Source organism: Eretmochelys imbricata, chromosome 14 (assembly GCF_965152235.1).
Source record: "Eretmochelys imbricata isolate rEreImb1 chromosome 14, rEreImb1.hap1, whole genome shotgun sequence".
Taxonomy (NCBI): domain Eukaryota; kingdom Metazoa; phylum Chordata; order Testudines; family Cheloniidae; genus Eretmochelys; species Eretmochelys imbricata.
In genome coordinates this window covers 1,420,661-1,559,607 of record NC_135585.1, presented here as the reverse complement: position 1 = coordinate 1,559,607, position 138,947 = coordinate 1,420,661, and the positions used below count along the sequence as shown (strand labels likewise).

The following is a 138,947-nucleotide window of genomic DNA, read 5'->3' as shown; positions in this document are numbered from 1 at the left end:
GCTGTTTGTGCATCCTGCTCTTATACGGACGTTGCTCCAGGGGCTGTGGATCCCAGCCACCCTTCCATGGTCTCCAGCCCCCTGTAGGGCGAGAGGAGCAGGAATTCTGGGCTAAGGGCTGTTTTCCTCTCCCCCAGTTTGCCTTCCTTCTCTAGCCTTGCCTTCCAGAGCCCCACGTCTCCCTCTTCCCTCCCTCTTAGACCTGTAGCCCACGCTGGCACTTCAAGCATTGTGCAGCTGGGGTGCTCAAGAGAGACTCCCAGAGCCCTGGGGCTTAGTGTGGTCTCTGTACACTGCCAGAAAGGTTAAACAAGGCCTAGGAATAAAACTGCTCTGCTTTGCGCAGCAGGGTCCTGCTCTGTGCTCCGTTCCTGCAGGGAAGACTGGTCCCAGGCATGGGAGCACAGCCCTTACCTGCATTTCGAAATTGCCTAGCACAGCCCAGACTGGGCCAGTACTGAGGCCCCCAGCGCCATTCCAAACCCATGCCACTCCTCTGCAGCCTGTGTTCATCTGCCTGGCCTCAGCCAACCCTGATGTGATGTCTCACGCTGCACTGTGCCCCAGCCAGCCTGAAGTTACTTGGGCCCACGTGGCAAAGGCTGGCTTCCAGGACCTGATGGTGATGGGAGTGTAATCACAATAGAAAGAGTGTGACCACGGTGAGTGGAAGTCTGCCCCTTGGAGCTGTGTTTGCAGATGGGCAGAGGAGAATGTGCTGAGGCCAGTGATGTGGGAGAGCTCCTGAGGAGTTAGGGACAGCTCAATGAGTGCCTGACAAAGCGCAAGACCAGCTCTGTAATCAGAGGATGAATAATTAAAACTACATTGGAAACATCCACCTTGAGCTGGCACTGTGCCATGTACGCAGGGGAGCCAGGCAAGAGACTTGGGGCAGGGACTTCTCAGGGTGAGGGTTGCTCTCCTGGCTCTTCAGTGTTTCCCTGTTCTCTGCACATGTTCAGGGTTCGGAAGTGCCATGCTGGCGTGAGAACATAGAGATGTCTGTGAAATAACCCACAGTGGAAGATAACATGTGTGAGCCAGGGCAAATTCTGCAGTAGCTGCACAGCGGGCTTTGAGAGGTAACCACAGGCTCCCTGACATGTCTGGTACCAAGGGTGACAGTGGGCATGCCTGCACAGCGAATGGGAGGTGCGCTTCCTAGCATGGGGAGACAGACTCATGCTAGCTCTGCTTGAGTCAGCCTGCTAAAAATAGCAGTCTAGACATTGAGGCATGGGCGGTGGCTTGGACTAGCTACCTGCACTGGACCCAGGAGCTCAGGCAGCCTTGGACGTGGGCCACTGCCACAGCATCCACACTGCTAGTTTTAGTGCACTAGCTTGAGCAGAGGTACTGGGAATCCCACCTCCCAGCTGCGGTGCAGTCCCCTCAGGGCAAGAGTGCTGGTCTAGACAGACCATCAGCACTGTCACCACTGTGGCATCTGGCCTTGGTCAGGGCAGCACTCCCCCATAGCTAGTGCCCGAGCAGCTGCACTGAGGGGACTTTCACACATATCTCAGTGGGAAATGGAGACCCTGACGTGGCTTTGGGCAACCGACTCATCTCCGAATTTGGCTAAGTGTGGTATCAGGCAGTGGCTTCCCCTGTGTCTCCAGGAGGGAATCAGTGCTAGCTCTTGTCACCCCCCTCCATTTTATGTCCCAGTTGCTCATTATCTGGCAGAGGAAAGAATCAATTAGCTCTTGAGCTTGAGTTCCATGACATGTCATCAAGAAATAAAGTGACAATCCCTCTGTGCTGCAGGTACTTTAATTCCAGTGTTACTGAGATAACCTGCCCTGGGGCAGCCCACAGGAGCCCTGGAGCCAAACCGCCCGGACAGACCCAGACCCTCCCTCGCCCTTCCACAGGAGAGGGTGTGCTTCCAAAGAGGAATCCTGCAATCCCTTCCCTGTCCCAGAGATACAGGCCAGCTGGGCAGCAGAGCACTGATGGAGGCCTCAAGGCTAGTTGCCTCTATTTGGTTACAGGGAGATTGTCGTGTCTGATAGACCCCAGCTCAGGTGAGCCAAATGCATGAAAAGAAAACAGGGAATTGCCAAACCTGCTGGTGCAAAAACTTGACTTGAGCTCCCCCTCTATTCACTGGCTGGGTGATACATTGGGGCCCAATTTATTACTGAGACCAATAGCTGGTTTTTCCAGTCGTTTGTTGTGGGGCTGGAAGAGGAACAACCTGACTTCTGTACAGGCCTGAGTCAATCCTAGACGTGGGTGCGAGGAGCGGGCTCTCTGCACCATGAAGTCTGATGTGGCTACAGATGCTGATTCTCCAGGGGTTAATAAGTGGATAGTGCACTTAAAGGACCAGATCTAGCAGGGGATTTTCAAAGCATCTCCATGCTTTCAGAGCACAAGCCCCAGTGAGAGTCAAGGGTTAGGTTTCCAGTGGGGTTTGTGCTCGTAAGGCACTTGGGTGCTTTGAAAACCTACTCCTTGTTCTCAGCGAAGTCAGGGCTCGCTCCCTGCCATGGATCTGGCCCCGGATAGGGCACTGTTTAAAATTAGGAGGAAAACAGTGTGTCAGGGTAGAATAAGCCTCCTTCCAATGCACTAACACAGCCCAGAGGCTATGCAAGGGGCAAATGGTTCAGGCAGTGGGGTGCAGCTGGTAAGTGAAAAGTAATGCCCAGTGGCAAAGCTCTGAAGAAACGTTGCCTGGAGGCTTCATGGGTAGATCTGCCTGGAGGCGTCTGCTTGCCCAACCCGCACCAGCCATGGAAGAGGCAGAGGATAGACAAGACTAGGGAAACTCCCCTAGGAGATCCTATTGCACTATGGTGCATCCCAATCTACAGCAGCGTGCCCAGGGCTGATACCTCTCTTGAGAAATCCAGCAGAGAAGGGCAAAGAAGGTGGTCAGGACTCCAGGCAGGATTTAAACCAAAGCTAGGGGAAATAGACCAAATTCCTTCCTGGTGTGACTGCACTGAGGGCTCCCAGCCCCAGATTCACAGGGGAGTGCAGCACATGCTCCAACTCCAGGCCAGGGAAATTGGGATGATATAGAACATCTCCCCAGTGCAATAAAAGAGAGGAAAGGCTCAGACCATGAAATCTGACCAGCACTTGTGTCCCATAGAACACCAGGGAAAAGGGCCCTTGTGAAATTAAAGGACAGCACATTTCCAATCAATAAAAGAACATAGAGCTTTATGTAACATATGGGCAGCCTGTGGGATTCCCTGCTGCCAAGGGCAGGGGAGACCAATACTGTGGCTGCATTTCTCAAAGAGTTCAATACCATTGTGACCACTAATGATATTTGCAGGTATGCAATTTAAATAAAGACGGGGCTAATCAAATCTCAGGCTATGGGCCATAGGGCTTTCAGGAAGGCGTCAGGAAGGAACGTTCTGTCCCCGGGGCAGCATCACATCATTGGCCAGGTGTGTTATTGAGGGGTTTCTCCTCTCTGTGAAACAGGGGAGGCTTCCAGGCTAGGTGGTCATGGGTCTGAGTTGGGCATCACAGTTGCATGCCGCTGGGTGGTTTCTCTCTGGTAGAATTTAGCTTGTTTAGAGCACAAAGAGCTTCTGTGCTGCTGGCTCTAGCAATTGCAAGGGATAATGAGTAAAAAAATCCCCCCGCACTCCCAGAAACAGCATGAGTGGAGGTTCCACAGCCTCCTGCCGATGAAATGATGATTAAGGGGTCTTACCCTATAAGCAGACAGCCATGTTGACCTTATTTAGGATTCTAATCAGTTTGCCCCCTGCATGATTAATTGAGATGCTTTGCATTGATTTTCCGTGAGACAGGAGCAGCTAAGGTGGGATTCGCAGAGACGCCTGCAGAGAGATCCCCAGGTTTGTCTGTGGAGCTGGGAGATGCTGAGCCAGACTGAGTCTTGCTGCCAAGGAGAGGAATAGTTCCTCTCTGCTGCCTGCTTAGCCAGTTGCTTGAGGTTACTATGATGGCTTTGCTTCCATGCTTCATCTCACCCCTGTGTTTGCAGAATGCTGGATGCTAGATAAAAATCCAGTGGGGTGGAGAGCCCAGCTAGTCACCAAGGCATGTGCAGAGAGGGCTAGCACACTATGAACAGCAGTGCAAGCACCCAAAATACCGTAGGGCCAGAAGAAACTGGCACAAGGTCTCTTGTGGTGGCTTAACATACCCCCACTCCCCCAGTGGTGCCATGTACTCCTAGCCTAAGAGAACACGGGGTAGCGAGTGCTAGGGCAGCGACATTCAGGCTGAAGCTCGCGAGCCTCCAGTGGCTCTTTAATGTGTCTCCTGCGGCTCTTTGCAGCCCATGATATTAAAACACTGTGTGGTTTCCTTATGAACCAATCAGGAGGCTTTTACTGTGTTATTAACCAATTGTAATTGATAAAATAATAATGCTTGGTCAGTCACTTTGCTGTGAGAATAATATATGTAATATAAAATCTAACTAGTTCCCTGGCGTGCTGTTTAAATAGGAGTACACTGCTCTATGGTAAATGAAGCAATGAATTCACACTCCTGTGGCTCTTTTGGGTAATGTGGTTTCTAGTTTGGCTCCTGAATCACTGAGGTCTGAGTATCACTGAGCTAGGGGAAGACATGGAGCTAACTCGTGGCCATTGGCAGGGCTCTGTGTTGGGAGCAGTGGGGAGCCATGCTGTCCTAGCAGGTGTGCTGGGGGCTGTTGGTCTCAGGGATGAACAGTGCCTCCCAGAACTGATAGAGGGTACAGCATACGCTCCCCTGTGGGCATGGGAGTGAAGGCTGGGGCTATGGCCTTGCCTTCCCACCCATTCAAGGAAGGCTGGCAGTAGTAGCCTGCAACAGTCTACGTGCACCTGCATGTGGGTCAGTCATATGACACGCGAGAGAGCACCACAGCCTGCACTAGACAGCCTCTGTACCTTGGGGGTCAGAATATAGACATGGCAGCATGCAGCCCCCGTGGATGCAGGGGTGCTTGATGGTGAGTGCAAGTGCTCAGGCAGCATGATGTGTGCTGCCCTCTGCCTAGCCCCTTCACCTGCAGGAGGCGGCATCCACAGATTGTGATGGATTTTGACTGCATTCAGTGTGTCTGCATGAACACGCCCATCAGATTCGGCTCCCTGCATGCTGGAGAACTTGCGGGCAGGCCAGCTCGCTCCATTTTTCCTGGTCGTCTGTCCATGCTGCTCCCTAGGAGAGGGCTTCCTTGGACTGTCCCCCTCTCCGCCACACAACCCCCCAAGTCCTAGGAGGCATGTGTCTCTGTCAGAGCTTTCTAGGGATTGCGGGATATTCATGTGACCCTCACAGGAGTGGGACGGCTGTGGCTGTGCAGAACCCCACAGAGCTCTCAAGGTTTGCTACTTGGTATCCCTCCTTCTCTGCTGATAGCTATAGAGGACAAGTTGTGTGCTGGGAGAGCCAGCACTCTCATCAGTAAAACAGCCCTTCAGTTTCCTTTTCCCCCGGCAAAGCTAAAGAAAAGCCTCTTGTGCTGAAGGGTCTAATGACGTGGCCTTCTCCCCTCTGTCACCGGTAGTTGGCCAGCGGCATTGCTGGAGCCAGGTACCTCTCCCATCCTGAGGAAAATGGGACTCAAGGAGGGTCTCTGGCTGAGTCCCTTAGGGAGCCAGCTCGCACAGAGGGTTCTCTGGTTGGCTTGTTCCAAAAGCAGCCAAGCTTCCGAAGGGGCTGAAGAAGTGTGTCCATCCAAAGAACGATGTTTCCCCTCCCCACACTTCATCCCCTCAGTGCGGAAGAGATTCACCTCTCCCCCGCTGCTGGGATCCATCTCTCTCTCCTGGCTGGCCGTCACAGCTGCTTTTCTGGTATCCGTGCCCTCAGAGCAGGATGGTCAGGCTGGAAGCTCTTGCTCTTGCTGTTTTTTCCCCTTTCTGTCTTCCTTTCCTGGCATGAACCATTCCCTGCTCTGAGTTCAGGTGGATCCAGAGTTCCTCCAGGACCATGGCAGCCCCCTTGCTACCTCTCAAGTAATCGCACTCCTTGGCAGCAGTGAGGTCTGTGGAACTCGAGAGGTCACACACGCAGGTGATCCAGCAAGTCACCTTTGTAGGAGTCTTTATGTTCTCTCCCAAGTCGCACCAAGCAGGGTGTCTCCAAGGTCGTTTCTGGCCTGGACAGGGAACAACTGAGGATCCACAGTAGATCCTTTAAAAAGGGAAATGGGCAGGATTTAAAAACATCTATTTCTAATTATTTTTGCTGAAAATTTGGGACTAGGCAGATGTTAAATGAATTGGGCAAATATTAGGAAAATAAAGAGCAATTGGAAAGGGTTCAAACAACTATAGCTTATAAAAAGGGCTGAGTCAGACCCCTCCAACCACCTAGTGGCTGCATCCCCCAATTGCTGTCCCCAAGCCTGCCTGTCACGTCCCTCCTGTTCGTTGCACCTGCACACCTGTTGAGTCCTGGCTTTATTGGACTGAGAGTTCCTTGGGCCAGGGACTCTGTTGTTCTGTTTGTGCAGTGCCCAGTCAGTATCCGTGGAAAGGGCACTATCCGCTCACTTCAGGGCACCTGTGTTCGGATCACAGCTCAAGCCTCCTGCATGTATGTCCTGGAACTGCCACAGAGGCATAATTGATAGCTCAAGAGACCCAGGGTGCATCCCCAGAGATAGGACGGGAGGTGTGGCCCAATACGGAAATATAAGAGGGGTCGTTGTGGCTCAGGATTGAGGACCATCACCAAAGCTGTCTGGGCCCCAGGACTGGAATAGCAGGCAGGCTGCAGGTCAGGATTGAAATGCCTCCCAGGCAAGGCCGTCCCTACCCATACGCAAAGTACGCAGCTGCATAGGACCCCAAGAAATTTGGGGCACGAAATTTCCTGGTGCCCTGCTCAGCTGCATGCTGCTCCATCCCCTGCTTCGGCTCTTCCCCGTGGCCCCTGCTCCGCCCCAGCCCCACCTTTCTCTCCACAAGTCTGGAGCTGTGAAAAGCCAGCCTGGCTATGCCATAGCAAAATGCCCTCAGCTCCTCCCTCTCATGTTGATCTGTGCTGCATCTGTGCTTCAGGCAGAGTCCATGTCACCCTCTCTCTCTACCCTGGAGCAAAGGCTGGCCGAGCTGTTGGCAGCCTGCTGGCTCTGTTCAGGCCACTAGCATAGCTGCAAAGTGTCCATCATGCTCCTCAGCTGATAGTCACAGAATCTCAAGCTGCTTGTTCAGCTGCTCCAGAGCACTGGGCATGGAAGGCTGTCTCTTGGAATATGAATGGGAGACTTCATGGCCAATGGGAGTTTGGGCCATGCTAGTGAGCGATAAGGCTCCGGGGAAGGGCTGTCCAAGGGGCCTTATACACCATTTCCAGAATGTCTTCCCTGTGCCAGAGTGGAGCACTGGAAAGGGTTTGGAAGCAAATTGCTGAGCAGGTGAGTCACCCTGGACTGGTCCTGGTGGACTTGGAACATTTTCTCTTTTATGGCCTGCCATTTGGTCCAGCAAGCAAAAAGGAAAAGGGCTTGGTGGCCACGCTCTCACTCAGGAAGCCTGTCAGTATCACTGCTGAGAGTTACTAGCTCCTTTTTGGAAACATCCCCAAGGTCTGGGATGAAGCGCCTTCCCGCCCTGTGCACCTCTGCCTGTGAAAGTCGTTAGTTAACTAGCATCCCTGCCCACCAACTCTCCAACTCCCCTGTGACATGTGGAAGCAGACAAGCTCGGGGCTGTGCACCCATCAAATCTCAGCAGGACTTGGGTGGAGACCTCTGGCTGCTGCAGGTTGTGGTGCTGGCGGGTTGGTAATGGGCCCATCTCCCTCTGACTTGGTCCTGAACTCGTTTGTCACTCTACTGCTAGGGCAGGGGTGGGCAAACTTTTTGACCCGAGGGCCACATCTGGGAATAGAAATTGTATGGTGGGCCATGAATGCTCACAAAATAGGGGTTGGAGTTCAGAAGGAGGTGAGGGCTCTGGTTGCGGATGCAGGCTCTGGGGTGGGGCCAGAAATGAGGAGTTCAGGGTGTGGGAGGGGGGTGCGGTGTGGGGGTGAGGGCTCTGGCTGGGGGTGCGGGCTCTGGGGTGGGGCTGGGGATGAGGGGGTTGGGGTGGAGGAGGGTGCTCTGGGCTGGGATTGAGGGGTTCGGAGGGCGGGAGGGGGATCAGGGCTGGGGCAGGGGGTTGGGGCACGGGGAAAGGCTCAGAGGTGCAGGATCTCGGTGGCACTTACCTCAAGTGGCTCCAATAGGCAGCGGCATGTCCCTTCTCCAGCTCCTATGTGGTGGTGTGGCCAGGAGGCTCTGCACATTGCCCCGTCTGCAGGCACCGTCCCTGCAGCTCCCATTGGTTGTGGTTCCCGGTCAATGGGAGCTGCAGGGGCAGTGCTTGGGGCGGGGGCAACGTGCAGAGAAGAGGCCTCTGGCTGCCCCTAGACCCTGCTCCCCGGCTACAGTGCCGGAGCAGGGGAAGCCCCAGAGCCCACTCCCCAGTGCGAGCTCGAGGGCCAGATTAAAACGGCTGTCAGGCCGGATTCGGCCCACGGGCCGTAGTTTACCCACCCCTGTGCTAGGGGATGCTCTGCTGCTGCTGGTGTCATTTTTTTGAATGAGGTCAAAACCAAAGTAGTGACCATCTGTGGTCGTTAAAGATCCCGCGGTGCTTTTCACAAGGGGCAGGGATTTTAAACCCCTGGTCCTGACCAGAGTACAATCTGGCTGCATATGTTCTTTCTACAAATCCAGCTGCAGTGCCAGCTGAGCATGGGATTCTTCACTTCGGGCTCTTCTAGCTCCTCGCTTAGTGCAGCGAGCTGTTAGTCCTGTCAGCCAGCTGCCGCATCCCACACAGGAGAGGTAGCTGCATTCTGTTGTCAGTGCAGAGACCCCTGCAGGTATTCTCTTGTTTTGAGGGGGCAGACTGTTTTGCCTTCCATTAAATGATGTAAAATGCAGCCAGTGCCGCACCAGTGAGAACTGGTGATAAGACAAAAGGCACAGCATGGTGTGGTCCTTTTAACAAAAGGCGTGATAGAACTTCGAGCTCTTTTTATTATTCCGGCCAATGCAGCGGCAAAGGGCTAGGGAAGAAGTCCCATGCTGTAGCTCAGGTTATCACAGCAAGTTTGATTTCTCTTTCACTGGATTCCTGTCTGGTGGCCCATCCGCTCCGCTAATTATACACAGAGCTAGTCCTGGCCTGGGTCCCAGTTAACTTACAGCAGTCCGTTCCCATGGCACCTGACTGGACCTCTTGCCAGTCTTTTCTGGTGCAGAGTTTATCTTCTGACCCTCAGTCATTTGCACAGGATATACTTTGGGCATCTGCAAATTCCTGTTGGAGATCCCTTTATTTCTGTGCACTTCCTGCTTTTAGTTTCTGTCTCTGTTCTGAATCTCCGTCTGCTTGTGCATTGAACGGAGTATTCTGAAGCAGATTCACACAGCAAATCCAATGGCTCTGCCTTCCCTCATGTAATGTACTGTAGTTCTCTCAGGCACTCCCAGGTGCCTGGCTGTGTTGTGTAGCACTTACGATCCACATCCGTTCCCAGATGGTCGTTTGATACACTCTGGTTGATAGGTATTTCTTGGTGGGGTGTTTCTACCATGTTAGCATGTCCTTTGGTGCTCATCGTTTCTCCGAGATGTGATGATGCATTCCTGGGTGGGGTGGGGCATGTGCAAGGTGTTGTACAAGCATGTGGCATAACACATTCCTTGATTGACGGAGCTGGTTACTTAGGCTTCCTTTGTTCTTGTTTATGGCTGATATTTCTCTTTCTTCGAAGGGAGAAAGATGACACACTATCTTCCGCCTAAAACCTTTCCCCTTTCTCCAGCAGCACTTCTGCCATTTACATTAAGGGCTATAACGGGTTGGAGTAAATGGAGCAGGTCTGCAATTAGTTTTCAAAGTACTTATCTCATTAAAGTAAATGAATTATTGATTTAGTGACACTCATGCTTTTAGTGAGCGGCACGGTGCCATCACCACTCTGTTCCCTGGCTCACGGAAGCAATGGCCGGCTCAAGCAAACTTGCTTTGTATGTGGTTTTTACATTTTTTAAATATTTCCTGCTTGTTTTGGGGGGTTTGTAATTAAAGTGGCTCCATGTTAGAAATGAGAGCCCCATTTATGGGAATGCAGGCCTGGGGTGCCCGAGGGGGTGTCCCTCCTGCACAACAGGACAGAGCTACGACACGAAGCTGTAGGTCTGGGCAGCACAGATGGCTGAGGGGTGACCGGGCTGTGGGGAGAGCTCTGCACTGCCTTATGGGAGATGCTGGGTTGAGAAGCAAGGTCAGGAGCACTCCTTTCACAGTCCTCTGGCATGTCGGGGAGCAGACTCCCTAGGAGTGATGGCGATTGGACAGCTGCAGTGCTGGGCGGTACCTTCTGCCAGCTGATTCCTGGAGTGCCAGCAGTGCCCTCTGAAAGATGAGTTTCCAAGGAGGAAACAGACTACATGCTGGCATGAGTCACTGATGTTGCCTTGATGCCTGGCAGAATGGGAGAGGAAGTGGCTAGGACTCTGCTAGCTCTATATAGTCCTCTAACCCGGACAGTCAGGGTCTAGGGTCAAGCCCCTGGTCTCATTGGCTCAATGTATGGTGTTTGGCCAGTTACCACCACCCCACCCTGCTTCCCCATCTCACGTGTGTGGGGGCAGGGAAGATGGGGTCACCAACCTGGTGTCAGCTGCTGAAACTGTCAGCTCTGAGGGAAAAGCATGGCTGCGGACGTGTGAGGCGCTAAACCAGCCTTGCTAAGCCAAGTGCTTATGGCTGAATCGCGCACACACAGCCCCCCGCCCCCCTGCAACTAACTCATCTCTTTCCTACTTCTTTGTACAGAGATTTAACCTCTGCCAGGAGATAAAATACCCCATGAATGGGAACCACCTTTCTCCCCTCTTCCGTTCTGTTCCAAACAGAACTGAGGGTGTCACCTCAGGGAAGAGGCAAAGAAGGCAGGACTGCCTTTGGTACTCTCTAGGCAGGGCCCATTATGGTGCCCTGACCAAGGTGGGGTCTTAGAGTTGCTGTAATAAACAATTTGAAGACACAGTCCAAGCCCAGCTCCAAGGGCAGAGAGCATTGCTTTGGTGTGATGTTGGAATGTCAGGTCTGTGAACTAGGGGTGGATAGCGACATGTGCACTCAATGTCAGTTTCACATCATTATTGACCCTGCGATACAAGCGGATCCCACACCAATTTCCTAACCTATTTCACAGACTGTACATTTGGCAATCCCATCTTCCACCGCCGAAGTGCAGCCACTTCCAAGGGGAAAGGCAGCAGCGGCTTAAAAGCCCATAGCAGCGCTACACAGCATCTTAGGACAAACAGTGAAGGCTACAGTAACCAATTGGAATGCCAGGGAGACTGTAGGTAGCAGGACACATAGCAATTGCCCGAGTTGGAATTTAGTTGGGACACTGGATTTAACATCCACAACTCTTGAGTTTGAATGCTGTAGGCTTTATAGCGGATCTGGTAGATGGCGCCTTAAGCACCTTACTGTGCCCTGGCACCAGGCTGGGACCTGAGCTCTGTAAGGACTATTAAGGAAGAGCATTACCTGTTGAGTCTACATTTCCTGCCCCACCTTGGATTTCCTTAGGGGGCATCCCATCCAAATAGGGACTTGGCCCTTCTTACTTTGTGAGCTCTGATATGGTCCTGGCTAGCGAGGCTACAGCCGAAGGCCCCTCTGTGGTGATGGCCAGAGCAGTGGCCATTTTCCAAGCAGACTGTGTAGGGACACTCCTGCACTCCTGCATTCGGCACCAAAAAATTACAAATTCAGCACCAAAAAATTACAAATTCAGCAAGTTTTGTTTGTCAAAATAACACTACATAATCATGCCAGTTTCAATTATTTTGGTAATTTATTTCAAAATACCTGCCAGCTAGTACGTCTGTAACAATACACAAATTCCCCCAGTAGTAGAGAGTTGAAGAAACCCCTATGACAACCCAGCTCCTGTTTCTCTGCCCCTTTCCCCTCCCCACTCCCAAGCCCAGCCAGGGGGCCAGGCACCCACAACACTTCCCCCCCACAGAGCCCAGCTGCTCCCCACCCCCAGCCCAGATACCCACACCCCTTCCCCAAGAGCCCAGCTGTGGCCCACCAGCCCAGACACCTGCCTCCCTCCCCCACAGAGTCCAGGGATGCAGAGGGAGAAACAGCCGGATGCTGGGTCCCAGGCTTGCATGGAGTTTCCGTCTGCTTCCTTGGAGTGTGCTGGGAACTGCAGCTGCCAGGATCCCTCTAGTTCCCTCCCTCCCCGCAGCAGTGTCTTCTGTGTGGGAGCTGGGCTCTGCCAGGTCCAGTGGCCCCTAGTGGCGGCCAGCAGCAGTGCAGCCTATTTCTGTGGGGGAAAGGAAATTCTGTGCGCACGTTAATTTCTGCAAAATTCTGCATCGTGCAGTAGCACAGAATTCCCCCAGGAATAGTAAGGAGCTCTGAGCAGTGGGAGGGATGAACAAACTTGGGGCTTCTTGAGGCACTTGTGGGGTTTGTCCCAAGCTTGGCTGGGATTTGTGGGAGGCACAGGCTGAATTTTCTCATTAAGCAGTGCAAGTCAGGGACTTGGGGAGGCCTGCTGATGGGTTCTGAATAGAGGCCTTCACCATGATCCTCGGGGAACAAGCCTAGGGTAAAGCAGCTTGCACTTCTGCCTTTCTAGGACTGACACTCAGAAAGAGTGGTGCAGGGCACTCAGTAAACCCTGACTCATCTTGCTAGGCCCTCTGGCAAGGAAGAGTCTCCCTGTTTGGAAGCAGGGGAGGTGGGAATCTCAATGCCTGTGGGTGAAGGAGACAGGTGAGCTCTCTCCCCCGGCAGCCTTCTGCTTTCTCACACACCTTGGGCAGTGCCATTCTGCCAGCTCAGCTGAAGCAAAGGCCTGCCCGCTCCTCTGCCAGCACCCTGTACTTGCTGAGCCTCTGCCACCTTGATTAGCTGCTGGGAATGTGGCTTTTTTATCTTTCTTTGTTTAAAAAGAAAACCCTTCTCATTTAATTAAAAGTGTTGACATTGTGCCTGGCCATCCCGCCCGCCAGAGAACGCAGTTATAAATTAAACATTAAAACTTTAATGGCCCATAAAGAAATATTCGCCACTGCTTATATATATAGAGGATATAAATAGAGAGGTTTGCTGCGGGTAGGGTCAAGTTATTATTTTTCCTTAGCCAGATAATCTTTGCTAATGAATTTAATTAAAAGCAAAATTAATTTAGGATTTGGGGGGGAGGGGGGGTGGCTTTAAAACATCACTTAGCACGCTGCTGGTAAATTTCCCAGCAAGGCTGAATGGGAGCCTTCCCCCAGTGAGGAGCCAGCAGGGTCGCCCCATTCTACCGCGGGGGAGATTCCACCTCTGTCAGGCTGCACACATGTTGGGCAGTCCTAGGGAGATGCCCAGAGAGCTCCCTTCTGCCTCCCCCTGCATGGAGCTCGGAGGGTAGTTTCCATGGCTCTGCCAGGGGGAGCTGTTTTAACCAGTGTCACCAGGACTGACTCTTCTGAGTTCATAATGAGCAGCTCGCTATTTCTGAGCCTCCCAAGGATCGTTTCATGTCCAAGTAGAGGCCCAAAGCAAGCTCCTGTCACCCCGTAGCACCTGGACAGGCAGCCCAAGCTGGCGCGAATGCAGCTGCTCAAAACTAGCTGTCTCCCTCCTCAACTGCATAAACCTCCGTGGTTCTTTTTGTCCCCCTGGGACTCTCAGGATCCATTGAGGCTTGCAGAGGCGCATTCACCCCTGCCCTGAGCACATCCCCTGTACACACTGCTTCCCAGAGCATGCCTGGGGTGAGATCTCCTGGGCATCTCTGCAAGGGAGTGGCGTTGGAGTGTGCCCTAAGGTGGGCAGCCCAAAACCTCTCTGCTGCAGCCTGGCATCTTCCATCCCTGGCTGTTTTTTCAGGGGAGTGAAAGCAGAGACTCCCCTTCTCCCACAGAGAGTGGAGAACCCGACTGGGTGGGAAGTGGAGATGTGCCACACTGCTGGAAGTCTGGCTGTGCCTGTCACCTTTAATTGCCTCCCTGCAGCAGATTGAGGGAGCCCATTTACATTGGTACTAAGCACAGAGAGCAGCTCTTGGGCAGCAGCTTTTGAACTGCAAAGCAGCACTCGCATCTCCTGCGGGCCGCTCTTTGCCCGGAGTTAATGCTGTGCCTTGGCCTTCCTGCTCCTGCCCCAGCAGATGCTGCAGGGGTGGCAGGTCACAGTCTCTCAGGCTGACCCAGTCCCCCAGTGAGTTGCCTGCCCGTCCACTGTTTCCTGAGCGCCGTGGCCTCAGGTCTAGTTGTGAGGGGTTCTGAGCAGGCGCAGACTCAGCTGGCTTCTTCCTTGACTGAGACTTGTTTGGGAAATGAGATTTTACCCATCACTGCACTTCCCACAGGAGAACAAGCAGCTTTCAGTGATACATCTTCAAACACACTATCTGAGTGCCCAGCGAATCCAAGCCCCAGCTCTCAGGATGATGGCCACGGACTGGAGGTTTCTCTTCACCCCTGTTCCAGTGGTCTCCAGTGACCAGTTTACTGGTGAAACTGGGCACAGCCTGCAGGAGGTGTCTGTGAGCTCAGAGAAGCAGGAAGGAGTTTGGAGGAGCAGAGTGAGAATGGGCTGGATCAGGAGGTCAGTGGGAGCTTTGAGATTTCAGTGACACAGCAGCTCGAGGGGGCTCAACAGCCAAGTCCCTTGCGTGAGGCCCTGCAGAGTAAGGGATTATCTTGTCCCCACTGGGAATTACGGTTTCTGGAAAACATGCTTTGCCCACGTGGCTTTCCTGAGTTTGTCATGTTACTGGCGGGCCAGGCTGGGGAAGAGGAAGCCGTTTCAGGCTGGTGAATGTGTCTGGCTGGGTTAGAGCTATCCGGAGGGTTTTTATCCTAAGAGTGCTAATGGAAGTCCTCCCCAGCCTAATGAGCTGTGTTCCTCCATGAATCTGATTCATTGAGGCAGGAATTACCATAATTGATTATCCTGCTGCGTGGCTGAAAGCCCTGTTTGCTAACAGAAGTGCCTGGGAATCACTTCCATTCCTCCAGCACAACAGGGGAGCCCTCCACATGCTCTGTATAGGGCGTATGCACAATCGCAGCAGCATCGGTGGGGCCAAAGTTCTCGAGTGGATCTAAGTAGTCATCCCTGGGGCAGCACGAAGTCCTGCAGTGATCCCAGCGTAAGCAAGCACAGTGTTTCAGCCCTTGGCTCTGCATGTGTAACTCACTGGCCAGTGTCATGTGGCACCCTCTGTACCCAACTCATAGAGGATGGGAGTCTCCTATGGTCACTGGCTAGTGAACTTGGATCCTTTCTCAAGCCATGGTTTCTGCTCTGCAGGTCGCCAGTTCAGTCCTCGATGTTCAACAAGATGGCAGCTGTCAGGCATGCCTCCACCTGAATCCAGTTCCTTTCTCCTCTGGCCTCCTCTCCCTGCTCGCAGCCCTTCCCCTCTCTGTAGCTTGAAGTGCCATGTGGCTGATCTTGTGATTGTATTGCCAGTCTCACAATGTAGGTATTCTTCTCAAAGCTCCCGCTTCTGGATTCAGGTGTTTATGTGAGAACTGCAGCTTTGGTTTTCTAGCAAGCTGCAAAATGTGACCCCTAAGGGCTCAAAAGCCAGAAGACACAGAAAGACCCCAACTTTTTTATTTTTAAAATCTCATGATTTGGGTGGGATGGGACTGAGGGGCATTGGCAGAGCTGTGTTGGGACCCAGTACAGAGCAGTGGAGGGGCAGGGGGTGCTGTGGGTCCAGGCTGAGGGGCATTGGCAGAGCTGTGTTGGGACCCAGTATGGGATATGGTAGACTGGTGTGGAGAAAGTAAATAAGGAAGTGTTATTTACTCCTTCTCATAACACAAGAACTAGGGGTCACCACATGAAAGTAACAGGCAGCAGTTTAAAACAAACAAAAGGAAGTATTTCTTCATACAACACACAGTCAACCTGTGGAACTCCTTGCCGGAGGATGTTGTGAGGGCCAAGACCATAACAGGGTTCAAAAAAGAACTAGATAAATTCAAGGAAGATAGGTCCATCAATGGCTATTAGCCAGGAAGGGCAGGGATGGTGTCCCTAGCCTCTGTTTGCCAGAAGCTGGGAATGGGCAATGGGGGATGGACCACTTGATGATTCCCTGTTCTGTTCATTCCCTCTGGGGTACCTGGCATTGGCCACTGTCAGAAGATGGGATACTGGCTAATGGACCATTGTCTGACCCAGTAGGGCCATTCTTATGCACATCTTTTAACTTTTAAAACAGCAGACAGTACTGTACAGAACTAGTATGGGGAGAGACAGGGCTGCGGGTAGAGACTGATGTGCACTTGCAGAGCTATGGGAAGGCCAAAATAGAACACGGTAGGTGCAGGTGCTGCAAGTCAGGATTGAGGTGTATTGATAGCATAGACTGGACTCACAGACCATGCTGGAAGTGCGTTGACACATGGGAGACGTGCGGCACCAACCTGCATCATGTCTGGCTCACATAGTCCTTTCAGCTCTTCACTGCTTGAGTGCGAAAATCCACCAAAAACTAGATCTAGAAGATGCTGCTTCTGGTAGTGAAATATACGACGTGGAATGTGCCTGTATGGCATGGACTTCAGTCCGCCCAGGAATGAACCTGAGCAGCCTAACTGCTGGTTCCTTGGTGTTCTTTAGAAAGAGCTAAAATGTCTCGTTCACCCTTTGAAACGTGGAGAGCAGCAAGCGTTTAACCAGGGCAGGTTTCCCGGAACTCCTAGGGAGATAATACTTCGTATTCAAAAATTTTGCCAGTCAGTGAGCAAATGGCATTGACTGTAAGCAAGTTAGCGATAATGATCATTGATTTTAATTCTTCTTCTTTCTTTCTTTCTTTTCTTAGAGAGTCCAGTGTGCGCACCACAGGGGAAACTTTGCTGAATAAAAGGTACAAAGACACTTTCCTTTTCTGAATAGATATTGAGAGATAAGAATGTGTTTTTTGTGTCTCCGGCAGCTACGTCTGGGGTCCCCATTTACTCATCTGTGCAGCATGTGCCAGTGCACTCTGATCTCCAGGCCTGCTGTGCTGGGCTGATACCAGCTGCTGTGTCTCTGCCTTACTGGCACAATCCACCCTGTTGCTCCACAGGTTATGGGTTAAGCAGCTGGATCACACATGTGGACTGGGGAGCTGCTAGCTGGAGAAACCGAGGTGGATGGCCTGCTCGGTTCCCTTTTGTCTGCCACTGCTGCTGGATGTAGACAAGTAGCTTTTCATAGCTCCAACCAGTGGCAGGAGGCTGAGACTTTCTGGAATGGTGCATGCAAGTGCAGGGAGCTAACTGGGGGATGGGTCTCTGGAGAGGAGGCTTGGCAGCTGGCATGGGTTAGGGATGTTGTGCCCATGAGTTGCTTTGTGCGTGCTGACATTGCTGACTCTTTGTGCTGTATACAGCTATCAAGAATGAGCTGTGCAAGGATTTGTTGAGAGCGCTGGGGAAGTGGGGGTATCGTATATCTTCATCAAGCGCAGTGCTGGGGCAACTTCCGCTTTTCAGGGAGGCCCCTGCTTTCTGTACCCAGTGGTATGTAATCTATCACTTAAATCAGCTTCTGTACTAGGTGAGGGCAGATAGCTAATGTGATGCTAATTGTTAAAAAAGGCTCCAGGGGCGATCCTGGCAATTACAGGCCAGTCAGCTAATTTCAGTACTAGGCAAATTGGTTGAAACTATAGTAAAGAATAAAATTATCAGACACATAGGTGAACACGATTTGGGTTCCACATGAAGAGTCAATGTGGCTTTTGTACAGTGAAATCCTGCCTAACCAATCTATTAGAATTCTTTGAGGGAGTCAACAGGCATGTGGACAAAGGTGATCCAGTGGATATAGCGTACTTGGAATTTCAGAAAGCCTTTGACAAGGTCCCTCAGCAAAGGCTCTTAAGCAAAGTAGACAGTCATGGAGATAAGAGGGAAGGTCCTCTCATGCATCAGTAACTGGTTATAAGACAGGAAACAAAACGTAGGAATAAATGGTCAGTTTTCAGAATGGAGAGAAGTAGCTAGTGGTGTCCTCAAGGATCTGTACTGGGACCAGTGCTATTCAACATATTGATACATGATCTGGAAAAAGGGTTAAACAGTGAGGTGGCAAAGTCTGGTACAAATGGTACAAAATTACTTAAGATAGTTAAGTCCAAAGCAGACTCACTGCAAGAATTACAAAGGGATCTCACTAAACTGGGTGACTGGGCAACAAAATGGTGCATGCCAGTGAAATTCAATGTTGATAAATGCAAAGCAATGCATATTGGCAAATATAATCCCAACTATACATACAAAACGAGGAGGGGCTAAATTAGCCGTTACCACTCAAGAGAGAGATCTTGGCGTCACCGTGGAGAGTTCTCTGGAAACATCCACTCAATGGGCAGCGGCCAGCAAAGAAGCGAACAGAATGTTGGGAATCATTAAGAAAGGGATAAATAATAAGACAGAAAATATCCTATTGCTTCTATATAAATCCAGGGTACGCCCACAGCTTGAAAACCACGTGCAGATGTGATCGCCCATCTCAAAAAAGATCTGTTGGAATTGGAAAAGGTCCAGAGAAGGGCAACAACAATGATCAGGGGTCTGGAACAGCTTCCACAGGAGGAGAGATTTTAAAAACGGAGACTTGTTCAGTTTGAAAAAGAGGCAACTTTTTGATTTAATTGGGGATTGGTCCTGCTTTGAGCAGAGGGTGGGACTAGGTGACCTCCTGAGGTCCCTTCCCACCCTGAGATTCTAGGATTCTACGACTAAGGGGGGATACGACAGAGATCATAAAATCGTGACTGGTGTGGAGAAAGTGAATAAGGACCTGTTGTTTATTCCTTCACATAACACAAAAACTAGGGGTCACCTGATTAAATTAATAGGCAGCAGGTTTAAAATGATCATAAGAAAGTACTTCTTCATACAACACAGTCAACCTGTGGAACTTGTTGCCAGGGGATGCTGTGAAGGCCAAAAGTATAACCAGGTTCAAAAAAAGAAACAAGAGTGAGGCAAAGAGAGCGGATGTTGGCTCCAGTCACAGGCACGATTTCTAATAAAGGCAGGGCTGGAAGAAGGGCTTAGTAGTGCTAACAGGCAGGGTCAAGGCCCCAGCTCATTAACATCTAGACTGGCAGCCCCAAAGGGTTCAGGCCCCTTTATATACCCCCAAGCAGGCAGAGCACCTAGACCTCCCCACCGCTCAGCCTCTCCAGCCCATTCTTTGCTCAGTGACAGTTTTGTGAAGTAGACGCGTGCCCCCTAGGAAGAATGTTCTCACCCCAAGTGGTGTCACGTGCATCAGAGACGAACACCGTTTGGCCATCCTGGCCTGGGGCAGTTCTGAACCAGAGACCTGGCTCCCACTCCCATTCCCAGCCTCTTGAGCAATCAGTCCCCCGCTGCCCTGCAAGGACAGTTCCCAAATCTGCTAAGAGCCTGATGCGATAAGGAACTCCCGCACAGTCACTCAGGGAATGGCTTCAGTGGCTGGACCTTTTGCAGAAGTGCATTTCTAAAAGAGCTCCCATTTGAAAGCCAACTTTCAGGTCTTATAGGCTGGTGGCTAAAACCCACTGATCTTGTGTGTGATTGTCCCACCTCCTCCGATATCCCGTACTGGATGGATTCTTAACCAAACTCAGCTGTGTCTATAAGTAACACTCATCTACCTTGATATAGTGCCCTTTGTACTAAGGGACCCTAAACTGTGCAAGCAGTATACTCAGCAATCTCTCCCCTCATCCCTCAAATGTAGCTATCTCTGGGGTGGAATGTACCAGCCATTTCTGCAACAACAATATTTCAAAACAACAAATGCAGCAGAGGGAATTGAAGGAAGGCAGGATGTTTGCTTGGGACTTTAGAGTCCATGACAATAGCAAAAATTGCCGAGAGATATTTAGGGGTAGATTTTTAAAGAGTTGCAAAAAAAACTTGAAAAAAATGGAATTGTGCACCCAAATCAGGTTTTAGATGCTTACTCAGATATTTGCATATGCATATACCCAATTCCTGTCTGTCTATACAGGCTTGTCCCACAAAGATAGGCATGCATTGTGGCGTGCACCCGTGGGTCTCCTTTGTAGAATACGTGACTCTTAGTAAGTGCCGGTCTGGTCTCTGTCTCAGCCAGCGATACTATATTTTGCTGCTCAGTGTCCCTCTGGGGCTGTTCTGGGCTACAGGTCCAGGACTGGCTCACATGTGACAAGCACTACCTATTCAATTACCAAGGCCTCATCCCCAGGAGGTCTTGCATCCAAGCACAGGTCTAGCCCCTACCTGCTGAGATGTGCTCGGGTCCCAGCACAAGGCATCTGGCCTGTTTCTTCCTGTAGAGAAGTCAGGATGGTGGGTTGGGGAGATTGCCATCGACTCCACGGCTCCGTAATGCCCTGCCTCGGACAGAGGGAGCAGCAGGAGAGCCCGGGCCAGGCAAGGCACAAACCGAGTTGGGAACAGCAAGGTAAACACTGTCAAACAGGAACTAACCGTGGTTTTGTGGTCAAGTGTATTATGGTGATTTGTGTCAAAGGGTCCCAAAGTGACGTAAGGTCATACCCAGGGATCCCTTCTAATGCCCACTGAGAGCCAGCCACCTCCCTGTTCAACACCACACGGTTTAGACGGGAAGGGAGGAAGCAGAAGTAGAGGGAGTCAAATCCCTGCTGGTAATGCTGGCCATGGAATAGCTAGGAGAAGAAAAAAAACCCACAGCCAAACAGTGACCTGCCTGTCTCTTAGCCTCTTCTCCCCAGCAGACAGCACAAAATCTCCCTCTGCTGCATGGGCTCCCCTTTCTGACCTGGGGAGTCTTGTTAAGGGGAGAAAGGTTTATTTCTAGGCTGTCCTATGGTCCCTCTCACAGACACTGAGGGCTTTAGGCTTGTGTCCCTGTGGCAGGGAAGGGTTCCTGGCCCCCTCTTACAGAGGGGGAGGGAACTTACCCAGGAGCCCATGTGAGGATGTTGCACCCAGTTTCCCCTTGACTCACCCTAGGTCTTCACCACCAGGCCCTCCTCAATTTTTGTGGGGGGGGAGCAGCAGTGGGGACTCGCTCCCCGAGGTGAGGGGTGTGGCTGTGCTTGCAGGGCTCTGGGGGGAAGCGGGGGGAGGCCTTGGACACCAAGGTAGGAATGAGTGAAAACCTGGGCTCTCTTCCCCTGCCTGCCGTGGTGGTTCTTTTGCTTGATCACTCTCTCCTGGTGCTGAATTATTAAGTGTGTTGTTTTCTTTTATTGCTGTGCTGGAGGAGAACTGCCTCACACCAGCCCCGCTTTGAATGTGATTATGTGCTGGGGGGGCTGTCAGCGCCAGCTGGGCCCCACAGAACTATCTTCCCGCCCTTGCACGCCTTCGCCTTCCCTTGCTCTTATTTATTTGCCTGCTCCTGCAAGTGGCTCAGCGCGCATGGTCCCCTCTCTCCGCGGCACAGTGGGTCCCTTGGAGGACGGGAGATTTAGTGTCTGAGAGACATGCTGCCCTGCCTGCAGAGCTGCTGTACCCGTCGCCTTGGCTCAAGGGCCTGCTCCGTGCAGGGATTGTTTATCTTACCCTGAGGATTCTGCTACTTTCCTCTGCGGGATGGAGCGTGATCCATAACAGGGCTTTGCCCCAGGGCCAGGCTCCTCCAGAGAAACAGGGAACTTGCCAGGGCAGCAGCAGGGCTCAGGCAGGCATGTGGTAATTCCCCAGAGCCTCTCATTGGAGCAGCAGGGCATTCCTGGGGATCCAGGCCCCATCTCAGCCTGGAGGGGGCGTTGCAGGCGTGGTCGGGGCAGAGCAGCATGCAGGAGTTGTGGAAGCACAGCACGGGATGGTTATTTTATCGTAATAGCCCCTTGGCAGCAGAGCTAGACTGTCACGATTCTGCCCTTCCCTGGCCTATCCCACGAGGGCCCTGTGCAATGTGAAAAGCTACCACACAGGGGCCTTGTCAAGTCCCCGTCGTCCTGTCCCTCAGCAGGTCAGAATGTCCCTAGAGCCATCCCGAAGGAGAACTGAAGTGCTTCCACCAGATCTGTTTGTTTGCACTCCTCTGGCCAGAGCCAGCCCATCCGTTTGCCCCTGCACTGCCCCCAGCCTAACGAGTGCCTGGCCCTCACAAGTCACTGGTGGGGCCAAGCTGCTGAGCTCTAGCCATTCCCTGGACTTAGAACTGGCCGTTGGGCTGGGCTGGGCTGCCCGGGGCAGGTGAATGAGCGAGCGGGGTGCAGTGACGGAGTCCGAGCGGCTGGGCTGGGCTGCCCACAGCACATGCCCGGGGCAGGTGAATGAGCGAGCGGGGTGCAGTGACGGAGTCCGAGCGGCTGGGCTGGGCTGCCCACAGCACACACCCAGGGCAGGTGCCTGCTCTGCATGGGTTCCCAGCTCTGCCTTGGACTCTGTGGCTGAGGGCAGCCCTTTGAACTCAGCCCCTCGGTTCGCCCAGGGGCGTTATTGCTGTTTAAGATCACAGAGTAAAGCATTGTTCAAGGGTTGCCCCTTCCCTTCCTTAGGCTCACTAATCTCAGGTTCCCCCAGCCTCCGGGATCAGGCTTTACCAAGGCTGCTCCTGCTTTTCCTTCCTGACTCCCACCCCAAATCTGTCTGGTCTAGTTAGGTTGTGAGCGCTTCAAGATAAGGACTCGCTCACTGTCTGCAGCGCCCAGCACAATGGGGCCTCGAGGTGCTGCCCTAATCCAGGCAATAATAATTATTCCAAGAATTTTCACTCCCTAAGCAGCCTCGGAGGAAGGGGTTTGTGCAGAAATGACCGAGGCCGTAGCCATTAGAACGAGAGGGCGGGGGGCTCCTGTAATGACCTCTCTCCCTTGGCCAGGGGTGGGGCAGCCACTATTCATCCTGGCCCATGAGAAGCCAGGAGCTGGGCCTAGCTCAGGCTGTCAGCCTTGGATGCTGGCTGAGCCTGACCCAGGAACAGGAGAGGAAGAGGAAAGGAAAAATCACTCCTGCCAGAGAGCAAGCGCAGTCAGAGCTGGCTGGCACCTCGCAGGTTAATTGTGAGAGCAGCCGATTCCCTTATTGACAGGGTAGCTTGAAAAATGCTGAGGCAGGACATCCATTGCACAGAGTGTCGGAGCAGGAGCCTACACTCCCAGCTCCCTGCCATGCACGCTCTCGCTCTCCCCGCCACACGTTCCCCTCCCTTCCCCGGCAGCCCATCCAGCCCCTTACAACAAACCTGGCAACTTGGCCCCCAGTCCTTCAGCCTGGCTCCTCGCCGCTGATTGGCCTCACGCTCCCAGCCTGAGTCCAGCAGCCCCTGCACTCCCAGCCAGCTGTACTCTACCTCCGCAGGAGGAACAGGTCCAGCCTCGCTCGCTTTTTCTCTCTTCCTTTTTCTCCTAAGGACACCCAAGAGGATTTATTTTTGGTCCCTCCCCCCGTTTTTAATATCGAATCAGCTCCCCTCACCCCCACCCTTCCTCGCTCTGTGACTCGTGCTTAGGATCTGGGGGCTTGCTCCTTTCCCCTGCCCAAGTTGGAATCCTTTCTCCGATCCTCGCACCACGAGCAGCTGAGCACCAGCATGATGGACACTGATGGCCAGCTCTGACGTGCATGGCGGCCTGTGGCGAGTGACCGCGCTGTGCCGGCGAGGGACCCGAGGCGATAGGGCACTGCTGCCAAGCCACCCACCAGCACAAAGCCCAGAGAAATCCCGGGAAGAGAGAGACTGCGAGGGAGCACAGTGCGGGTCACCTCCGCCAGCTGCACGGGGAGTGGAAGGGGAACCCCACACCCTCTCATTGCGCTGCTAGGCCAGCTCACCTGATTGCTCCTCTCTGGTGCTGCACATCCCCGCTGCCGACATGATGATGTATTTCTGGGTAGGTACCAAACACAGGATTTTCCCCTTTCTTTACTGGGAGCTGGGGGCTGGTTTGTTTCACAGCATTCTTGCTTCCAGCTTCTGGAGCTCTGATGCCTGCCAGGGAGATGCTTTCTTCTTCCAGCAGGGATCTCTCTGCTTTCTGGCTTCCATACAGCCAGAGGGGATCAGGTGTCTGCCTGTTGGAGGCAGGCCCCCAGGAGCAAGGAGATGGGAGCTGTCTTCCCCCTCCCAGAATGGGCAACTCCAGCATGGGAGCTGGGCAGGGCTTCCTGGTTTGAATTCAACTAGCGAAAGGCATGGTGACCCCTCCCCTCTAGGAAAGCTTTCTGAACAAATCCTGACCCAAAGTTCTGCCTCTTCCTGCAGCTGTCCCCTCTGAGCCCCAGGCTCACTGCGGGCTTTCTATAGTACAGCCCTGGGGGCTCTTAGACTCAGAGCTGTTCTCTAGGCTCTCTGCAGATCACCAGGTAACAGGCCACGGGATCTGGAGGTCCTGCTCAGAGGCATATCCCTCCACTAGGAAATCTTTCTGCACCTGTTCCACCCAATCTCCCCTCACATCACTCTCTGGAAGAGGAGTGGAGGATAGTTAGCAGAAGCAGCAAATCTTTGGCTGCTCAAGAGAAGTTGCTTTGTTGTTTGGTTTGCTTTGCTCAGAAGAGGCTTGTGCTGTAGGTGAAATGCCAAAAGTACTTACCCAGGGATGGAACCCTAGAGAACATGGCCCAAGGTGGGAGTGTCCTGGAGAAAGGGGCATCTGCTGCTGCTCGTTTGGCCTGGCTCTGGGAAGTTCCTCCTTCGTCTCTGTACCCAGCATGTCTGAGTTTCCCATGCTCCTTTCAAACAGCTCAGCTTGACTGGCAGCAAGTCCTGCTGGAAATAAGAAAAGAGGCCTCTCAGTTATGAGTCCATGGTATTCAGGCAGCAGCCCAGCGAGCAGCTGCAGGGACGTGGACTGGCCTTGTCCTTAAGGCCTTGGACAAGAAACTTTAAATGTAGCTTGTCCAATAGAGCACAGAGGAGGGGCATATGAACAGTGGGAGCAGGTATTGGAAGAGCATGTGAACTGACCTGAAAGCACCTTCACAGGGAGCTTCTAAGGCCAGACAGCCAGAGGTTAAAGCCAGGGCAGTTTGGCCAGATTCAGGAGAGAATGAAGTAACAAGCTGAGGAAGCAAATGGGCTTGAGACAAGAGCAGCAGACAGCATTCTTGTGCTCTGCCAGGGCCGCCCTTCTCTGGGAGTGCCATGAACTTACCTGGGGGGTGGGGCCTCTGGAAGCTCAGTGGGGTGCCTCCTGGCTTTTTACACTGGCTTCTCCCTCTTTCAGGGCAAGTTTACACTATGGCCTAAGTCAATCTCACTTACATCGCTCAGGGGTGTGAAAAAGCTGCCCCCCAAGTGACGCAAGTCTTGTGCTGTCCACAATGGTGCTATGTTGGCAGGAGACACTCTCCTGCTGACACAGTTTTTGCTTCTTGCCAAGGTGGAGCAATTATGCCGACAGGAGAGCGCTCTCCCATCAACATAGCGCGTCTTCGCCAGACAATGCAGCTGCACCAACGTAGCGCTGTCGTGTAGACTTGCCCTGAGTCTGCCTCTCAGATTTCCCATGAGATAGGGTGGGCAGGGGGTGGAGGGCAGGGGGTTCTTGGCTCTCTGGGCATAACCTCCTGCTTATTTCACATGGTATAAATGGCTGGGGTTAGTGCTTCTTTCCCACCCCCACCTTATTATCTTTAGAGGAGCCAGCATCCCAGCCCAAGGGCTCTGCAAAGGGTATTTAGCTCTCTGAGTGCCTGGCACAGCCAGGGTCCCAGTTCACTGCTCTGCATAGTGGTGGCATTGGAAACAGGCTCACTGACCATGCTCCTGGTGCTGTCACCCTTTGTGCCCATCCTGATCTATGGGCTGCAGTGAGCCATGGTACCTGGTCTCCTGGATGATATAAGCCATTTTAAGTAGTAGGTGGCAAACTCTTTTAATCTCATTTCAAGCTCACTCCTGTGAATGGGGGCTTTGCACATCGAGCTGAGGGTGAGTCCCAGCTCGAGGAGACGTATTCGTGTGAGCTCGACAAAAACAGAATGTAGGTGCAGTGGCGCAAGGAGCAGGACAGGCAGCCACCCTGGGGCCTAGGCTCCTTGACAGCTACATATACTCAGGGCGGCTGCCTCTCCCATACTCATGCTGCCATGGTTGCATCCTGGCTTTGGCCCACCAGTTCCATTAGAGCTAGCACAGAGATGTCTCCCGGAGCTGGGACTCACCCCCGGCTCAAAGGCAGGCATGCCCTTGTGGGCTAAGACACTCCGTGCAGACTCTCATGTTACTGGGCTCAGGTGCTGTTTAGGGAGAGAGTGTAAGGAAAATGCAAAGACATGATTTAAAGAACATAACACAGAGGAGAAAAGAAAACCATGGCAGAGAGAGACGGAGACACATGGCACAGCAAGGGGGAGATGGGGTAATAGATGCAAATGGTCTCCTTGACTGTGCAGGGCAGCACCTGTGTAACTGGGCAGAACCTGCTCCAGATAATGCTGCTCTAGAGACCGTCTCTTGGCAATCTCACCAGTTATTGCCCTGCCTCTGAGTCCATCTTCCTGGGGAAACTTACAGAGACGGTTGTGGCAAAGGTGACTGGTACTATCTGGACCGCTCAGAAGCCCTTGTCTCTTTCAGCTTGGGCCTGGTGCAGTGACTGTGCTGCTCTTGTTGGTTGATGTTCTGCTGCCAGCACTGGGCCGTGGCCTGGTGTCCCAACAGCCTCCAAGACTGTTGAGTGGCCTCCAAGGTTTGTTCATCTCCTGCAGTCCTGCGGAATGATTCCGTTTGTTCGTCTGAGAGGGAGCAGAAGGGAAGGTTTGACCCAGCTGCTCGTCTGCACGGTTCTGTTTTGTCAACCCTCCTGTTGAACATGTATGTGAGGTCACTGGTTAAATTGCCAGATGTTGTCATCCGTCTGTGAAAGATACCCAGCTCTGTGTCTCAGCAAAGCCATATGGAGGGGCATCTTTGTGGGTTTTGTGCCAAGCTGCAGTAGGTGCCTGGCTGAGATAAAGCTGTCTGACCCCAGACTGAACAGCATGGAGGTGATGCCAGTGGATTGGGGGAGCATATGACCAGGTGGTTCCTGCCCCTGTTTTTGATGGCACGCATCCTTTGTCTAAGCGGTTTGCAGTTGGGGATGCCTCTGGAATCCTGGCTGTGCCTGGAATCACAGGTGGCATCAGTGGCCAGGAATGCTGTTTTCACCTGCTCTGAGATAGATGTTTGTGATCATTTTTTTTCGATCTGGGTCTCCCCATGTAATCCAGATTGGCTGACTGCAGTCCCCGGGATCTCCTCCAGAGTGGTTTTCTTAGGTCTTCCAGCTGCCCTCCACACTATTGGCTGTGTGTCGCTGTGGTGGGGCTGCGGCAAGGGTTGTTCATGAGTGGCTCCATTCCTTTCTTTCTAAGGGAGCCCAGAGCACTGAGCCACTGCTCATCGGCCCGAAAGACTCTTACAGGCGGCTCCACAGAGCCCTGTTCTCCAGCTCAAAGTGTGTATGGGGCTACTTGGTTAATTAAGTATGGGCTGCCGTGTCTTCATATGTAGAGGAAATCCAGCTCACTGCATGTCTCCACCTCTCCTGAGCTGGTTGGAGCAATGGCACGACTTACCTGGGGTCTAACAGGTTGGGGTCTGGCTGGGGGCTAGCTGGTTCAATCCAGACAAGACTCAGAGGCTGCAGGGAAGGTTCTGTCAGCCCTGGAGGCAGGTGAATGTCTGCCATTTGCTGTATGGGAGGCAGCCCAAGGCCTGCTCCTGGATGCTGAGGTAGCAGCAATGGCCAGTGCAGCTTTTTATCGTCTGTACTCAGTAAGGAGATTACAACCTTTTCTTTCAGCTTCAGAGCCTCGCCAAAGATACCAAGGCCTTTCAGGAAGACATGGCATGACGGTAATGCTGTGTGCTGAGTTACAGCCTTTGTGGAATGGTGCACAGTGTGCCAGATCCCTTCTCCAGCAGGGTTTCCCAGCAGCTCCCATCTCTGCCCCATAATCTGCACTGGCTACCAGTCCCAGCCCAGGGGAAGTTGAAGGGTTGGCTTGAGGAACAAGAGCAGTGAAGGGCAACAGCAGCAGCATGGGGTCCACTGGAATACATACCCAGAATCACGGGCGGGAGGCGCTAGCCATGGCTTCACTGCTCTGAGCTCTGGTACCCCTGTATGTCCAGGAATGCTGCGGTCACACCTCCTGACGGCAGTGTAGACATGCTCTGAGGACGTGCCTCTTCCCTTACTTGTGTATGTCATACGTGAGCTATTTGGGCACTGGTTTCAGTGACCAGGCGGTTCCCAGGGAGGGTCCCCCACCTGGTTAGTGTTTTGGGGAGCGACTCTGATAAACGAGGTGGTAGGATCACATCAATGGGCTGTCGTTCCTGTGCCCAGGCAATCGAGCTCATTTTTATATCTCTGAAAGTAAAGAAATAAAACCACAGAATGTCTTTTCCTGATAGCCAAAGTGCTGAGCCTTACCCCGGCTACTGCAAGGCTGTGCTGGGGTGTAAACTGAATTACCCATCAATGTAACAGTGCCACGGACACAGGGTCTTGACCTAAACCAGTCCCACCAGTGTTTGTGCCCCTTTCCTCCTGGCAAAATACAGCAGCTAAACCTGCCCGTTTCCATAGGCCAGGCAGCTCTGGGGCTCTCCCCGCTGCCTTGCTCTAGCCCTCTGAAGGCTGCCTGAGGCTCTGGGGCTCTCTGAGTGGCTAGTGAAGGGGGTGCCCATCTTCGCTCTGCACTCTGGCACAGAGTAAGCATTTAATAGACATTTGTGGTGTTTTCCTGTGACTTTTTTGCTTTCACAGCCCCAGAAAGAAATGAGACCCACAGCCCCTCAATGGGGCAGGCCAGCATGGGGGCTCACTCCATTTGGAAGCACAGTTTGGAGATGGGGAGTTCCCCACTCCCAGCCTGCTGCAGGCTTCCAGAATTACAGAGAGGGCACTCCAGCAGCTGCAGGGAGGAGATGGAGGAAAGGAGCTCAGGGGAGAGAGGGGACTAGTGTGAATTTAGGGTTTCTCAGGGAAGCAGCTTTTGGTCTGAAGATGCTTTGCCATCTGAAGTCTTTGTGCAGCCCCTTTCCTGCGCTGGGCAGGAGCATGGCAGGGCCCGGGAGCCCCTTTCTACCAGGGTTTAAATTCTGCAGAGGACTGGGGGGGTTCCTAGCACTCAGCTTGTGTCTCCACTCCAAATGCCTGACACTGGTCAAGGCAGGGGGGGCCACAGCTGGGATGGGAGGTTCCTGAGTGCAGCTGTCCGAGGAGGGGCATAGTGCATTTGGAGAATGTGTTTCTGAAGGGGAAGCTGTGGGCTAGCTGGGTTGGGATAAAGGGGCCTTGATTTAGGATGAGATTTGGTGCAGCTAGGGGAGCCAACCGCATGGATACAGGGCAGGGCTGCAGTGGGTGTCTGTGCAGCAACTCCATAGGCCCCAGGTAGAGTTTTGCAGAGCCCTGTGTGCAGCCCCAGGGCTATGGAGTGGGGCTCAGGGGGTAGCACCTTGCCTCTCCTGACTCCTAACCCCTGACTCTAACCACGAAACAGCTCTTTCTCCCTGCTCAGTGATCTCTGTCCTCCCAATAACGCCTAGCACAGGCAGCTCTCTGCTGGCTCTGCCAGGGAGTCTGGGGAGAGAGATGGGCCTCAGCTCCTAGGAGGGAGGATTGGTCTCCCCAGGCTGTGCAGAAGAAGGGCCCAGCAAGGGCTCAGCTCCCAAGGGCAATGAGGTAATAGCTTGAGTGTCGTCCCCAGCTTGGGCACGGCAGGAGTTTCTCAGTCTCTGCTGTGGGGGGAAGCGTAGGGGTTTGGTTTCCTCCTGCGGCTGGCGTTGTGGTCACTGTTGGCAGCACTGCAGGGAAATTCTGCAGTGGCAGCTACCAGCGGGCCGCTCAGTAATTGACACCACAACAGGCTGGGATGCCAAAGCAAAACGTCTTCAAATTAGCAGTGATTGCAGGAGAAATAAAGAGCGTGGGGGGCGAATGAAAGGAGGGTTTCTATAAATATTATGATTTTTAAAGTTTGCCCTGGAGTCCTAGAAGCTCTTTAAACGCTTATAGTCTGTGCATTTAAAAAGCCTTATAATGAGAATTTAGTGTCGCCTTTTGGAGCACCTCCTGCCTCGTGTTTTCACGTGCCACCTGTCTTCTGTCCTGATTGGCTTTCCTGCCTGGGCTAAGCCATGTGACTGGCATCATCTCTCAGACGCAGGGATGTGCCAGCCCCCTTTTCACTCTCCTGCTGACTCAGCAGCCTTCCCCCATCCTGGCTTTTTGGCCCCAGGGTGATAACTGAGTCTCATGCAAAAACACTCAGGCCTAAAATTTCCAAAATTGCACCTGATTTTGGGAACCTTCTTTCCTTGGAGCCCAAGTTGAGACCCCAGAGGCCTGTTTTTCAGAGAAGCTGAGCACGCACAGAACTCCAGCAGGGCGGAGTTGTGGAGACTCAGCGTTTCAGAAAATTGGCTGTTAGAGCCAACTTCTCCCTTACCCTGTCTCTCGCGTCACCATTCACCCAGTGCAAAGTGTGTGGAGTGGATGAAAAATGCCACCATTCTGATTCAGTGGCATTTTACCTCCCTTGGTGCTGATGTAAATCAAGTTCACAGGGTGCATGGCCGTAGAGGAGGGCCCATGGTGTCTTGCCCAGAACCAGAGGAATTATCTGCCTTAAAGTCTGAAAAAGAATCAGTCCAGAAACTCCCCAGAAAAACTCGACTCAGATGTTTATTGCCTTGAACTTTTTTCACGTGCTTTTCTTTGTGACATTTTTTGTTTGTGTCGCCACTTTCATACAAACTCCCAAATCCTCTTGAGAGTTAAAAGGTGAAGAGCAGCACAGGGAGACAGAGAGAGAGCAGTGATGCCTTCAGCTGAGCTTTGGGATGGTGATGAAAAGCTGCCAGGGGTGAGAGGGACAGGGAGGCTGTTCCAGGTGTCAGGAGCTGCAGACAAGAAAGCTCTGGTGCTGGGTATAGGGAGATTGTGAGGAGATGCAGAGAGGGGGCCACCACTAGACAAGTGACGAGGGGAGGGAAGAGGCACAGAGTGCAGTATAGACAGCTCCAGCTCCTTGTCAAGAGCCTGGTCCCTCCCCTGGGAGCCCATCTCCAGGTCAGAGAGAGTGCAAACTCCATGGCCCGTGCACTCTGCTGTGACTGCCAGTTGTGACAGTGGGTTTGCAATGTGGGCACCAAGTGACTCTCGAGGTTTGGCCACCGCCCAGCGGGGCTGGGTTTGAATAGACAGCCGAGGAGTGACACATTCCATAGTCCAATCCCAGCCCCCTGAGCCCTCCATTCTGCCATTTGCTGTCTGACCTCTTCACTGAATGCCCCGCATCAGCAGAGAGAACTTGCAGAAGGACCCTAGGGTTTTACTAGAACTAGTTACCAGATTGTCTCTCTGTGGGAGGTTTCCTGGACTGCTGATTGCCAGATGGGGGCAGCAGCTCTTTCAGGGGAGCAGAAGACATGCATGGATGACACTGGTGTATGGTGATGTCCAGTCCACCCCTTTATTAAGCCCCACAAGCTCCAGAGCCCCTTCCCATCTTCTCCCATGGGTGCTTGTCAGGCATAATACTGAAACCAAGAGGGTGGGGGATGCTGCTGTTCTGGTGTTGCTGAGGCACTTTGGATTTCCTTAAGCTGCCTGGGAAGGGCCTGCTGCTGCTTGGGGCAGAAGGGAAGGCACTGTGCACTGCTGAGTTGCTTCATTATCTGCATGCTTAGCTCTGTGGGGGAAGGAGAGTGTGATCTGGCCCAGTGACCAGCGCATTCACGTGCCCTGCTGGGCCATCAGAAAGATGCTCTGAACTTTCTCACCGTCACTTCTGTGGCTTCTGCACTGACATTTCACCAGCGGTGTCTTGGCTTTTCCCAGTAGGAAATACTGCAGAGCAGCGGCTCTCAACCTTTCAGATGATGGTACCCCTTTCAGGAGGCTGAGTTGTCGTGCATACCCCAAAGTTACACCTCACTTGAAAACTACTTGCTTACAAAATCAGACATCAAAATACAAACGTGTCACCGTGCACTATCACTGACAAATCGCTGACGTTCTCATTTTTACCATATAGTTATAAAATAATCAATTGGAACATAAACACCGTACTTACATTTCAGTGTGTCGTATACAGAGCAGTATCAGCAAGTCATTGTCCGTATGAAATTTGAGTCTGTACTGACTTCGTTAATGCTGTTTATGTAGCCTGTTGTAAAACTAGGCAAATAGCTGGATGAGTTGATGTACCCTCAGAAGATCTGTGCGTCCTGTGAGTATTCGTACTCCTGGTTGAGAACAACTTCTGCAGAGTCTGAGATTGGAGCCCAGGCAGAGGGGAACCAGAGCAGGAGGTGTCAGAGCCCTGGCTTGGGGAACTGCTCCATGTGACACTGCAGCTGTTCACCTGTGGAAGGCCCTGCCCTGTGCTGCTCCCCTGGCGCTGGGAGGCTGAGTCATTCCCGAGCATCGGTTCTGCCTTGGTTCCGCTGCCTGTGTGTTCAATCTCATTAAATCCGCGGTGTCAAATTGTCATTTCCTACAAATATTGTGTTGAATGAAGGGGCTTCAGGAAGGATTGTATTGACTGAAGGAGAAAAGCCAGGGATTCTCGCTGGCACCAGGGCAGGGCCATGCCTGCTCTACTTAATTAAAAGTGTAAACTGTGTGTGATCCTGAGTGCCCAGCGCCCACTCTGCAGAGGCCAGGAGCCCAGGGCTAGGGCCAAGAGAGTCTCATTGCCCCCTGTTTTTGACCCATGTGATTCACATGCAGCATCTCCTTCACCAGCTCCTGGCTCTTGGGGCCTCAGTGCAGGCGACTGGGGATTCTCATTCTGTGGTGAGAATGTGGCATATATTCCTAGCAGCGATTGGTGGGATGAAGATGGTGAATCTTCAGTAGGTCTTGACCTGTTACAGGGCATGTAGGTTATTTGACACACGCACACACCCTTCCCCTGCAGAATAATTGGCTTTGAAGAGACTTGGTTGTTCTGCTTTCTCCCGAGCCCTCAGCAGCATGAGTTAGGGGCTGGCTTCCACCTCAGGGCCCAGGTTCCTTCCTAACTATTGGACACTCCATGCAGGAGAAGCCCAAAATCTCTTCCCCCTTGACATGCTGCGTTTGGGAGAGTCGCTTCCTTATTACAAAGTAACTAAATTGCTGGGTCTGGATAGGGAGTCAGTACCTCTCGTATCTTGGCAGCTGCTAGCTCCTCTCTAGCCCAGCTCAGCAGTCGGGTTTCCAGCTCACATCCTACCAGAGATGTCCCCAACTTGGTCGTCAGGGCAGTCAGGCCAGGGGCCAAAAGGGCTGAGGAGACAGAATTCCCCCTGCAGCCAGTTCTAGCGCTGTGATCCTACGTAGCACAAACTGATGAAACTCCTGTGGATGGCAGCCCAGGTTAACATTTGAGGGTTTTGAACCATATGATGGTTCTTGGGGTACCCAGGACTGGGAGTCACCTTGTTACCCCCTGTCCCTGGCTGGAGAAGCAGGTGTTGGTGGAAGAGAGGCATTCTCTGGGGTGGGAGGCTTGCTTTGAAGGGGGGCAGGGGCTGGTGGTTTTGTGGCTGTGGATGCATTAGAAGGAGAGAGCCGTTATCTGTCTGCATATTTGTTGCTTGTGTTGGCAGGTGGGTATCTCAGATTCCATGAGGCTCCTGTGTCTGATCTCTGCCTTTGCCTTTGGCTGTTTGGGATCATTGGTTCCCGTGCTGGAAGAGCAGTTCCCTATATCATGACTGAAAACTTAATTATCCCAAGGCAAGAGGGTGAAATCACACGGCTGTTTCCTGTGGGGGTTGCTGCTGTGCATGGCTGGTTTGCGTGACGAGGATCTGGCAGAGAGTGGATCCTGTTGCAGTGGGGCAGGGTGTGGATGGCAGCCCAGGTTAACATTTGAGGGTTTTGAACCATCTGATGGTTCTTGGGGTACCCAGGACTGGGAGTCACCTTGTTACCCCCTTGGCCTCCAATGAGGGGGAGATCTGCTTGTGCTTAGCTGGGTGTCAGCTTCCTGATGCCACCAACCTGTCAGCTGCCCAAACAACCTCCTCAGGGTTCTACCATCCCTTACTTTTCCTTGCAGATTAAAAATAGGGGTACCCCTGTCCCTGCGCCCCCCTTGGAGCATTCCCCAGCCCCATCTCCACTGAACCCTCACAGAAGTACCTGGCCTGCTGTCCCCTAGGGAACAGCGTACACACCAGCTTGTACAGTTCAAGTCAGGATCAGCACTTGGCTTACCACCATAGCACTGAGCTATAGTTATAGTGAGTGGAAGGATGGTCCTGCTCCTGCAGAGACAGGGGCATCATGCACAACAGGGAATGGAGAATCCCACACTTTGCCCCCTATCCAGCAGCTTTGAAAGGCTCAATGTCTCCAGACACTATGTCGCTTTCATCCCTTCCCTCTCCCCACCATTCAAATATTCCTGTACTCAGGCACTTTACTAGAATGCAGCTCCCTTCCCCCCAAAACCAAAAATTGGCCACTGTGGGTGCAAGAGCCATCTCCTCTGCAGCTCCTGGGATGTGGCCCACATTCTCCCATTTTCCTGTCTCGGTGATTCTCCATCCCTGCTTAAACATTCTCATTGCTTCTGGATTTCTCTGTCAGTCTGCTGCTCTTCTTTGTTATTTGGGGAAGCACTGGGATGAAAGGTGCTATGTAGCACAGAGAGCCTGTTACCACAACAGGCTGCAAGGTCAGTGGTGGTGGACCCATGAGAGCAGGCAAATTCCCTTGCAGTAGTCCCCTTTTCCTCCAGTGTTTCCAATAGAACAAAAGCCCCTGGAGTAACCCTGCTGTAATGGAAAGACCAGCTTGCGTCTGCTGGACATGCTGCCTAGAACTAAGCACCTCTGGCTCCATCTCTGTCTCACTCAGAAAGCAGAAGCTATTGCCCACTGCTGGCAATAAAGCACCCATGCTGTGTTGTTCAAATGCATGCACTGTTGGTTTCCTTTTCACAATGCTATGTGCATCAGTGGGCTTTCCCTCAGGCTTCAGACCAGAACCAGTTAGGAACTTACAGCTCCTAGCACGCAGGTATTTCTTCTCTCTTCCCCCGCTGAAGCTCTCAGTCTCCTGAGGCTCATTCTCCAGGAGAGGCTTTCAGAGAGCGTGGAACTCAGTGGCGTTGCTGTCAGTGCAGAGCGTGCACTCCTGCCGAAGGGGGGTGCCAACAAATGGCAAGGTGGGCCAGAACTGGCTTCACCCAAGCCTCATGGAGCCTGTTCTCACAGGCATTCAGGAGGGACGTACTAGATCCTTTCCCCACATTGTGTCTGTAGACATAGTGCTTAGCTCGGGGAAACCCTGATAGCACTAGCTGGAGCCTGGCAGTGTAGACAGATGCTATACAAGATTCAACCCCCCAGGCTTTTCCATTGTTATGTAATGCTGCCCTGCCGCATCCCCAGCTATTTCAGCCCCGAGTCCTGCCACACACAGCTCTGCCAAAGTCCCTTTCACCTCGCCCGCAGGCCCCCTGCTTTGCGAGTCCTGGACTCCCCACCCAGTTCTGCCAATGACCCTGCCCAGCGACCCCGACCAGCACGTCCTGCACTCCCAGGAGGATGGGCATGGGCTCTGCAGCTCACACATGCTCTCTGGGGCTCATCTGGGAGGATGGTGTATTTGCTTCTCTTGGAAGGATCTGATCCCTGGAGTTTAAACTCATTGTAAGATAGGGTCTGGTGGCCTGGGCCTGTGTCGCCCTGCACCACTGGGATCTGATTCGACCTTACACCCACTTGTGCTGCTGTGAATGAGTGTACCGGGGCAGGACAGCAGAGAGACAGGCCCAAAAAGGACATTATTTCCCAAAGTGATGATTTGGTGCAGAGCAAGGGAGACCCCTACTGCCAAGGAGGCTTGGGCAGAGCAAAGGGAACTAGGACTGGGTCAGAGTAGAACATCCTGCATTTCCGTGTGGAGCTTATTTGTGTGTGTAATATTTGAGGGGGACCCTGCTGTGCCATCCCCTCTTCTGCCTTCGTACTCCCTCCACCTGGGCTGTCCCTGTGCGGCAATCGAAGGCGTAATTGCAACTCAGGCAGGCATATGCGCACTAACTTTAATCTCGGTAGGACGGGTAGAGAGAGCAATGAAAACGCAGCGTGCAGACCCTGGTCTGGGCTAGCAACGTGAGTACGTACCCAGGGTCCTGGGTGGGCTTGTACAGCCTCTGCCATTACCTTTCCACTGCTCCTTTGAGCCATAGTAGCTAGACTAACGCTGTGGTGGGTCTGCCTACCCACGCTGCAGTCACACCTCGAACTGCAGTGTGGGTGTACCTGCACTGAGAGAGGGTTCCTCGTCCCCTGTTCCCTGTGGAACATTAGCTGCACAGCTGTGTCCCAGGGGAGCAGGCTGGTGTCTCAGGCCTAACGAGAGTCCCTGAAGCTCTCGTTAGCACCCTGAGTTGGGAGAGCAGCAGACTCCAGCCCAAAGGGACCTGAGAAACCTTTCCCCTCCCCACGGCTGAGTAGAGTCATTACTGCTACCCTCGTTCCAGGGCAGCTCAGAGGCGAGAGCAGACCCCTCACCAGCCTTCGCCGAACTTCTGCACATCTGTGACGACCTGCTGCTGCGCTTGTCATTAGTGGGTGCTGTAACTGTCGGGGCCCTGGAGGAGGGGAGGCATGTGCTTTGCTGCCTGGAGGCTGCAGGGGCTGAAGTTAATGGGAGCGCCCCTGCTCCATCCCCATATCCCTCTTTCGGAGCCTCCGCCTTTGGGTTTTGATTTCTTTTGAGTACTGAGTGCCCATCACCGGGCACACAGTCTTCAGATTATTCCTGCCTCATGTTAGCTCTGCCAATGTTCCTTAGTCCTGACCCTAATCCTGTGCAGGGTCCACATGCAGCTTGGCCCAGACTTCCCAGCCGTAACTACTGGGTAGAGAATTTCGGCAAGTTGTGCCCTTGTTTCGGGGTGTATAAGACTGTCCAATGGAGAGAGCTGGGTGAAATCTTTCATTTGCAGCCTGATCACATTTGTTGCTGTGCATTCCATCTCCACATTCTATCAAAGGTGCATTTCTGGCTCCCAGCACCACAGCAGCCGAGCTCCTTACAAACTTGAATGTATTTGTCCCCCTGCCCCCTGTGCAGCAGAGCAGGGCATTTGTCTCTTGTTACAAGGAGGAGGGAGAAAAATTGTTGTTCTTAATCTTTGAGGCTAGGACAAGAAGCAATAGGCTTAAATTGCAGCAAGGGAGTTTTAGGTTGGACACTGGGAAAAACTTCTGACTGTCAGGGTGGTTAAGCATTGGAAGAAATTGCCCTAGGTTGTGCAATCTCCATCATTGGGGATTTTTAAGAGCAGATTGGACAAACACCTATCAGGGATGGTCTAGATAATACTTAGTCCTGCCTGGAGTGCAGGGACTAGACTAGATGACCTCTCGAGGTCCCTTCCAGGTTTATGATTCTACATTGTATAGGTGGGCACTGAGGCCCATACAGATGGGACGGGGAGTCTGTGGCAGAGGTCTCCCAAGTCCCAGGCTAGCACCTGAAACACTGACTGGATGTTTGATAAGGGTGGGAGGGCAACTGTTCCCCTGGCAATGGTGAAACTCTCAGTAGCACAAAGGGCACTTCAAAGTCTTTCAGCACCCGGATCAAAAGCCAGCAGAATTCTGCTGCCTTTGAGCCAATTGTTGCAGAAAGAAAATTAGTAAATTAACTTTCATGGTGAAAATCCAGCTCCTGAATGTCTAGGCTGCCACAAGTGTGTAATGGGCTAGCAGAACTGCCTTTTAGGAGCCCGAAGGACTGCGGTGCTGTCAGCCCATATGTTCCCTCTTCAGCTTGGAAGTGACTCTCCCTTGGGGGCACCAGTTTGCTGAGGCTTGGAATTGGTGAGTGAAGGAGTTTCCTTCTTTCCCCAGGAGGAATACATCTTCCTATTGCAGGAAACAAAATTGAGGAACCCTCGGGAGTTTACTTAAAATAAATTAAAAAATAAAATCGTGCTGATTGGAGAGAACGCCAGCTCCATCCTGTGCATGTGAGCGCGTTGCCACCCCATCCCCAGAGGGCAGAAAGAAAGATGTGCTTAGAATTGCAACCCTGTGCAACTTCTGCCTTTGATCACATAGCTCACATGTGCCCTTCGCTTTCCTTCTTCGGATATTTATTATGTTTAATTTTCCTGGGACGTGGCTGTAAGTGAGACAGATGGAACAGAATCTGTGCGCTGGGTGAACACATCTTAATTAAACAGATAAATAAGCTTCCCTTCCAGGGAGATTTTCCTTTTTCCGGGGTTTCCGCTGGGGCTGCAGCACATGCTCCATAGAGCTGAGCAGGGTCCCTCTGGGAAGTTCTGGAGACCAGGTTCCATTTGCAATCTGGCCCCAGTGTTCGGAGGCTCCTGCATTCCCAGTGCAAACTTTAAGCTGCACTAGAGAGCTTACGGCTGAGCTGCTCTAAACCATCGGCAGAGAGCGCTTCCCTTGGCTTCATGGATCCACCCCCAAAGAGCGATGGCCACCATATTGGTGGGAGAAACTCTCCTGCCGACACAGCGCGGGGTACACCAGCACTCAGGTCGGTGTAATTTACGTCGCTCAGTGGGTGGCTTAGTCACACTGACCTAAACTGTAGCGTAGCCTTAGTAAATTGTCACTATCACGCACCCCCATCGCCAAGCCAAACGAAGGCGCTAACTCCTCGGAGTGATTGTGCCCTCTGCTGGAGGCCTGTGTTGTGGCAATTGTAGCTGAAGTGGCAGTTATTCCCCTGGTGGGTCTGTCATTCCGTCCCTGTCCCACCCCTGCTTGCTGCTGTCGCTAGGGGCGCTGAGAGCAGCGGAGGGAAAAGGTGAGTACTGAGCTCTATAGACCATTGGTGAGTGTGATCCCACCTGTCAAGCCACCTCCGTGGAGTCTGACTAGCCCTGGAGCCAGAGGGGACTCACCCACCCGCGTCCCGGGCAGTGTTTGCTTGTGGGTCCCTTCCCGTAATGGAGACACCTCTGCAAGAGACCAAATACAGGCACCAGCTGGGAGAGAGGGGACCTCAGAGCTCCAGCTCCCTGAGTCTTCTGTGGTTTGATACTCTGCATGATTACTGCTCCCGTCTCGTAACTGAGCTGGGGAAGGGATCTAGCCATGTGTAAATGTAAATGTGAGTGTATGTTACACTGGTGAAAGTGGTGTGGATTGAGAGCCCTGGAGGCCAGGAGCTCCTAGCCTCAAAATGGAGGACAACAGGGCAGGTAAGCTCACCCACGACCAGCCCCATCCCATGCCTTGACCCTGCAGCTCAGAGGGCAGTTCAGTCTCCAGGGCCCACTTTGCCTTCCTGTCTTGCCAGCTGGTGTATGGATGCTTTTTGTGACATGGGCTGTTACTCTGGCAGAAGTCCCCTTAGCTTGCTCCCACTGGCCACCAGATGGGAATGTCTTTGAGTCATTGCTATCCTGGATCGTAATCAAGCCAGTGATGCAGAGGGGAAAGGCTCTGCGTCCTTACCCCTGAGCCATCTGGTCTCCTCTGTTTGTTTCCTCACACATTGTATGTAGCATTTTACAGCTCAGTCTCTCGCCTCCCAGGTGGGAAGCACCAGGCATTTCCCTCCACTGTCCCCACTCTGGCTGACTGAAGAACGTGCAAAAGTCACTGGGGCCTTAGAGGCAGGGTGTACAGGCAAGTATGGAATTCAGAGAACTCCCCCTTTACCCACCAAAAGAATTGCCTGCCTGCCTCTGCATATATAAAGCATATCTCACCATAGCATCAAGCCACTGTATCTGGGTTAAGCACCCTGAGTGCCACGTAGCTCTCCAGCTCTGGGGTGCATGGGTCCCCAGTGGAAGGCCCAGGTCACTCCTCCTCCCTACCATAGGTTTAATCTTTGGCCATTAGAGCATATGTCCCATCGTAATTCACTTCCTGCCAGGCTCCCGGGGACAGAGGTGAGTCTTGCAGCACAACCCAAAGACAATGAGGGAACGGGTCTCCCTCACCCTCTTTGGAAGGATCTTTGAGAGTCCTGGGCCTCCAGCTCCCCCAAGCCTGCAACTGGACTCTTATAAGCACAGGATATATTGCGATCTTAGCTGTTGTGATAGTGCCTATAGGAGAGGTGTCCCACCAGCACCTGGACTTGGAACTGAGAGTGCAGGGGGAGCCAGTGCATGTGTGGAGCACTGGGGTGATAAGATCTCTGCAGCTGTAGGGGTCAGGCTGCTGTGGTAGTTTCCTTGTCTGGGTACTGAGGTAGGGGGAGTAGCAGTCATCCAGCCTGGAGATGAGGTTTCCTGCAGCCAAATCCCCATGTCAGGAGTGTGGACAGAGGCACCTTTCATGAGTGCTGCTGTGTGATCCCCTGCAGTTCCCAGAGGGCAAGGTAGGGCCAGTGTTAGCCATTTGCAGAAGCAGTCGGCCCCTTGGCATTGGACCTGTTTGCTAAGATGCTGTTCAGCATTCCTCTTCTGAGGCTGTCTCAATGGCTTTCACCCCCAGAAGAAATGCAGCCCACTTGTGCTTTGATTTTCCCTTTGCTCAGTGGCCATAGGCCTGCGTGGTCATTGCTTTTATTGGTGCTGTTTAACAACCTGTCAGCCCCATGAGACTCAGGTCAGCGGCTTTGGGAGGGCTTTGGAATTGTGCCTTGCCTGCCAGGTATCTGCAGCATAAACTGGAACCGCTGCAAATGCCCAGGATGTGGCAGCATGGCAGTCTGTGTGAGGGGGGTATGGAAAATCCCAGCTTCTGAACGGAGCTGTCCATATGCTGGAGGTGCCAAAGGAGACTTGGAATCAGCAGCTGCTAACAGAAACAAACCTTTGGGCATCCTATTCAGCCAAGACGGAAATTGAATCCAACCCAGGACTCAGTTTCCCAAATATATGAGCACAAACCAGTCCAGGCTGCTTTGTAGCTGGCTGTGACCAAAGCTAAGATCCATGTTGAGCAGGCCCCTGAAACGTGGCCACACAACACTGGTGGCACTGAATTGTCATTGGCATGGACAGCTCAGGCAGAGATCCCGCTCTGCACACAAGGCAGCTGTGTGTGCACCCCACTCTGAAGCTCTTTGAAAATGTGGCCTGGAATTTGTATGGCTGCGTGAGTGCTAGGGCCACATGGCGAGAAGTGACAAGCACATCAGTGGTTGGACTTGGAAGGGAAGTAACTGCAGTGAAGCTTGAGGAAAGACGGGATGGAGTTCTGTGGGGCTGGAAGGACCAAAGTAATTTTTGTCACAAAGCCACAAGCATGGTCCCTCCCTACGGTAGCTGTCTCTCTCCCACACAGACATACAGGCTATCACTGGGGTAGGATAGACTCACACATTAGTAATTCACTAGTGGTGTGCCTCGGACCAACGGTGCACTAGAACAAGATTCAAACTGTGTGTTTTGATCCAGGCTGGGAGGGGGTGGGAACATTGCTGGGGTGGACCTGAAAGTCATGAGTAAGGCTATGAGTTGCTCACGGAGGTCATGGATTCCATGATTTTACATGACCATCGCGACGTCAGCCCCGGACGGCGGGGTTTGGGCCGTCAGCCCCGGACGGCGGGTTTGGTTTTCTGTGATTTATTGTTTCTTGCCCACATCCTGTCCATGACTTTTGCTAAAAGTAGCCATGACAAAATCTTATGAGCCTCTGCTGCTGCTGCAGTGACCCCTGCTGGTCGCCTTGGTTCATGAGCTCATTGCACAGCCGAGGAGAGGATGGTGTCTTGGGAACAGTCTGGGGTGGGTCTTTGTTGAAGGACAGAACCATCCCCCCTTGAGCAGGAATGTTTCTTGGAGAGAGCCATGTAACGGGAAAATATGAGAGCCTTTCCGAAATGCTCAAGGTAAAGTTCCCTGTCTACATTGCACCGATGCATTGGCCAGTTCCTCAGGGACCCTGCTCTGCAGGAGGCAGCAGATCCTGTGCCAGGGCCCATTACATCAAACTGCTGGGAACTAGCCCTGCCTGGGGAGCTTAGATTTATTTACACTTATTTGGGACAAGCCATCCAGCACTTGAGAGTAATGCGGTCACCACAGACCTTGCCAAACACAACTCATATTTCAAGGTCGGCTGGCTTCCATCTGTGTGGGTGTGCGACTTGGTGTGTGTGCGTGCATGTCTGCCAGAGTGTGCGGCTGTGTGTGTGCATGATGCATGGCTGCCTGTCTGGGTCTTTGTGCACATGGGAGCAGATAGGTGTGTCTCTCTGGGTGGGGAGATGAGTTTCTGTGTGTACAATGCATGTTGCCATGTGCATGCGTGCAGATCTGTGTGTGTCTGTGTAATCAGCATGGCACTGTGTTTGCACATGTGCATCTCAGGGGCGAGAGGTGATGCTGTGTGCACATCTGGGTGTGTTTCTCTCCCCGGGTTGGTCTGGAGAATCCCGAAGTTCAGGGCTGTGCGGCGTGTTAGTGAGGTTTCTCTTCCGGGGGGCTGGCTGCCCTCAGTTTGGAAGTGCAGGCTTCCCAGCTGCAGCAGCCTTCCCATGGCGTATGTGGCTGGATTACATCACCGAAACTCCTGGTAAGATCTTTCTTTTCTTCAGAGTTGGTGTCTGGAAAGGAGGCCAGCTCCTTCCACTTGATTCCCCAGCCAAGCATAAAACCAGCCCAGCAGCATATTTGTCTCAGGGCTGTGAAAGAGGATAAGGGGGAGGTGGGGAGAACAGTCTGCAAATGTGCTGCAGCATCGGAGGAGTTAAGTGCGGGATCAGCTGTTCTCATGTCATTATGGATTCTCTTCATTTTATACAGAGCTCAGTCTGATGTCTGAATGCACAGGGGACTCCCCCTCCTACTCCACCTCCCGCCCCTTTCTGTTTCATTCCCTCACCCTCTCTCTCTCCTCCCTTCCCTTTCAGCCCCCCCTCCTTTGCAGACCATTCATTCAGTGCCAGTGTCTAATGGCACCAAAGTAAATAGCCGAGCATTGTTCCTTCATTGTAAGAGCAGAGGGCAAGGCAAGCGTTCCTCAGATGTATCCTCTCAAATAGCACCACAAGGGGGAGGGGAGGGGACAGAGGAGGAGGAAAAGCACTGAGTGGGAGAGAGAGAGAAAGGGAAAAAAGAGAATAAGCAGAGTGTATAGAAGAGGACGAAACTGACTGCAAGCAGCTCCACGGCTACCTGTCAACACATGCTGTGCTCCATGGCTAACTCGGGCTGCCTCCTTGTCTCCAACTCAGGCATGCTTCCTCACTCTCTCCCCTGCCCTCCAGCCTTCCTCTTCCTCCAGCAGGTAAGTGACCCCCTTCTTGGGTTTTTGCTGTGAAGCTTGCACGTGCTTTCTGGCCAGCACCCACTGAGCTAAAGATCAGAGCTGAACCTCTTCCTTCCACCCCCTGATTGGCCATACCCATCTCATCAACGCTGCCTGCTGGCACCGGGGGAACACTGCTTTGTTCCTTGGTTGTGAGTGTCATTTTTTTGGTTCTCTAGCTATTCTGTTGGGGTTTCTGCTCCATGCCGGGGTTCTGTGCCTGACCAGGGGCTGAGCTGCTGGCACAGTGAAAAATGCAGAGTCCAGCACTTTCGCTTCCTCGCAGCTGCTATTCAGCATCAGCAATGAGGAGAAATCATTTACACTCAACTTTTAGAAATACAGGATCTACATAGTGTGGCTGACATACAGGGAGAAGCAGGGAAAGAGAGAAATCTATTACTCACACATGCCGTACACATATGTGTGTGTATGAGAGACAAATAACATTAACTATAAATCAGTGTGTTTCAGATGTTCATACAGAGACTCACAGATGCATTTCAGTAGGTCTGGTTTATTCAGGAGAATGCCAGGAGTTTGGGCAGCTCCTGATGCCATCTCTCAGAGCTGGGGAATTCATTCCCTGTGCATTAGTTAGTTCCTTAACTTCTCACTGGGGTTTCCTGTGTCTCGGTTCTGTTCTTGGCTTGTCTGTTGGTCCTGGTGCTGCGAGTTCCCCACCTGGTGATCCCTGGGGAAACGCTGCTCGGGAGAGGAAGTGTTCTGTTCAAAAGCCTCTTTGCTGCGTCGAAAACCCTGTCTCCCAGCCAGGCTAACCATTCCATTTGTGCTTTGAGTAATTAAATTCATAACATTCTACCTGCCCTCTCTGCATGGCCTGCGCATCTCACCTGCCAGCTGGCTCCTGAGGGCTGGGGGTTCCATTTGTTGGGATTAAGCTCTTGTATGGGGAGGCTGCATTTGTTTCATTTCTTTAAAAAATTTTAAAGACTTTAAAACTCTTGGTCTGAGTTGGCTCGGAACCAAAGTGTGTCCAGGCTAGAGAGTTAAGCAGCATTAGAGCCTGGCTTCTAGTTCCAGAATTCATTAGAAAAGGGGAATTCTGAAAAACGTGGGGTTACTGCTGGTTAAACAAGCATACATGCTTTGGTCGAATCTCTGAGCTGTGACTGTGTGCGCATGCTAGAAAGCCATAAGGGCGAAAAAGCAACAGGAGCTACTCTTCAGACTGGACAGCGCCTTCCTGAAGAGAAGGGCTTAGGGAAAGCCTGAGGGGCTTTGTATTTGAATCTCAACCTCTCCTTCCTTGTTCAGGGGACTCCATGGGACTTCGTGCTCTGCTCTCCAGGCGTGAAGCTTGGGCATTTGGCATCAAGCAAAAAATGTCCCAGAATTCCCACTAGTCACTGGAGAGCTTTGTTGAGTGTCTGAGGGCAGCACACTGGGGGGTTCTCAGGCTTTGAACCTGCAGCCAGTTTAGGTCCAGGAGACTTCATTCAGGTAATTCAGAGCCATGGGAGTGTTTAGTTTCTAAATGTAATTCCTTTTTCCCTCGCTCCCTTTCATGAAAGGCGCTGCTGCTTTCACTCATATTTTATAACAGTGTAGTCTGCAGACCTCTATGCTGGGCTGCCCAGAGACTGGGGTGGCTCTTGCCATCCATCGCACGTGCAGGAAGTACTGGGAGCAGGCGGTTTGGGCAGGGTGGATTTGCTGCCTGGCAGTGACTGAAGAGCGCACAAAAGTGAAATGTAGGGTCTGGGAAGGAGAGGTTTTCATCTCATTTGCGGCTCTCATTTGCTCCCAGTGAGTTCTTGCTCCTTTCATCACCCTGTTTGTTTGAATTGGGATTCTCTCTCTTTGCTCTCCCAGAAGCCTCGTGCTCTTTAGCAGCAGTTTGGAAATGTTGGTCAGAAAGGAGGGTTTGGCATTGGTATTTTACCCAAATAATGAGTGAGATACAGGCCTAAATCTCTTTCCTCTTCCCTTGTGTTTGGTTGTTGCTGAGATTCTGTGTTCAGGTTTGGGGATGGACTATTTGGTAAACGTAGCAACAAGAAGCCGGGCAAAGAGACATCAAAAATAGCACAAGAAGCATGTGAAAAGGGACCAAAGAGCCAGAGGTCACCTCAGTCCCATTCATAGCACGCAGCTGTACCATACTTGGGTCCATAGTAGTGGATCTACTGTATATGGCACGTTGTGGTTATTGACCATAGAGTAGTTCATTTATTGTGCATCACTAGTTTATTTCTGAAATTCACTATGGATTTTACATGTGAATTACATCAATAAACCTATGAACAAAGCACACATACGATAATAATACCATCTACCAGTGTATATGCCATCCGTAGCCAGGGAACTATGCTTTACAGGGGCAGACTGGACATATTTCACCTGCACATAACCCAAAAACAATGGAATTAATTTAGCTCAAACTTCTTTTTCTTTTTTAAATGTATCTTTGCAAAAAGGCTGGACATGGAAAGTGAAGATAACTTAGATATTCATAATGTTTCTGTGATAGATCTAACATGTTTATAATATATGTGTATATATATATGTACAGTATCAGAGGGGTAGCCGTGTTAGTCTGGATCTGTAAAAGTGGCAAAGAGTCCTGTGGCACCTTATATACGTCTGTTAGTCTATAAGGTGCCACAGGACTCTTTGCTGCTTTTATATATGTACAGATATGTGTATATCTCATAGTGTATATGTGTAAAGAGAGAGAGAGAAGATATATGGGACTTCAGGACTTACTTGATTTTGAAGATGCTCCACAGTTCTGAAAATCAGAGTCATTGTGCATATGGGTGTGACTATTCCTAGGATGTGTTGGTAATGCGCATGGATCATTAAGGTGTGTGTTATCTATACACAGACAGAAACACAAATACAGTAAACGTCTGTCATACCACGAGTCATTTTAACTAAGCCCTACATTCAATGGTTAAATCCCTAGGAATGGGACATGTACACTATCAGCCAGAAAACTACTCTGTCCCTCGGTTTATTTGGTATAAAGAAGCCCTACTGCCCTTCTCTGGCTTCTTAGCACCAATCTTTTTTCTAGTGCTAATATTTCATGGGACAGCCGCAAAATGAAGTTGTCTGCAAGACTTTGATTAACTAACGCCAGGGAAAATCCAGCTGCAGTTTGGTCTTTGGTGTTTGTGAATAGCTCATCAAAGGCAGCTGCATGCTCCTTGTGGTTTGCTCAGATCAGCTCTTCGGGAGCAGCTGTGCTGCCCTTCCTCATTCCCAGCAGCTGGTAGCCTTGTTACACAGCTCTCTGCATGGTGCAGATCCATCTGATGCACTGCGTAGAACAATCACCAGCTGGGCTCCGGATCACAGTCCTCAACCACATTTCCCCAGGTTGAGATTGCGGCAAGGTGGGGTTTTCAGGATCAAGTTGGGAGAAGAGGGACTGATAGCGTGCATGCTGGGGGCCCTGTTTGACTGCAGGATTGTGTGCAGGAACCAGAATAGCTGAACACAAGTCTGAGGAGTTCACCCAGAGCAGGCGGCATGAGGAAAGGTAGGAGCAAGAGTTCCAGTGAGGCTGTGTTATAATAATTGGTTCAGTGGGAACTTGAGCGCTATAGGGAGAGACTCTGATTGTTCTACCAAGTTACACTGTCAAAAAGTATCTTAAACGTCATGATAAAAGAACAGTTAACAGTAATGGAGGGAACAGCCATCTCGCTGGCCTGGGGGTGCAGCCTGGGCTCCTGACTTCACAGTCACCGTTAGAAAGCTCTGGAAATCTGGGCTCAGGGCATGTTGTGCAGTAACTCCTCTCTGCGCTGGCTGGAGAGGTTAATGGGAGTTAATTGACAGAAGGGCTAAACCAACTGCTCAATAACCCCCAGGGATTGTTTAATCATTAGAAGGCACCTGCCTTCTCACACGGGGCATTAGCTCAGGATGGTCACTGGAGCAGCCATTGCTACAGGCTGTTTGGAAAACCCTATCCTAGAGGTTTCAGAGTAACAGCCGTGTTAGTCTGTATTCGCAAAAAGAACAGGAGGACTTGTGGCACCTTAGAGACTAACCAGTTTATTTGAGCATGAGCTTTCGTGAGCTACACTCCGATGAAGTGAGCCACAAGTCCTCCTTTTCTTTTTGCCTATCCTAGAGGGTTGCTGTCAGGTTAAAAATCTTGTGTTTTTAGAGAGCAGGTGTTCCATTGTTACTAGCAACATTGTAGCCACTAGATAGTTTCTAGTTAAATCTCATTGCCTTTCCAGCCTTTGTGCCATTTGTTTGCTGCTTCTATTTGATTTAGGTTTGCAAACCAAAAGCTGACTCTTTGGTTGACGTTTCTGGTTCCAAGCCTTAGCCCGATGCTGCAGAGCTTGCGCTCCAGACACAGCCGGGGAAAGTTCAAGCCAAAGAAAATATTTGTTAATTTTTTAAAAATATTATTAAAATATTTATATTAATTTTAGTATTTATAAAACCAGTTTCCCCCCAGCAATGACACGTTCGGCCTCTGCTGCCTGGCAATATCCCTGTCATAGGTGTACTTGTGTTTTAATACTGTGGTGCTGGGTGACCAGATTAGATTTTGTAACTCCGGAACTCTCTCCGGTATTCTAGTTGATCAGTGGAGGGATATGTTTTAACAAAGCAGAAAGGGTAATTGTGATTGCAAACTCAGCATGCCCACCCAGACTCTTGCCACACACCACCTGCCCACCCTCTCCCTCAGAACTCAATGCTAAAAACAGAAGGTGCAGTATCGAAACAAACTATTTATCAAATTGCTTGGCCACACTGTTTGTTTGCAGCATTGGCTCTGGGGGTGGAGTGGGCCGGGGTGTTTGGTTTGGCGGCTCGAACTGAGCAGCCTTCCCGGTCCACCTCAGAAGTACGTAGTCTGTTGGTTTACGTGGGGTATCAAACTCAGCATACTTGTCTCCTCCAGGGGGTTACCAAAACCATAGGGACATTGAGGCTTCCTAATTCATTCTTCCATGAGGGGTCTCTGAATCCTCCCGCTTCCTCCCCCCCTCCCCACCTCCAAAAAAAAAAAAAAAAAAATCCTGCTGACAGCTGTAAATGGGATTCTGGTGATTTAGCACACAGGGCTTGTTGGGCTTTAAGGACCTTTGGCCAAACAAATAACAGCTCGCTATCCAGGCCAAGCCGCACAGAACTGCTCCATCTTCAGGGCCAGCAGGAGACTCTGCAGGGAGAAGGAGAGGTATCAGAGGTGTGCCTCCCCTCTGGGTCAGAATGGCCTGCAGTGCAAGAACACCTTACAGGGGCCCAAAGTAGCTGGATCAGCTCAGGAGACGAACCTCGGCATCACTGCAGACAGCTCAGTGGTGACCTGCTCAGCGTGCAGCTGCAGCCAAAAAGCAAACAAGACGTTCAGATGCACAAGGAATGGGATGGAGTAATCCGGGAAATATCCTAATGCCCTTCCGTAAATCAATGGTGCAGCCTCATCTGGATACTGTGTGAAGTGCTGGTCAGCCCTTCCCAGAAAGGACAATGCAGAGGGCTCAGAGAAGGGAGATGAGAATAATCAATTTGGATTGTTTCCTTTAGAAAAGAGATGAATACAGAGGGACATGATGAAAGTGTGTAGGAGGAGGACTGGTCTAGAGAGGGGGGATCGGGAGCTGCTCTCCCAGTCTCATGACACAAGACCAGGGGGACATTCAGTGATAGGGAAGGTGGCTGATTCAAAACTGATAAAAGGAAATACTTTTTCCATATCACATAGTTCGGCTATGGAACTCACTGCCACAAGATGTTGTTGAGGCCAGCAATTTAGCAAGATTCAATGTGGGATTGGAGAGTAATATGGATATCCAGAATATCTCAAGTTAGCATAGCTAATGCTGAAAGTCTTGGAAGGGGTATTAAAGCTCAGGGTTCAGCCAGTCTCTGACAGTGGTTAAGAAGAGACTTTCCTGTGTGCAGGTTTCACCACCTCTGCTACTGTGGGGTTCTTGCCTTTTCTCAAGTGCGGTGCTGGTCATTGGCCGAGACAGGATCCTGGGCTAGATGAGCCTGCTCTGCCCCAGAATGGCCGGGAAGTGTTCTGAGGAAGTGGAAGACTGATAGCGCCCTTAGCGTTCAGTCAGAGCCGTGTGCATGCTCATGAATAATAACAGCACTTAGCACATCTTTAGCATGGGGTCTAGATGTGAACTTGTGTGTGAAGAGCTGTGGGCGTACAGGTGTACTTGGGCATGGGTGTGTGTGTACACAGGAGGTGGCTGTGTAGATGAGCACACGTGTCTGTGCCTAGGAAATGTATCTGAGGCAGGTCTGTGCCTAAGACTGTATGCAAAGGTGTGTACGTGCAAGTGGGTGAGTACATGGATGGGGGATGGGCACATGCAGGCAGAGCTGAAGGTTGGTAAGTGCATGGAGGTGGGTCTGGGATGCTAATAGAGGTGCAAGACACATGGGTGGCCTGGACTCCAGGGAGGAAGGGTGTCCCAGCTGGGACCATGAACATATCCTGCTGCCATTCCAGCATGTCCATGTTTCATAAAGCAGGCCAGAGATTACTGGCATGTTGGGGAGCAAGCGGAGAGTCCCACACCTTGTTGGGTCTGTCAAGGGAACGGCTCTAGGGGAGCACAGGCAGCACCTGCACCCACCCATCCGGAACGATGAGGCCTGCGGCAGGGTTTGGAGACCTAGGGTGAGCAGGAAAGGGCAGGAGGGGGCAGCAAGGGACCTGAAATGTCCCTTTAAGTGACTCAGGTCTTGGAGGCCTCTGAGCACCTAGGAAGTGACTGAGACTGTGTCTTCACTGCAGAGTTTACTGGAGTTGTCTGAACTTGATTTAAGAGCTCTCAAGTTAGCCTAGCAAGAGCGGCCACACAGCAGGAGTACCCCAACCGGCTGGATTACTGCTCGGAATGATTGTGTTAGCAGGCAGCTGGAGCTGGAGCCTAGTCAGGTCAAGGTAGAAGCCCCCCCCCCCCCCCCCCCGGCACTAAGGGGTTTGTGTGTGGACAGGGCTTGAGCTTGGGGCAACACTCGAGTTAACTCCAGTTAACACAGCCACAGACAGAGGCGGATTTACAGTAAAACACAGGGGACTCTGGCAAGGGGCCCCCCAACCCAGGGCCGGGCAGCTGTGGGGGCAGAAGCTTGGTCAAGCTCCCCCCTCCCCTGCCTCCTCCCCGCCTCCTCCTCCAAGTGTGCCATGTTCCCACTCCTCCCAGCACTTCCCCCACCACCAGACAGCTGTTTGCCAGCACTCAGGTTGCTCCGGGAGGGAGGGGGAGAAGCGGGGCCGCAGCGCGCTCAGGGGAGGAGGAGGAGAAGAGGCAGGGGCAGGGCCTTGGGGAAGGGGGTAGAATCGGGGCAGGGCGGAGCAAAAGCGGGGCCCCTGCACTCCCCGTACACATATCCCCCCAAACCCCTGCAGTGAGCTGCTCAGGGCAGGGGGCTGGGGTGGGGCAGGCAGCACCCCCACATCCCCAGCCCCCTGCCCTGACTCCTGCACCCCACACACATACCTAGCCCCCCCACACTCCATGCCCTGACTCCTGCACCCCCCCACATGCCCATCCTGAGCACCAAATGGGAGCTCCTGCACCCCCCCCCACACACACACATTCCCACCTGCACCCCTTGTATTAAATGGGAGCTGCCCCAGGTAAGCGCTCCATACCCCAACTTACTGCCCCAGCCTTGAGCCTCCTCCCGCACCCTAACTCCTGGCCAGACCCTGCACCCCAATCCCCAGCCTGCTCCTGCACCTTAACTTCCTCCCAGACCCTGCACCTCCAGCCCTGAGCCCCCTCCCTCACCCTAAATCCTGGCCAGACACTGCACCCCAATCCCCAGCCTGCTCCTGCACCTTAACTTCCTCCCAGACCCTGCACCCCCAGCCCTGAGCCCCCTCCCTCGCCCTAAATCCTGGCTAGACCCTGCACCCCAATCCCCAGCCTGCTCCTGCACCTTAACTTCCTCCCTGACCCTGCACCCCCAGTCCTGAGCCCCCTCCCACACCCTAACTCCTGGGCCAGACCCTGCACCCCAATAGGTTTTACAAAGGGCTCTTTTCCAATGCGCTTTACAGTCGTTCGCTAACGGTACAAACAGTGTTTGGAAAGGTCGTTAAGTGGCCCGCCGAGACCCCCCACGATTTTCAATGGGTCTGTGGAAAAATAAGCGGGACGACAAGAGCAATCAAGGTCCTGCACTTTATTTTCATTTACTTACTATTACTTACAGGAGGAGGATGAAGAAAAAAAGAATGGAAAAGGGGGGATAAGAGCGAATGTTCTTTTTCGTGGCTGGGTCCTGAGGAGGGGCCCCAAAAATGAAGCTGAGCCCAGGGCCCCACTAACAAAATCCGCCACGGCCGCGGAGAAGCGGGAGCACTAGGCGCAGTGAGGGCGAGGGGTTGCATTAGAGCCTGCCGCAGGTGTTTACTTCTGAGGCTGCCTGCAGGGGGTGGGGAGGCATTTCCTAAAGCCCATTCCGGGACCCTGCCCACCTCAGGCCTGTATGTTCTTTGCCTCTCTGGTAGCTTCCAGGCTGGCGCATCTGGCTCCTGGATTTGCCAGCTCTGGAGATCCCCTTCCAGCTCAGAGCCAGGGCCTGGCAACCCAAAGGGCCTTTCACTCTGTTGGAGCGGCACATACATTACAAATTGGGTTTGCGCAGAATCAGCAGGATTCACTCCAGGCCTTTGTGGAAGCAGCGCTGCTGAAATGCGATCCCTGGCACCAAGAACCTATTAACTAGAGTGAGGCAAGTGCGGGAATGAGAGCCAGCCTGAGGAAGGAGTTCACAGAGACAGTGTCAGGATGCTCTGGCAGCCCCGCCAGCGCCAGGCTGATGTTGCAAGAGCTTTTGCTTTTAGAGCCTGACTTGTGCGTTTAGTTTTTACACAGTAGAAGGCCCGGGTGGTGTAGATGGAGAGGGCTGGGGACCTATCCTGTCTGCTAGCATTGCCGAGCGTCCCGCCTGCTGGTTCCTCCACATCCCTGAGGCAGCCTTCAGGATATTCCTGTTTCCTGTTGAACCTGCTGCATGGAGATGCTGAGTCACATCCAGCCACCCAGAGATTCCTTTTGAAGCCCCTATGTGCTGCTCCTCCAGATGTCTCTGAGGCCTCCCATCCTCGCTGCCCTCAGGAGTAAATGAATGAGAAATAGGGATGGACCCCAGGCAGCCTCCTCTGGTTGTGTAGAACGCCAAGCCCTATGGTCCAGGGCTGGAGCCTGGCTTGGACTCCAAGGGCGAGTCCAGTGCCTGGATGGGAACCTGCCCTCTTTGCCCTGGGGAAGCTCAGGCCTTGGACCCATTCCTGCCCTGCTGCTGGCCCCTCATTCTCACTCCTCACTGATGGAAGACAATCACCTCAAGCCTCTGGCAAGGTCCTGGGAGGGTGAAAGGAAGAGGGTGCCCAAGAGCCACATAGAGCTTGTAGCGGCTGTAGTTCCATGACAGGTTTCCCCTCACAGGCTCCCATCCCCCTGCCCAGCTGCCCTCCCACAGCCTGGGATCCTGCAGGAGGCTCACTGCAGGGTTTGATTAGTGGTGTTTCTTTCTCCCCGGAGGAGGCTTGTCAGTGGACGGGGTGGGGAGCGGGCCTGGCCACTCCATCTCCCCCTTGCTGAAGTGCTGGGCTTGCAGCACTTTGTCATGATTTTCCTCCATCTGTGAGCAGCGATCCGTCACTCCTCACATTACCCAAGTAGAAAATGACACATAAACTGACATGATTGCTGCTGTTTCTCAGCACCATGCAACATCTGTTTCCTTTATTGCACAGTGGAAGGTGGACAGGGGCTGGGGATTGGCCGGTTACTCTGCAACCGAGCAAAGATGGGGTGACTGCAGTCGGGGGTAGCTGTGACTCTGCCTAGGGCTGGGAATTGGCTGCCCTAGGCAAACTGGAAAATTACCCCACCCAGGCCCTTGCCACCCATTCCAGGGTCACTTCCTGCCCCTAAGGCAACTGCCTGCTTTGTAAATACAGTACCGCCAGTCATGAGGGTCTGTGTGACAGTATGTGAGAGGCTGGGGGCACGTTCGTGGGGTGAGGCTTTGCGTGGAGCCTGCGTGGCCATGCATGAGCCTCTGTAGCCCTGGCCTTGGGGATGTGAGCCCTGAATAAGAACAGGGGAGTGAGGGTGAAGTTCTGAAGGGCGGCGCTTATCCCCTCCAGGGACCCAGGGTCCTCCTCCAGCCCCCTCAGCCACACAAGCCCCTGCCCCACTTGTGGTGAGGAGAGTGAAACCTGAGTCACTCCAAAGAATATTTGCCCAACCAGCGCAGCCCTGCGCTCCCCCGGGGATGCTCACTGGAGCTCGAACCAACATTGGTTAGAACAGAAATCAGGGAAGGGCCTCTGGGGGCCCAGTGGAGAGGATTTAACCCCAGACATCAAAGAAGCCCAGCTCTGCTCAGGCTCTAGTCTAGGGCATGGGAGTCCTGTCCTGGCTGCTGCCACCCTCCTGCTCCTCTGCCCAGCTGTGACGGGGAGGGGCTGTTGGCACCCCATGACTCTCCCCTCGCGGGCTGTGATTTACTGAAGGGGCTGAAGAGTCTTTGGTAGTTTGTCCTTCTCCATCTGTCACCAGCTGCTCGGCTACTTTCAGGCACCAATAAATTCTGGGTTTACTGACAGGCCTTTCTTCATCCCACCCCGCTGGCTGCAGAGCTCTCAGTCTGGACACTGATGCTCAGAACAGCACCCGGATATAGGCTGCAGAGCTCTGGCTGCTGGTTGGGAGTACGCAGGCTGCTTCCAGACAGGTGGTGGTCACACTAATGTATCTCCCAGCTGCTGGGCTGACCTGGGAATGCTAGGGATGGGTGACAGGAGGCCTCCAGTCAGAGGGTTAATTCAGAATATACAAGCAAAGAAACCTTGCAGGGAGACCCCCAGGCTGGAGCAGGAAGCCACCATCATCTTCTGTTGGGGGGTGTCACTGCATACGGCTCAAAGAGGAGGAGCCACCTCTGTGTTGATGGATTTGCAGTGGGCAGGGAGGTGGTCTGCTGGAGCTCAGGGGTGTGGGAATTGCTGCTCTTCCTCCATGCTCATTTCTCCATCCGGCTCAGGTTGGGGGAGAGCCCTTCCCCACCCGCCCATCTCTTGTTCATTCATTCCCCGGGACCTGAGGACTGACCTACAGGGTTGGCTTGGGTTGGTTTCCTGCCCTACAGACTCCCTCGCTGTGTGAGTCCATGTCTCAGCAAGAGAGGCCAAGCCCTTGCATCGCTAAGCCTGCAGTGCTATGCTCACATTGCACCCCGCTCCAGGCCAGGAGGGTTTCAAACCTGATACCAGTAAATCAATCCAAAGTCTGTGTGTAGAGCAGCCAGGCTGAGAGGAGCTGGGAGCTCAGGACAGGATTTATCTGTCGGTGTTTAACGGAAACAATGGGAAAGGGCGAAGTCAGCATCTCTTCCAGCCAGGGTATGAGGAACCCTGGCCTCTGGCTGTACAGGTGGCTAGCTGGTCTGAGCATGCCTGGGGCTGCTTTAAGGGGCTCGGCAAGCAGGTCCCTTCAGACGTGATCTCCCCTCTTGTTTTCTCTCTGCCACAGTGTCTGTACAGCTCTGTATTAAACCAAAAATGGGGAGGAGCAGGCCATGGTGGCAGTTCATTTGTGATCTGCATTGTATGGGGAGCTCTTAATTAAAGCTAGTTAGCTAATTAACTTGCAAATGAGAAACTCGCATCTTTCTTTCTTTTTAAAAAAAAATAGCAAGACAAATATTTAAACTAATTAATTTGTATCTGATCCCATACCAGTGGCCTTTGCACTGCCATCAGCGGGTCCCTTTGTACCTGCAGGGGTTTCTTCTCAGTGTGGCCCCCCTGTTCCTACTGGCGCTCTCTGCCCTGCAACTCAGGCAAAGAATCTCTGGAGAGTGATAATAAGCATCAGTGCATAGGTATGACTGCGTGTGTGGTTGTGTCTGACTGTGCAGCTGTGGCTGGAACTGTGCTTCAGTGTGAGTCTGACTGTTAGTGAGTTTGTATGTTTGTGATTGTGACTGGGGTTGTTTCTGGTTGCAGGGGTGCATTAGCAATTTGCATTGGGTATAGTTGTCCCCACAGTCTCTTCAACTTGTCCCCCAGTTACACCCACTGGTCCCTGCCACAGTAGGCAGGAATGCGGCTCTCTGAGCTCGTTTATGTCACCTGCAGCTCTAGCCATGTCCCACAGGCCAGGCACAGGCCCAGAGTATAGACAGGGGATGGGGGTGTTACCTGCATGCTTGAGGGTGCCTTCCTTAGCATGCCTGACTTAGGGAACGTCTGCTGTCTGTCAGGACATGCCAAAGCTGAGTGGTCTCTCCCTCCACCCAGCCCCTTTCAGCCTCAGCAGCAAGGACACCTAGAGTGTGGCCTGCCTGGCCCCTCCCTGCTCACCTGTGTCTGGCTGCTGCCACTATAATTTGATCGCGTTAATAGAGTGAATTGGCCAGCTCCAACCTCAGCACTTTCAGAGCCCGCTCTCCCCGAACCCCACGCCTTTCCCTTCATAAATCCCAACATGGAAGAATCCCTGACGCTGACACCTTCTCGCTACTTATTGATCACCTCTCCGTTCCAATCAGAGCTGCCATGGTGATGAATCGGAGCTGCTTCTCTGGGAGCCACAGCCCTGCGCCTCCCCTCACTGCTGACATGCTGGAAAGTTTGGGAGCCTGCGAAGGAAATGGACCAGCCCCCCCAGAGCCAGGAGCCTCGGGCAACTGAGGGGCCTGGGCAGGCAGAAAGCAGGCGAGAGACTAAAGGAAAGGCCTGTTGTGCAATCAACTTGTCCCTGCTACTCTGCCTGACAGGCTGGCTCCTGGCTGGGGATCCTGGCTCCATGGAGCTCAGCTGTGTTGCAAAGAGCATCCTTCCCGAATGGCTGTGGATGCTGGTTCCCCCAGTGGTGCTCTTGGAATGGTCCCTGCAACATTTACCCTCTGCTCCCGAGACAGCCCCAGTTGAACCTCACCCTTCTTACCCCACAGTCACTTCACTTGGGCTAGCAATGCTCACTGCCCAGGCTCAGGAGCATGACCTAATCCTAGTTACTGAGAATCCTGCAGGCAGGGCAGAATGTGGGCACCCCTGGGCCAGAGGGGGCTGGATAAAGCAGTGAGTGAAGGACAGGATGGAAGGAAACTTCCCCCTTTCGTAAAACGGTGTGAAATCCCCTCCTCAGCCCTGCATTGGGCTCCAGGACCCACCAACCTCTCTCCCGCACGCTCTCATTCACACTGTTTCTGCAACAGCCTGAGGGCTTTGTTAGCACAACTCAGTTCAAATGTCTGATTAGTCTTTAGGAGATCAAGGGGTCAATTTTCCACAGCTCCTTCCTCTCCATTTAACTAATTTAACTGTGCGATTGTTGCAAATTTCATTTTATTATAGCCCTGCTTCTCAATCCAATTGAATTACCAAAATCTCATTTTCTCAGAAGTGCTGAATATGTAATTAGAGGAAAAATTATGCTCCTGACTGCCTATTAGGGTGGTTTGTGTGTGAGAGAGCTTGTCTGTGCGTGATTACATATGTGTATATGGTTGCCTGTGTATGAGCATGCATGTAGTAACCTGTGTGTGCATACGTGTGCATGTGTGTGTGTTTTCACATGCATTTACAGTGTAGTGATTGCAAAATGGAAATCACTTTAACACACAGATCAGAAATTAATATGTGTGGACCTCTATACTAAAGGGAACTTCAAGTCCATTCCAAACCTCCTTTGTACTTGGTACCCAGAGGTGACACCAGCTTCTAACAAACAAATGCAGCAGGAGCTGAGGTTAGAAGTGGAAATGAACAGCCCAATAAATTGTCCTTTTTCCTTATAGGATTTATATGGGAAAGGCTCTTGCTGATGCCAAAAGGTTCCTCCCAGCAGTGCCTCATCAGCTGAAACTCTCAGCCCATGTGAATGCAAACATTGCATCACATTCTGCTCTCCTTTGCACCAGGGTATCCCCCAGGGCTATTCCAAGGGAGCTAGTGACTGGATTCACAGCACTGTCACTGAAAGCAGAATTTGGCCCCTCCAACTGCAACCTGACTGTTCAGAGCCATGGGAGCACACTGGCAATCTTTGGGAATTTGCTTTTTTTTTAAATCACCATCGAGTGGAGACAAGAAGCAGCTTGTTTCTCCCAAGTGCCCTTCCCCTCTCTTGGTCTGGGGAAGCACTGGGGGCAGGCTGTGACTGCCATTGACTTAACTGAAGACAGGATTTCAGCCCTGCCCCTGCACTTGGTCTCCATTCCATGGGAGAGAATGCGGACATCTTCACCTTGTACCACACCCAGAGCTTCCCACACTTGCTGTTGGGAGCTCTGCCCTCAAGGTACAAGGAAAATTACACCCTCCCTGTCACAAACACAGCTGAACCTCACTAATAACTGGGAGCCCCAATGTGATGAGCGAACAAAGGGGAAATTCACCTTGTGCTGGGCAGGGCCTGGGCACCACTCCAGGTCTGTGCACTTGCTGAACCACATGGGGCAAAAGCAAGGCCTAGATCATGGGCTGGCCCCTCTGCAAGGAGTGGACAAGGGACCATACACTCTAAAGCAAAGTTCACACCACACAAAACAGACCCGATTCTCTTCTTTGGCCCATTGCTGGTTAGCTTGAATGATTTACTGAGGATCCATCATAGCAGGTTCTAGCAACTGGTCACAAATATAGTCTGTATAGTAATGAGCTCTTAGTACAATGAGACTTCACTAGCGCAGCTGCTATTCAGGGGCTGAGTCACTGTGCAAGGGCTGGTGAGGCAGGGATGAGCCTGGGTGCTGTGTACTTGTTAAAGGTGCCAGCCCCCTGCAGATAAAACAATGGGGTCTTTCCTCTGATCTGTGCACAGCAGTCCAGGAGCAACCTGCTCATCTCTCTTACTGGGTCCCTTTCATATAGGACTCTGCCAGAGCAGAAAAGCCTATTGTCCCAGTGGGTTTCTGTGAGTCAAGTCCTAGTTCTAATAGCCCAGTTAGCCAGTCCATTCCCTCGGTTTCACTTTCTCTGGGTTTTCATGAGCTTCCCAAGAGGAAGTAGTCTCTGAATGGAGAAGTGTTGCACAATGAATGGCTAGCGACAGTCTGGCAGGATGATAGTCTCTGCTCAGGAGATTCCCAGGGCTGGACCAGCAGGGAAATTGCAGATCAGGATTGAGTGACACTGGCAGAGCTGGAGGAACCCAGAACAGAAATAATGCATGTGGGATGTTGGGGTTTCGGGACATCAGCAGCATGCTCATGAGAAGGAGAGTGGGAGCATGAGCATGAGAAGGAGAGTGGGACAGAGCACAGGAGCTAACTTGCCAGGTCCCTGGGCAATTGAGGCTAGTTCCTATGTTTTAGAAAGTAAACCCCTTGGATTGCCCTGCCCTGTCTGCTTTCCCCGGTCACTGGTGTTTGCTGTATTCCGGCCCCTCCTTTGGGCTGTCTCTTTTCACATTGCCAGCTCTTTGCAGCAGGCTGGGAACATGTCTGGGTGCCGCACTGCCAAGGCAGAGCAATCCAACCCCAGCTCAGAGGACAAGAGAGGTCATGCTGGGGCCCTCTGCCATCTGGGGGTGAAATGCTGCCCCAGTTCAGGCAGTGGGGTTCCATGGTGGCAGGTATCTACTCTATGGGGCCAATTCAAGCCTCCCAGCAAATTGCTCCGTTGTCTGACCAACCCAACTGTATGTTCAAGTGTGTCACGGAGTCCCCGGGCGATGCTCTGGAACTGCTCCCCATGAAGCCAGTCAGGACTCTGGGGCAGTCGCCTTTCTGTGAGCAGCCTGTCTTCAGGACACACAGCTCACACAGCTTCCACCTTCCTGGGTCTGACCTCGGAGCATTCAGCATCCTCTGCCCCTCCGTGCGCTTCCCCCCAGCGAGTCCGCCCAGGCAGGGCTCCTGGGGAAGCCAGAGGGTTCTGCACCCCAACTTCGCAGTCAGACGGGACTCTCAGCCAGCCAGTAAAACAAAAGGTTTATTAGACGACAGGAACATGGTCTAAAACAGAGCTTGCAGGTGCAGAGAACGGGACCCCTCAGCTGGGTCCATTTTGGGGGGCAGTGAGCCAGACTACCACGTCTGCACTTCACTCCATGTCCCAGCCAGCCCCAAACTGAAAACCCCCTCCAGCCCCTCCTCCTCTGGGCTTTGTTCCTTTCCCGGGCCAGGTGGTCACCTGATTCCTTTGTTCTCCAACCCTTCAGCTCTCACCTTGCAGGGGGGGAAGGGCCCAGGCCATCAGTTGCCAGGAAACAGGGTGTCGGCCATTCTCTGTGTCCAGACTCCTGCACACACATGCCCTCTAGGGCTCTGCAATGATCATACACCCTTACTCCACCCCCTAGATACTTAAGAACTGCCTAGGGGAAACTGAGGCACCCCCACACTATTCAGAGGAAACATTAAGAACAGTCCCACTTCGTCACAAAGTGAGCACTTGCCATTGGCTGGGTCGGGCTCTGGGGGAGGTGCAGAGGGCCTGTGGGTGGGAGGGTGCATGGACTGTGTGTATGCGGGGTGGGGAACAGGCTATGGGTATATGGTGGGCAGGGGACAGGCTATGTGGGGGGGCTGTAGGGGAAGGATGCATGGACTGTGTGTACGGGGGCTGGGGGACAGACTCTGTATGGGAAGCGGAGGACAGGCTATGGGTGTATGGGGGGCTGGGGGACAGGCTGTGAGGGGCGGGGGACAGGCTGTGCGTGCATGGAGTCAGGGGACAGGCTCTGTGTATGGGGGCTGGGGGTGTCTATGGAGCAGAGCTGTGGGGGGCTGCGTGTGATGGCGGGGTTGAGTGCCTGTGCTCTTTGGGAATTTGAATGCAATGCCCTATTAAACTCTTGACTTGTGCCCAGTGCAGAGCCACTGGGTGTTTCTCGTGCACCAGAAGCGAGTGTGCGGCCACGCTCAGCCCCTCTCGCTGAGGCTGCCCTATTACTTGCAATAAGCAGCGGTGCCTGGAGAAGCACCAGACTGAGCGCCTCCTGTCAGAGGTACCAGAGCTCCCTAATCCCAAGCATTAGTTCCTCACTCTCCAGGCTGCAACCCTCTCCCCCACCCCCACTCCAGACCATGCCAGATGCTCTCACTCAAGTGTTCTGCCTCGCAGGCTGTTCCCGGCTATCTACGGCCCCCAGCACTAGGGCAGTGGAGGAGCAAGAGTCCTCCCCTTCCTGCCATGGCACAAAAAAGGCTGACTGGGCACATGTGAGTGTGTGCTCTCCTGGGCGTATGTGTGTGCATTTAGGCTGTTGTGGGGGGGGGGGGAGGGCGTGATCCATGGCAGGCTGTCACTGGGGGGAGCCGTGATCCACGGCAAGCTGTCGTGGGCAGGGAGCTGTGATTAGTGGCAGGTTGTTGCGGCGGGAGCCGTGATCCACAGCAGGCTGTCATGGGCAGGGAGCTGTGATTAGTGGTAGGTTGTTGCAGGGGGAGCCGTGATCCACGGCAGGCTGTCATGGGCAGGGAGCTGTGATTAGTGGTAGGTTGTTTGTGAGGGGAGCTGTGATCCATGGCAGGCTGTCGTGGCGGGGAGCTGTGATTAGTGGTAGGTTGTTGCAGGGGGAGCCGTGATCCACGGCAGGCTGTCGTGGCGGGGAGCTGTGATTAGTGGTAGGTTGTTTGTGAGGGGAGCTGTGATCCACGGCAGGCTGTCGTGGGGGGTGGGGGAAGCTGTGATTAGTAGTAGGTTGTTTGCCAGGGGGAGCTGTCATCCATGGCAGGCCGTCGTGGGTGGGGAGCTGTGATTAATGGTAGGTTGTTGCGGGGGGAGCTGTGGTCACTGGTGGACTATTATTGTGGAGAGGAACTGAGATCCGGGGGGAGCCATAATCTATAGCAGGCTGTCTTGGGGAGAGCTGTGATCAATGGTGGGCTGTTGTGTGTGGGGAAGAGGGGGAGCCATTGTGCATGGTGGGCTATCGTGGGTGGTGGAACCGTGATCTATTGCGGCCTATCATGGGGCAGGGGGAGAGCTGTGGTCAATGGCAGGTTATTGTTGGGGGGGTGACGCCTTTCAGGGCTCCCGAGTTGCCTGGGGTGCATCACTGTCCCGTGCTCACAGCGGGAGGGAGCCCTGTCTGTGCCCACCAGGGGACGCTCTCCCCAGCCTCCGGCTGCTGGCAGCATGGGTGCTCCGCTCTGGGCTCCACGAGCTCGCTCTTCCCCCTGCGGGCTACCCAGTGACACCCCCCCATGGTTACACTCGCGGGCCCCGTCCGCTGTCTTGTGGAAGCCCTCGGTGCACAGACACCCGCTCGCTGCCTCGTTGAAGGAGTGCACCCCAGGTTGCTGGTGTCAGCTCGGGGCAGCCCTCTCCTCAGTACCAGGCACGGAGCCAGGTCTGGCGTGAAACCAGAGAGAAGCGGAGTTAACAGAGCTTGAGCTAGAGCAGGGGTCGGTAAGCAAAGGCGGCACACGAGTTGATTTTGAATGGCACGCTGCTGCCTGCTGGGTCCCAGCCGCCGGCCCCGCTCAGCCCGCTGCCGAACCCAGGCCGGGACCCCAGCAGGCAAGTTCCCCCTCCCTGCCTCTTCCCCCAGCGTGCTGGGTTCCTGCCCCTCCCCTCTCCCTCTCCCTCTCCCTCCCTGCCGCAGCATGCTGGCTGCTCCAGGGAGGCCTTGGGGAAGGGGGGTGGAATCAGGGCATATCCCCTCCAGCCCCCTGCCGTGAGCCACTCTGGACAGGGGGCTTGGAGCACCCCCACGACCCTAGCCCACACCCCCAGCCCCCTGCCCTGACCCCTACACCCCCCCACACACACCAGCCTCCTGCCCTGACCTCCCCACCCCCCACGACTCCAGCCCTGACTCCAGCACCCGCTACACACCCCCAGCCCTCTGCCCTGACCCCTGCACCCCTCACACCCCAGTCTCCTGCCCTGACCCCTGCACCCCCCCAAGACCTCTGCCCTGACTCCAGCACCCCCCACACATACCCAGGCCCCCCACACCCTCTGCCCTGCCTCCTGCACCGTCCTCACATGCCCCCAGCCCTCTGCCCTGACTCCTGCACCTCCAACACATACCCAGCCCCCCCACACCCCATGCCCTGACTCTTGCACCCCCCACATTCCCACCCCCACCCTGAGCACCAAATGGGAGCTCTTGCACACACACACACACACATTCCCACCTGCACCCCTCACACCAAATGGGAGCTGCCCTGGTGAGCACTCCACACCCAAACCTCCTGCCCCAACCCTGAGCCCCCTCCCTCATTCTACTTCCTGCCAGACCCTACATTCCAACCCCCTGCCTGCTCCTTCACCCCCAGCCCTGTGCTCAGTGCACTCCCACCCTCAGCTCAGTGCAGAGAGAGAGGAAGAGAATGGGCTAGAACTAGGGAGAAGGTAGGTACCCCCTCTATGTGGGCAGGGCCGAGATCCCAGACCGGCAGCAGGCTGAGTGGGGCTAGCAGCCAGGACCCTGGATGGCAGGAGCTGGCGGACAGAATCCCAGACCGGCAGTGGGCTGAGTGGCAGCGGACTGAGCCACTCAGCCCACTGCCGGTCTGGGGTCCCTGCTGCCGGTCTGGGGTTCTGGCTGCCAGCCCCTTGCCAGCTGGGGTCCCAGCCGCAGGCCCTGCTCAGCCCGCTGGCAGCCTAGGTGAACGGAACCCCAGGCTGGCAGCGGGCTCAGCGGGCCGGTGGCGTAAGATCAGCATTTTAATTTAATTTTAAATGAAGCTTCTTAAACATTTTGAAAACCTTGTTTACTTTACATACGACAATAGTTTAGTTATATAATATATAGACTTAGAGAGAGAGAGCTTCTAAAAAACGTTAAAATGTATGACTGGCACGCGAAACCTTAAATTAAAGTGAATAAATGAAGATTCAGCACACCACTTCTGAAAGGTTGCTGACCCCTGAGCAAGAGAGTACAGTAAACGCTAGTGGCAGGGTTTGGCAACACGAGGTTACAGGTAAAAGGATAACCCAGGACACAATCTACAGCCGGCCCTTGTTAACAGGCTCCTGTCCTCTCTAATACAGCATTCCTCCCCCAAAGGGCAGTGGGACCAAGAGCTGAGGCATGTGGGAAGCCAGTATCTTCCCTGGGAGATCTGTCACTGAGAGATCTGTCACTGTCATGTGGGAAGCCAGTATCTGTCACTGGGAGAGAGCATAGACTCTCCTTCCCTTTGCGTGTGGGTCACCTTGGAGGGCTCAAGGGTCCAGGCCAGGAATGGGAGATACACAACCACCACCACCGGCAGCCTGCTGTCACAGTCTGGCTACAGGAAGAAACAGTTTCATCCCTGCTGTCCATGCAGATGCATTTGACTGAAGCCCACCGGAGCTGCAAGGCCTGTGGTGTGAGTGAAGTCAGTGCAGGGGAGGCAGTCCTGCCTGAGCAATGCAAAGTGCTTGGTGGTGTCCACATGCAGTGTCGTTGGCAGGAGCAGCGCTCAGGCAGTGGGCCGGAGCTGAGAGACTGGGGCAGGGAGCCCAGTGCTGATTGTGCAGTCACTCTTGGAAACCCAAGCCAGCGGTGCCTTCATGCATTAGTAATGGACCTCTCCTGTCCTCACAGTGGAAGTGCGGAGGGGCTTCTTAGAGACCACTCTGCCCTGGTGGGACCCCGCCCTGACCAGGGAGAGGTGCTGTGCTGAGGTAAAAGACAGGGAGTCCCCGTTTCTCAGTGTAGGTCCTTCCCCAGTCCCTGCCTGTACATACCTACTCACCCTGGTGGGCTCTGTTTCTGGCATGCCTGGGGCTGGCACAGTGGGGAAGGGAGCATTGGCACCCCGGGGACACCGGCATGTAAAATGATGGTTTCCTTACAGTGCCTCTGCTAGCCTATCAGCCTGGTGTCCAGACACCCAGCCAGGGATGGCCTGGAGCTTCCCTCCCTTGACTAGACAGCCCTTTTCTACCTTCTTGGCATGTACGCAGTGACCCTCTTCCCTCCCTGGGGCAGTTAGTGTGCCCACAGCCTTGCCTTCAGAGTGGCAGCTCCCTCCCCCAAGTCCCAGCTTCTCTACACTGGTTTCCCCCTTGGGTGCTCTGGTCAGCAGCAGCTAGGCCGGCCTGACCATTGCACTTTGCTGTATGTCTCGGGGTATGTCTCAGCTGCAGTTGGACTCCTGCAGCTGGCCCGTGCCAGATGACTCGGGCTCCCAGGGCTGTTCAATTGCAGTGTAGGCGTCTGGTGTCGGAACGGACTCTGGGACCCATGGATCTGGCCCGAGCCTGAACATCTACACTGCAACTAAACAGCCCTGCAGCCCAAGCCAGCGGGGCCGGGCCAGGCGTGGGGTTAGAGCCGGGTGCAGGCATACGCTCGCGGTGCAGCTCCTGGTTCTGTGGATGGACAGCCACTTAGTCGTATTTATTCTTGGTGTTGCAGCGCCTGAGAGCCCCAGTCACGGGCCAGGACCCTGTTGCATTAGCAGCTGTACAAGCAGAGCGTATACGCCTGCCTACTATGATATTTTAGTGTGCTGGCCGGGGCATGGCACCCGCTTGCTTGGGGCAGAGGTGCCTCGCAGGTGCAGTTCCTGGTGGGCACGGGACAGGACATGGAGCGCTGTGATGTCGGGCAGTAGGTGCTGCGCCGGGCATGGCTCCCAGCATGTGCCTGGAAGAAGGGGTTGTTCCCCCAGCAGCAGTAAGGCTTAGGGCTTGTCTTCACTGCAGTTTTAGCTCGGGTATGACTCAAGTGTCGCCCTTATCCTGACTCCTGCCCGCACACATGTCTCTGGCAGTAGTTCACTGGGGCTGTAAACTCGAGAGCTGGCCCATGGGGCCAGTATCGCAGTGGGACACAGCTCTGCTGTACTGCTCACAGATACTCCACACAGCTCCAGGGGGCTGAGTGCGGAGCCAGGCTGACTAGAGAGCACCAAGCCCTGCAGTGAGGACAAGCCCTTTTCTAGCTGATTGCAAAGATCCAGGACTCAGGGGCTCAGCACCTGCCACGAAGGAGAGATTTTTGACAGACCTCTGCAGCCAACGTGCTGGCTTTTCTGAAAATCTGCCCACTCGTTTGTGGCTAACTGGAGGTGAGATCCTCTGAAAATCCTGGCCCACAGGCATTTCCCAGGCTGCAGAGCTCCCTCAGCAGGGGTGGGTCAGGCCCTGGGCTGGCCCCTGGGCAGAGCTCCTGTCTAGCCTGCACTTGGGGGCATGTGCTCCCGATGCGAAGGGGATGGGACCTGGCAGTGTCTGTTCTCTGGGCAGGAAGGGAACAGGGGGTCCAGCACAGGGCTTGTGGCTCCATCAGCTGGAAACCTAGGAGCTGAGGCAGCATGAAATATTTATGCAGTAAACGGTGCAATGTCATCTGCATTCAGCCAACTTCATGTATATTGCAGAGAACTGTGAAGTGAGAATGCCATGTAACTGGAGCGAGATGGTGATTCTTGGGGCTGTGCAGGACATAGCCACCAGCAGAGGGGGATTTCCAAAGGTCACTTGCTCACAGGCTGTGGAGCTCATAAACAGGAAGGCAGCACAGAGGGCCGTGTCTGCGGGCATGGCTCAGCAGGTCGTATCTGGGGGGGGGCGTCGCAGAGGGCCACGATGGGGGGCGTCGCAGAGGGCTCTGTCCTTGGGGGGGTGGCGCAGAGGGCTGTGTCTGAGGGGGGTGCAGAGGGCTGTGTCTAAAGGGGCGCTGCATAGAGGGCCATGATGGGGGGGCGGCACAGAGGGCTGTGTCTGGAGGAGTGCCATATCTATGGGGGGGTGGCGCAGAGGGTCATGATGGGGGGGCAGCACAGAGGGCTGTGTCTGTGGGGGGCAGCACAGAGGGCCATGGGGGGTATCAGGCCATGCAGGGCGTATAGGGGTCATTAAAAGTTGTCTTATCCCTCTGGGTTCAAGCACTGCAGCCCCCACCCACCCTCTCCCCTTGGGATGAGCCCTGGTCAGATCCGTCCCCTGGTGGGAAGTGGTGGGGTTCCCAGCCTGTCCCCTGGAGGGACCAATTCTCTCCCTCCCCTCCCCCCCGCCCCCCCCCCCCCCCCCGATGCATCTGTCAGAACAGCCTTCCTGAGGGTCAGGCTAAAGCTTCCTTTCTTTCCTCACTGCACCCCCCCCCCCCCACGCCTCCTTCTGCCTGTTGGCCCCATTTGTGGCCCTGCTCCCCAGGAGGAGCTGTGGGGGGTGAGTTGTTGCCATCTTGATTACTGCACCAGCCCCAACAGACCTCTCCCTCAAGCCCCCAGCTCTCCCGAGGCTCTTCCCTGGGTGGCCTCCTTTCCAGAGTCTGCAGAGGAAGGTGGGCCCAATGTTTGCATGAGAGTCAAGGAGGGGTCTCTCTCCCAGGGCCCTGTGGAGCTGGACACTCCCCACCCTGCCCAGAGCTGGGCCCAATGGAGCCTCTCCCCAGGGCTGGGTAGAGACAGGAGAGACCCCACCCAAAGCACTGGCCTTTTTGGTCCGTTACCCACGGCAAACTCCCAGCCACATTGCTTCCTTCCCCTGGCCTATCCTGGTTCTCCAGGCCTCTCCCCGCAGACAGTGGGATTTGGATTTGGCTCCCCGGGCTGGGGGAGCTGCACTTCTCCAGGCGGAGTCTACTGCTGCTGTTCCTGCCCCTCCAGGTCCCTTTCTCTCAGCTGCCCCTTGGTACTGCTCTCTGGAGTACCTGCCAGTCGAGCATCCTCTGCAGGGCTGCTCTGCCCCTTCCAGATCCTTAGAGAAGACGTTAATACAGCCACACCCAGCTCCAGCCCCTGTAGCTCACCAGCTTCAACCTTTGCTGCCTGCAGGGCTAAGCAAGTCTCCGCAGCCCAGAGAGATCCCAGCTCTGTTGGGCAGCCCAGCCTGCTCCCCTGGCAGGATTTTCTCTCTAGCTTTGCTGTCACTGCTCAGTGTTCAGCTAGTCCCATGCAGCCACACTTCCATGCTGTCCAGCGAACCTGGGCAAGGGAGCACTCTGAGGCTGGCTGCCTGCTCCCTCTCCTGTCTCCAATAGCCCAGGCCTGACAGGGCCTCTGCCCCAGAGCTGGAATGCAGGATGGGACTGCCCTGGCAGATAGGGACAACATGCTCCCCTGGAGATAAATTATCCCAGGATAGGGGCAGAGAATGTGCTCCTCACGGGGCCTAGATGTCCAGGAGCTGGGCACAATGGGGCCATTGAGAGTTGAGGAGAGGAGAGTGGACAGATCTCACAGCTGGTGCTGTGTGGCCCCGGCTGATGGTGTTGGCCACTGGGATTGGGGCAGACGAGGCTGGCAGTAACTGCTTTGACAACCCTTCTGCAGTGTGTTTGTCAGGTGAGTGCCCCAGCTCCAACCCGCTCCTACCCTTTCTCACAGGTAGGGGTGAGGGTCGGCTCATTTTGGAGAGTCCTTCCCAGGCGCTCACCAACCCATGAGCAAGTCTGCGGCATGGCCACCACCTGAGGCCACACTCCCCCTCGCCATCCCAGGGTTGTGGTTCGCACAAGTTCCCAGTGGCCTTGGAGCACAGCATTGTGGGTAATGGAATAGTCACAGGTCAGTGATTCCTTGAGAAATGGTGGGGATCAGTCAATTCCTTTGTAGGGAGTAATTTTCTTCTCCTTCATGGCCTCTGTTTCTCTTTGACAGTCATTAGCATGAGAGAGAGGCTGGGTTGAATGGGAGGCATTGCACTTGTCACAGCCCTCACCCACAGGAGAGTTCAGCAGGACGCGGGGTACATAGCCTGGGGCAAGCCGGCCTGCACATATGGGAGTGCCTGGCAGTTAGGAGAGGGTTGGTGTGAGTTCACTGACACACACAGGCTTTGTTCCGTTCAGAGCTACACCCATGCTCCCGAGAACTGAATGTACCCTCCCTGCAGCTGAATCTGAGGAGCCGCACACGAGGGCCAGCAGTGTACATACGGCAGCTCCGAGTCCATCCCAACCACGCCGTCCCGCTGACAGCCAGACTCTCCACAAAGGTCCCTGGGCAACACCGGTATCCCTGAGGGCGGACTAGGCATTTCCTCCCCAGGCCCGTTCCCTGTGGGGCAGTGCTGTGCTCTGCCCTCCCCTCCTTGACTCACTGCAAACCTGTTGCAGTAAAGAGAGGCTGCCCTGGTGCCAGGAGAGGAGACTTGGGCTCAAACCAGCCTCTTGGAATCACTTCTCCTAGCTGGAAGCTGGTGCCAGGCCCACTGGTCCATGCAGCAGCACCTGGCTGCAGGAGATGGGGGCACAGTGCGACATCTGACAAGCAAGCAGAAATTAACCAGCACCAGGGTGGAGTACACAGTGCTCATCACACACGTGACCTGTGTCTGGCTGCCTGGGCCTCCTGCACAACACCTGCTTTTGCAGCTCGTATAGGAATTTTCTATGCTCTTGTCTCCTGTGCTGCCTGGGGCTTAGGACCCAGCGCTAGATTTTAGCCTTGATAATATGAGTGTCTCTGTGCCACTCCCAGGTCTCTCTGTCTCCTGGCTCACCCTTGCTCTCGTCTCTGCTTGGCCTCACCATCAGACACACTCCGGTCCTGCCTTCCTGGGGATCTAGTTGCTCTCTGCTATTTTCTGCCCATCCCCAGCTGAGGAGCCTGGTCAGTTCCTGTCGCGTAATACTCGCGATGGCACAGCACGCTGTTGCCTGGCAGCAGACGGCTTGGCCTCTTCTGTGGGGGGTGCTGTCGTCTATAGCTAAGAGGCAGCTTCCCTCTGGCAAGGGTAAGACTGGAGTAGTTCTCTCCTCTCCTGAGCTGGCTGCCCTGCTGAGCCCAGAGAAGCCCACTGCCTCACGTGGCATTGCTCTCATTGCATTCCCACTGGCAGCTTCCAGATTCCTGGTTTGTCCCAGGTTTGCCGGGGAGGCAGGAAACATAGACGTGTCTGGGGCAGGCTAGAGTCAGAGCATGCAGGGCATGGTCACCACCTGTGCCTGTAAAGCCAGCCATGCCAATGGCAGTGTCCTGCCCCTCTCTCCAGCATTTGCCCAAGTATGTCAGCAAAGAATAGGGAGAACCTCTTCCCACAGCCCTGCAGCACCTGGGGCTGGGAAGGAGGGTGCCACTGCGTGCTGACCATCTCCCCACTTCCCATCCTAGGGCCTGGGGGATGACACTGGTAATAGAACCCACCAGGAAAATGGCAGTCAGCTAGCCCGCAGCGCTGCCCCATGCTGGAAGACCGGCTCCACTAAGCAGCTGGCTTTTGTCAGGCCCCTGAGGGTGCACCTAGGCTGCAAAACAGACCCGTGGCAACGAGTTTCAGAGCCTGGGATAATTGAGTCAGACTCACACGATGGGGCTAAAAATAGCAATGTAGACACTCTTGCTCGGGCTGGAGCCTGGGCTCTGAGACACACACACACATTCCCAGACCAGGTTCAGAGCCCCGACTCCAGCCAGAGCAGTAACATCTACACTTCTATTCTGAGCCCCATAGCACAGGCCGGACTCACTTCACCTGGGCTCTGAGACTCACTGCCACAGGGTTTTTGCAGTGCAGATGTGCCCTGAGTGGTCAGGCGAACAGGAGAACTTTCCCTGCTCCTGCAGTATGAACCCTTGAGTGCTGAGCAAAGCACTGAGCACATCCATGGTGCAGACAGCCCCGAAAGACCCCGTCTTGGGGTATGACGTTTAATCCCAGATTCCAGGATGAAAGGGGGCCCTGGGGCTTGAATGAGACTGATGTTGTGAATAGCTCACTGGATTTGTTACTTTACCTCACCTGGTTCAAGAATGAATCCTTCCTTGGCAGATGCATGGCTAAAGTCTCGTCCTTACAGATGTTTTGGCCACATGTGTGAATAAAAGCCAACAAGAGCAGGTGCCAAGAGCAGCTGCCAAGTGACTGGTTGTAGGAAACCAGAACGGTGTGTGGTATAGCCTGGGTGGGCAGAGAGGGATGTTCAAGGGAGAGCCCCTGAGCCATGCTATCAGAGATGGTTGCTGAGGGCTTGGTTACACTGGGTGCCCCAGCATGGGATGTGTTTATTACAAAGCTGTCTGGAGTGGAGGCCAGTGCAGAGAGGAGCCTAGCTGCAGTAGCAGATGTTTAGGGAATGTGTGATGAGGGTGGAAATGCTAAAGGTGTTTTGTCCAGGAGATGTCGCGAATTCTGTGGGAACATTCAGTGACTGCTCTGCGGGCTCAGGAGCCTGGTTCTCAGAGCTCTGCAGTCTCTCATGCTCTCATTTCCCCCTGTATTAAATAGATCTCATTAGCCAAGACTGACTAATTCAACTGATGGCATTTGGCCTCCTGGACTCTACAGTATAATGTATCCCTCCACTGTGCCAGCATGACTTGTCTCACTCCTGGGTCACTCAGATCCTGGGAGTGAGAAGCAGGAGAGCACAGGACCAGTGATGCCTTTCTTCTGGGGGGATGTTCCCTAGAGCCTTTTGGAGACAATCAGTGCCTGGTGGTGCCACCTGTCTTCCCTCTGAACTGGAGTGGGGTCTCTTGGTGCTCATCATTGTGCCCTGTGTTTATCCACAGGAAAATATCAGTACACAGGAGAGCTAGGCCTGAGCGGCACATTCCCCCTAGGTGCTTGCCTGCGGCTCTCAGAGCTGGGTGATGGGAAGTCTCCTGCGGGCACTCTGGTGTGTCTGGTTGTGTAAGGGCTGCAGCAGGTTCTCCTGCAGTGTCCCATAGCCATGCAGGGTATGTGTGTGTGGTGTGCATCTACCTAGGTACCATCCCCACAGCATCTGATGACCTCCCAGACACTGAGCTTGTCTCCTGGGACTTGGAGGAGCTGGTCAGCTCTGTAAACGTGCAGAGCCGAGACACACGGGGATCTGGAACTTGCTAAGCCACATATCGGGAGCTTGTGGAGGAGCCAGGAATTGAACCCAGGTCTCCAGAGTCCCACCACCACTCTTCCTATCACCCGTATCGCTGCTGCTACGGGGGCGGGGGTGTGCGGTTGCTGTGGAGGGGCTATTGATAGTAGTGTGTGTGTCTGTGCAGGCTGTGGTTCTACACACCCCACACCCACCCTACAGCCGTGGCTCTGAGTGTGCGCGTGTAGGGTGGGTGTGGGGGTCGATCTGCTCCGCTGGTGCCTGTGCTTGCCCCTGGCTGCGCTGTATATTTTTAGGCTTCACTGCCCAAGCAGTTGAGCCTGTGGTGGCCGGTTTCGGCATTGCTTGGTTCACCATTTAATGCACTTCTGGTGCCCCTGGCCCAGGTCTCTGCATCTCCTTGGCAGGCCACGCGCTGGGAGCCGCCGGGAGCTCCTGCTTTGCCGTCAGTCGTCGTTTGGCATGTGATCACAGTGCAGCAAACAGGTCCTGGACACAGCAAAACCAGTAGAAATGAATCACAAATAATCCTGTCATTGTGGTGTGTGGCTTAGCTGTGGTGGGTTTGGACTCCCTGCACATTCACCCCATCCACTCCCTCTCTCTCCCACACTCAGCTCTAGGGCTGATTTCCTGAGGTCCCCTGCCTGCCCCCTCGTCTCCGTTCAGAGCTGGTGTTTGTGATATTCTGCTGGGAGGGAGGCGGTGCAGTGTGGTGCCTGAGCACAGGCCTGGGAGCCAGGAACCCCTGAGCACTTGTGGACTGGGGCATTTATAGGCTAGAGCAGGCAACTCTTGCCTGGTTTCATGGGCTTCAGGTCTGCACACAGCGACTCTGTTTGTCACACCCCATGGCTGGCTTGGGCAGAGGCCTCCTGTCCTGTTGCTCTGGCTCTTGCACTGGGAGCTGCTGTGCACAGTCAGTACCTGGGAAGGGGTCCTGCTCTGCACACCGCAAGGCCACCTTGCAGGACCAATTGCTGCTGGCAGGGCTGGCTCGAGGCAGACAGAGACACCTTTACCATTTGCTTTGCCATCGGTTAGCCCTCTTTGCAAGGAAGGGACCTGAGCAATGGGGGCTGTTTTCTCTGACTCAGTGAATGTGTGATCCCGTTTAACTGGAGACATACAGATCGGAGTGGCTCTGGGTGCTGCTGCCAATGACCTTCTAAACACCCCATGGCACCTCACCCTCAAGGACACCAACCCATCCCACCTCCAAATAGCTCCCATGAGCGCTAGGGAGGGCAGCCCTTCTCCTGGGAAGCACCCCAGGGGAGGAGTAGGAACAGGTTAATTTCTGTCCTGAACCTGGGGGTGGGAAGTGATTTCACATTTGTGATGATCCACCTCCATCAGTGCGGGGACGGGGAGCACGGCAGGAGATTCTATTAGTGAGCAATGAGGGGCAGCAGGAGCTGCTCACAGAACACATTCAATTAAACATTGATTTTTCACTTTAGTCTCAGTCATGATGTACCACGGTGCGACTCTTCCGTCCATCTCCTGCATGCCCCTTCCCAAACTGCCCATTCGTCCCGTGTCCGTCCCCCATCCCCCCTCGGCACAGGGACTGGGGGGAATCATTACCTAGAAGCAGAGGACGTTGTTAAATGGAAGTGTCATGGGCTAAATCGTGTTTTTATTTACTGCGTGGTTGTGTTTTCTGTGAGGCTCTGGTGAAAAAGCTGCAATTGTCTGTTCTCCTGGATCCAAAGAGTATTTCAAATGCTCATCAGATAAGAACAGTGCTAAGGTTTAATGTAAAGGACTCATACCTTTACAAGCAGGAGCTCCATGGGCTAGGTCAGTAGAGACCCCGGTAAAGCCACTCTAGATTCATCCTGAGCGCAGCAGATAGGTCTAAATCAAAGCACATTAAATCACTGATTTTAATCATGATGTAAGTCATTAAGGAGGAAATCTGGATTTAGATGATCGATTTTAATCCTGTTTTGCATATGTACTTTTTAGTTATTTTCCTGAAGCAGCGGTTCTCAAAATGTGGGACGGGATCCCAAAGTGCGTCCCAACCCCTTTTTAATGGGGTTGCCAGGGCTGGCGTTAGACTTGCTGGGGCCCGAAGCCTGAGGGCTTTAGCTCTGGGCAGCGGGGCTCAGGTTAAAGGCCCTCTGCCTGGGGCTGAAGCCCTTGGGCTTCGGCTTTGACCCCCACCCCGCCTGCCTGCCGGCCTGCCCAATAATTTTTGCTGTCAGAAGGGGGTCACGGAAGTTTGAGAACCCCTGTCCTAAAGAAAGGTTGGAGCTATTCAAACGTTGATTTGCAATTAATTACACAGCCTTTGCACTGAATGTGGTGCTTGTTGTTAACCAGAGGATACAATGTATCTATAACATCTATTTATGGAATTATGTAGCTTCATTTTTTACTAGTGGATGATTAATTTTTTACTTCCAATTTGTGTTGAGCTCTGTGTGGCTAGCGTAGTCGACCGACGCTCATCCTGGGCTTGATCAGAGTCTCTTTCAGTTGCTTGCCACTGAGTCTTGTACGGGAGACTCCCCACACCTGGGCATTCCAAGCAGAAGTTCAGTTAATTCTTGGAGTCTCTTTTGAGACCAATTAGCTCTAGTCCTGGGGAGCAGCCTGCCAGGGCCCCTTACCCATGCCTGGCTTGTAGTGCCAGTCTTCCCCACAACAAGGGCACAGGGGAGGTAAGACCAGCCACTATCCCAGACTGGGCTACTAGAGCTCACTGGCAGCCTCTTCTTGCAGTAGCGAGCATCACCTTTTTAAGCTCCCCTTTCCAGTGGCACATGTTTTGCAGGTGCGCCTAATTGCGCTTCCTGGTGCAGGAAGGCTTGTTAGTCTATCAGCGGTGTGGGGGCATGTCCTATCACAGGTGGAAATTCAAATTCAATTAGAAATGCACAAAAACAGTATTTTATATTTTTATTAAATAAAACTACCTTAAATGTGTTGGATACATAAGAAAAAAGTTTATCAACTCATGTTTTGCATCTAAAACTAGCTGATGTATTAAACAGAGGCAGTATCATCTGTAGTTAGTGCACTGAACTGACTGTTTCCAGTCACCATGTCCTTAAAGATTTTAGAACTAGTAGAGCTCATCCTCTCACACCTACAGTAGTTTTCATTCACAGCTTGGACAAGGAAAACAAGCCTCCCTGCTCTTTCAACTCCCAACTGGTTTCTTAACTTTGAATGAACTACTCATTGTACTGATCTAGTTAAATAAACTGAAATGAAGAAAATATTCCCTCAGCACCTGCAGAAGAGGCTACTGCTGTTATAAACTGGTTTAGCCCTTTAGCAAACTCAGGTTCCAGGTTCTTAGCCAGTGGCTTCCACCAGTTCAGCACTGGTGGACTTTCTTTAAAACGTCAGCAGCAAACATGGACCGCGTAATACTGTTTTGTGTACAATGTACATTTGACTAGATTATAATAAGTTTAGGACTCAACATAGGTTGTCAATTTCAAATTTAATTTTAAATAGATTTATTTTTAAATAATAAACCTGTATTTAGTTTAAATAAAAAAATGCAAGTTTTTTTAAATCAGATTTTATCCATCATGCTCCTAACCATCAGAATAGCCTTCTCCAAACCTCCTATCTCATTTCTGCTCCTGAGCCTAAAAGGAAACAGCACAGGGCATAGCCCAGAAGGAGCAGCTCTAGGGCGGGAAGGGAACGCAGGCTGCTGTGGGTCCTCATAGCCAGGGCAGTCCCAGCCTTGCCCAGCAGGCTGTACAGAGGGTGATGACATTTCTGGTCTCACTGGGGGAAATGGGACAGGTTAGAGCAATCGATAGACCTGGCAGGGGTCTGATCCCAAATGCTGGGACACCGCTCCAATGAGCGGCTCATTTACAGAGCGGTGCCCTGCCCCAGGGAGCCATAGAGCCCCACCCCTAAGTCAGCATGGCAGAAAGGAGAGGGGGGCACTTGCACGCTGCCCGGGAAGCAAAACTGCCCAATGTTGGCATTTCACTGGGCCGAGCCCAAAGCGCGATGCCATTCGTTAGCTGCGGAGCTGGAAATGGGCCTCAGTCGCTGGGGAGCACAGCATGGTCTCTCTGGGTCAGAGGACTGCAGCAACTAGGGAGCAGGGCTGTGATGGGCTAATTCAGTGCCACCTGCTGGCTAGGGAGCAGCACCCCATTGGGCTGCTCATCCCTTCAGGTTCCGGCAGCATCTGCAGAGCTACCTAGCACCAGGTGCTGACATGCATGGGAGGCACCATTCAAAGGGCCCAAATCTGCATCCCTGGGGATGAGCCCCGAGCAGCCGCCGAAGGTGCCCAGCTGTGTGGGCTGCCCGCTTGTTCCTCTGGGCATTGCCATGTAGCTAATGGCACAGGCCCTTTCTCCACTTGTGGAGGGTGTTTTCTGAAAAACAAGAAAAGGTTTAAAATGGAATTGTCAGCCCCAAGCTGACAGGAATCATCAGCAGAGTGCGCCATCGGCAGGAACCGGCCCCACGCGCTATATTCCTGGAAAGGCAATGGCCCTGGATTGTGCTGAGGAGGCAGAGTGTGGCAGGGATAAAGCAAGTGGAGCAAACACAAAACTTCATTAATTAAAGAAACTCGTTAATGAGGGACATTTAATCAGCTAAAGATTAGATCCACTTCTCGCCTTGCAGTGAGTGAGGCAGGGAGACAGCCTTGGCACGCAGCAGTCTGGGCAGGGGCTGCATGCAGCTCCAGATGTAATGCAGGGAAGACAACGGGTAGTTGGTGGCGGTGGGACTGTGCGCTCCAGGGCAGCACAGCTTCTGCTCCGCAGGCTCCCCAGTGCCGCTCAGCGAGGTGCTCTGGGGGAAGTGGAGAGCTGGCAGGGGGTGAGCGCAGGGGGCTGTGCTTGGGAGAAGCTGCCCTCTCGTCATTCTCCTGGGTCTGTTCCTGGATCTAAATGGAGAGTGGGCTCAGGGAGCCGCGGGAACAAGACTGATCTCTTTATTTTTCCTATTATTCCACCCACCTGCCAGCCAGGCCGGGTTACACAGGGTCTGCCTGCGCGTGGGAGTGCCAATCCCACCATGGGGCATCACAGACCTTTCGCCAGCCCCCAAAGTACTCCCCTCCAACACAGGGCAGAGTGTTTCCCAGAGCTTGACACCCAGCGTGCTGCCAGCCTGCCCACGGTTACTGCTGCCATGGGCACTACGGATAAAAGCATTGCTGCCCTACCCACAAGGGGCATCCTTGTGCCACCGTGTGGGTCGTGCATGGCAGCCTCTCACCCCACCAGCTGTGCTCCTAGCCAGCCACTGGGGTTCTCGCCCTCCTCCCCTCCCTGCACACCCAGCTCCGGAGGGTGCGACACCACACCTGGCACTCCTCTGCCCACAGTAGCGGGGTCGCAGTCTCGGTGGGGGAAGGTAGCCCACTGTGGGTGGGAGGGGCTGGCGCAGGGCCAGGCGTGGGAGCAGAGGGCATGTTGTGTTTGTTCAGGTGGTGGGGCGGGAAGTGCAGAGACTTGTCCTGAGCCTGGAGGGCTGGTCAATAAGCAGCAGTGTGGGTGGAACTTTCCCCCTGCCCTAGCCCCCCTCCGTGCTGCCCTCAGTGCCTGCAAGGGTTCACCCAAGCTGCCCCACCCTCTTATTGGCCTGCTCCTTGGAACGGGGCCCCTGTTCCCGGCTGGCCTTGTGCCCCCAGCCCAGGGCCCTGTTGTTCTCAGGTGAATGCTCCATGGCGCCTGCTGATAGCTGTGCTCGCCTGGCCACCGGCTTGCTGCAGAAGGGCCTTGCCAGGTCGCCCATCTGCCAGGAGAAGCGGAGGACGGGCAAGGGAGCTATTCCCCTCTATGGCGCTGGGGGCTTCCCCCGAGCTGGACGCTGTCTCAGCCCACCAGCCACAGCAGTGCCTCGGAGGTGCTGCTGGCTTCCCAACCACCAGGCTGCACCTCAGGAGGGGTTCTTGTGCCCCATGGCTCTCCTGTCGCAGCCCTGGTGCTATGTGATGCCGAGTGAGGATGCCGAGTGAGCAGGGCCCAAAGGGCTGTGTCTTGCAGGGGCTTCTTGTGAGGACATCTCAGCCCCAGCATGACTGCTCCAGCCACCCCAGCCAGCTTTTCCAAACACGGCTGCTCGCTTTGAGTGCTGAGCTGAGTCCCGGCCGTGGGTGAATGCCGACTGTGGCACAGCCAGTGTGCACGAGAGCTTGTGGGCTGTTGGGCATGCCACTGAGCATCCTCTTGACAGCCACGTGTTGCCCAGACCTGCCCAGCACTCCAGGGCTCTATCGCCCTGCTGTCCCTGGCATGACCCCCAGCCCCTCCGGGAGCCCTGCTCTTGGCTGAGTGGTAAGATTAATTGATAGCTGTTGGCTCTCAGTTCCAGCTGGGTCTCTGTTCAGTTTTAAATACTGGCTTCCTTTCTCTGAGCTCTGTCTCAGGCAATGTGCTTAATCTCCTGTCTCATTTATTAAATGAGGGCCATGGGCCATTAATAATTAGAATATCTTTTAATGAAAATGCAGAAAATCACCATCCAAGATGCCCTCCGGGAGCATCCCCTGCGCTCACACCGGGGGAGGGACATGCTGGGTGCAGTCCAACCTGCTTATTAGAGAGGCCCAGTGCCCTGTGATGCCAGGGGTCCAGCTCCTCACTGCCTGGGGCAGTCTCTTGGTGTGTCTGTCTGCCTCGTGGCTCAGCAAAGCCCTCAGGCTCAGCTCACAAAGCTGACGTTGAGCTCAGAGCACTGCGTGGCCCTGGGCCGGGAGCTGAAGGGCAGGGATGGCTGGGGCTGTGTTATCACTCCAGCTCCAGATCTCAGGCCTCTCTGGGTGTTCAGCTCCCAGACTTTCCCACTAGAGCTGGGTTTTGCTCTGTTAGCATTAGCCCCTGTCACGTGGGCCTGCTGCTGTCCTAGTGCCTTATGCATTTCCTGCTCTCTCTGGCTTCTCTTTCCTCACCTGGATCACCATCTGTCTCTCTTTGGTCTGTGAAGTTGCTCCTTGCAGGAGTGGTCGGTTTATTGCACAGCGGGTTCTCTGCAAACCATAGAGTACAGAAGTCAGGCCCAGCCCCTGGGCTGTCATAGCTGGCTCACTGTCCGTCACGCCCCTCCCTACTTCATCCCTGTCAAACTCCCAGCTCACCCTACCTGTTGCCCTCACTTGTCTCTCCCCACCCCACCTCCTTCTTTTCCTGGCTCAGATCCTGTGGGCTCAGTGCCTGGAATTCAGTGCCCTCCTCCATTTCTACCTGAACCCACACAACCCACACATACTTGCCCCTCTTGGGATGTCAGGACCTCAGCTCTGCCCCAGGCAGATGTGAAATTGGGCTTGTGAACCCTTCGTTTTCCAGAAGTGTTTTCATCTTAAAATGTGTTTGTGGTGCTAGGACTGCCTGTTCGGTGCGAGGGGCTGGCACAGAGAGTGCCCATATGCAGCATGCAGACCAGGGCACCGCTATCGGTGGGAGGGGCTGGCACAGAGAGTGCCCATATGCAGCATGCAGACCAGGGCACTGCTATCGGTGGGAGGGGCTGGCACAGAGAGTGCCCATATGCAGCATGCAGACCAGGGCACCGCTATCAGTGGGAGGGGCTGGCACAGAGAGTGCCCATATGCAGCATGCAGACCAGGGCACCGCTATCGCTGCTCGGTGCGAGGGGCTGAGAAGGGCCAGCCCTGCTCTAACACCCAGGGCACTGCATATGGACCGTTGACTAATCCAGTGCTAATGGCTTGAGCTCCCAGTCCCATGCCCTGGCCACAAGCAGCCTGTTGGGTTCTTCCAGGCAGCAGGCAGAGGAGAGAAGAGCTAGGGCCATATGAACCAGCTCTGTGCCCTGGGGGAAGTAGATACAGGGTGTCCATGGCAGCACAGGCAGAGAGGGGTGTCTTGCTCAGAGCGCCAGCTCAGGAAGGTGATCTAAGTGTAGTGCTTTGGGGGGTCTGGAGGAGACACTGCGGGTGCTGGGGAGCGGGAGGGGGCTGCAGTGCTCTGGATGGGAGGCATGGATGAAGCAGGGGGACAGCTTTGGGGTTCCTGTGGGTCGGGGCCTTTCCTGGAGCACGGCCTGTGCAAAGCAGCGTGTGTCGAGGGAAACATTTAGTGCAGCCCATGGGGAGCAGAGCAGCGGCCAGGTTCCCAGTGATGTGAATGGGCATTGCTCAGCTAAACTGTTACCTGTCTCCCTTCCCTTCTAGGACCCCCCCACCCATCCCCTGTGAGTCCACCCCTCCCACCTGGGACCCCCCACCCATCCCCTGTGAGTCCCTCCCCTTCCCCCGGGGCGCCCTCCCCTCCCACCTGGGTCCCCCCACCCATCCTCCTGCAAGTCTCTCCCCTCTGGAATCCCCCAGCCTCCCTCTTCCTGCAGGCCCCTGTATTCCTGTCCTTGAGCGAGGGAGCCCCTTCCTCTGCTCAGAGCTCGCTGAGCAGGTGAGTGGCTCCCCATCCTTCTCCCTGGCAGGTGCCTGGGGATGGATGGGCAGTGCCTGGTGGAGGGATCGCAGCGTGAGCCATAGATCAGTGCCGCTGCAGCACCGGCAGCAGCACCAGAGACAGCAAGCAGCAAAACAGGGGAACCTAATGGGCCCTGAATGAAATAATACTGGGATGACAAGCACTGCGACAGCCCTAATTAATAACCGATACGAATGCGGCTGTCAGTGGACGAGCTGGCTGGGCGCCAGCCGTGGGGATCTGCTGAGGTGGGGCCGCTCCCCAACCTGTGCTCTGGACGCTCCTGTACTTCCTCCTGGTCCGTGCATCCCAGCTCGCCCTCTGCCCCTCGTCCCTCAGCTTGCCCTGCCCTTGCCATGTCCCTGGCAGAGAGTTCGGCATGCTCCCCAGTGCCCTTCAGGGACCTTAGGGCCTTTGCGTGTAGCACTGCCATGGCCCAGACCCCGCTCTGAGCTACGCCAGCGGGATCATCCCTGCTGAACAGGGCGCTCTGGGCTGAGTGAGTCTACCTCCTTGAAAGCCCTGGGAGAGCCAAGCCTGGCCATGTGTCTGGCAGACCCTCCCAGCTATTGTGGGCTGAGGTGGCCTTTCATGGGAGCTGTGGTGAGGAGCAGCCTGACCGATGGCTTGGCCCCACAGGTGATGCATGCTGGGGAGCGATGCTGGGATGGGGAAAGGAAAGCAGGCCACAGAACTGCTGCTGAGCCGGGGCATGGGGCCTCTGGCTGGTCCAGCCACTGCAAGGAGCTGGTAAACAAGGTAGGAGGGGGCCGGCTGCCTGGGCTCCATCCTCAAAGGCCCAAGGCACGACAGGGGTCAGCAGGGCTGTAGGGTTTGCTGAGCCTGCTCCCCTTCTTGTGTGCGGAGGCTGTGATGTGTGTGTTGCTTGTCCCACGGGGAAGGTGACTGAAAGCTGCTCGAGTCGATATCTTTGGGGCACCTGCCCGGCAATCTGGCCAGGCCTACACCGCCTCATTGGTGGGTTTAGCAGCTCACGGCACCGGGTTCTGCCCCAGCTGCTGGTTGTGGTAATGTGTCTGGTTACTGGGGGATGGGGCTTAGTGCAGAGTGGTGCTGGATTTGTTCTGCTGTGTCTGAGATGGTGATGGGGGACCCAGGCACTGTCAGACAGGGCCACGGGTCCACGTTAGCATGAGCCCCGCTCCGCTCTGGAAGCCAGAGACTGCTTTTTCTTTTCACTGGCCCCTGCCAGCTGTCTCAAACGCTTGGCAGTGTTCCCGAGCACTGGAGCTCACAGAATCTGCTGCGTCCCCAGCTGGGGGCAGGCTCTGGAGTCTGTTTCACCCCCAGGGCCGTGCACTGTGCTGCTGGCCTGGGCCGCATTGTTGGGGCCCATGGGACTGTGCCAGAGGCACCAGTGCCCCTCCTAAGAGCCCTGCTCCCTCCCTGGTAGTGGTGTTGTTCCTTCAGACACTGTTCAAAGCTCTTCCTCACTTGGTACAAGGCTCCTAGCTGATAGGGCAGGACAGACTTCCCAGTGAGACAGAGCCCTGCCCCAGTCAGGGGCATCCCATTTCCATCTGCAAAAGGGAGGTTTGGAGCAGTGACCTAGAAGCCCTGGGCTTGGACTATGGCAATTTTCTCTGCATGGGACTCAGGAGGAAGGTGAGGAAACCCTGCTGGGATCTGATTTACTCTTGAATCTGGTGATGGCAAAGGACTTTGTGATTATGTTGGTTGTGTCCTGAAAACTATGCAGCTCTTGGCTAGCTCCTTGTGTTGGAAGGGTATTCAGCAGTGCACTTAACTCACTGGCCTCCCTGCTGACCAGCTGTGTAGGGGCACAGGTGAGGGCCAGGTCTGGACTTTCAGTCCTAACTAAGTACATGGCTGTTGCTTCTTTTGACGGACACGCTAGTTGGTATTTGGAATCTGACTAGATCCCAAATGTGGTCCGTGCTGGCCGAGACAGGCTTGTGGGAGGATCTGGCATCAGCTGAGTGTGGTAACTGGTTGCCTAACCCCAAGCTGAAAGACTCCACAGGCTAGTCCCAGCCCTCCAGGGCAGGGTGTCCTTAGACTGGGAGTGGCTAAGTCATTATGCAAGGTAGCCTATTTCCCCTTGTTTTTTCCTACCCCTCCCCCCCCCCCCAGATGTTCTGGTTTAACTTGGATTTAAACTTGGAGAGTGGTCAGTTTGGATGAGCTATTACCAGCAGGAGAGTGAGTTTGTGTGTGTATGGGGGTGGGGGGTGAGAAAACCTGCATTTGTGCTGGAAATGGCCCACCTTGATTATCATGCACATTGTAGGGAGAGTGGTCACTTTGGATGAGCTATTACCAGCAGGATAGTGAGTTTGTGTGTGTGGTTTTTGGGAGGGGGGTGAGGGGGTGAGAGAACCTGGATTTGTGCAGGAAATGGCCCAACTTGATTATCATGCACATTGTGTAGAGAGTTGTCACTTTGGATGGGCTATCACCAGCAGGAGAGTGAATTTGTGGGGGGGGCTGGAGGGTGAGAAAACCTGGATTTGTGCTGGAAATGGCCCAACTTGATGATCACTTTAGATAAGCTATTACCAGCAGGACAGTGGGGTGGAAGGAGGTATTGTTTCATATTCTCTGTGTGTATATAAAGTCTGCTGCAGTTTCCACGGTATGCATCCGATGAAGTGAGCTGTAGCTCACGAAAGCTCATGCTCAAATAAATTGGTTAGTCTCTAAGGTGCCACAAGTACTCCTTTTCTTTTTGCGAATACAGACTAACACGGCTGTTACTCTGAAACCTTAGAGCAAAGTGTCTGCAGTGCCTCCCTCCACTTCCTGCTGTGCCTCCTGCTTCGGGAGCCCACTTCTCTGAAATGGCGAGCAGAATCTGCCATGTCCCGTGGTGGCACTTTGTCCCAGGCCCACCGGTAATAGCCTACCCTTGCACAGATCCATCTCTCCCCAAGCCTGGCATGTACCCTGTGTACAGCAGCACCACAGTGCCAGTCTTTGCCAATGACACCTATGGAGATGCACTGGAGGGTCACAGTGTAGCCTGGAGCTTGGTGTTAGGGCTGTTGCTGGCTGGTTTCAAGGTGCATTGGTGCTGCCAGCCTGAAGCTCAGATCACTCTGGCGAGCGAGCGTCTGGCTGCTGCATCCCTAGGAAGCTGCGAGTGGCTGAGTCAGCGGAGGAAGAAGCCCGTAAGCCTTTGAATGACTTGCAGATCTTTAGTCAGACTGGATTTGTATATAATTACCCACAATGCCCTGGGTTATAGGTCTCAACTTCCTCCATTAACAATTCAGTTGCCAGTGCAAGGTCCCAGTAATGGGGACGGCCGAAGCTAGAGTTTCCCCTGCCCGCCCACCCACCATCACCCCCCCCCACATCTTGTCTGCATCATAAATTGTTCACACCCGCAATGAAGGAGCTTGTATCCGCAGTCCAAGCCACGCACACAACAGGAGAGACCCTATCCAGAGGGGGTGTCAAAGCTGGCTCCTGCATGCTGCCTAAAGGGTTTGCAGCTGTTTGTCTGTCAGCATGGAGTTACTGACACGGGGTGGGGGAGGGAGCAGGGGGGCGGGTGTTGGACCATGACTGAGAGCCCCTAGGTGAAGGTGGGCCTTGGGTTCTGGGTGCACTATCACCGCTGGTCAAGTAGTCTTGTTGACCAGGAATCCATAGTAAGAGTAGCCTGGAGTCCAGACCTCCCCTTCCCATCCCAGGTCCCACTCTATAAGGAACCTGCTGGGTCCCATGGCTGGGAGCTGGGACAGAAGGGCTGGAGAGGCAGGTGTGTTAACTTACAGCCCCCAAGCATGGGTTGGGGTCTGGGGAGCACCCCTCACCTGGGCAGCCCTGAGTGAGGAGCACAGCACAGCGTCTGCTGCGAAGGGATCTTTCCACTCCAACAGGGACTGACGATAAGCATCCGATGAAGTGAGCTGTGGCTTATGCTCAAATAAATTGGTTAGTCTCTAAGGTGCCACAAGTCCTCCTTTCTTTTTGTGAATACAGACTAACACGGCTGTTACTCTGAAACCTTCCTAGGAGTGTGCTCCTTTGTCCCCAGCCCCCCCGCCAGCATTACAGCCCCTGCTCTGCCACTGCGCTGCTCCTCCTTTGGATAATAGAGTGTAGGTGCACACCCACCCACCCACTCCCGGACAGGGCACAGACTCAGTGACTGCTTGTCACGGGGTCCCCGGGCGATGCTCTGGAACTGCTCCACACGAAGCCAGGCAGGACTCTGGGGAAGTCTCCTCTCTGGGAGCAGCCTGTCTTCAGGGCAAGAAGCTCCCCCTTCCTGGGTCTGACCTCGGAGCATTCAGCCTCCTCTGCCCTTCCGTGCACTTCCCACAGCGAGTCCGCATGGTGGGGTCCTGGGGAAGCCAGAGGGTCCTGCCCCCCAACTCCGCAGTCAGACGGGACTCTCAGCCAGCCAGTAAAACAGAGGTTTATTAGACAACAGGAACATGGTCTAACACAGAGCTTGTAGGTGCAGAGAACAGGACCCCTCAGCTGGGTCCATTTTGGGGGGCAGTGAGCCAGACAACCACGTCTGCACTTCACTCCATGTCCCCAGCTAGCCCCAAACTGAAAACTCTCTCCAGCCCCTCCTCCTCTGGGCTTTGTCCCTTTCCCAGGCCAGGAGGTACCTGGTTCCTTTGTTCTCCAACCCTTTAGCTCTCACCTTGCAGGGGGGAAGGGCCCAGGCCATCAGTTGCCAGGAAAAAGGGTGTCGGCCATTCTCTGTGTCCAGACCCCTGCACACACCTGCTCTCTAGGGCTCTGCAATGATCATACACCCTTACCCCACCCCCTAGATACTTCAGAACTGCCTAGCGGAAACTGAGGCACCCCCACACTATTCAGAGGAAACATTAAGAACAGTCCCGCTTCGTCACACTGCTGCATTTATTTATGTTTCCAGATACGTTACAGCTAGGCAGTCACCACAGGACCCCCACCTATCCTAGGGCCCAGGACGAGCCCAGGCAGGGAGAGCTGTGGAGCCCTGCCCCAGTGCAGCCTGCACAGGAGGGCTCCAGCTGGCCCTGGGTGCAGGGAGGGCTGCTTCAGCAGAGCCCCCTGCCCTGGGAGGACTCCACCCCAGGTAGAGGATTCCCCAATGACAGACACACCCACCCTCCAAGAGCAGCAAGGGAAGTGCACCCCCAGGGCTGGCACTTAGCACTGGGTCCTCCTCCATTCGCTCTCCCTGGGGTCAGCCTGATGCCCCCTGCCTATCGCTCTCAGCACGCCTTCTCCCACGCCCTTCTCCAGCCTCACATCCCCTCATGGTCAGTGACTGAGTGTTTCAGGGCTAGGCTTGGCCCCGTCTCTGGCTTTCAGCCCTGACCCCACAGGACAGGGGGAATTTCCCCTGCTGCCCCAGGAAAGAGGGTAAATTGGGTAAGTTAAAGCAAAGGGGTTAATCAGTTCTTTGATATCTGCCTTGCATGCTAAGATGCTGTGACGAAGTGGGACTGTTCTTAATGTTTTCTCTGAATATTGGGGGGGTGCCTCAGTTTCCCCTATGCAGTTCTTAAGTATCTAGGGGGCGGGATAAGGGTGTATGATCATTGCAGAGCCCTAGAGAGCAGGGGTGTGCAGGGGTCTGGACACAGAGAATGGCCGACACCCTGTTTCCTGGCAACTGATGGCCTGGGCCCATCCCCCCTGGAAGGTGAGAGCTAAAGGGTTGGAGAACAAAGGAATCAGGTGACCTCCCGTCCCGGGAAAGGGACAAAGCCCAGAGGAGGAGGGGCTGGAGGGAGTTTTCAGTTTGGGGCTAGCTGGGGACATGGAGTGAAGTGCAGACATGGTTGTCTGGCTCACTGCCCCCCAAAATGGACCCAGCTGAGGGGTCCTGTTCTCTGCACCTACAAGCTCTGTGTTAGATCATGTTCCTGTCATCTAATAAACCTTCTGTTTTACTGGCTGGCTGAGAGTCCCGTCTGACTGCGGAGTTGGGGGGCAGGACCCTCTGGCTTCCCCAGGACCCCGCCTGGGCGGATTTGCTGTGGGAAACGCACGGAGGGGCAGAGGATGCTGAATGCTCCGAGGTCAGACCCAGGAAGGTGGAAGCCGGGTGAGCTGTGTGTTCGGCAGACAGGCTGCTTCCAGAGAGGAGACTTCCCCAGAGTCCTGACTGGCTTTGTAGGGAGCAGCTCAGGAGCATTGCCCTGGGACTCGGTGATAGATGCCATTTGACATTTCACACCTCTGCCTAGGCCTCTTTCCCCTTTCCTCCCCTCCCTGCTCCGCTCCATTGCACTGGCTCTCCTCTCCTCTTTTCCACCCTTTTCTCCCCACCCCCGTGGGTCTGACTTACCTGGCAGTGTGTTTGCTAATCATGGATAATGATGCTCTGCAATCCTCTTTGGAACAATGATGCCAGAGCGGCTGGGCTTTCTCCCTTGCTGTTCTCCAAGTTGAAGCCGGCTCTAGTTTCTCTTTCCGGAATGTCCAGACTTTCTTCTCTCAGGATCCCTGCGCAGTAGGAGCAGGGGCTTCTGACCTTGCCAGATTCAGAGTTGCACCAAAGCTCGTGGGTCACCACTCGCCCCCTATTCAGTGGCCCCTGGTGAGTCTGAGTCCAGTTCCCAGTGCTGCCCCACTGCTGGCTCGGAAAGCAGGGGCCTGAGGGCTGATGGAGCAAAGGAGACACAGACCAGAGCTCTGCAGAGCAATGCTCTATAGATGCAGCAGTAGGTCCACAAGCCATTTCAAGGCCTCTTCTGTGACACTGTGGATATTGTCCAGTTCACCTCTGAATCCGCTCTAGGCACCAGCATAGCAAGCACGGGCTTGGGGTGGCATGTTTCCAGGGGCGGCCTTCCAGCCATCCTTTTTTTTCCCCCGGCCCCGCTCAGACAACCAGGGAGCCCCTGCGTGGGGTGGGGCGGTGGGCTCAGTGAGGGGGTCCTGGCCCGGGGGCGGTTGCCCTGGCTCCCCGCCACCATGGGAGCGGGGCAATGCGGCTTCTCCCTTCCTGCCCATCCCTGCCGCACATGTCACAAGTGGTGGAGGAGCTGGAGTCGAGTGGAGGGGAGCCCGGGATAGGGGCAAGACCCTTGGCCGATAAGGGACCCGCTGCCCCGGGTGGCTCGGTGCTGGGTGGGTGCCCCTGGTCTGCCCCCTCCCTGCGGCTGACCCGCCCCCCAGCCACTCTGTCGGTTACTGTCCCCTCTGCTGGGGTGGGGCTGGGGGCCCACGGGCAGGATGTACAGCCCCAAGCACCTTACTCCAAACACTGCTATGGCATTACACATTCTTTAAACAGTGGCTTCTGGTGAGCGCAGTGTCTCAAAACTGAAATTACCAAAAAATTATTTGAGTCCACTATGTCTCAAAATCATCTGTCAGGACTCGGATTAATTTCAGTTGAAAGGACCATTGTGAAAAACGTAGATGTCACTGAATTATTAAAAGGACGCAAGTATAAACCTAGAAACATCCAATTCATATAAATTCTTTTAATTTATGAGAAACTGGGTGCACCGGAAGACACTAAGGTTATTACAGTGCATAGTTGAACCCAAATTGTTTGTAATTGTGATTTTGCTAAAATTAAATGAGTACACTAGTAGGAAATTGTTTTATTTCACTAACTACAAATTCTGTTTTCATTTTTTTAAAATTTTAAACAGTTAAAAAAAAACCAAAACAAAACAAAAAAACATTGCAAAGTGCAAACATGTAAAAGGCAAAAAAAAGGCGGGGGGAGGGATTTTTTTGCTTGGGGCGGCAAAAAACCTAGAGCCTGGTTCTGCTGTGTTCAGTGGCTTGGCTGTTCTCACCACAGTCACATGAAGGGGAGTCTTTGAGTTTCCACTTGTGCATCAAGTAGCTGTATCTTCCCTGGTGTGTTTGGATGTGGTTTGGTGTGGCCCAAAGTGCGTGGCAGGTGGAACCTGGGAGGGCAGTATGTTGGCTTGTCCCTGTCCATCAGGCCTGAGGCACACGGACTGGTTCAGGCTGCATCTGTCCTGGCAATAGTTGGCAGCCATCCATCTGGCTGTTCCACTCAAGACATTTCTACAGCCAGGGTTCCCTGTGAGAGGACAACAGGCCATGAGCCCTCCTGCTGCAGGGCATGCGCCAGCCATTTCCCTGTGGGGAGCTTACCCCAAGGGACTGGACATGCGTGCATACAGGTCTGACCCTCTCTGCCCATTCCTAGGATCCTGTCAATAGAGTTACAAACCCCTGCAAACACCTGTCTCCAGTGGGGTCCCCCCAGGACTGCCCTGCTTTGGCCTGTGGACGGTATGGCCTCCAACCCTTGGGGTCTCCTGGCCTCACCACCTGTGGGGGCCCCACTTGCTTGCTCTGAGGACTTCTCAGGCTCTGCATGGGGCTGGACAGTCAGCAGCCTTCTTCTGTCTCTGCAGGGTAATCAGGACGCCACGGCTCCTCCTGAAGCGATGGCTCAGCCCTACCCCCCAGCCCAGTATCCTCCGCCTCCCCAGAATGGAATCCCTGCAGAGTACGCACCCCCGCACCCGCACCCTCACCCCACACAGGATTACTCGGGGCAGAGCACGGTACCGGAGCACGCCATGACCCTCTACACACCAGCACAGAGCCACGCTGAGCAGCCGGGCACCGACGCCGGCACGCAGTCCATAGCAGGGACGCAGACGGTATCGGTAAGAGCCCCCATGGAGCCCCGGGTGGGCAGCGGGGCTTTTCAGGTGAGAGGAGCAGTGATGAGCCACGAAGGGATTCAGGGTCCTTTGGCCACAGGCTGGCGCTTGGGGCCAGTGCCGTCGGTGTCTCTTGGGAGGCAGGGCAATATGCCAGCGTGGGGGAGGGGGCGAGATGGTAGCAAGTGCTCTGAGAATGTGTGTATGAAACTGACCTGGGGAATCCTGGAGTCACCTGCCTGGCAGCAGGGGGCTGTGGGTCAGGACTGAGGGGCCTGGTAGAGTTGTCAGTAAGGTCCCAGGCTGGAAGAACAGCCTTGCCCACCAGGAGGCAGGTGGGTCACGCAGCCCCTGCCCCCGCCCCCCCGTTCCCAGCGTTAGCCTAGGCTCTCAGTCCCAAGTCTAGGCCTCTGCCCCAGAGCTGAGCAACCTGTGGCTACAAAGGGAGAGCCATAGGCTGAGCCTGCAGCTCCAGCACCCCTGGGGGCTGCTGTGCCCACAGCACGGGCAGCGGCAGTTTGCAGTTGCCAGTTCCTCTCCCAGTTTACGGGCTCCCCTGTCATTTCTAATCACTTGTAATCTACCTGCTTGGCTACTGTCCAATCAGATAGCTCCAATTAGGTGGTTGTAATGCAGCTCCAAGCGGAAAGTGCTGAGCTCTCACTTCCCAGCCAGCCCCCGTCAGCGAGTGCCAGCCCGCACCACGCAGCACAGCTGGGCCCGCTCCCTGGCCTTCCCTCCACACGCACGCACGCTTGTCCGCACTCTGACTGCCCAGGCATGCACGCTCATCCATGCTCATGCTGCACACACGCACACTCGTCCACATGCACGCTGCACGCATGCTCGTCCATGCACACTGTGCACGCACACTCATCCACACGCTCTGCATGCACACACGCATGTCCACGTGCACACTGCACGTGCACGCTGCATATGCAAATGCTCGTCCACATGCACGTTGTGTACACACACACTTGTCCACACTCACGCTGCACGCATGCACACTCATCCACACGCACATTGCACACACTCCTTTAAACTTATGCTGCACACTTGCACACTCATCTGCATTCTGCACACATGCGTGCACACTTATCCACACTGCACATATGCACACTCATCCCCACACACACTGCACACTCATCCCCATTCACCTTGCACGCACTCACACTTGCACACTCACCCTCTCACATAACTCTCTTGCACATACACATGCACCAACTTGCACACCCTCACTTAATTCAGCCTAGTGGGGCTGTGTTGGTGACAAGCTAGACATGTGCTGCCAAAGTGCAAAAGGAGATGGAGCCCGGGGGCTGTGGGAGGGGGCCACACACTGTTTGGGCTTTGACCCCGGGTCCATTTTACAGTACAGCCAGTGCTGACCCTCTGGCAGGCCTCTCTGCAGCGCCAGGCCAGCTCTTCTCCCTGGGGTCAGGCACAGCTTCGCCCTGCACCTTTCACGAGAGGTCTCCACCCCTGCAGTGGGAGGAGCTCGTTCACCCCCTCTCCCTCGCACGCCCTGTCTGGGGATCAGATACTGCAGCAGGAAGGGCCTGGCTCAGACCATAATGCCAGGTAGGGGGTTAGTGATGCTGCATGGGGCTCCTCGGGGGCAGTGGCCCTTGGCGGCATGTCCCCTTCCCAGCACGAGTGCTGCAGTGGGCTGATGGTTTTGGGGTCCTTTTTTCTAGCAGACAGATGAAGCCGCACAGACAGAGAGCCAACAGCTCCATTCCTCAGAGAACTCAGACAAGCAGCAGCCCAAGAGGTTACACGTCTCCAACATCCCCTTCCGATTCCGGGATCCAGACCTGCGGCAAATGTTCGGGGTGTGTATGGCCAGTGTGTGCACCAGCCCCGTCGTCCCCGGTGGGCCCAGGAAGAGGCAGGGCAGGGGACTTGACATTGCAAACATAGAACTAATGGATCCTAACAGTGTCCAAGTGCTCACCTTATCTTGTCTCTTGTTCGCATGCCAGGCTCTCCCCCTTTCCCCAGGGCATATCCCAGGCTGCTACCTCCGAGCAGACTGACTGGGAGCCTCTCATTCCTGGCCTGGCCTGGCAGGTTAACTGGGGCCCCCAGGGCTCTGGAGCTCCGGCCCGGCGGGTTAGCTGGGCCCCCAGGGCTCTGGAGCTCTGGCCTGGCAGGTTAGCTGCGCCCCCAGGGCTCTCCTTGAAGGGCTGCACAGCAGAGCATTAAGTTGGCAGTCCCATCGCTTGGGGCTCAGCTCAGCCTGTGTGAACATGGGTAGCACTGTGCAGGGGGGGCCCCTTGCCTGCTCCGCCGGCGGGAGATTTGCAGCAGGCCTGCTCCCCGTGTGCCTGGGGGTCGGGGATGAGGCAGGCCCCTCTGCAGAGCCCGGGCACTGTTCTCACCCCTCTGCTCTCTCTGATTGCAGCAATTCGGGAAGATCCTCGACGTGGAGATTATTTTCAATGAGCGGGGCTCCAAGGTGGGTGCTGCCCGAGGCCGGCGTCATTACAGCAGCCCCGGGAGCAGGCCAGGCTGACCTGTGACATGTGCGTTTCTCCTGGCGAAGGCTCCACTCAGGGAGGGACTCAGGGGCTCGTCTTCCCTGCTCTTCCTGACTCACTCCTGTCCTGCCCAGCTGTCTGTGTGCTGCTGCTTCTCTCTCCCGCTCCCTCCCTCTCTGCGGCCAGGAGCCTGCCCCACACTCCAGTCCCCTGCCTCTCACCTGCACTCAGGTGCCTCCCAACTGGCCGCAGCTCAGACCACAGCCATGGGGACAAAGGGCACTGGCCTAATGCCAGCCCCTTACCAGAGGGGAGCAGCCACTGTTCACCCTCATCTGAGCAGAAGGGATTTCACTAGGGGGTGGCGCGGTCCCTCTGCACCGTGCCGGCGGGACACGATGGCTCGGTCCCTTTATCCTGTAATAGGGAAAACACGGGGGGGAACAGCTTGGTCTCTCTGTTCCATGCCAGGCAGGAGGGGAACCACGGCTTGGTCCTTCTGTCCCATGATGGAGAGTGGATAGCGGGGGGTGGGCAGTTCAGTCCCTCCGTCCCACACTGAGGGGGGTGGCTCGGTCTCTCTGTCCCACACTGAGGGGGCTGGCTCGGTCCCTCCGCCCCACACTGAGGGGGTGGGCAGCTCGGTCCCTCCGTCCCACACTAGTACAGGGCAGCCCATGTCCCTGTGTGTGTGGATGTTTCTTTTGGATCTTCACTGCTTCTCTGTTCCCCTCTCCCCATTTACTGGGGTGACTTGGGGGTGGCCCCGGACAGGATCCCTCTCGCTCTCTCCACGCAGGATCTGGCCCTGAACACACTGCCTGAGCCTCCTGTGCCAGCTCTCCTGATTCACCTGCTCTCTCTGTCCCCATTCCCCTTCTCTCTCGCTCTCGCTCTCTCCCTCCCCGTTTCTCCTCTGCTCACAGGGTTTTGGGTTTGTAACTTTTGAAACTAGCACAGATGCCGACCGGGCACGAGAGAAGCTGAATGGCACAATCGTAGAGGGACGGAAAATTGAGGTGCTCAGATAAGTGTGACTGCCATTGCCTGCTGTGTGTCGCCCACGCGGGTGCCTGGGCCTCCCCTGCCCCCAGGCTGCTTGCCTTGCACACGCCCTTCCCGGGGACTGCGGGGGTCCCAGTCATGTCGCATGCCTTGTGCGTTCACCCCTGCTTTCACCTGTCCTGTTCCTTTGAGCCAGCTGGCGGGAGGGATCCTGGCATCTGGCACGGAGGGAAATCCAGGCCCTGCCCAGGGACCGTGGAGCGGTTCAGCAGGGGAGTGGGCTTTGCTGGCTTCCTTCCCTCTCAGTGCCTGCTCCACCCAGCATTAACTGGCCCAGGTCCTTGCCACCTGGCCCCTGGCCATGCCAGAATCTGGCCCAGAGCAGAGTCCCCATCATGCATGTTCTCCTCCTTGTGGTGCTGATGGTGGAATGTTTGCTGAGTGCAGCGCATGTCCTTGGCCAGTGGTGCATTGCACTGGGGCTAGGAGGAGAGCTTACCGCCTGAAGCAAATGGCACAGGAGCAGGAGGGCAGGTGAGGGCTGGACCCCAGGGAGTTCTGGGGGGAGTTGGAGGGAGCACTGAAGGCCAGCATGCCAAGCCTCAGCTCTGGGGAGCACAGCTCCAACTTGACTGAAGTTCACCAGTGAACTGAGCGTGAGGGTCCCTTTCATGCTCCCCTCCCAGGGATTGTTGGTCAGCACCAAAGAGCAGCCAGTCGGCTGCATTAGCTCTGGGGTCTGCAGGACAGGACAGAGGGACACGGGCAACGCTGGGGAAGCAGGGGGTAGGTCTGAGATAGCAAGAGATGCCACAGGTCAGCAGTGAGGAGTCAACACTACAAAAATGGCAGAGTGGGAGCTGCCATGGGTGAAAACTGAACAGCATCAGCAGAGCTGGGGGGACCCAGGACTGGTGTAACTGGGGATCTGCAGGTCGGGACTGAGGGGCACCGACAGTTGGGGGACCCAGGACTGGTGTAACTGGGGATCTGCAGGTCGGAACTGAGGGGCACCGACAGTTGGGGGACCCAGGACTGGTGTAACTGGGGATCTGCGGGTCGGGACTGAGGGGCACCGACAGCTCGGGGGGGCAGGACTGGTGTAACTGGGGATCTGCGGGTCGGGACTGAGGGGCACCGACAGCTGGGGGGCCCAGGACTGGTGTAACTGGGGATCTGCGGGTCGGGACTGAGGGACACCGACAGCTGGGTGGTCAATGTGCACAGTCTGCTACTGCATGTTGCCTGGCTCTGACAAGGACTGTTGGACCCTCCCATTCATGGGCACCAAGATTGTCCCCTGCCCCGCTCCAGTGCAGACCTGTCCCTTCCCAAGGCCCCTCTGAGTGGTGTAAAACAGGAGGCTTCCTCCTCTCCACACGTGCAGTTCAGCAATCCTTCCAGGCTTTGCCGCTCGCACTGGCCAGGCAGTGAGCCTAGCACAGGCCTCTCCTCCCACTGCCTCGTGCCCGTGTCCCCTGTACAGCCCCCAAGGCTGAAATGAGCTTGTAGCAGGCCAAGGAAGTGCCAAGGCAGCCTGCTCAGCACACAGCACCTTGTCAAACTCAGCTTCTGCAAGCTGGGGCTCGGCTCTGGATGTGGGTCCGAAGGGAGCTGGCTGCTATCTGCAGTGTAAGTTCTCGAGGCCTCAGGACCAGGTATCGGTTACCCCAGGGGCTGCAGGTCAGGACTGAGGATCACCAGCAGAGCTGGGGTTGGGGAGCCAGGGCTGGAGTAGCAGGGGCTCTGCAGGATGGGAGCCCTGGGCTGGACCAGCAGGTGCAGGAGCTGTGGGTCCAGATCATGGTGCAGCGGGAGCCCGGGGGAGTCAGAATTGCAGGGCAGAGTAGAGCTGTGTGCAGATCCCTGGGGTACCAGGCAGTGTGGCAGTGTCCCCCGATACTGCCTGGCCTGGTGATCATGTCACTGACATTGCCCCCAGCCCCAGGCTGGAAGAACTCCACATAAATGCAGCGGAGCAGGCCCCTGGGGCTGCAGCGTCTCTGGGTGCAGACAGCGATCTGTCCTGTGCCCTCTCTTCTGCAGGTGAATAACGCCACAGCCCGAGTCATGACGAACAAAAAGGCTGCAAATCCCTACATCAATGGTAAGGGCTGGAGGATGTGGGGCAGCAAGGGTGGGCTTGGCAGTGTGAGCAGCTGCGGGGAGCTTCCCTTGGGGCCTGGGAGCACAAGCATTGGGAGCATGGTGTGGGGTTTGGGGCTTTTATTCTTCCTGCTCCTAGGGCCTGAGGCTGTGTGGGTCAGATGGCCCCTCTGGAATTCCCAGCAACAAGCAAGAGCCAGGCCCACAAGTCCCAGCTCCTCTGGCTCAGGCCAGCCCCCAGTCCCGTCAGCATCTCTGCCCAGAGGACCCCAGGAAGGAGGGTGTTAGTCCCAGGGTAAAGGGCTGCACTGAGCATCTGGGGCAAGCACTGCGCTCCATGGTAGGAGCGGAGTGGGACCCTGGCCTCTAGGGGTAAAAGGCTCAGCAACTCCTCTCCCTGCTTTCCTGAGACATTTGCTACATTATGTCCAGCTCCCCCCCTTGCAGTAGGGGTCCCCTGCCATGGCCGCAGTTTGCACTGGGAAACATGGAGAGTGTTTGCCAGCAGCTGGGCCTCCCTGGGGTGGGCTCGGAGGCAGCCAGTCCCACAGGCCTCCTGCAGGCTGTCTCCCCATGGCCCATGGAGGAGGGTGGGGGTGCTGTGGCAGGGACGGCAGAGAAATCTGAAATCTTGGCTTGTTGCTCTCTGGATTCCCCCTGCGGGGGGTCTCACTGGCTCGCTGTTTGTGTGGCAGGCTGGAAGCTGAACCCGGTGGTGGGAGCTGTCTACAGTCCTGAATTCTATGCAGGTAAAGTCTGGATCAGGTCAGTCCCTTTGGCAGAAGGGCTGCTTCATGTCCCACTTGCCACAGAAGGAGCCCGCGTGACTCTGATTGCCCTTGGGCCTGCTCTCATGCCAGCCTCTCAGGTGGCGGGTTACAACCGCAGTTAGCGCCAGCCATCAATAATGCTGAAGCCAGGCCCCAGCCCTGATGCTGGGCAGTGCCCATGTGCCCCATGGTGATAGGTAGGTAGGTTTCCATGCCAATGTCCATGTGCCTTGTGGTGGTGAGTGCGATGGGTTGGATCACAGAAACCCCCTTGGGGCTGCCAACTCATGTGCCAAGACTATCTCTGCCCCTGCTTTCCCTGCCAGCTTTGGACTCCAGCACCCTGTCTTGCTGAGCCAGACACGCCAGTCTGCTCCAGCACAGACCCAGGGTCTGAACCACGTACCCCAAAGCTGCAGACTTAACTGAAAGCAACTTAAGAAGTGTTCCTGTCTTTAACACTCAGATGCTCAACTCCCAATGGGGTCCAAACCCCAAATAAATCCATTTTACCCTGTGTAAAGCGTATACAGGGTAAACTCATCAATTGTTCGCCCTCTACAACACTGATAGACAGGTATGCGCAGCTGTTTGCCCCCCCTCCCCCGAAATTAATACAGACTCTGGGTTAATTAATAAGTAAAAAGTGATTTTATTAAATACAGAAAGTAGGATTTAAGTGGTTCCAAGTAATAACAGACAGAACAAAGTGAATTTTACCAAGCAAAATAAAATAAAACATGCAAGTCTAAGTCTAGTACAGTAACAAAACTGAATACAGATAAAATCTCACCCTCAGAGATGTTTCAATAAGTTTATTTCACAGACTGGATGCCTTCCTAGTCTGGGCACAATCCTTTCCCCTGGTGCAGCCCTTGTTCCAGCTCAGGTGGTAGCTAGGGGATTTGTCATGATGCCCCCCACTTTGTTCTGTGCCACCCCCTTATATATCTTTTGCATAAGGCTGGAATCCTTTGTCCCTCTGGGTTCCCACCCCATCCTTTTCAATGGAAAAGTACCAGGTTAAAGATGGATTCCAGTTCAGGTGACACGATCACATGTCACTGTAAGACTTCATTACCCACTTGCCAGCCTACAGGTATACAGAAAGACTTACAAGTAAACAGAGCCATATACAGGTAATTGTCCTGGTTAATGGGAGCCATTAAGATTCCAAACCACCATTAATGGCCCACACTTTGCATAATTACAATAGGACCTCAGAGTTATATTTCATATTTCTAGTTTCAGATACAGGAGTGATACATTTATACAAATAGGATGACCACACTCAGTAGATTATAAGCTTTGTAATGATACCTTACAAAAGACCTTTTGCATGAAGCATATTCCAGTTACATTATATTCACACTCATTAGCATATTTTTATAAAATCATATAAAGTGCAACGTCACAGTGAGTAACACCCTGTGGCGGTGGACGGGGCTCATAAACCCCCTGGGAGTACCCACGTGCCTCATGGCAGTAAGCAGGGCTCTGTGCTTGGTGACAGTGGGTTCTCCCAATGGTAGTGCCCCATGGCAGCAGGCAGCAAGTCCCTACTTCGGAGCAAGAAGTGCTGCTGAGGTGGGCGAGTGCTGCGCAGGAGGGGCCCTTCCATCTCTCTCAGGATGGCCCATGGGCAGGCGCTAGCCGGAGAGCTGCTCTGGGATGCTCATGTCTCTCTCTCTTGCCTTCAGTAACAGGGTTCCCTTACCCAGCCACGGGGACAGCCGTGGCATACCGAGGGGCGCACCTACGGGGCCGGGGGCGTGCTGTGTACAACACATTCCGCGCCGCACCCCCACCTCCACCTATCCCCACCTATGGCGCGTGAGTATCCCAGGGAGCCAGGCTTCCTGGAACCAGTGGGGCCCTGGGGTCTGGGGCAGGCAGCAGCTTTCCCCCTTTCTTGGGAGATGGACTTGAAGGAGAGGGGCTGCTTTTCCCAGCACTTCGTGCAACTCAGCTGAAAATTGGGAGGCTGTAGGCCTGTTGTCCCTGCGCGGCTGGGGAGGCCCAATACCCTTCCATGGAACTGGGGTCTCTGTATTCAGATCTCTGCACCCCACATGTGCAGCCTGGGGTGGGAGAGCAGACCCGGCATGTGGGGTACGGCTCAGCGGAGGCGGCACTGTTCAGAGTCGAGCTCTATGAAGGTTCCTTGACTCCTTCCATCTCTTGGTGTCTCCTGGGGAGGCAGGGTTTATCCCTAGAAATAGCCCTCCCCCGGTTTCATGCCCCAGGTGCGGGGTAATCACAGGAGAGGACTTTGTCCTGCTGTCTGGAGCGGCTCACAGCCGTAAGTGCCGGCCTCAGGACAGACACCCCAGGCTGGAGGTGTGTTCTGTCACTAGATTTCACCAAGCCAGTAACAAACATGAGCTCCTGGATCACTGTAACCGTCTCACCATGTAATCACAGACAGTCCCCTCAGATTCTCCAATCCACCTTGCCACCCAGATAAACTGGACTTAGTGATAAATGGTCACCTACACCACAAATCACCCGACATTCAGGCTGCTTCCAATCCCAAGAGACCGGTCACTTAGCCCAAATCAGTTGGGGTCTAAACACTAAATACATTCTTAAAATAGTAATACCTACTTTGAGCAAAGCTAACATCCAGGTGACCTGGTCTGGTCTCCAGCAACAAGGTTGTCAGTTCTTCGTTAATGCCTGTAGCTTGGGCAAGAGCTGGCATCTGGCCTGCCAGCGTCACAGACTCCAGGTTTCTAAAACTGAACTGGCTCTACATTAAGAGAGCTATGTGCAGACATGCTGTAACTGCGGCAAGCATTCCAGCCATGTGCACACAGACTGACTTCCTGTGCCTACGCTACACTCTTGTCTCCTCCCTCCAAGTTCTATGCAGGCTTTATACCCTCTCTCTGTAGTTGGGTACCAGCCCTCTGATGTCATGGGCTCCTGCATACTTTCAGCTGGGACAGCACAGAGCAGCCCCCAGAGGAAGTGGCTGCAATCTCATTTCCTCAAGAGCACTTGTTCCTCCTCAGCTTTTGTGAGGTGTCACTCTCCTCCCCCAGCTTCTCCCTGCTTTCAGCCCTGTTGGCACCTGAGCATCCACACGGGCAGATGTGGCCGCAGTTTAATTGCAGGTACACGCAGGCCAGCCTGGAGCAACCCAGACTAATCTCAGCATGGCTGGGACCAGACTGCCACCCAGGAACTCCAGAGCATCATCAGACACCCAACTGCAAGCCAGGATGGGGAGACGGGTCTGGCCCACAACGAAACAATAAACCCACCTTCAAATAGCCTGGCCACTCCCCACCCACCATGGCACTGGCAGCTTCCAGGCTTGCCCTCTGACGCACAGCCTGTCTCTTTGGACTGTTTGCAGGGTCGTTTATCAGGATGGATTCTATGGCGCTGAAATTTACGTAAGTGCTGCTCACTCCTCCTGGATGTTGTGTTTCACGTTTCCTTGCTGATGCCAAAGGAAGTAAAGGCGGATTGGATTGAATCCCGCCACAACGCGGGTTGGGGCTGAGAAGACGTAGGGATGGCCCTGGGGCCTGCACTGTGCCCTGCTGGTCGCAGCGGGGAGTACACAGCTGGGCATTCCCCGCCGCTTGGCACTGAATGAAGCTGTGGTTCTGATGGTGGTTTTCATTTCTCTCTATTGTCCCGTATTCTGCAAAGTGAGGAACTTTACAGAAAATGTGCAGAATGTTATAGACTGTCTCATGAGCCATGATCCAACTAAGAACTGTGATCTCGCTACTCTAGACAATACATGCCAGACAAGCTGGTGTTGCCAGAGTTAAATTCCCAGCCATTAGAAGGTTTCCGGAGTGAGAAGAGATGTGGGGGATAAAAGAGGTGCCTGGCTTCTAGGAGCAGAGCAGAGAGGGGCTGCAGAAGAAGCGCTGCAGGGGTGGGGGCTGCAGCGGGCAGGGGCTGTGGAAGGAGCAGGGCTGGGGAACGGGCTGAAAGAGGCACAGGGCAGGGGCTGCAGTGTGCAGGGCAGGCGAAGGGGGCACAGTGCTGACTGCTGGGCCCTGAGCAAGGACCCCTCGCCAGGCAAGCGCTGCGCTGGATTTATGCTCTCGGACAGTGTCAGCACAGTGCATCACACCAGCATTTAACCTCCATATTTAAAAGCCCTTGGCCCTGGCTCAGGCGGGCAGCTGAAGGATTTATCTCATGTGACACCTCATTAAAGCGATCAGGGAAGTGACATTTAATTGTTTCCGGTTAACATGTTTGCAAGCCCCCTGGGAATGCTAATGAGCCTGGCATTTGCCTCATGGTGCAGACACCTGGCTCCTAGCAGGGTCCCAAAGCTCCTACCACTCACCAGCTGCTGGGCACAGCCGAGGGGAGCCAGGCTCCCTCCTCAGGGGTCTGCTAGAAGGTTGGGCTCCTTTCCAAGGGAGCTGCTCCACCAGGCCTGCCCGGAGCCCTCTGGGACTGCCACTCCCTGCCTGACGACGTGTCTTTTCTTGCTGGCACAGGGGGGTTACGCAGCCTACAGATACGCCCAGCCGCCAGCAGCGGCAGCATACAGCGACAGGTAAGGCGCTCCTCTGCCACCCTTGCCCAGCCAGAGGCACCTGTGGCCTGGCTCCCCACCAGCCCATTGGGCTTGTGTCAGCAGATTTCATGCATCCCTGGAGAGAGAGGCCTGGGGACAGAGCCTGGGACTCTTGTCACCTCTGCTCCCAGAGAGGGCACACGGCGAGGAAGGGACATGCTCAGAACTGATCTCATTGCAGCCAGCGTCCCCTCCACGTCCAGAAAGTGGCTCCTGGTCACCCACTTTCCTGGCCCTCACCAACCTGCTCCGTGCCCACAGCCCCCCCAGCCAGGAGCTGGGCATGTCCCTATCACGGCTATCACGGCCCCGAGGCAGCGCTCCAGCTGGTCCCTTCCCTGGGGGGGGAATGGGGTCGAGGTGCCCTGAGTGTACAGCGAGCAGAGCTGGCCTAGGGACTAGACCACAGCCCCTTTTTTCCCTGCCTGCTGCCAGGCATTCTCCAGCTGTGTCTCTCCATGCTGTATAGCACCAGCCACCCCACGGGACGGCTGGTGAAACACCGAGGGGCCGAGGGAGTGACTCTCCGACAGACCTCTGATCACGCCTACAGGCCGCCCCCTGCAGTGTGGAGCACCTGCTTCCTGCTCCTGCATTGCTGGCAGAAGCATCAGATAAATGCAGCACTCCTACAGCCAAATCCCTAGGCCCAGAGGAGGGGGGAACCCCCTCCCCATGGGATAGGCCCCTCAGATGGCCCAGAGGAGGGCCAGCCTCCCCCACCCCCCTGGGCATGGCCTCCACATGGGGTTCAGCAGGGAGGTACCCGTATGGGTGGGAGGTTTCTAATGCCCGCTGTGTTTGCTCCTAGCTACGGCAGAGTGTACGCAGCTGCGGACCCATACCACCACACCATCGGCCCTGCTGCCACGTACAGCATCGGCACCATGGTAAGAGCTGCCCCGCCCCCTGCATTCCCGTGACACTGGCTGCAGCTGGGGGGGGGACCACACCCAGTGGGACGCCTTGACTGGAATGAGTTTGCATGTGCCCGGGGAGCAGGACATCCCTGCCACGATCTGACTGTCGGGGACCAGCAGGGGAGCATTTCACTGGTGGGAAAGCCCAGGAGAAACTTGACTCCGTCTGACCCCACACAGCCTGTCCCCCCACCCACCCCCTCAAGGGAGCCCCCAACACACAGAGACCCATTCAACCCCCCCCACCCCAGCCTGCGGGAGCCCCCAACCCACCTTACACTGGCACAGAGATCAGTAACTCCTTTCTACCTACGCTGTATGGGGGGGTGAAGCTGGAGGTCTGTGGCCCCCCTCTTGCCCTGGTGCCCAACACACACGCACATCCAGCATGCAGAGAGCCGACCTGCCAGGGAGCGTGTGCACACATGTGTCTGGGCAGCCTGGCACCCGCCGCGGCTCCCTGGCGCGATACACCGTCCCACACAGCGCAGTGCAGGGGCGGTTTAGCTAGCTTTGCAACCAGCATCAAAGATGAAAAGTCCCGTTTGTGGGCAGGGTCTCCAAGCCAACCAGGCGTTTTCTTCCTTTTTTTAACCCTCCCTAATGCCCTGGCCAAGGCCTGAGCTGCAGCATGTCAGGGCGGGTCCTGCCAGTGCCCCTCTGCACACCCAAGGCGTGGGGCTTGGCCGGACAGGAGTGTGCAACTCAGGCGGCCCCCGGGCCGAGAGCCGGGCGCGCAGCAGCACTGTGCAGAGTCGGAGCAGCGCTGCCAGCAGTCCTGGGCGGGGAGCTCGGTGGAGAATGGAGGGGCCCTGACAGGGCTGCAGGACGTGTCCCCCCGCTCTGTGGAGCAGAGGGGAGGGAAGCCAGGCAGCACTTAGAGCAGGGGCCTAACGCCAGCCCCGTGGACGACCCAGGCAGCGGTGGGCTCAGGAGGTATCAGCAGCTCTGGGGCTGCCTGCCCTGCTCCAGGAGTACGGGAGGCTGCAGCCTCTCTCACACTCAGCCCTTCCCACCCCAGCCAGAAGGAGCCCTGCATGCTGGCGCCCAAAGAGCGCAGTGTCCCAAACGGAGCTGATGGGAACAGCCAGCGCCCAGGCAGTGCTGGGAGCAGCGTGCGCCGCTCCTGGGACCCCTCAGCGCCTCCGCCCCACCTGTCCTCCAGGGACAGGCCTGTGGGATGTCATTAAAAAAGGGAAGAAAATGGGCCTTGCCTCTCTCGAATACTGATTGGCTTTTCTTTCATCTTTGATGTTGCAGGCTAGTCTATACCGAGGAGGGTACAGCCGCTTCACTCCCTACTAGCAAGACACCCAGCCCCTCACCACACTAACACTGACTGCTCACTAGAAACCAAACAAACCAAACTAAGCAAAGGCAGAGCCTCCCGGAAGAACACGGTGCCCCTGCCAGGGGCCAGGGCTCTGCCCCGTACCTAGAACCATAGGTTTTTACCTCAAGCTGCTCTCATCCCGCGTCTCATGTCTCTTTGCTCACCCACCTGTGTCTGTCTGTGACCTGCCCTGGCTGAACTGACTGTGTTGCAAAGCAAGCAGCCTGGCCACTGCCCTGCTGCGGGGCTGGGGCGGGGTCCTGCTCTCCCTAGACATACAACCAGCAGCAAACCATGGGAGAGAGCCCGGGCTGAGCCCCCTCCTCTGCCCCCGCTGCCAGGAACACGTGAAGTCCAAAGGCCATGGCATTCCAAGAGAGCTGCCTTCCTGCGCAGAGCCGCACCTGGGCCTGGCACAGTCTTCCATTCTCTGGGCCTCTTCATTGCCCCAGCTCCCTCCAGCACACCCTCTGGCAGGCAAGCCTGCTCCTGCTAGGCCAGGCTTGTTCTTCTTGTGCAGGCGCCTGACCACAGCCAGGGCCCCTGGGCGGGGCACTGCTCACACAAGGGAAAGGAGCGGAGGGTTTGTCCCTTAGGATAACAGGCTGTCTGGCAAAATGGGCCGGGAGCTGTGGGCAAGGTGGAGGGTGCTGGGTAGCTAGCAGTAGCAGGGCTAGCTGAGACTGGGGGGCAATGAGCATGGCCCCACCCCAAGACTACACTGGGGAATAACACCTGCATCCCTCTGCACAGCCTTTGGCCGAGACTTGGAACCTCCCATGTGCGCCTGGCTCTGGGGAGCTGCACATCATCATCGTCACAGCTGCGGGGGGCAGCCTGGGGTTAGCTTGTCGTCCCTGGCCCAGCCACATCCACCCCCCTTCAGTCACTACGGGGGGAGAGGGAGAGACTGGAGTCAAGAGCCAGACTGCTCTGTGGGCCAGGCTAGGGTAAAGGACAAAAGCCGCCTAATGAGAGAAGAGCTGCTTGGGGTGCAGGCCCAGCCAGGGGGCGAGCTCGGCCGTCTGCCTTGGCCTTTCTGGGGGGGACAACAGAACCCACTACACAGTCCTGGAGCCACTTTGTGCCAGCCCCACCCCACCTGCCCCTGGTATTTGCTGAGCTGCCCCGACATTGGCAGGCCATGCGCACAGGGCACATGGGACACTGTGTGGCTGAGCTGGGCCCCAGGGCTGAGAATGGCCATGGGGTCGGGGGGGGGCTGGAGTCCAGCGGCCCCGCCTGCCTGGCTGCGCCCCGTGGCCCTGCTGTGGGGCTGACCCTGGGTGCTGCGCTCAGCTCCCGGGTGGCTGCAGGTGGCGCCAGTGAAAGTTCTACCTTTCTGTTTGTGTTGTAGTGAAACCACAGCTGTTTCCTTCTGGGACCAGGAAGGGCAAAACAAATTAAAAACAAAGCAACAAAAAACAAAGCAAAGAGGCAGCCAACCAACCGAGTCCCATACTGTCCACACACATGCACTGAGCAAGCAAGTCCAGCAGGAGGCGCTGCACCCCGCCTGCGTCACGGAGAGTACACACCAAGCGGACAGCGCCACGGGCCAGCTGGGCAGAGAGCGGCCCCTCTCCCACCCTGCCCCGGCCAGCAGCCATGTTGGGAGACTTGGGTCCCCCTCCCGCTCCACAGCCTGCTGGCGCTTCCAGCCTAGGGCAGGGAGGGCGAGAGCAGTGCGGCGTGCTGGGACAGCCTCGAGTGAGGACTCTGCAGGCCCAAGGCTCCGGGCCTGGGCACCGTGTCTTCCTTTCCGCCCTCCCACGCCTGTGCTGTGGAGGCCAGGGCCAGCGGCACAGCCCCGCAGCAGCTCACGCCCTCCTGCAGGTTTGGGGGACTTGGCCTCAGGGGTAGGATTCTTGCTTTTTGTTTTCAGAGCTCCAGTGCTTTTGTGCTTGCCGGCCATCAGTGTGTTGAGTGTGTGAGGCCTCGGCTCTCTGAGCAGAGGTGGGATCGTTGATGCAGCAGCAGCTTTGCCTGGGCTGCTGGGTGTTGCAGGGGAAGAACTGCTGGGTTTAACAGGGATGTTCGCTAAGCGGAGGTTGTAGCTCCCTTGCATTGTCATCACCCCGGTGCCCTGCGCCCCCGGCTTCCCACAAGCCCATGGGGCTAAAGCCAAGCGGGAGCTGTTTCCTGCTCCTTCTCCTGTGCCACACCTACCCAGGGCAGACAGAGTGGGGAAGGGGCTGCTTGGGTGCATCTCCAGGCCACAACGTGGCATGCCAGGGATCATCTCAGCCCCTGCCCCCCAGCATGGAGCCAGAGGCGGCCATGTGATCCCACAGTGGCTGTCTCAGCCACCCCATCACCACTGAGGGGCAGGGAGCCAACCGCACGCCCCAGCCATCCCTGGGGCACACACACCCCTTAGTGGGGCTGCAGGGTCCCTGCTCAGAGCCAGGCCTGCCTCAAGCCCCAGTCCCAAGCTGGCTAGGCGCCGGAGAGGCCCAGCGGCATGAGGGTCACTATGGGCAGTGAATGGGAAGCAGTGGGCACGGTTGGGCAGTGAGGGGAGGACAGTGCTGGCTCTGGCCAGGAGGTCCCTGCCTGGCGTAGCCCAGCTCTGAACCGGAGACAGGTGGGGGCAGCTGGGCTCTAAGGCTGGGTGCACTGCTAGCCAGGACACCAGAAGCATCCAGGCCCTTGCCAGCTTCTTTCAACTACTCACCCACAGCCTGCCCCATGCCACAGCTGGCACAGTCCAGTTGTGCCAAAGGCCAGAGAGGCACTTCCCCCCAGCAGCCTGGCAGCGTCAGGGTGGGTCATGGAGCTGTTTGCGAGGCTGTTGGGACAGCAGGCAGCTGGCTGAGCCAGATGGATCCAGCAGGTCTCCCAACATGGCTCTGTCATCTCATGAAACTTCACTTTATATTCAGCATACGCTCCTGAGGCTCCAGCCATGAGATCCTCCTTTTCTATTCCCGTTGTACATAGCCCCTTCCCCGCCACCCCGCTCCGCTGTACAAAGCTCCTTCCATTTGCCGTGCTGTCACCTCCCTGGTGGCCCCCGGCCCCAGAGCGCAGGCTGGCGCCCGCCCATTCTGTGTGCTTCGAAGGTGTGATCAGCCGACTGAACAGTATTAGTATGAGGATTATTATTATTAAGATTATTAATAAAGATTTCTTTCTTCAACCAGGATGACTCAGGTTTTGAATGGGAGCATAGATTAGGCACGGCCCAGAGTGAAGGCTGCTGGAAGTGGGAGGCAGGGCCCAGGCATCTGCCCCCCACCCTCCTAGCAAGGGGAGCCTGGGCCTGCTCTGCAGATGTGTCCCTGCCCTGGCGGCCTGGCATTGACCTGGAGCTGGAGTGCAGGACGAGCCTTGCAGGAAGGGGCGGAGTGGACAAATTATGCTTCTGGTGTCAGGCACCCTGGCAGCCTGCTGCTGGTGGCCAGTGTGTATTTGGCCACAGCAGACACCCAATGCCAGCTTCTACCCTGGAGCCCCTCTTGGACTCTGGCATGGTGCTGTGCCTCAGACAGCACCCACACCTCGCTTGCCCACCCTCTGACAGGAATTTTCCCAGGAGGCTTTTCTGGAGGGCTGCCCTGTTAAATTTGCCAGGGCTAGGCCCCTGCACTCAGTTTGTAGCTAGCTATTCTGGCATTGCTCCAGCAGGCAAGGCCTGGCATTGCTCCGGCCTTGTTCAGCCGGGTGTTGTTCCGAAGGAGCGGGGGGCAGACCCTCCTCGGGTTTATGTTGAATTTGCCTTGAACCTAAGCCCCAGGAGCCCCCTACCCAGCCAGCCCTGCTGCCATCCAGCGCTGCTGTCATAGCCCCAGCGGTACCCCCCCCCAGTATTTGTGTGACCCCTGCTTGGGGTACTAGGAAGTCTGCCCTCGCTGCTCAGGGCCAGGCTGACCTGTGACTGGCAAACACGTGTTCCTGGGACGTCTAGCGCACAGCCTAAATGCGCAGAGCGGGCTGGAGCCCACGGGGGGAACTCTAGCACCCAGCCACTCTGCCCACAGGCACCTCCGTGCACCAGGCTCAAGCTCCTGCAGCACCTCTGGGGGTCGCACTGTACAGCTGGGTAAGCACCATGTTCTGCCTCTTATCCCTGCCTGCCGGCGGGGCTGGACTGTGAGACCCCCACAACAGGCAGCCTAGCAGGGCTCCAAGCCCTTGCCTCTGCCGGTCTCTTCCTAGCCCCAGGGCTTCCTGCTTCAGCAAGAACACACTCCAGGCAGACCTGTGGGGCACGGGCTCCCCCCCAGGTCGTGGGGCTCAGGCACCAGGGGAGGGAGGCCCCTCAGCACAGCCCAGGCTGCACGGGGTGGGTAAAGCAGAGCGAAGCGCCATAAAGAACTAAAAGCCTCCCGGGGTAAGAGCCGGCGAATTGCTCCCTTCCACATAAACCCCCAGCCTGGCAGGCATGCCCTGCCACACTGAGCCCTTCGTTATTCACCCAGTCCGCTGGTTTAGTTCAGGGCGATTCCACTCGGCCCAGCAGCCGTTCCAATGCCACCGTCTGAATGTTCCCGGCCGTAAGCTTGGGGCCCACCGGCGCAGGGAGCCGAGCTGGTGAACCTGGCGCTGCAGCACCGCTACCCCCTGCCTGCTAATCGCTCGTTCACGAGCCTGTGAGGAAATAATCGCCACTGTCAATTCCTCTCCTCAAAGCATCCAGGGAGCCAGCCTTAGAGAACCACTGCCCTGCAACAAGCAGCTGCAGCCACCTCTGCACTCGCTCAGCTGTTCCGCGGAGCTTGCACCTTCTCTGAGCTAGACCCCAGCCGGGGACGGGCACTGGCTGTCTCCCCGCACCGGACCCAGCACGTGGCGTACAGCAGCTCGGGACCAGGAGCAGCCCTGCCGGCCCACAACCATTCACCGCGCCCGCCCCATGCAGCCGGCAGCCATGGCTATCCCAGGCAGGCTCAACCATGCCCTTCCTGGAGCCCAGCCGCCAGCAGCGCAGAGAACTGAAGAGTGGGGCTGCCTGGGCCTTTGGGGGCTGAGGGACCCAGAGCCACTGCTGGCTCTGGGCTCTTCCAGGACCCGCTGCCCAGCGCCACCAGACCCGGGGGTGCAAAGGAGCAGGAAGGTGGGCCCGCAGCTGGCTGCCAGGCGTGTGCTACATGCAGGGCCATGCCCCAGCAGCCCCCTGACCAGCCGGGGGCAGTCCCCCTCCCCACGCAGGCAGAGCACCCGGGCCTGGTGTGAAAAGCCGCAGGCAGCGCGGTCAGGCTGCAGCACCCGGCCGGGCAAGGCGATGCCGGGAGCAGGCAGTGTGAACGGAGCAGGGCAGGGCCTGGCTCCAGCCGCGGGGGCTCCCGCCGTCGAGCGGCGATGCCGGGAGCAGGCAGTGTGAACGGAGCAGGGCAGGGTCTGGCTCCAGCCGGGCTCTGCCCAGGGTCCCCACTTCGCTGCCCAGCAGCTCCAGGGAAAGGGGGGTTGAGCAGCCCTGGGCTCCCCAGCAGCCCCTTGCCAGCCAACGTGGGACTCTGCTGCCCCCCCGTGGCTCACCCCAGCAGTGCAGGGTTCAGTCCCAGCCCCAGGCTGGGCGGGGCGGCTGCCCGAGCGGTGATGCGAGCGGCTGGCCAGGAGCCCTTCCAATGGGACAAGATTGGAGAGGAGCCAGGTCGGGGCTACCCAAGATCTCTGCTATTCCCGTCCAGAGCACCCCCCAGCTCTGCCACTGCCCCTCCATCATGCCCCCAGCCCCCAGGCCAGCCCTGCGCTCCCCCACGAATGCCCAACTCGAAGGCTGAGAGCCGTGGCACTGTGCCAAAGGTCACATTTAATAGGTGCTCGTGCTGGCTGGGTCGGAATAGACCAGAACCAGCCGCCCCCATCTGGAACGCTCCACGGCAGCCCCTTCGTTCGGAACCGGCTCCACGAAGAACTCCACATGGCAGGACTCCTTGGGGGGCAGCTCTGGCAGTGCCAGGCCCACCACACGGTAGAGGGTGTTGTGTGCCACCCCGAGGAGCTGCTCTGGCAGGGGCAGCACCTGGCCCCTAGGGCGTGCCATGCCCTGGCAGTGGATCCGGAAGCAGCGGGCTTGGCTGGAGGGGTAGGACCAGCGCAAGGTGAGGCTGAGGGAGAGCTGGTTTGTGCCAGGCCCCTTGTGCCACAGCACCTGGGAGGCCTCGAGGCTGGGCACTCGGGGCAGCGAGGAGCGCAGGTTGTCGGCATCCAGCACCTGCAGGGGAGACATGTGCTTAGACACAGCCCAGGGCCCACCCGGGCAGAAATGGGCTCTCCAGGGCAGCACCCATGAGGAGGGATCCATGCAGGGAGGGCACCTCACCTCAGCATTGCCCCCACCCCCAGCCAGACCCCCCCAGAAGGGCAGCAGCAGCTGCAACTATCTGCAGGGGGCAGGGCTCCCCGGAGACACTCCTTTCCCCTCCCCATCCCTCCCCCAGGCTCCATAGGCAGATGTTGCTACAAGGGATGGCAGGTGGGCAGTGCCGGGGCACTGTGCCGTGTGGCCCCCTCACCTGGATCTCCCCAAGGCGGCAGGAGAAGCGCCTTTCTTGCAGGCCTGGCTGGTGGCGTGACAGGATCAGCGACAGGTCGTGCAGGGCACAGTCCCGCAGCTCCAGTTCATAGTACCTGGGTGAGGGCAGAGAGGGGAGAACTGGCAGGGCCGCTGGAGAGACCAGCCCCACGGCCCCGCTCAGGCCTGAGGCAGGACGGCTCCCTGGCTGGGGACACTCACCGCCTTATCCAACCTGCCATGCTCTGCCGTCCACAGCCAGTGAGCAGCCCGGAGAGGTGAGGGGGCGGGGTGGGGAGGGGCGGGGGCTGATGTCGGGTGGCCACCCCTGCGGGGGGGAACAGAGCAGTTAGGGCAGGGGAAGAGGGCGCAGGACACATGGGGTTGGGGAGGAGCAGAAGTGTCACAGGCATCCCACCCTCCAGCCGCATGACGGACCGATTCCCAGCCTGCCCGCCAGCGTGAGATCCCCGCGGAGGGGCCGGGCTCCTCACCAACGTTGTTGCCAACATGGCAGGAGCCGGAGTTCCATGTGGTGAGTTCCAGCGCGACCGCCACCTCGGGCAGCTTCTCCTCCAGTTTGTACAGCACAGACAGGAAGAGTTTGGGGGGAGCTGGCATCTTGAACGAGAAAAGGCTGGTGTCCCCCAATCCACCCCGAGAGACAAGGGGGGGTGAGTTACATGGGGTACAAGGCAGGTTGCAACACACACAGCACGCAGCTGGCCCGCTGAGCATGCATGCATGCCACAGGCTGCACGAGAGCCACAACCCTGGCCCGTGGGCTGCGTACACACACCCTGAGCTCACACGTGGCGCACAAGAACCACAAACTAGGTCTGTGGCTGCCCACTCCTGGCCCAGCGCCCAGGAGACGGTGCGCACTCTGACGCACCCCCTTGTTCCCTGGTGCAGCGCCATGCCCTGGCTCCCCAGCCTTTAGTGAGAGAGAAATGGATCTTTGCCACCCCAGCTGCCCAAGTGTCCCCACCCCAACGCCCCAACCCGCACTCACCGGACAGCCACATGGCCCGCATCAGGCGGGATGATCCCCTCGATCAGCAGGCAGCTGCCCCCGTTCCAGGCATCCTGCAGGGAGCAGCGTGTGTGCAGCCAGCTGCCTGCTCCTCCCGTTGCTTGCTGGTCCATGAAGAGGGGCTGGATCTCCTGGGCACTCAGGTTGTACCAGGGCCTGACTTCTTCCTCCTGCAGGAGAGAGCAGCCCCGATGAGCCAGGACATGGGGCAGGCGCTGGCTGGGCCCTGTCGCACACGGCACCCCGAGTCGCGCTGGTGGTTGCTCATGAGCCCATCTCCCCACGCTCCAGGGCCTGGGACCTGCCCTCCCCGCCCCCGCACTCACCTGCCCAGCTGAGAATCTCCCCGTGCCCATGCCCAGACAGAAGCAGGTGCTCAAGGGCAGAGTGCTGATTCTGTGAGTGGGCAGCAGCTCCGCCAGCAAACCCCAGAACCTGCATGGAGAGGAGAGGAGAGGCTGGCTGGGGGGAGGGAGAGCTCAGTGGTTTGAGCAGTGGCCTGCTAAACCCAGGGTTGTGAGTTCGATCCTTGAGGGGGCCATTTGGGATCTGGGGCAAAAATTGGGGATTGGTCCTCCTTTGAGCAGGGGGTGGGACTAGACAACCTCCTGAGGTCCCTCCCAACCCGGATATTCTAGGATTCTATGGTTGTAGCCATGCCCCCTCCTGGCATAGCTCAGCACTGCCATCTCCCCAGCCCCAGGCACCAAGGACATCCCCCAGTCAGCATGCCCCTGGCACAGGGGGAACGAAGCACAGCCCAAGGTGCAGCCACCCAGGGCGTAGCATCCTTCCCGCAGGTCTCTCAGCAACTCTGGACCCCACTGGGGTCCCTACAGCTCAGCCCTTCACAGAGCCTGGCACCAGCACCCCAGCACTATAGGGCAGCAGCTAACCTGGGCAGCCCCACACTCCATGGCCTTCTCAGCGTTCCCTTCCCCTTCCCACACACACATCCCCCAAGCCCGGGCACCCCCCTCCCCGTGCACCCATCCTCCCTGCGTGGGCACCTCCCCCCACATACCCCACGTACCCATCCATGCATTCCACCCCCTCTCCACCCTGGGCACCCATCCAGTGCTCCCACCCCAGCACCACCAAGCTCACCTGTTCTCATTCTGCAGGAAGTTCTCCTTCCCCAGGTGCTCATAGACCCAGCCGGGTGCGAAGATGGCAGCAGAAAAGCCGTGTTTGCAGATCAGGCGCAGAGCCTGCGGAAACACGGGGGTGAGACGCTCCCTCCCTCCCGCCCCGCTCCGAGCCCAGACGGGCTGAGCCATAAGCCCCAGGGGCTGGTGGCTCCTCAGACTCTGCCAGCAGGAGGCTCAGAAAGGGGCTGGACCCCCTTGGCTGCCAGCACCACAGCAAGCCAGCCTGGTGCCACCCACAGGGGAGGGGTGCTCTGCCCTGCCCCCAGGGCACCGTGCCCCTGGGAGATGGGGATGGATCCCGGGGGGAGGGGGCAGAGTGTGGGGGAAGCACCAATGGCCTCACTCAGCCCTTGGATGCCCAGCACAAGCCACGCTCCAGGGACACCTGCCCCGGAGCCCAGCTCACTGCATGGGGCTGCCCAGGCTCAGCCCAGCCGGGGCCCGGGGCCTGCCGGAGGATCCCGCCCTGGGCGAGGCCCTGCCCCCAAGGTGCCCTTAGGGCAGGCTCAGGCACCTTGTCTGTCTCAAAGCCGCCGCCTACGACCTCCCCACGGGCAAAGACGTCGATGCCCACGTAGATGTCAGTCAGGCGCTCCCCGGCCTGCGCCCCCATGCGCTCCAGGTGCTCCTCCTTCCAGTTGTAGTTCGTGAACAAGCCGTCGCAGGCATCAAAAAACACCCTAGGAAAGGGAGAGCCACAGTGCTGGGGCACTGCACCCGCACCCAGGCCCACCCCTCCTCCCTGAGAACGGGCCCTCCGGGGAGGGGCCCCACCCCACAGGACGGCCCCCAGCTGCAGCCCCCAGCAGCCCAGCTCTGTGGGGGGCACTTGGGCAGGAAAATCAGAGCTGCCAGGCCTGGGCAGAGCAGCGGCTGCTGGGGGTGGGGCTGGTAGCCACCCCCCTGCCCGAGAGCCAGAAGGGAAGGGTGCCTTGCTACGCATGGGGCTGATGCCCAGAGCCCACAGGCTGGGCCGGGCCAGGCACGGGGGGTGGCTGAGCACCCCCCCATGGGGCAGCGACCGCAGGCTGCGCGGCTAGTAGATGCCACCCCGATTGCACTGTCTTTGCCGGCTGCCCAGGGGAAGGGGAGGGGGCTGCGCTCCCAGCTGCGTGCCCAGGGCTCCTGCTCTGTCCGGCGGACCCCCCTCACCTATTCTTCTCGTTCAGCTCGTTCTGCCACTCCAGCTTCCCGCTCTGCAAGACGCTGTCGTACCAGAGCACCAGCCCGCCTGGCACGTCCCGACGCAGCTGCTCCCGCAGGTCATGCAGGAAGAGGGGCAGGTTCCGCACAGCTGCCTCCTGCATGGGGGAGGGAGAGAGCAGGCGTCGCCCGGGGGCACCTTGTCAGGGGTCCCTGCACCCCAGGGGCTGGGGGAGGCAGGACAGTCCGTGGGGGGAGGGGAGGGGCAATGAGGGTGGGCAGCGAGGGCTGGGGGAGAGCCAGCATGGGCGGCTCTGCTCACGCTCAGAGCGTTCTCGATGTTGACCAGCCAGCCGTCGAAGCGGTAGAAACGGGCGATGCGGCCCAGCTGCACAGCCACGGCGTGGTACGCGGCTGCCTCCCCGGCCAGGAACGACTCGCACAGCTTGCCCCCGCTAGTCCACTCGGTGATGAACGTCCCTAGAGCCAGGGCACAGGTGGCAGCGTCAGTCTCTCTGCTCCGCGCGCCGGGGCCCCAGCCCACAGAGGGGGCGCTGGCAGGTCCCTGTACAGGGTCCCCAAAATACCTGCACGCGTGTGAGCGAGAGGCGTGGGCCCTTGCCAACCCCGGCCTGTCCCTGGGGAAGGGGGGCGGGCTGGCCACAGCCCGTGCCCAGGTACTGCAGGCCCAGCGGGAGGTGCCAGAAGAGCTCCCAGCCTCTCCCTGCAGGCGGCGCTAAAGCCGCAAGTTCTCCCGCCTGCCCCACCCGCGGCGCCTGGTCTCTCCTGGCAGCCCCTCACCCAGCACAGAGACGCCGTTCCTGTGGGCAGCATTGGTCCAGGTGACGGGGGGGATGGTCACAGGGTGGTGGCTGAAGTACACAAAGATGTCGATGTACTGCCAATGGTAGAACACGTAGGGGTCCCGCGAAGCTGAGCCCTGGATGAACCTGCAGGCAGAGGAAGGGGATGGCCCAGTGCTCCAGCCCCGACAGGGCTGCGACGGAGCACGTGTGGCGAACAATGCCCGCAGAGTGCGCGCACGTGAGAGCTGCGCGCACCCGGGGCCAGGGCAGGCGCGGCCCCCACAATCTATCCCCCGGTGCCAGGCTGCTGCTCTTCCCCCAGGAGACTCCCCTAGAGCAGGGAGAGAGCTGGCTCGTACTGTGTCAGCAGGTGCAGACATGTGGCAGAGAATCGTTCAGCCTCCTCTTGCAGCGGAGGGGTTTGCCCCTTCTCTCTGAGCTCCAGGGATGAGGCTGGAAACATTGCCTGACTTTCTGGGGGAGTTTTCAAGCGGGACATTATCAGTTATCTCGATTGCAGTGCTGCCCAGGGCTCCAATCAGGGTCTGCCCTGGGCATGGCACAGCCAACCCCTACTCCAAAGAGCTTCCAGGCCAAGCTGGAGAGTTTCTCCCCATCTCAGGAGCCACTCAGTAGCAGGTGGAGACATTCCAGCTTCGCCCACCAAACCTGCAGGGGTGCAAACATGCCTGGGGAAGCCTGCAAGATGGACACCAGGCTCCTGTGCTCATGCCCAATCTCTGAGGGTCGCGGTTCCAAGGTGCTGGGTCACTCAGATACAGCAATCCAAATGGCAGTAGCCCAAATAGTTTCTCAATAGGCTGCTCCGTGGGTCTCTGGATCCGATGAGGAGACACACCCCACAGCCCAGCTGACGGGAGGAACTGGCCAGAGCCCCCAGCATGAAGCTGGAGTTGCACTGCAGATTAACAGGGAGCAAACAGGCTCCGACCTGATTGGGAGACAGCCCGTTCTTCCTGGGGGCAAGGAGCATTCAGTCTCCCTGTGACTTGCTCCTGGGGTTCCTCCTCTGCTTGGCTCCAGAACAAACATATTCCACTACCCTGGCACACTGAGAACATCTCCGCGGCGCTGAGCTGTCTGCAGGCAGGCAGCCTGGGGGAGGCCAAGGCTAGCCCCAAGCGTGTCTCTGCCCAGATCCCATAAGCAGCTCGGACGGTAACCCACACACCTGCTGGGTGTGGTGCTCTGTCCCATCTCGTGGCACTGAGGCGAGAGAGGAGGAGAAGGGTCTGTCAGCGTTACAGAAGCAGAGGACAGAAAGCAAACCCAAGATTCCCCTCGGCAGCAAACAACACACGTCACGCTGGCCTCGGTGCTCAGCATCACTACACGCTGCCTGCCAAACACGCAGCCATGACGCTCAGCAGACTCGCCAGAGACCAGTGTGGGTCCCCGTGGGACAGCAAGCCAGGCTCCTAGGCTTCCAGCTCTGCCGCACCTGGAGCGAGTCCTTTCCTCGCTCTGGACAAGGGGAAGGCTGTTCCTGACCCGCCGCCCAGGGCCGCTGCAATTAAAGTTCTGGAAGCGTGAAGTGCTGGGTAAATGCCGAGTCCCATCAGCAGAGGCCCACGTGCCCAGCATGCTGTGCTCCGTTCTGAGAGCCGTGAAGAGGATCCTACCTGTCCTCCAGGTACCCATTCTTCATGTCGTGGCACACCAGCGTTCGAGGTCTCTTGCTGTGGAGTGGGGGTTCCCGGTTAGCCAGTGGCATTGTGGCAACATTGAAGTCATCATCACTGGTGGGTTTCCATGCCAGCAGCTCCTCCAGGCTGGACAGGTAGAAGCTGATCGGCTCCGTGGTGTTCTGATCAAACTGCCTCGCTGGGAGAAGGAGAGAAGGCCAAAGATTGCCGGTCGTTAACACTCAGCCAGGGGAGCACAGCCCTCACTCGCGGCACCATGGCACCACGGCTGCACCAGCATCCGTGGCAGATGAGGCTTGGCGTGTTGCACACCTGGCTGGGCTCTTACCTGGCAGGGGGTTGGGGGTGTAGCAGACTGTCTTGTGGAGGATGGTGGTTCCTTGGCTCTCCAAGGCAGGCAGGAAACTGCAGAAGAGAATCAAGGACACCCTTGCAGAGACTAGGGGGCCTGGGGCAAAGAGCCTGTGGCTCACACCTCACTAGAGCCCCACGCTCCATGGAAGGAAGGAAGGAAGGAAGACCCGGCATTTTGCGGGGAACCGAGCACAGCTCACCGGGGCTGGGACATGCACGCACCACCAGCGGGAGCCCACTGCAGTGTGAGCTGGCCCTTTAAGCGGGAGTCAAGGCCCAGATTCAGCTCAGAAACAAAGCATTCTGGGACAGCTAGTTCCAGCAGGACCCTGGGAAATGCAGGCAAAGCAAAGCATGCTGGGAAGGTTACCAGGATGGTCATTCATAAGTAGCCTTCCCTCAGAACACGCTGGCTCCTAGGGAGCCTGGCTGGAGGAGGTCTCTGTGCCAGGGGACAGGCTCCTGAGCCAAGCCTGGGAAAGCTGGACAGACTGGACTGGTGAGTGGGAGGGATGAGGTACCTTGCTAGGGCAAGGGAAACTGAGGCAGGGGCTGTGTTTCCCCCTCGGGCAGCCTGGGCTGAGAGCAGACTAGGCAGAAACCATTTCTGAGCAGGGGGAGCCCTGCCTGGTGCCTCGTGTTTGTTCCGGGTGGTGGAAAGTTCTTGCCTCGGCTAATGGGCTCTTGCCTGCTGGGCTCTGCGTCTAACGTCACCCGCTCAGCTGGGAACAGGAGCGCGCACGCTGGTCTGCTAGCTCCTCTGATCTCGCCAGCCAAGCAGCGTCAGGGCGAGGCGGCGTGGGGGTGGCTGGGAGACTGCAAAGGAACTCCCAGGGCCACAGGAGCCAGGCGTGGCGTCCTGCCCGCCCCATCCACACACCCCCAGCCGCCCAGCGAATGCCCCTTGCTCACACGGGGACCTTCTGTTCCCCTCCGATGCGGAGTTTGCGCCGGAGGCTCTCAGCTGGGGGCTGGGCAGGAGCGATGGGACTGCAGTGGGAACACCAGGAGGGGTGGGACATGAGAGGAGGCTGCACGCTGGGCGAGGGCTGGAACCAGCAAAACTCCTGCTTCCCCATTCGGCCTGGGCCCTAGCCGCGGGAGGAGGGAGAGAGACAGGACCCTGTGCCTGGAGACCTGCTCAGCAGAGACAGGCCAGCGCGAGGTTACCACCCAGCTGGTCTTTGACTGGCCTGGCTGGATTATTTTATGGCTTTGCCAGGAAACTAATGTAATCTGCTGGGAGGCAGGAGGCGGTGTGTGGGACTTCAGATTTGCATTTTTCTCACAACACACGGGGCTCGATAATGGTAAGAGTTTCTGGATCCAGCCAAAGACGCTGCAGCGGTCCCACTTCCGCAGCTTTGGCAATGACCGATCAAACTGTTGAAAATACAGCAGCTGTCTGCCCGCCACCGTGCACCCGCAGGGCACGGGTGAGAGCAGGTTTGAGTGGCCCAGACCTGGGACGGCCTCAGTATTCTCTGTCCCACACCCAGAGAGGCTGTTGACAGCTGGGGCTGGAGTTGCCTGGGGGGAGGGGGGGGCTGGAGTTGCCTTGTGGGGGTTTGCCCTGGAGGGAAAGGGGACGGTGCTGGGTTATTTTCATTTCAGGGCGGTAACTCCAGCATTGAGAGGGGTAAAGGAAGGGGTGCTCTGGGCAGCAGGCCCTGCAGTGAGGCTGCTGCTGGGCCAGGGGCCCCGGGACACAGTTCAGGCTAGGAGGCAGAGGGGGACAAAAGCCAAACCAAGATGCCGCTCGGCAGGGAGAGTGAAAGAGAAAGTGAAACCAAGGTGGGAAGCAGCAGCAGGGCGCCGAGAAATTAGAGAAGAACACAGTGCCAGAGAGCCCCCGGCACGGGCAATGCACGCACCCCCCCCCCCCCGGCACGGGCAATGCACGCACCCCCCCCCCCCGGCACGGGCAATGCACGCACCCCCCCCCCCCCGGCACGGGCAATGCACGCACCCCCCCCCCCCGGCACGGGCAATGCACCCCCCCCGCACAGATCCCGCCCCCCCCCCGGCACGGGCAATGCACGCACCCCCCCCCCGGCACGGGCAATGCACCCCCCCCGCACAGATCCCGCCCCCCCCCGGCACGGGCAATGCACCCCCCCCGCACAGATCCCGCCCCCCCCCCCGGCACGGGCAATGCACCCTCCTCGCACAGATCCCGCCCCCCCCCCCCCGGCACGGGCAATGCACCCTCCTCGCACAGATCCCGCCCCCCCCCCCGGCACGGGCAATGCACCCCCCCCGCACAGATCCCGCCCCCCCCCCGGCACGGGCAATGCACCCCCCCCGCACAGATCCCGCCCCCCCCCCGGCACGGGCAATGCACCCCCCCCGCACGGGCAATGCACCCCCCATGGACACCCACACACACTCCTCCGGCACAGATCCCGCCCCCCCCCCCCGGCACGGGCAATGCACCCCCCCCGCACAGATCCCGCCCCCCCCCCCCCGGCACGGGCAATGCACCCCCCATGGACACCCACACACACTCCTCCGGCACAGATCCCGCCCCCCGGGCTATGGGGCACAGGCAGCGCCACCGACCCCAGGGACCGGCCCGGGCCGCTCGGCTCGGCTCGGCTCACCTCCTCTGCTCCCCCCGCTCCGGCTCCGGCTCCGGCTCCGGCTCTCTCTCCCTCTTCTCCCCGCTCTTGGCTCCATCCCGCCGCGCTCCGTCCATCTCCCGGCCCGGCCCGGCCCGGCCCGGCTCAGCTCCCGCCCCGTCACATGGCGCCGGCTCCAGCCAATCCCGGCGGCGGGGCCGGGCCGGGCGGTGGCTGCAGCGGGCTGTGCCCGGGGCCCCTGCTCCCCGCCCAGCCCATGGCCCGCGGGCTCCAGATCATCTAGTTTAAGGTCCCTGATAGGAGCCCTGGGGGGCGGGGGGACTTTCCCTCTGCCCCCCGTGACGAAACGGGACTGTTCTTAATGTTTCCTCTGAATAGTGTGGGGGTGCCTCAGTTTCCCCTAGGCAGTTCTTAAATATCTAGGTGGTGGGATAAGGGTGTATGATCCTTGCAGAGCCCTAGAGGGCAGGGGTGTGGACACAGAGAATGGCCGACACCCTGTTTCCTGGCCACTGATGGCCTGGCCCCACCTCAGAGCTAAAGGGTTGGAGAACAAAGGAATTAGGTGACCTCCTGGCCCGGGAAAGGAGAAAGCCCAGAGGAGGAGGGGCTGGAGAGAGTTTCAGTTTGGGGCTGGCCGGGACATGGAGTGAAGTGCAGACTGGTTGTCTGGCTCACTGCCCCCCAAAATGGACCCAGCTGAGGGGTCCTGTTCTCTGCACCTGCAAGCTCTGTGTTAGAGTGAGTTGGGGGGGGGGGGCCGGAGGGTGAGAAAACCTGGATTTGTGCTGGAAATGGCCCAACTTGATTATCATACACATTGTAAGGAGAGTGATCAGTTTAGATAAGCTATTACCAGCACGACAGCGGGGTGGGAGGAGGTATTGTTTCATGGTCTCTGTGTATATAATGTCTTCTGCAGTTTCCACGGTATGCATCCGATGAAGTGAGCTGTAGCTCACGAAAGCTTATGCTCTAATAAATTGGTTAGTCTCTAAGGTGCCTTTTCTTTTTGCGAATACAGACTAACACGGCTGTTACTCTGAAACCTGCCAAGGGTTTGAATTTGAATCTAGGGAACCAATCGGTGGAGAGGGAAATGGTCAGTGAAAATGCAGATGACCTGGCTGGCAGCAGGGAGGAGCCGCTAGGCTCAGGCTGCCTGCCTGCCTGTAACCAGACCCCTGGGTCTGGGTGAGACAGAGAGATGCTCCCCGTCCCCTTGCACACCGGAGAGGGGGCTCAGGCTGGCTCTGATGCAGTGAGGAAAGCAGCGAGCTCGCTGCCTACCCCACTGGGACAGCAAGGGCAGTGCTGAGCACAGGGGGAGCTGAGACCCCAGCTGAGTGGGGGGAGACACAGGCAGGGCAGGGGATCTGTTGGGAGTGGCCAGGTGCTGGGTAAGGAAAGTCTGGATGAGCCTAGGCAGCCTTGTGATCTGATGGCTGTGTCTAGTCAGCAGGGTGGGAAGGCGAGGAGAGCGGAAGATGAGTGTCCCTGGACCTTACCTGTTAGCTGGGTGGAGAATTGGGACAGGGAAGGAAACGTGCCTGTGTCTGTCAGGGGTATTGACTTGCCTCTGGAGGGAGCTACCCTGATCTCCAAGCAGTTGTCTGTGACCAGCCCTGTGTGCTGGGACAAGGGGAATGAGATCCCAAGCTGGGTGTCTGGTAAAGGAGAAAGTGTGTCCGGCTCTTCTTTGACTGTGGAGCAGACAGAAGGGGCCTTTCAGCCTGTGATGGCTGAGGGTCCTGCAGCTGTCTCAGAGCTGGTTCTGGATTCAGCTAAAGCCCAGGAAGGGAAGGGTCCTAAGTTTGTGTCTGCTCGGGAGAATGGCCCTGTAACTAGGTCGCATCCAGTTAGCGTCTATGTAAAATCCCCGTGACCAGACAATTCTGGTGCTTGTATTTTGCCTGTTGCTAGTGTGTTGTTGGGAAAGGGTGTAGCAACTCTGTCTAATCAGGGTGAGATCCTAGCCCAAAAGGAGAGCATGAAGGTGATGTGATTGTGTTATCTACTGAGGGTGTGGAAACCTGTAGCAAGAAGGAAAAGATTCCTGAACTTGTGTGTGGCAAAGGGAAGGAGAACGCTTCTGACCTTTTATCTAGGAAGTCTGTAAGTTTGCCTGAAAGGGGATTGTGTAGGAATCAGCCGGATGGGCCAGAGGTAATTCTGGATGTAAGGGAGACCCAGAAAGAGTCTGTTGTTGCTCAGGAAAGTGTTTCTCTAGAGCAAGCCCTCGGTGAAGAGGGTAAGAGCAGAATTTCTGTGAGGGGTGAATGGTTGCATAGAAAAGCCCTAGGGAAAGGAATCCTCATGGAGTCTTTGCAAGCAGTTTACTGCAACTGAAGGGTGTGAAAGTGATTTAATCAAGAAAGCTTCAATTCCTAACAGCCAGAAATTTTCTGTTGTGAATGGATCCACTGACTTTTCTGTTGTAAGATCTAGAGTGGATAGCTTTGAGAAGGTCTGAGATGGAGTGAAAGCTGTTAAGAAAGTTACAGTCCTATAACCAAGTGGCTGTGTTTGGACAGCTTGTCGGGGAGAAGACCCAATCCCAGTTTGACCCCCTGGGGTTTTGGGGGTGGCCAAAGGGCACGGGCCGCAGAAACCTTCCCACATGCGGCCTGCGAGTGCTATCGACCACTCCCGACCTAAGGGAGGGCGTGAAACTGGAAGGGCCTGATGTAACTCCTACTAAGGAATGGAGAGATGCTGGGGCATCCATGGGAACGTTGGTGGCTTCAAACTTCCCCAGGTCACCGGCTAAAGTGACCCCGCTCAGTTCGATCTCGAAGGGGGGAGAGATGTGACGAAGTGGGACTGTTCTTAATGTTTCCTCTGAATAGTGTGGGGGTGCTTCAGTTTTTCCTAGGCAGTTCTTAAGTATCTAGGTGGTGCGATAAGGGTGTATGATCATTGCAGAGCCCTAGAGGGCAGGGGTGTGCAGGGGTCTGGACACAGAGAATGGCCGACACCCTGTTTCCTGGCCACTGATGGCCTGGGCCCTTCCCCCCTGCAAGGTGAGAGCTAAAGGGTTGGAAAACAAAGGAATCAGGTGACCTCCTGGCCCGGGAAAGGGACAAAGCCCAGAGGAGGAGGGGCTGGAGAGAGTTTCAGTTTGGGGCTGGCCGGGACATGGAGTGAAGGGCAGACAGGGTTGTCTGGCTCACTGCCCCCCAAAATGGACCCAGCTGAGGGGTCCTGTTCTCTGCATCTGCAAGCTCTGTGTTAGACCATGTTCCTGTCGTCTAATAAACCTCTGTCTTACTGGCTGGCTGAGAGTCACGTCTGACTGCGGAGTTGGGGGGCAGGACCCTCTGGCTTCCCCAGGACACCGCCTGGGCGGACTTGCTGTGGGAAGCGCACGGAGGGGCAGAGGAGGCTGAATGCTCCGAGGTCAGACCCAGGAAGGTGGAAGCTGTGTGAGCTGTGTGTCCAGCAGACAGGCTGCTCCCAGAAAGGAGACTTCCCCAGAGTCCTGACTGGTTTCATGGGGAGCAGTTCCAGAGCATCGCCCAGGGACTCCATGACACCCCTTCTTACCTCCCCCTCCCTGCCCCTCTGCCCCCCTTGTTACCTCCCCCCTCCCTGCCCCTCTGCCCCCCTCTCCCCACCTCAGCTGCCTGAAGGGGAACAGGTGGCCACCGCCCTGCTCTGACAGAGTAAAAGTGAGACAGGCTGGAGACAGGGAGATGAGAAAGGCGGGGGAGAGACAGGTGAGACAGGCAGGAGAAAGGCGGGGGAGAGACAGGTGAGACAGGCAGGAGACAGGCGGGGGAGAGACAGGCGGGGGAAAGGCGGGGGGGACAGGCAGGTGAGACAAGCGGGGGAGAGGCAAGCCTTCCCCCTGAGAGCTGCCGTCAGGCCTTGGCACTAGCCAGCGCGGTGTCACAGACAGGCTCCTGGCTCAGGACAGCACCCCCTTTTCTGCACCAGGCTCCCCATGGACAGTGAACCAGGAGCAGCCATTTGTCGGGGGTTGGCGAGTCTGTTTCTCAGCCTTGTCCCTCCTGCCCTCTCTGGCTGCAGGCTCAGCACAGTGGCCGGGGTTGGTAGGACCCTATGGGAGCTCCTAGCCTTCTCCTGGAATAGACAATGCATGAGATTTTTAAAAAATCCCTCTGTCTTCTTGGGTAATTATCTGCCCCCACCCCGACCCCCATCACCGTAGAGTCTGGGCATTTTGCGGTATTTCATGTTCCCCTCCCCCCGTGCAGTAGGGCAGGGCTGTGATCCCTGGGGTCCATCTGGCAACTGAGGATTTGTCCAGAATCACTCCGGGTGTCTGGCAGAGCAGGGCCTGGGGCTTGAGAGGCTCTCTCAGCTCAGCCAGTGGGCACCCCGAAGTCAGCATTGCGGGTCCTTGGTGCAGCAGGGTTGGCTCATATGCTGCCAGGAAACGTGTTTGCTTTAAAACAGCTCTTCTTGGGGCTATTTTAGGTAACACTGGAGAGACAGCTGCTTGGTTTGTCAAAGCCAGTGTTTGTAGCCTGGCTTTCGCTGGCAATGGCCCTTTAAAGACACAGCTTTGCCCACAGAAGTCGTGTTTGGATTTCTTTTTAATGTTCCTGGGAACAGGTCTGTGATGCATAGCCAGAAACGGTTAAACATCCTGAAAAATAAATAACCCTCAAAAGACATGTGGGGAGATAATGTTTGTGTTTTTGTGTATTTACATATGTATGAGCAGAGTCATACATATATAATCAATGTACAATGTAAATCATACAATGTACAAATCATACAATGTAATCAACAGTCCCTCTCTATGCTGTATTCTGATAGTTCAGAGATCAAAAGAACACCCTAGCATTTAAATGAATTGTAAACACGGGATATCTCGTGTTCATCTCTCTTTGAAATGTACTGTGAATAGTGGAGGAACAAACAAAGGGCCTTATGTTACTGGTGGTGGACCTCCTTCAAAGGCATCCTAATTACCTTTTGTTCCCCAAGGAAATTCCAACTTCTCAAAGAGGACATGAAATGGTATAAAAGATCCTTGGGTCCTGATTCAGTCATCTCAGATCTGCTTAGGCTTCGTCAGGGGAAGTTTGAGTCACAAGACTGAGGTCCGAGCTATGCTGGTATGCCCTGAATATGAGATTTGGACATTGGACTATAACCTGTGAACTATTTCTGAAAGAACTCTGTGCAACTACAAAGCTCACCATCTCTGCTATGAATCTGCACCTCAATTAATTGAACTTATGTCTGTCTGTATATTCAAAAAGAACAGGAGGACTTGTGGCACCTTAGAGACAAACACATTTATTTGAGCATAAGCTTTCATAGGCTACAGCTCACTTCATCGGATGCATAGGAGGGAACATGTAGTAAGAAGATATATATACATACAGAGAGAGTATGATTAAAAGATCAATATACATACAGGTTTCGGAGTAGCAGCTGTGTTAGTCTGTATCTGCAAAAAGAAGAGGAGGACTTGTGACACCTTGGAGACGAACCTTGGAGGGTTTTGTTTTTTTTCTCCTGATGATAATGGCTCATCTTAATTAATTAGCCTCTTACCGTTGGCATGGCTACTTCCATCTTTTCATGTTCTCCGTATGTATATATATCTTCTTACTATATGTTCCATCCTATGCACCCGATGAAGTGAGCTGTAGCCCATGAAAGCTTATGCTCAAATAAATTTGTTCGTCTCCAGGGTGTCACAAGTCCTCCTCTTCTTTTTGCAGATACAGACTAACACAGCTGCTACTCCGAAACCTGTGTGTATATTGATCTTTTAATCATACTCTCTCTTTATTAAGAAACAAAAGTTTAGTTTAGTTGATAAGAATTGGCTGTAGCATGTATTTGGGTAAGATCTGGAATATTCAATAACCTGGGAGGCCTGGGAAACAAGCAGGGAGAACTGGAAGTCCTGGCACAGTCAAGGAATTATGACGTCATTGGAATAACAGAGACTTGGTGGGATAACTCACATGACTGGAGTACTGTCATGGATGGATATAAACTGTTCAGGAAGGACAGGCAGGGCAGAAAAGGTGGGGCAGTTGCACTGTATGTAAGAGAGCAGTATGACTGCTCAGAGTTCCAGTATGAAACTGCAGAAAAACCTGAGTGTCTCTGGATTAAGTTGAGAAGTGTGAGCAACAAGGGTGATGTCGTGGTGGGAATCCACTATAGACCACCGGACCAGGGGGATGAGGTGGACGAGGCTTTCTTCCGGCAACTCACAGAAGTTACTAGATCGCATGGTTCTCATGGGAGACTTCAATCACCCTGATATCTGCTGGGAGAGCAATACAGCGGTGCACAGACAATCCAAGAAGTTTTTGGAAAGGATAGGGGACAATTTCCTGGTGCAAGTGCTGGAGGAACCAACTAGGGGCAGAGCTCTTCTTGACCTGCTGCTCACAAACCGGGAAGAATTAGTAGGGGAAGCTAAAGTGGATGGGAACCTGGGAGGCAGTGATCATGAGATGGTTGAGTTCAGGTTCCTGACACAGGGAAGAAAGGAGAGCAGCAGAATACGGACCCTGGACTTCAGAAAAGCAGACTTTGACTCCCTCCGGGAACTGATGGGCAAGATCCCCTGGGAGAATAACATGAGGGGGAAAGGAGTCCAGGAGAGCTGGCTGTATTTTAAAGAATCTTTGTTGAGGTTACAGGGACAAACCATCCCAATGTGTAGAAAGAATAGTAAATATGGCAGGCGACCAGCTTGCCTTAACAGTGAAATCCTTGCTGATCTTGAACACAAAAAAGAAGCTTACAAGAAATGGAAGATTGGACAAATGACCAGGAATGAGTATAAAAATATTGCTCGGGGATGCAGGAGTGAAATCAGGAAGGCCAAATCACACCTGGAGTTGCAGCGAGCAAGAGACATTAAGAGAAACAAGAAGGGTTTCTTCAGGTATGTTAGCAACAAGAATAAAGTCAAGGAAAGTGTGGGCCCCTTACTGAATGAGAGAGGCAACCTAGTGACAGAGGATGTGGAAAAAGCTAATGTACTCAGTGCTTTTTTTTGCCTCTGTCTTCACGAACAAGGTCAGCTCCCAGACTACTGCACTGGGCAGCACAGCATGGGGAGGAGGTGACCAGCCCTCTGTGGAGAAAGAAGTGGTTCGGGACTATTTAGAAAAGCTGGACGAGCACAAGTCCATGGGGCCGGATGCGCTGCATCCGAGAGTGCTAAAAGAGTTGGCAGATGTGATTGCGGAGCCATTGGCCATTATCTTTGAAAACTCATGGCGATCCGGGGAAGTCCCGGTCGACTGGAAAAAGGCTAATGTAGTGCCCATCTTTAAAAAAGGGAAGAAGGAGGATTCTGGGAACTACAGGCCAGTCAGCCTCACCTCAGTCCCTGGAAAAATCATGGAGCAGATTCCTCAAGGAATCAATTCTGAAGCACTTAGAGGAGAGGAAAGTGATCAGGAACAGTCAGCATGGATTCACCAAGGGCAAGTCATGCCTGACTAATCTAATTGCCTTCTATGACGAGATAACTGGCTCTGTGGATGAGGGGAAAGCGGTGGACGTGTTGTTCCTTGACTTTAGCAAAGCTTTTGACACGGTCTCCCACAGTATTCTTGCCAGCAAGTTAAAGAAGTATGGGCTGGATGAATGGACTATAAGGTGGATAGAAAGCTGGCTAGATTGTCGGGCTCAACGGGTAGTGATCAATGGCTCCATGTCTAGTTGGCAGCTGGTATCAAGTGGAGTGCCCCAAGGGTTGGTCCTCAGGCCGGTTTTGTTCAATATCTTCATAAATGATCTGGAGGATGGTGTGGATTGCACCCTCAGCAAGTTTGCAGATGACACTAAACTGGGAGAAGAGGTAGATACGCTGGAGGGTAGGGATAGGATACAGAGGGACCTAGACAAATTGGAGGATTGGGCCAAAAGAAATCTGATGAGGTTCAATAAGGACAAGTGCAGAGTCCTGCACTTAGGACGGAAGAATCCCATGCACCGCTACAGACTAGGGACCGAATGGCTCGGCAGCAGTTCTGCAGAGAAGGACCTAGGGGTTACAGTGGACAAGAAGCTGGATATGAGTCAACAGTGTGCCCTTGTTGCCAAGAAGGCCAATGGCATTTTGGGATGTATACGTAGAGGCATTGCTAGCAGATCGAGGGACGTGATCATTCCCCTCTATTCGACATTGGTGAGGCCTCATTTGGAGTACTGTGTCCAGTTTTGGGCCCCACACTACAAGAAGGATGTGGAAAAATTGGAAAGCGTCCAGTGGAGGGCAACAAAAATGATTAGGGGACTGGAACACATGACTCATGAGGAGAGGCTGCGGGAACTGGGATTGTTTAGTCTGCGGAAGAGAAGAATGAGGGGGGATTTGATAGCTGCTTTCAACTACCTGAAAGGGGGTTCCAAAGAGGATGGATCTAGACTGTTCTCAGTGGTAGCAGATGACAGAACAAGGAGTAATGGTCTCAAGTTGCAGTGGGAGAGGTTTAAGTTGGATATTAGGAAAAACTTTTTCACTAGGAGGGTGGTGAAACACTGGAATGCGTTACCTAGGGAGATGATGGAATCTCCTTCCTTAGGTATTTTTAAGATCAGGCTTGACAAAGCCCTGGCTGGGATGATTTAGTTGGGGATCGGTCCTGCTTTGAGCAGGGGGTTGGACTAGATGACCTCCTGAGGTCCCTTCCAACCCTGATATTCTATGATTCTAGGTAACATGTCCGATTCTTTGGGATTGGTAGAACCTTTTCTTTTATATGATGAAATAAGATTTACAGAAATTTTCATATTTGACGTGGGTACCTGGATGGAGGCCTGAGGCTGGATCACTTTAAGGGAAGTGTGTTGTTTGGACTTGTGAGTAACCAGTAAGGTAATAAAGAAGCTGTTTTAGCTGGCTTGGTAAATCTAAGTATTGGAATATCCACCAGCTTTATGGGGATTGTCTGCCCCATTCTTTCTTTGCAGGTCACCCTAATTGAGTGACCACAGCTGGCTCCCCACTAGGACCCCGGTCACAGTGGCGTAGTCGTGCTTGGATACGCATTACCACAGGTTAATTGGGTTTTTGGATCAGAACCACACGCTTGTCAAAAATTAATTTTGATATTAGAGAGTTTAAGGGTTAAAAATCAGTAACAGTGTGTGACGAAATGGGACTGTTCTTAATGTTTCCTCTGAATATTGTGGGGGTGCCTCAGTTTCCCCTATGCAGTTCTTAAGTATCTAGGTGGTGGGGTAAGGGTGTATGATCATTGCAGATCCCTAGAAGGCAGGGGTGTGCAGGGGTCTGGACACAGAGAAAGGCAGACACCCTGTTTCCTGGCAAATGATGGCCTGGGCCCTTCCCCCCGCCAGGTGAGAGCTAAAGGGTTGGAGAACAAAGGAATCAGGTGACCTCCTGGCCCGGGAAAGGGGAAAGCCCAGAGGAGGAGGGGCTGGAGGGAGTTTCAGTTTGGGGCTGGCTGGGACATGGAGTGAAGTGCAGATGTGGTTGTCTGGCTCACTGCCCCCCAAAATGGACCCAGCTGAGGGGTCCTGTTCTCTGTACCTGCAAGCTCTGTGTTAAACCGTGTTCCTGTCATCTAATAAGTCTGTTTTACTGGCTGGCTGAGAGTCACGTCTGACTGCAAAGTTGGGGTGCAGGACCCTCTGGCTTCCCCAAGACCCCGCCTGGGTGGACTCGCTGTGGGAAGCGCAGGGAGGGGCAGAGGATGCTGAATGCTCCAAGGTCAGACCCAGGAAGGTGGAAGCTGTGTGAGCTGTGTTCCCGCAGACAGGCTGCTCACAGAAAGGAGACTTCCCCAGAGTCCTGACTGGCTTCATGGGGAGCAGTTCCAGAGCATCGCCCAGGGACTCTGTGACACAGTGAGTGACCCCTGATCAAGATCCTGACAGAAAAAGTCTGGAAGAATTGTGCTGACAGCAAGGGTTGTCTTTTAAGAAAAAGGCCCCAGAGCAGGAACTGAAAAAATCTGTTAATTGCCAGTGATAAGGAAGCAGACCCAGCGAAAATGCTTGCCATGAGAAACCAGCAGCTAGAACTTGAACAAAAGCAAAAAATTGCTGATACGGAAGGAGAAGCTGCTGAAAGAGAACGCCGGTGTTTTGAACATGAACAAAGAATGGCCTGTATATGATTGTAGGAACTAGACGCTGAGGCAAAAGTGGACAGACTTAAGCTCCAACTCAAGAGAATAAAGGAGCAACAGGAAATGTTGCATCCTGAAAAGCCAGCTCCTCTCAGCAACAAAGATGGGGATTGAATCTATCCAGTTTGTGATGATGTTGGTATGTAGTTTGACTCTGAGCAGTTGTCTGTGTGTAACCAAATATCCCCCAACACTGCCACCTCTTATGGAAATGCTTTTACTGTGAGCGCAGGTGAAGGTAACCCCATAACTTGTGCAGAGAATGTAAAAGTCAATGGTAAAAGCTGTACAGGGCAAATTACAGCTTCTAACATCACTCTTGTTAAAGCAGATCTTGTCAAAAACGAAGATTATTTACCAAATCAGAGTGTGAATATTGTAATCCACTATGAGTTTACTCAAAAAGAAAAGGAGGACTTGTGGCACCTTAGAGACTAACAAATGTATTTGCCACAAGTCCTCCTTTTCTTTTTGTGGATACAGACTAACACAGCTGCTACTCTGAAACTTGTCATTATGAGTTCACTGTAAGTGTGCCTTTAGCCAGAATCCATCTTGAATGCAATGGTGTTAAACATGAAGTTATAGCTGGTGTAAGGAAGTTATTGCCTAAGGATCTTTTGATTGGGGATGATATTAAAGCTTTGTTCCGTCAGGTTGACATAAATCAGTCACAGGAAAGAAATAATCTTGAACTTGTGTCTGCTAGGGGCAAGGATTTACCTATGGAGGGTTTCTCCGAATTCTTGTCTGAGAAAGATGGCCGTTTATCTGTGCAAAAAGCCAGTGCATATGTGGAAGAAATTGCTGAGTGTCTGTCTGGTATCTCAGAAGTGAATCTGGCATTGGCTAGGGCTCAGGGAAATTAGGCCTGAATAGAGACTGGGAGTGGCTTGGTTACGACAAAAAGTAATTTTCCCTCTGATACTCACCCCGTCTTGTCAGCTGTTGAGAATGGGCCACATCCACCCTAACTGAATTGGCCTCCTTAGCACTGACCCCCCACTCGGTAGGGCAATTCCCATCTTTTCCTGTGCTGTGTATTTATACCTGCTCCTGTGTTTTCCTCTCCATGCATCTGATGAAGTGGGTTCTAGCCCACGAAAGCTCCTGCCCAAATAAATGTGGTAGTCTCTGAGGTGCCACAAGGACTCCTCGTTGTTTTGCCGATACAGACTAACCCGGCAGCCCCTCTGTAATCAGTGCAGTGAGACACTATTTGTGGAAAGCATCAGTTTATCTGTTGAAGGAAAAACTGTTTCCGGTTGTTTGTCTGTTGCAAATAGCAATGTGCCCAATGAAGGAGGCTTTTGTCTGTGGAGCAGACAGAAAGGGCTTCTAAGTTTACGCTACTGAAGAATTGGTCAGTTGGCCCAGAGTTGGTTCTGGATACAACTAAGGCCCAGGAGGGGCAGGTTCCTAAGTGTGTGTGCCAGGGAGAATGACGTTGTGACCACACGTGACTCCAGAGGCTGCTCCTGGCATGTTTTCCCTGGCCCCATGAGGCAGACTCTGGCGTGCGTGACCTCATCCCTGCTCTGATCCAGAACGCCTCTCCCAATATTATTCTTGGAAGGCCACCCCCGGCCAGCTGCCTGGCCCATCCCCTGGCTTCCAAGGACCCACCCAGCCCAGGACAGCAGGGCTGCCCCTGCTCTCTGCTCAGCTGCCAAGGCCAAGCACCGGCAGCAGGGAGTCCTGTGCTGAGCCCAGCCACAGGCACCAGGACCTGGTTCTCAGATCAGCAAAGGAGCTCCAGGGGTCCAGGCTGGGCACCCAGAGCTTAGCTGCCACTCTTGGTATTTCAGGTTTCAGAGTAACAGCCGTGTTAGTCGGTATTCGCAAAAAGAAAAGGAGGACTTGTGGCACCTTAGAGACTAACCAATTTATTTGAGCATGAGCTTTCGTGAGCTACAGCTCACTTCATCGGATGCATACTGTGGAAACTGCAGAAGACATTATATACACAGAGACCATGAAACAATACCTCCTCCCACCCCGCTCTCCTGCTGGTAATAGCCCATCCAAAAGTGACCACTCTCCTTACAATGTGTATGATAATCAAGTTGGGCCATTTCCAAAACAAATCCAGGTTTTCTCAACCCCCCCCCCCCCCCCCCACACACACACACAAACCCACGCTCCTGCTGGTAATAGCTTATCTAAAGTGACCACTCTCCTTACAATGTGTATGATAATCAAGGTGGGCCATTTCCAGCATAAATCCAGGGTTTAATAAGAACGTCTGGGGGGGGGGGGTAGGAAAAAACAAGGGGAAATAGGTTACCTCTTGATATTGTGGCTACAAACTTTCAACGCCAATGCACACCCCCTCCCTAGCTCTGCCCAATGGTTGTGCAGTACCCCTCGCCCTGCCACTGCGTGTGCCTGTCCCCCAACTCCTTGGCATCATCCTGTCCCTGCATGTGTCTGGGCCTCCCCCAGCACCACGTATCCTTACTCCAACTTGTATCTGGAGTGGCCCTGTGCTGCTACAGGGTTCACCTCCCTGGCCATCTGTCGCCCTGTGGGACTGCTTCTGGCTGAGCCCAGGTCCCACCTGCTTCCCCATGATGCCTTCTCCTCTGAGGACCAGCCATGCTCCCAAGCTGCCCTCTGCCACCCTGCGCTTCCTCCCCATGGCAGTCCGTGCTTGGGGCAAAGCCTGCAGGTACCTGGCTTAGCTGTCACTTCAGGAGGGCTGCAGGCCTGAAGCCCCTTGGAGGGGGGAGGGAGGGACTTTATCCCTGTCTCCAGCCAGGTGGGGAGGGAAGAGCATAAGCTATGTGCCCCTCTCAGGCGATGCCCAGCTCCTAGCACTGGGTCCCTGCCCCCACACATGGGATGCCAAGGGCCATGTACCTAAGGAGGGATGTGCAGCAAAGGTGTGTAGTGGGAAGGCACAACGGCGTGTGTGTGTGGGCGCTGCCCCCAGAGTAGAGGTTCCTGCGCTCCCAGCAGGGGCTGTGGGGCTGGAGTCCTGCCGCTACTCCAGAGACCAACTGGCCCAGTTCAGGCAGTTTCCAGGGTTCCCATGGAGGAAAGGGAGAGTCCCAGCTCAGCCAGCCAGGCCCAAGGGTCCCCTCACTGGGACTCTGAGTGTGGGTGAAGTAGAGAAAGGAGCCGAAGCCAAGACCCAGCTAGAAATCCAGCCCTTTCAGCATTTAATGTGGTTACAGAGCAGTGCAGAGAGCCGGGGGGAGCAGCACGCTGGTCCGGGCCCTGCTCTATGTAGTACCAACAGAAGTGAAAAGCCTGACCAGCAGAACTAAACCAAGGGAGGAGGGACTAAGCCCAAGCCCATTGCAACCAGTGCTGCCAGCTGGAAAGCAGCTCCCCAGCTGAGGGGGAGCAGCTAGGGTGGTGATCGTCAGCCACTGGGGAGCGCGGGGCCAGGGTGAGGGCTATTCCGCACTGTGCCCTGAGTGGGGGGAGCTGCTGGGGTCTCGTGGCCTGCTGGACTCCAGTGCAGAGCACCGCTGTCAGCACCCACCCCTGGCGTGCATCCCGAGAGCCTGCACAGAGACATGCCCTGGCAGGACCCTGTGCCGCTGGTGGCCTGGCCACGGTGTGAGGGTGGGTGGGGTGGAGAGCAGAGCGGGAAGGGGAAGCTGCAGCAGGTCAATCTACCAGCTTCTCATTGAAGGAGGGTTTATTGGGAGCCGTGTAACTCTGCACGCACGGGGATACACGCTGCTCCCAGGCTCCACTCTCAGCCAGCAAGGCAGGTCCCTAGAGCACCTGCTGCTGCTAGATGGCATCTCTGCACCCTATAAATCCTAGGGTCCCTGTGAATGAAGCAGAGGCCTCCAGGGAGCTGCCATTTCCCTGTCCCTTCCCAGCAGGGAGCCCTGCGCCTCCTTGGTGGTCCTGGGCAAGGACACAAGAAGCACTGCTCAACCCTGCCATGAGGCCATGTCGGCACCCACGTAACTGTACCAGAATGGGGCACCATTAAACTGCTGTAAAAGCGTGTGCCAGGACTTGGATTTGTTAGCCACTAGGCAAATGTGTCCAAAGCGCACACCTGTGGGAGGCTCCTCACCCCAGCACTGGCTTCTGCGGAAGCTGTGCTGAGACCCCCCGCCCATCCCAATGAATACCAGCCCGTGCCATCTGCCTGTTTCCCTCGCTGGAATAGCTCTTCCTATCACAAATCACGCCAGCAGGGAGGCTGGGGAATCCCGGCCCATACATCTCATCCCGGTTACCTGAGCATGGCATGTGGGGGGGAAGGGGCACTTCCATATTTATACAGCCACTGACGGCATTAGAGCACCTGACCCTGGAGAGGGTTGTGCCCCAGCTGAGGAAGGGGAGCAGGGAGCAGGCACAGGCATGACAGGGCTGGGTGGTCTGCGACGGGGTCTGCTACCAGGAAGAGGAGAGAAGCAGGAGAGTGGGTTATGGCAGGAGAGGTGAGCTCCGAGGTCAGCCTTGGGGGAGGACTAGCCGGACAGCCCAGGCCTGGGGTCAGGGCTCCCCGCTATGCTTGATCAGGTAGCCACTGAAGGTGACGTAGGTGTCGTACTCATCGCTGAAGACGGCGTTCTCCCGCTCGCCTTTGAAGAGCCGCACCCAGACCTCGTCCTGCTCCTGCAGCTCCAGCATGACGCTCTGGCTCTGCATGATGCTCCGGTCGCTCATCTGGGCATAGAGGATCACGACCTCCGCCCCGTTCTTCACGATGTGCAGGTAGGTCTCCTTCTGGTTCCAGGTGTGCACATTGAGCGCAAAGTAGTAGATGCCGGGCACGTAGCAGTAGAACCTGCCTGTGAACATGTTGAAGTGGCCGTAGAGGTTGACAAACTCGGTGTCGAAGATCAGCGTCTGGTAGTAGTCGTTGCTGTGCAGGGGCTTCTTGCGGCCCACGGAGAACGCAGCGTAGTGACTTTTGCATGGCTCCCCCACGGCCCCGATGCTCCCCTTCTGTCCCTTGGGCCCCATGTGGCCCCTGCTGCCTGCCGATCCGGCCTTGCCAAACTTCCCCTGCAGGCCTCGCTCGCCCCTGTCCCCCTTCTCACCTGGGCAAGGCAAGATGGACATTGTTTGCACTGGAGAGCCCAGCACCATCCTTGCCCACTCAGACCAGCCAGCCGGGGCTGGATGAAGCAGACAGCCATAGTGCCAGCCCCCGGGCGTGAGCCGGGCCCAGCAAAATGGGCTCCCAAGCAGAGCCGAGTGCCTTCTCAGCCTCACTGCAGCACCCCACGCGTTATAGCTCTCTCCCTGGAGGCCGCCCGCCCCCCAGGGCTTTGCTTGGACTGCGTTGCCACCCCCAAGACTCCCTGCCCTGCCAGCCCCACTCTGCAGGGACTCCAGCTTTCTCAGCCACCGAGCTTCCCCCTGGGCATTCCTGCAGCTCCACGCACAGGCTGCCCTGCAGGCCCAGCGCATCCTTGCAGCCGTGCCAGGCGCCCAGTGGTTTTAACGCCCAGTGTCTTTGCTCAGATTCTGGGCTGATTCCCACCTGTACCCTCCAGGCTGTAGGAGAGTCCCCTTCCCTGCAGCTCTGGGGCTGAGGCTGAGTCCAGTTCTGCCCATGGATGATACCGAGAGGGCCCAGGCCAGAACAAAATGCTCCCTGTGCTCCCAAGTCCCCTGACCATGCCCAGACCCATGTCCTCCGCTACCCCGGTGCTCCCTGGTCGATGCCTGCACCCCCAGCTTTGCTCTGTGCAGTGACTTGGATTGGGAGTTCTAGCCTCTGGCCCCTGGCTTTAGCACAAGGAGCGTTTCCAAATCTGGCCCTTTGTGGGGGGGCGGTGCTAAAGAAACCGAACCATGAGGTTTGTCCAAGAGCAGCAGCCCCAGTGACCAAAGTGGTGGCCCAGGGAGACAAGTGACGGCAGCAGCTGGAGCCCAGCCCTACATGTGGTCCTGGGAAGACGCTCCAGATGTGCAATGCTGCTCAGTGCCCTGGTAACATGGAGGCCAGGTGGTGTTTCAGGTTTCAGGCCCTCCCTAAAAGCCAATTTCCCCCTGCCCAGCACTCAGGGGTGCCAGGGGCCCCAGGATGAGCTGAGAGCACCTGACACCCACTCTGCATCGCAGGGCAGCACTGGCCGCCTTGTGGACGAGGTTATGAGGGGAGGTGGAGACGCAGAGCTCTGTTCTGCCCCAGCCTCTGGCCTCACACTGCCCTCCAGTCCAGACACTGCTATGGGGAGCAGGATTTCGCCTGTCCTCGTGGATCCAGGATTCTGTCCCAGCCCCCCCTGCGCGGTCCAGCCAGTGAAGTGGCTGGGTCCTCTTACCTTTCAGGATGGTGATGTTGATGTGGGGCAGGGCAGAGGAGTGCGTGGGGGGGTCGCAGCAGCGCACACACTGGGAGGGGGGAGGCTGCTCGTCCGGGTTGCGATGATATTTCTCGGGGTCCCGTTCGGCCCTGGGAGGTACCAATCAGAGAGCAGCTCTCAGGGCGGGAGCTGGGAAGCAGGCTCAGCGACTCTGGGACGAGGGCGCTGCCCCGGGATGCACTGTGGAGGCGAGGGGAGCTGCTGCCCTCGGGATCTGCTGTGTGTGGAGGAAGCCAGCCACCCCAGGGTCCTGCCCAAGCCCACTCCCCTGAGCAGTGGAGAGGTGAGCTGCTGCCCTCCCGCCATGCGCCCCAGCTGGGGAGTACCCCACCGCCTATTGCCCCACCTGGGGCAGGGCCTGCTCCAGCTCAGGCCATGTGCTGGCTGTTCTGTGAGCCAAAAGAGCCCAGTGGAAGCCCCGTCAGAGTTGGCGCCCCTGCCCCCTAACCTGGCAGCGTGGCGGTGAGACGGTGCCCGCGTTGCCTCTCCCTGCTCCTCCTCGGGGCGGCTGGGCTGGCTCAGCATGGAGTCGGGCAGCAGCAGGCAGGCCAGCAGCAGGCAGCTCAGTGTCCAGGGCCCCTCCATCCTACTGGGGGAAAGGCCAGCGGGGAGGTCAGCCCCTGCCAGCCGCAGCTGCCAGGCGCTCTGGACAGGCCCCAGAACAGTGGTGGGTTTGTCCCGGAGCCTTCCTGGGTGGGGGAGATGGAAACGCAGTGCACCCCCCTCTGGGCTGGGTGTGGGGAGAGGCAGCCTGCAGAGCTGTGGGGAAGGGCATGGGGGTCTGGACTGCCTTGGCCTCACCTAGGGTTGCCAATTTTGGTTGGACGTATTCCTGGAGAGTTAATCACATGACATAATCTTTAATTAAAGATTCATCTTTAATTCCTGGAGACTCCAGGTCAATCCTGAGGGTTGGCAACCCCACCCTTGCAGCACCAAGGAGCTGCTGAGAACTGGGTCACAAGGTCTGTGGGTGCCCTGGGTAGGCCCAGCTTGGAGAGGCTACAGGGCCCTTCCTGGCCCCCTGCCCTGAGGGCCTAAGGGGTGCCCTAGGCTGGGGTGGGCACGTTGCCAGGGCCCGCAAGCCTGGTACATGCCCTGGCAGTGCAGGCACGGCAGGCAGGGTTGGTGTAATTGCTGGTCTCCTGGCTGCAGCTTGTCCTTCCTGCAGTGGGTTTGGACTGGGCTAGAGTCCCATGGGGGGGTGCAGCCTCCCTTCACCCCACCCCATCACTGCACCAGGAGCAGTGAGCAGGCTCTGCTGAGCCACAGCTGGGAGCATCCTGGCCTCTCCTTCCCCGTGAGGAAACCGTTGCCAGGTGCACATGCCCCACCAGGCCCGGGCCCAGGCCCAGGCCCAGCCCCCGGGTCAAGTGCAGGAGTGTGTGGGGCCCCGGGCTGGGCTGCAGGATTGCTGCTGGTTGCAGGGGCTGTTTATGGGAATGCTGCCACCGGGCTCCAAGAACTGGAGCTGAAGCCACGATGTGGGGAAGAAGCTGCTGTTCTTTGTCCTTGAGGCACCTCCCAGTTGCAATGGGGAGCATGAGCCTGGCCCAGGAGGGGCTGACAGCTGGCGTAGGGTGGGGCAGTAAGGGATTGGCAGCGTGTCCACCTGGAGGGAGAGGCGCCAGGAGCATGTCACCTGGGGGCAAGTCAGACCCTGAGCGGGGAAGCAGCCTGGCAGTAAGCTGCACCAGGCAGGGGAGATGATGGAAGCTCCATCGCGGGGACTGGGCATTAGGGAAGCATTGCACCAGGGCACCGGGCAAGGGGTCTGGTCGGCCGCTCCCACCTCTGGCTCCTCAGAGCTTCTAGCAGGTCAGAGCCAGGCACCACATCCTGAGCTGCTGCCCACTGCATAGGGGGCAGGCAGGAAGAGAGACCCTGCCGGCCCCACCCAGCAGCCCTAGCTCCTGCTTCTCCAATGAATTAAAATCCACATCACCCTTTCAGGAGCAGCTCTAGGCTCTGTCTCCCCTTCCCCAGTGCTGGCCTGGGTCTCTGCAAGCCCAGGACGTGGTCACTGTGCTGGCCTTGCACAAAACACTTCTGGCCACAGCAGGCTGCTCCAGCTGTTCCTTCCCTCGAGCCAGCCCTTCCCCACAGGTGCCAGAGGCCTGGCCACAAACCTCCCTCCCCCCTCAAACAGCCTCAACCCCACTCGCCCCCAGCCCCAAAGGAGCTGCACTAGGAGGACTAGTGACAGTGAGTCATCGGGCCCAGCACCCCGAGCCAAATGCCACTCGCTGACCCGGGCGGGCCTGCTACAGCTTCACACAAGTGCCTGGAGTCTTGGGCTGGGCGGGGGCTGCTCCGGCAGAGCTAAGCATAAGGCTCCCTGGGACGGCGCTGCTCGCCTGCCTGCAAGCCGAGGGGAAATCCGGAGCAGGGAGGGCAGATGCTGTGCCAGCTTGTCCCCACAGGGCCTTCGCACTCAGTGCTGGGCAGGGAGTTACCTGGGTTGGGAGAAGGTGAGGCACGGCTCGCACGCTAACTGGTCTAACGCTGAGTCAAGCCTTCCTCAGGCTGCTGCCATTGGCGTCGTGAGTGATGACTGCCGAACCCCTGGCCACGGCGCTCAAGCTTCGCCTGCTGACTGGAAAAATAATAAGTGGATAATGGCATCTCTGGGGATGACTGTGAAGATCTGTAGCCTGCAGAGGCAACCGAACAACTGGGCAGGGGTGGTGGGTCACTAGCAGGTGTCTGCAGGGCGCCATGGGCTCAGCACGCTTCCCCCAGTGACCCCCTCCGGTAAGGCCAGGCCTTCCCTGCGTAACGAGCCCCTTGCCTGACTGCCCCAGGGACGCACGAGCACCAGAGCCCTCCTCAGACCCGGGTCCCACCAGCCGCCTGCCTGAGCAGCTCCAAGGGCCCAGGAGAGGGCAGAGCTGGGGGTGGGGGGCGCGTCTCTCATTGGGGCGCGTCCCTCCTCCCATGCCCCTCCCCTGGACAGTGGCCATGTGGGCAGCAGCACCATGGTGCCGCAGGGCGGGCTGGGCGCTCAGGAGCAGCATCTCCCCAGCTCAGCCCCCTTGTTCTCCTCCCAGCCCCCCAGTACTGGGCTTGGAGAGGAGGCTTTTTGCTAGCACCTGCCTCTCTGCTGCCACCAAGCCCTGCCGAGGCACACAGGACTGCTTGTCCCCTTCCAGCCCCAGAGGACAGGCCCCAGCAAGGAATTCCCTGCAAGGGAAGAAACCCCCCGAATGGGAAAGGGGAAAAGGGAGGGCCAAGGGGGAGTTCAGTGGGAGAGTGCCTGGAGTGGGAGTCTGGAGTGTCTGGAGTGGAGTGTCTGGCATTAATGGATGGGGAAAGGGGCTCTCCCTCTCTGAGGGGTATGCACCTTTGCCTGCGGATGCGCCCTGTCCCCTAGCTGAGGGGCACTTCAGCCCTCCCCACAGAGTGGGGTGTCCCCCTACGCAAGCAGCACCCACAAGCAGCCCAGATCTGTGCACTCAGCTATCCCCCCACCCCCCTATCTGGCACCCCGTGTCATCGCTTACGCCTGGCAGCGTGGGCGAGAAGGGGCACATTGCACTGTCAGGGCCAGGCCCTCTCCCCACAGAACACAAAAGGGGCAGCAGCAAAGGGGCCAGCCTCCACCCTGGGATCAGAAGCCAGTGGCTCAGCTGGCTGCCAGCATTCAGCAGGAGCCTGCCCAGGGTCTCTTTTCAGAAAGAGGTTTAAGGAAACAAAGCCTGTTTTTCCAGAGACATTGAAGTCTTCTGGCAACCAGGAGCCCAGCTGCGAGCCAGCAGCCGAAGGAGAGCGGCTCTTGGCAGCTTGGGACCGTGTGCTCAGCATGGGGCCAAGGATAATATTTGCATTCACCCATGGCACCACGCTCCATGCTGGGCAGATGCTCTCCCTTGTGCTTATCCTGCTCGGCCCCTTTTGGGTCGCGGCAGAGTCCAGCCGACGCCAGGGAGAGGGGCAGAGCCCTTGGCATCTCCTGGCCTGCAGCAGCTCGGCTGGCACACAGGGACCCCTGGGCCCTCTGGAGTGGGTGACGAGGGGCATGGACAGGGCCCTCTGCAGACACGCAGGCGCAGATGGGGGTAGCAGGATCCAAGGCTTTTCAGGGGGACGTGCCGGAGATGCCAGCCGCTGGCGTGGAGACCACGGCCGCAGCTACAGGCCTCGTGCTGGACAGCCCGGGGACGGGGGGGAAGAGGTGGCATAGGCACTGCCTAGGCATTGCTAGCTAAAGCTGCTCCAGCCCAGGGTGCTGCAGCACCTTTCCCCCCACGGCCCAATCCAGAGAGGTGCTGAGAGCCCCCAGCTCCCCTTGGCCTGGTGCCTCTGGAAACCAGGCCCTGCCGGGACAGGTAAAGGCAGAGGCATTGGGGTCAGGTGGTTACGGCAGAATTTGCTTTTGCTTTTAAAGCCAGGCTCAGAATAGGGACACTTGGATGCACGGGACACATGGGCCGCATGAGCACTCAGACACATCAGGGCATCTGCAAATTCCTCAGCTCTCTCGTTTGTGGAGGGAGCTCAAGGGCAGAATATTTGGTTTCTGAGTCATGTTAATTACAGCCGAGAGCAGCCCAGAGGGAAAGGGGAACAGAGGTGGGGAGGGGAGGGCTGGGGATGGCGCGAGAGTCACTGAAGGGAAATCCCAGCTCACGTGTACTCTTGGCAAAGGTTCCATCCCCTCACTCATTCCCCCAGGTGCCTGCCCCACCTTCTAAAGGAGGGTGTGGGGGAGGCTGGGTGCCCCCGGCTCCAGCACAGCAGGGACACAGTGCCCTCTCCGGCGCTCTCAGCTGCTGAGCAAGGGCAGAGGGCACAGACTGAGACGCTCAGGGAGGCCCCATGACCTGAGCTCAGCCAGGCACCAACCCCCCTTGCCCTGCCTAGGAGCCTTCCCGGTGCAGCTTAGCCACTGCAGAGAGTGACCTGAGTGCACACACTCCGTGAGCAACGCCTCTGCCCTCCCATCACCCTCGCAGGATGCACAGGGGGGTTGGAGCTGGGGTGCCTCGTGCTCTCTTCCCTGCTCCCCAGCCTCTCCCCACCTTGACTGTCCATCACCCCCGCTGACCTGCCCCCTCCTTCCCCTCTCTCAGGAATAGAGACACAGAGCAAATCAGCTGGAGAATGTCAGGGAGAGAGAGAATTCCAGAGGAGCCCCCTGGGAAGCAGTGATGCCCTGACAGGCCTGGTTGCCTTAACCCTATGCTGCCCTTTAGCTGTGTGCTTGGGAGCATGTGCCAGTGTACTCGTGCATGCATGAGAGTTTTTGTGTAATTGTGCATGCACGTGGGTGAGTGTGCAAGGGTGCCTGAGTGTGTGCAGAGACGCACACGCTGTGACTGTAGAAGTCTGTCTCTTTCTCTGCTGTATAATAAGCCAGGGCAAAGAGGCTTCCAGTTAAGTTAGGCGTTTCCTGGGGGTCTGTTCAGCTGGGCTGACAATCCTTAACCAGGAAATTCCCACTGAGACAAAGCTGTTCGTTTCCCAGGCCACCCTGGGGCAGGAAAAGGAGGCAAGCACGTGTACACACCCCTCGCATGTTGTGCACAGAGCTGGCAGAGCTCACACTCACCACCTTGCACAGCTACACACACACACACACGCTTACACTCTTACTACCGGGACTTTGTTTTTTCCTGCCCAGGCTGGAAACTCTCCAGGAGGAGCCTGGGATATGTAAATTTACTTCCTGATAAAGCATCAAGCCTGTAAGTCAAAACATCCTGACATAAATTCTAGGCAGCATTAAGGACCGGGCTGAAACGAGCACAGATCCCAGTGAGTGAGAGGAGGAAAGGCCCAGGCAAGACCTGATAGGCATGGGGAAGGGGAGCTGGAGAAGGGCAGCTGGACTGTGTGCCCACCCTGCTTCCCCTGTCCTTGGGTGGGGGGAGACATCAGGTTTCTAGGGTGCAAGGACATGATGCAGACACAGGCCTTCCCTGGCCTCTTGTGACACAGCCAGGCAACGAGATCCTCTTACCCAGCAAACACTGGAGAGAAACACTGCAATGGGCATGGGATCAAGCAAGCGAATCACTCCCCCGCCCCCCCAGACATGCCAGAGTGTGCCCGGGAAGTGGCACTGCCTGTCCTTAAGGGACCTTGCCCCAGGTGTCTGGTGTAAGGACTGAGTAGGGCCGGGACACCTTGGTTGTTGACGCCAGCCCTGCCCGGGGAAGGGTGCAGGCCGGGCACCGCCAGCGACTGCTGTGGGAGCGCAGGGCTGAGCAGAGCTGCTCCGAGCCGTGCTAGGGAACGCAGAGGTGTGTGCTTAGCGCTCCTGGCCCTGCCTCTGTCAGCCCAGACGGAGCGGCACGGGACAGCAGGAGATCTGAACAAGCATTGCCAAACTCTGA

At 55.8% G+C, this 138,947-nt stretch overlaps 3 protein-coding genes across 9 annotated transcripts; 1 reads left to right on the top strand and 2 right to left on the bottom strand.

Annotated features, from left to right (window-relative positions):
- Window positions 1-43,013: 43,013 nt before the first annotated feature.
- Window positions 43,014-100,968, top strand: RBFOX3 (RNA binding fox-1 homolog 3). 3 transcript variants are annotated; one of them, XM_077833062.1, is made up of 12 exons: window positions 43,014-43,115; window positions 87,564-87,821; window positions 89,516-89,653; window positions 90,226-90,279; window positions 91,228-91,320; window positions 93,353-93,413; window positions 94,108-94,161; window positions 95,883-96,015; window positions 97,547-97,586; window positions 98,664-98,722; window positions 99,555-99,633; window positions 100,924-100,968. In XM_077833062.1, exons 1-12 carry the CDS (start codon window positions 43,014-43,016, stop codon window positions 100,966-100,968), a joined length of 1,116 nt encoding a protein of 371 aa, XP_077689188.1. The 3 variants fall into 3 exon arrangements, with proteins under 3 accessions (XP_077689188.1, XP_077689191.1, XP_077689190.1); XM_077833065.1 differs by lacking the exon at window positions 43,014-43,115 and having other exon boundaries at window positions 87,564-87,815; window positions 94,108-94,177; window positions 95,836-96,015; XM_077833064.1 differs by lacking the exon at window positions 43,014-43,115 and having other exon boundaries at window positions 87,597-87,821; window positions 89,519-89,653.
- Window positions 100,969-106,719: 5,751 nt separating this feature from the next.
- ENGASE (endo-beta-N-acetylglucosaminidase) lies at window positions 106,720-116,340 on the bottom strand. Of its 5 annotated transcripts, XM_077833672.1 has the most exons (14): window positions 116,217-116,340; window positions 113,588-113,664; window positions 113,236-113,437; window positions 111,588-111,736; window positions 111,109-111,266; window positions 110,796-110,944; window positions 110,158-110,323; window positions 109,600-109,703; window positions 108,819-108,927; window positions 108,472-108,662; window positions 107,951-108,093; window positions 107,679-107,784; window positions 107,458-107,572; window positions 106,720-107,156 (listed from the first exon to the last, which is right to left on the bottom strand). In XM_077833672.1, the coding sequence occupies exons 1-14, from the start codon at window positions 116,309-116,311 to the stop codon at window positions 106,752-106,754; spliced, it is 2,169 nt and encodes a 722-aa protein (XP_077689798.1). In that variant the 5' UTR covers window positions 116,312-116,340; the 3' UTR covers window positions 106,720-106,751. The 5 variants fall into 5 exon arrangements, with proteins under 5 accessions (XP_077689798.1, XP_077689799.1, XP_077689802.1 ...); XM_077833673.1 differs by lacking the exon at window positions 113,588-113,664; XM_077833676.1 differs by lacking the exons at window positions 113,588-113,664; window positions 116,217-116,340 and adding an exon at window positions 112,785-112,819 and having other exon boundaries at window positions 113,236-113,362.
- Window positions 116,341-130,783: 14,443 nt separating this feature from the next.
- On the bottom strand, window positions 130,784-133,194 carry C1QTNF1 (C1q and TNF related 1). Its single transcript, XM_077833677.1, has 3 exons — window positions 133,058-133,194; window positions 132,568-132,698; window positions 130,784-131,334 (listed from the first exon to the last, which is right to left on the bottom strand). The coding sequence occupies exons 1-3, from the start codon at window positions 133,192-133,194 to the stop codon at window positions 130,784-130,786; spliced, it is 819 nt and encodes a 272-aa protein (XP_077689803.1).
- Window positions 133,195-138,947: the final 5,753 nt, after the last annotated feature.

Coding starts and splice junctions, on each gene's coding strand:
- ENGASE (XM_077833671.1), bottom strand. CDS start 113,254: ATGGGTACCTGGAGGACAGGTAGGATCCTCTTCACGGCTCTCAGAACG. Junction 110,945..111,108: donor ACATCGAGAACGCTCTGAGC/GTGAGCAGAGCC, acceptor TCCCCCATGCAG/GAGGCAGCTGTGCGGAACCT. Junction 107,573..107,678: donor ATGGCAGGTTGGATAAGGCG/GTGAGTGTCCCC, acceptor GCCCTCACCCAG/GTACTATGAACTGGAGCTGC.
- C1QTNF1 (XM_077833677.1), bottom strand. CDS start 133,194: ATGGAGGGGCCCTGGACACTGAGCTGCCTGCTGCTGGCCTGCCTGCTG. Junction 132,699..133,057: donor TCTCACCGCCACGCTGCCAG/GTTAGGGGGCAG, acceptor GGTACCTCCCAG/GGCCGAACGGGACCCCGAGA. Junction 131,335..132,567: donor CAACATCACCATCCTGAAAG/GTAAGAGGACCC, acceptor TGCCTTGCCCAG/GTGAGAAGGGGGACAGGGGC.
- RBFOX3 (XM_077833062.1), top strand. CDS start 43,014: ATGCTGTGCTCCATGGCTAACTCGGGCTGCCTCCTTGTCTCCAACTCA. Junction 90,280..91,227: donor TCAATGAGCGGGGCTCCAAG/GTGGGTGCTGCC, acceptor CTCTGCTCACAG/GGTTTTGGGTTTGTAACTTT. Junction 99,634..100,923: donor CGTACAGCATCGGCACCATG/GTAAGAGCTGCC, acceptor TTGATGTTGCAG/GCTAGTCTATACCGAGGAGG.